General features: G+C 43.8%; 4 protein-coding genes across 5 annotated transcripts in view; 1 reads left to right on the forward strand and 3 right to left on the reverse strand.

Annotated features, from left to right (window-relative positions):
• LONRF3 (LON peptidase N-terminal domain and ring finger 3) overlaps positions 1 to 5,797 on the reverse strand; it is a 21,612-nt gene extending 15,815 nt beyond the window's left edge. For both annotated transcript variants that reach the window (XM_054996817.1, XM_054996816.1), the window contains exons 1-3: positions 5,205 to 5,797; positions 2,538 to 2,656; positions 1,456 to 1,578 (exon numbers count right to left, since the gene is read on the reverse strand). In XM_054996817.1, the coding sequence (XP_054852792.1) occupies positions 1,456 to 1,578; positions 2,538 to 2,656; positions 5,205 to 5,793 (831 nt within the window). In that variant the 5' untranslated portion in view covers positions 5,794 to 5,797. The remainder of the gene's footprint in view (positions 1 to 1,455; positions 1,579 to 2,537; positions 2,657 to 5,204) is intronic.
• Positions 5,798 to 13,520: 7,723 nt separating this feature from the next.
• COMMD5 (COMM domain containing 5) lies at positions 13,521 to 39,332 on the reverse strand. The gene is made up of 7 exons (XM_054996515.1): positions 39,103 to 39,332; positions 37,063 to 37,223; positions 34,305 to 34,333; positions 27,274 to 27,324; positions 19,871 to 19,966; positions 17,700 to 17,775; positions 13,521 to 13,840 (listed from the first exon to the last, which is right to left on the reverse strand). Exons 1-7 carry the CDS (start codon positions 39,272 to 39,274, stop codon positions 13,739 to 13,741), a joined length of 687 nt encoding a protein of 228 aa, XP_054852490.1. The 5' UTR covers positions 39,275 to 39,332; the 3' UTR covers positions 13,521 to 13,738.
• A 1,322-nt stretch (positions 39,333 to 40,654) lies between these two features.
• Positions 40,655 to 50,304, forward strand: FAM199X (family with sequence similarity 199, X-linked). The gene is made up of 6 exons (XM_054997116.1): positions 40,655 to 41,005; positions 43,216 to 43,435; positions 44,033 to 44,182; positions 44,469 to 44,630; positions 45,260 to 45,520; positions 46,928 to 50,304. Exons 1-6 carry the CDS (start codon positions 40,815 to 40,817, stop codon positions 47,096 to 47,098), a joined length of 1,155 nt encoding a protein of 384 aa, XP_054853091.1. The 5' UTR covers positions 40,655 to 40,814; the 3' UTR covers positions 47,099 to 50,304.
• A 26,223-nt stretch (positions 50,305 to 76,527) lies between these two features.
• On the reverse strand, positions 76,528 to 85,476 carry ESX1 (ESX homeobox 1). Its single transcript, XM_054995822.1, has 5 exons — positions 85,377 to 85,476; positions 84,469 to 84,745; positions 82,913 to 82,958; positions 80,813 to 81,099; positions 76,528 to 76,804 (listed from the first exon to the last, which is right to left on the reverse strand). Exons 1-5 carry the CDS (start codon positions 85,474 to 85,476, stop codon positions 76,582 to 76,584), a joined length of 933 nt encoding a protein of 310 aa, XP_054851797.1. The 3' UTR covers positions 76,528 to 76,581.
• Between the last annotated feature and the right edge of the window lie 58,703 nt (positions 85,477 to 144,179).

A 144,179-nucleotide genomic window follows, 5' to 3' on the forward strand; every position in this document is an offset into this window, starting at 1 on the left:
CCCAGGGTCAGGGGCAGAGAAAGAAAGGTCTTCTCCAGCATCTGCTAACAAGAGATTCTATAACTGGAGACAGTGACATGGAACCAGGGACCTTCTATATGCAAGCCATATATTATTCCAATGAACCATTACTTCTCTCTGAACCCTAGGCCGACCTCTATTTAGCAGTCTCCCAAACAGGTGCCTAATGCCCACCCCCCACCCACCCCCGGCTTCTTTAACATGCTCTTCATGTGGGATCCATCTGTAGGATTCAAGCCTTCTAGGTCAACTGCAATTTGTGCTAAGCACTGGGGCATGATGAACTCATCTTTATGTTTACATTTCGAATGCTTCATTAAAGCAGAGGCTCCATCACCAGTGCACAAATGTCCCTGGCGAGAATCAATCGAGTTCATTGTATTTTACATGAAAGTTCTGTAGCCCAGATGCTGACATGCTAATTCTGCTAACAAGAAGCCTACTTTTATCATTCATGGTTGGCAACAAATAACCTCCTCTAAACAATGCACTGTTACATAAGACTGCAGAAACAATTCATATGCAGTTTCTTGCCCGGGAACACCAAAAGCACTAATACGCCAACACAACATGATGGCACAAGGCTACAGGTGACAGCAGGGTGGGGCGGGAGGAATACAGAACATGCCAGCAAATGAGAAAGGCATATATGCTTTTATCCTTTGTGTTATCAGGAACAACCCCTACCCAGCCAAACCTTATGAAACCAGACACAGAACTGCTGTAAGGGTTGGTAGAAGGAAGGTGGGAAAGGCATGTTGGTGATGTCACAAGCACTAGCCAACAGGCATCTCCTACATCCAGTTTTCCCTGATATACTCTGAATCATACCAAAAACTTGCTGAACCAGTTTCTCAAAGTTCAGTTCAGTATAGAAAAAAGCATGTGTGTTTGTATTTATTTTAAGGGCAGTGATTATATCAACTTGTGTCTACTGCTAAAAACCCATTTTAATATGGTTGCGATAAGAAAGTTGGGACTATAAGCGTTGGCTAGAACCTGTGCCAAGATATGCCTCTAATCCAATCCCTAGAGCAGCTTTAAAAAATGTTTTCTTAAAAAGATAAACAAAGCTAAAATATAAAATGGGAAAAAATATACACATAACCTGTGAAAACACAAAAGGTAAGAAGCAGGGCATGGAGGCAAGACTGATGGCTGAACCCTCGGATACACGAGTCTGGCATGCAAACTAGGAAGTTAAGAAGCAGCCAACCTCACATCATGGCCCCCCCCCCCCATTATTGCCTCTTTTTAAATGTTATATCCATTTTTCCTAAAAAACAGGATAGTGGCTGCCATACAAAAGTGATATAAGTGATATTGCCACATTGGTCACTCAGCTGTATGACTTGGGAACTCCAGAGCAATGGCGTCTAGACAGGTGATGCTCCATTCAGAGACTAGCCACAGATAGACAGACAGAGAACTCACCCGCTGAGCCTCCAATCTGGCCGTTCTGTTCCCTACATCCACAGCAAGGCAAAACAAGAATTCGTGTAAAGCTTCTTCAGTCTTCCCAAGGTTAGCAAGAGCTTGCCCCTTCCGTAAATGACCCTGCAAGATGAAAGAAAGAGCAACTGGCTTTATTGTCTGTGAATTCCATCCAAATCTCAGCCATCCTGGGCTGAAGGGGAACATTGTACTGCTGTGTTGACGTGGTGCAGCAAGCAGCACTTTCAAATTGGACCATAACAGACCTGGGTCCGAACTTACACTCAGCTGGCTCTCCGTGGGTAGTTCTGGGTAAATAACAGCCTCTCCACCGTAGCCTACCTCATAGGGCAGTTATGAGCACAAAGTATATTAAGAGCAGCACTACACCTTTCTAATACCATTCAAGTCAATGGACTTAGAAAGAAGAGTGTATCTCTGCTTATGACGGCACCATTAAATTACAGAATTTTCCCTCCTTATAAAGATGGAGAAGGAACAATTCTTTTATAGACACAAACACAGTCATGCATACCCAGAAATAAAAACTAATTCAACTGAGCCGAGAGACCGTGATTATGAGTCATTGGAAACTGGGCTAAATACCATCATACTTCCAGCAGGACGCTTTCAGTAAGATTGCCACCTTGGTTTTATTTGTTTTGGAAAGGTGGATGCGTTATATAAACTATTCACTGAAGAGTATTATAGATATGACTTTAAAAGCCAAATTGCATTTGAAGCAGTTGGGATCTCTTCGCCCCACAAAACTCACATGGAGTTTTCAGAGAGCTCCAGGTTGGAATCCCCAACTCTGCCATGGAAGCTAGCTGGGTGACCTTGGGCAAATCCCACACACTCAGCGTCACCTTCCCCACAGGGCTGTTGTGAGAATAAAAGGAGGAGAGCAGAACTGTGTAAGTTGCTTCAGCTCTCCACTGGGGAGAAAGACTGGAATGCAAAGGCTCGGTCCAGAAGAACAGACGGCAGTAGCAGTAAACAATGAAATACACTTGGCAAACTGTATATGATCAGAGCAGCTCTTGTTTCTGCTTAATCCCAACCACCTCCCCGGAACTCACCTTCAACCAGTATGGCTGGAGTCTGCAGGCCATTTCTGCATCATGCAAGGCTTCTTCGCAACATTTCAAAGTAGAATTAATCTGGGACCGGTTGCTATATAACAAATGATCATTGGGGGCTGTAAGTAATGGAAACAGTGACTCAGTACAACTATTAATTAAAACTATTGATGTCTGCTCATATCCTTCAGAATCACCTCCTTACTTAAATGTCTTGAGAACATCCATTATTTAAGTTTAAAATTAGCTACTGCACTCTCTCTGGGGAGTTGCCACTGAGAGCGCCATCACATTAGTCTTACACAAGCACTTCCAAGTGTTGCATAAAACGCAAAGAGCAGCAAATCACAGAAAGAGCTGCCAGATCACAAGAGCATCGTGTTCCTGGAAACTGGTGGAAAATATTCAAGGTTTTCATAACTGCATGGTGTGTGGGGGGGGGGGGATACATAGTCGAGGCTGATAGTTAAACCAGGAACTCCTGGTTTACAGACACACACAGCCACTTTTCAAAAAAAGTTTCATAAATAAGCATCATATGATATGAATCCTTCACATACCCATTTTCTTATAACCAGTTCAAAAGCATAATATTCAAAGGGTTAATGAAACAAATCACTTTCTTCTATACACATTTGAACCATCCAATTCTACCCTGGGTGATCACAAATCTGGAGTAAACTAAGACCTTATTATAAAACTGCTTTTTGTTTCGCAAACATTTAAAAATAGAAGACTGCAGCAATAATTAGTAACTAACAACACGTTACAACTCAGAATTCAGGCAATCTGTTTCTACATTGCTAATGATTATCCCGTACAGCATTATGAAATTAAACAGTGAGCTTTTATAAAGTTTTATGCTACTGTACTGCCCCTGTCTGGTGAATGGCACCAGTATCTTGGTGCTTACTATTACAAGAAGAAAAATGCAAGGACTTCAGGGGAAAGAACATTTCACAGCTTCTGACAAGAGAGCAGTAATGTGGAACTATTAGTTAATCAGATCAGGTTAAAGGTATTTCCCCCAGGTCTCTACATTCATCTTATATGCTGTATGTATGTTGTTTTAAGTTACAGGATTTTCCCTTCTTCTTGAAGAGGGGAAGAAGCACTCTTTGCAAGCAAAATTCACCTTGAGAAATAAAAAAAAACTCTAAATCCCATTAAGTCAGAGACTGGCAGTGAATCACTGTCAGTAGGGTGAAATAAGATCAAGCCTCCAGTAGGATACTTTCAGAAACACGACCCGTTTCTCTGTCACTTCCCTCGTTACACAACCATGGGGGGGGGGGAGCAGGGATCTGAGTCCAAGCTATCACGCTTATGCAACAATACTGTTCTGCTGACCTACTTTCACTTTGGACCAAACAAACAGATTTTTGTGAAAGTCCAAGAGAAAGGGCATGGTGTTTCATAGGTGGGGGAGAAGGATGGTATCTGAAAAATCAAGCCACTTCACTGGTTCGTTTCCCCTGCTGATTTACTTTATCCTGCTAATAAACAAAAGGCAGGTGTGGGTCCAGCTGAACATACACTGGCTGGCTATCAACCTGAGCTTGCTGGGAACTAACAAAATGAACCTGCGGGAGGAAATCCATCAGGTCCATCCATCTGATCAGCACCCCAGCAACACAAATATGTTATTCTGCCTTGGCACGTCTGTTCTGCTTTCTACTAACCATAGAAACAGCCAGCCCATATAGACAACTAATTTCCCCAAGTTAATACAGACCAGCAGGTACTTCTTGAAAAGCCAAGGAGTGAGGAAAGCCTCTTTTCCTAGCTTTTTATTATTTAGGATATTATATGCCACCTGTCCAGAGTCCTGCTCAAGGCAGCTTACAAGTAAAAGCGACACAATACAATCATAAACCTTCATTATAAAAACAAAACAAGCCATTTCAACAGCGTGAAGGAAGGCTTTACCCCATTTCAGTTGCAAAGATGCAGTAAAATTACTGTCTCTATAGGCTATCCTCCGCCCTCAAGTAGACTATACAGGACTCCTCTGCACTTGCAACATATTATGCAGGAATCTTGTGGCTCCTTAAAGACTAACACATTTTTATTTTAGCATGAACCACCTTCCTGGTCTAGAATCCACAAAACAAGGAGCCACAAGACCCCTGGCTGTTTGTGATACAACTTTTAATTCAGCTGGCCCTCTGGAGAGTCCCACCCCCCCCCCCTTTTAAAAAAAGAAAAGCAGGTAAAGTCTCATCTGCCAAGGTTCTGCCTCTCGAAACAGAAGCAAGGTTATCTCTGCGTGGCTTGGGCAAGTCTAAAAAGTTTTTAAAGAACAAGTTCTGCAGGACAGGCTTTGACACCTGCCGCCTTCTACATAGGAGCACAGATCAAACGGCACAGAGATAATTTCAGGTGGGCAGCCGCGCTGGTCTGTAGCAGAAGGGAAGGACTGGAGTCCAGTTGCCCCTTAGAAACTCTAGTTGGTCTCTAAGGTGCGGCTGGACGCGAACCTTGCTCATCACAGGGATCAGCTTGACAAAGAAGAACACCAATTCTTCACCTCCCAGCTCCGAGTCAGGGAACGAGAGAAGTACGCCCTGCACGTGTGAACCCGCCGAACAGAAAAATCCCCGCAGCGGCGGCGAGGCGCCGAGCCATCATTCAGGGCTGCCCCGCATCAGTTCGCGCTCGAGTTACCTAAGCAGACCGCTTCGTTGTACTTCTGAAGGGCCGCCTGCAGCTTGCGCTCCTTGTACAAGCGGTTCCCTTCGTGGCGGAGCTGCGACGCCTTCACCTGGCGAGGGAACCATTTGGCCAGCAAGTTGCTCAGGACGACGTTGACCCGCAGCCGGCGCGCCCCGCTCTCGCCCGCCGGGCAGAAGCCGCACGCCGCCGCCTTCTCGCGGTCCCGCTCCAGGCAGCGCTTGCAAAAGGTGTGGCCGCAGAGCAGCGAGACGGGCTCGCAGAGGAAGCCCTGGCACTTGCGGCACCCCAAGCCCTCCCACTCCCGCTCCCACTCGCGGCCAGAGGTCGGCGGCCGGGCGCGGCCTTCGCTGCCGCGCACGCTCCGCGCCAGACAGGTCACCAGCTCGCCCAGCTGCTCGGCCCGCAGCTGCGTGTGGCGGGAGGCCAGCTGGTAGAGCCGCAGCGCCTCGGGCAGCCGCCCGCCCTGGGCCAGCGCGTCGGCCCGCTGGAGCAGCCCCTGCCACTCGGGCGGACGCATCCCCAAGCTCTGCGCCTCGGCGGCGCGGCGCGGCTCCTCTGCCTCCTGGCGCGGCGAGCTCATGGCTCTAGCGGGCGGGGGCGCGGCTGAGGCTGCCGGGCCAGCTTGGCCTGGCCGGCCGCGTCTCGCTCTCGGCCACGCCTTCGCTGCCGCGCCGCGCCCGCCGCTCCATCCCGCCGGCTCTGGGTGGCCAAAGCACCTCATCGAGCTACCTTCGCGCGGCAAAGAGTTATATAAAGGCGGCCCATGTGATCCCCCCCGCCGCGGCCGCTCATTGGGCAGCGCCCGGCTGGCTGGTTACAAAACCCTGCGAGTTTTGTAACGGGCGCCTGCAAGTTCGGACCGGGGGGGGGGGGGGGCGCGGCGCTACCCCAGGCAGTCCTCGCGCTCGGGTCGCGCGGGGTGGGGGGAGAGGGGGCGGCTAGTTTCTTGCTTCGTGCTCTGTCTTCTCAGGGACGGGGAGGGCGAGTTGGCGGCGCTGCTCTCGCTCCCCCCGCGCCTTGCCGTGCTGCCATTGGGGTGGGCGAGGGCTGCGGAGGGGCGGCCAATTGCTCGCCTTAGACGCGGAAAGCAGCCGCAGAGTTCAACTGGCCCGGGTTGACCCCTCTGTGCACCCGTCCCGACCTCTTCCTACTGCGGGTGTCAAGATCATTGCAATATTATAGCTATTTTGTTTCCAGATTTGGAACAATGGAACCCCCAGGGTGGAATCGGGAGATGGGGTTTTTCCTGCCATCGCAGATGCTAATTTTCTGCACTTTGCACCCCTACTCTGTCCAGCTGGTTATATCATGTATTATACCTAACTTCCTGACACTCTAATTCGCAATACTCCTCCCATCCCCTGCTTGGATTATCAAGACTCCCACTCCTGATATATCTGACCAAGAGTTTTGATTCTCCAAAGCTCGTACCCGGGAAATCTCGTTGTTTTGTAAGGTACTACTGGATTCCAACCTTGCACTTCCATTCCATTGCAAATCTCTCCTCGCCTCGGGAATTTCTGCCTCTGGGCTCGGGCGCCCAGCGCCAGGGTTGGAGGGCCAGTTGTGCTAGATCCCTCCATGACATTCACGAACGCTTGAGCCCGTTTTATAAACTGATACTTTACAATACCCCAGTAGCTCCGCGGATGGCAGCGTAGCTTATTTGCACAGCCCGCCTTTCCTCTGGCACGACTGCATCCCAGATTCTGTTTCTTGGTCACGCTGGAGGCGTGACTGCGTGTCTGGGCGAGCCGGCAGGGAATCTCGGGGGGGCGGGGCGGGGCTGGTTTGTCTTCCATCTGTTTATGCTTGGCAGACGGGGGCGTTGCAAAGACAGAGCGGTTGTTGTTTTGTAAGCCGCTTTTGGAACGGCTTCGGTGAAAAACGAGTTATAAATCTCCCGAATAAGCAGGCGTTGTTGGCAAAGGGGAGGAGACAAGGGTGGTTTGGAAAGGTCTCGAGGTGAAACGCACGAAGGTTTTGTGACTCTGAGGTTGCCGATGCTGGATGAAGCGTCAACTAGAGGAGCTGAAAGTGAAGCATGGTTGTTACGGAGCAACCGATCCGGTGTAGCTGCTTCTGAACAGAACAAAAAGGGGCAGGTGGGAGGTTAAGCATAAAGGAAGGCAGATGCTCTGGGTTACCTGGAAGGAATGAAGTGACTGGCAGCGACTAATGACTGTTCGCCTTGATGGCTCTTTCTAGATCAGGCGGACAGGGATGGAGCTGTCCACCATACAGGCAGAAATTCAATAAGCAGCTATCATATTCCGCAGTGGTCCTCGAACTCTCATCAGTTTCTGTGTGTGATCGCTGGTTGCATAAACTGCAGGGAATGCCTGTAAGGAAAGAGCAACTGACCCCCTAACCCTCAAGACTGCAGGTCTGGATGCCTTTTCTAGTTTACTTGCTAGCAAGCCCTCAATAGCTGTACCTTGTTACTGAAGGCCCAATAAGGACCCATTAGATCAGGGGTAGCCCAAATGAGTTGCCTACAGATCCAGAGCTGGGAAATTTCAGCTTGATTTGAGATTGGAAACTTGATCCTGCCCGCGTCGATTTGTTACTCTAAATTACTTGATTCATAGAAATAAAAAATGGGGAATAAATGAATATTGAGATTGCTTCACATTCTGCATTCCTATTTAGTTAGTTAATTTCATTAGTTGGCTCATTTCTAGTTCGCCTTTTGACCAACATGCCCCACAAAGTAGTTTACAATGCAATAAAATAAATCACAAGTTATAAACATAGATAAAAAAATTATAACAGTAACATTTATGAGAAAAGGGAACTGATGTCAGTAAAGCCACCGTTAAAAAAAAAGCTGTAGCACCACCAATCATTCTAACTCAAAGAAAATCCTCCAGAAAAAAGGTCTTCAAACCAGATTGGAAGATGTTCAGAGGGGTCACTTTCACCTCCTGAGGGAGGGAGTTCCACAAATGAACATGAGGAATGGCAGCTGCAGAGGGCCTCCTCTGGGTTCCAACTGGCTTGAAGGCCCATTGAAGCTGGCATGGAGTCTTGGACTGACTAATACGGATGGAGGAAGATACTCGGGGACCAAGTCACTGAGGATTTAAAGGGCAAAATCAGCACTTTGTATGGAGCCCAGAAACCAATGGGAAGCCAGGGCAGATGGCAAAAAACTGCTAAATAAGGTCTCCCCACTGCATCCAGCCAAATGGACACTGGAGATTTTGAACCAACTACAGTTTTTTTAACTTTCTCCAACCTTTAATATTTTAAAACTCCTGTTGAGTGTTGTTAGCCCCACTGAGCTTAAAATTTTGGTTGGCTCATTCCCCCAAATACTTCAGATGTAGTATTTCCAAAAAATCTAAATACAGTGGTCAGGCTGACCAGAGTGAAACAACATATTTATTGTGTGGTCAACAAACTTTAAAACAGAACATAGCAATTACTGAAATTTGATTAACAGAGTTACTGTTTCAGTAATGTGTACATTCTCTCCAGTCAGAAAGATAACAAGCTGTTCTGAACAGCCAAAAAGAGAATTACACCCTGTCTAGCTCCCTTATAATAACTGCAAGACAGCACTATATGAGGTACAATCTCTACCACCCCTGCACCCATCAATAGTTTAAATGAATGTGCTTATATCAATCCTCAAGAATTGCTGATGACAAAACATTACAACATGCTACAGTAAATGTTCAAGTTGGGTTAGCCTTGTTAGTCTGCCTGTAGCAGTAGAAAAGAGCAAGAGTCCAGTAGCACTTATAAGACTAACAAAATTTGGGGTAAGATATGAGCTTTCATGAGCCACAGATCCCTTCTTCAGATACAGCTAGAATGTGTTACATTCTGGCTTGCTCTTTTCTACTGCTACAGTAAAAGCTGCCCTATAGTTGGGTATTTGGTGCTGATGAGGGCGGTTGACTGACCTATCAGATAGATCTGAAGAAGGGAGTTCTGATTCTCAAAAGCTTACGCTCTGAAAATCTTGTTGGTCTCTAAAGTGCCACTGGATTCAAATCCTGCTATAGTTATAACCGGTAATTGTTATTATATGGCAAGATTTGATGTGTTGTATAATGCTTCTCTGTAAATCTAGCATCTTGCTCAAGGACTGCTGAAGGACATCAATACCTTTTAGAAAAAAGAGAGTCCTACAGCCAAAGAACTGGCAGGTTGCTTCAGATCAATATGTGAAATTCAGCACCCACACCCTTCTGTTTCTTGGCCCTTTATGCTATTCTGCATTTTTCTTTTAGCCTCGGTAGTCCCTACCCTTGAGCATCTCAGTTTCCTGGGACCACTTCTGAGTCCTTATCCTTCCCCTTTAACCTCCCCAACCTTAATTTTGGACATATGAGGTTTTAGTCCCAGACAAACTGGCAACTTTCATTCCCCTCCCACCCCAGCAGCTGTTTCAGAAACATTCTGATTGCTTTGTCATCCAAGAGTTAGAATATTTATTAACATTCCATGCCATAATACCAGCTCTACTAAGTGGTGTCAAAGGCTTTACCATCACACTTGCCTTATACTATAGATAACTGCCCAATGCGTTTATATGGTATGCGTGTATACACAACTTGCATCAGAATTGGCCTATTTCTTTGAATGTAGGGTTATAGTTCAGTGAATCATCATGACTCAAACAGGTGGGAGAGGCACTTTTCAGAAACTAAGGTTTAGCTTTCAAAACAAACTGCAGAAATGTGTCACTGTTGGAGGTGCATCTCCATTCATGGATCAAAGACCTGATTGCCTCTCACGGTGGGAAACACCATTATGGTAGAGGAATATTGAACTTAGCAACAGGTGTCCTTGGATTGGAAGGAGCTGCTGGGAGGAAGAGGGTTTATTTTAACAGAGATGAAAAAGGGCCAGATATTCCCAGCTGGTAAATCCAGTTCTTATCATTGTGTGTGTTTGGGGGGGGGGCGGACAAACTACTTCACACATAATTATAAATAAACTTATAAACATCCAAGATTCATTGTAGTTCAGAAAGCTACTAGGACCAAGGAAATCCCCAGCAGTTACGGCAGGCTGAAGCTAAAAGCAAAGTAAAATAGTTGTGGTTACCTGTTAGAGACTGTGTGGTGAAGTAGGTAGAGTGTAGGACTAGGATCTGAGTGAGAGACACCTGTTCAAATCCCCACTTTGTCATGGAAGCTCACTGGGTGCCCACAGTGTCTCAGCCTTACCTAACTTACAGGGTTGTTGTGAGGGGAAAATAGAGAAGAGGATGACATAAGCCACTTCGGGTTCCCAGTGGGGAGAGAAGTGGGGTATAAATGAAACTAATACATAGATAGCAAGAGTGAGACCTTTTGCAGTGCTCCAAGATGCTCTTGGTCAGGGCTCAATTTGCTTGCTTTCATCTCCCAGAGAAATTTTGCTCTGCAGGAACTTCCTGCAGAGAAATTTTGCTCTGCATTTGCATGCAGTGCACCTGTTTTCTGTTTGTGGCGGTTGCACTGAACCACTAGTGGCTCCGCTGTTCCTGTTTTTGCAGACAGGGTTAGAGGGACTGTGCAGGCAGTATAGATGTTTTGTATGCAGATAGTCCCCACTTCAGTCTGAGAGGATCTCAGGGAGTAGGTGCTGGGAAATCCCACGTGCTGCCCTTCGCAAGCAACTGCCAGCCCTCAGAGACAAGGCCAATGGTTTGCACCAGGCCTTTTTGGAATTTTGAGGTCAGATAATGGTTGCCACAACCAAGTAGCTGCCAAGGGATAGAGGCAATCACAAAATGGCTGCCATGAGTCTTAATTACAAAACATTGGGAGATTCCACAAAATGTGAGGAGGCATCATCCTATTATAAGGGCACCTCTTTCCAAAAGGGTGTTTGCTGGAGACCCAAAGGTGATGCCTCCTGGGCTCTCCTGGAGCATGCCTTGCTCCACAGATGTGGAGGGAAGCCATAATTTCCTCTGTACTTTGAGGAAGAAGTGAGTATGGAAAGCGCATCAGTGGGTGTCATGGTTCCTTAGGCACATGTTGGGGATCACTGGTCAGTGCTCATTTTACTTTGTTTATACCCAGCCTTTCTCCCCAATGGGGAACCTAAACAGCTTTCATAATTCTCCTCTCCTCCATTTTTTCCTCACAAAAAACCCTGTGAGGTGGGTTAGGCTGAGAGTTTGTGACTGGCCCAAAGTCACCCAGTGACCTTCCAGGGCAGATCAGGGAATCAAACCTGGGCTGTCCAGATCCTAGTCAGTCACTCTAGCCACTATATCACACTGGCTTCCCATGAAAGTCAGTCAGTCCTCTCATTTTCTAACTATAGTTCTACCCATCTTCTCCTAATCCCCCCAAAACTGACAGGAGGGGTCTTGTCACTCTGTGGTAGGGGTGTCACAGACAGTCTCTAGCTGGTGCCTATGATGACTTTACCACCACACAGAAGCATATTCATAATGAAAACATTAGCGGAGTGAATCATGGCTACCAACAGTGCAGAGATACCATCAGAAAGGAAATATCCCTCAGAAACTATTTTTGCTGGCAGCAGACACAGGAAGGAGCCCTGAGAGACAGCTGCGGCACATCTTTGATGGTGGGCTCGGCTGCATTTCACACACACCGCTGTGCTTTGTTATACAAGTTCTGGGTGGCTCTCAATAGATGCTCAAGATCTTGAAAATGGATATTTTCATGCCACTGTCTCATTAACAGAAAATAGCTACGCGTGACTGCAGATATGAAACAGAGGTAATTAAATACATTTACAGGGTGAGTTATTTTATGGCCAGATATGCTGGAAAGGAGGGAATGGAGAGGGCTTTCAAACCCAATGCAGGAGGGGAAGCAAGACATTAGTAAACATTTCATTAACAACACAGGGCTATATTCAGGTCATGGCTTTAAGGGGATGGTGGCATACATCTATCTCAAACTGGTTGATAGTTTTAACCTGTTCCTCAGGACCAATGAAATTCTTGGTTGGTAGGAGGGGAGAAGACAGAAGCTGTGCAAATCTTCTTTTGGCATGGTTAGTGAGGCAATGGTGGGAGAGCAATGGCAACACACCCGACTGGGGAGGAGCACAGCCTGGTGGTGTTGCCACTGAAGGCAGAATGGCTGGGAGCAGTCTGGCCATCTTTCTCACTAAGCTTCCCTGTGAGAGCCCTTATAGACCAGCCATATTTCTTCTGCTGCTTTTTGGAAATATCTGCCCCTATTGCGCATGCGCAGAGAGCATGAATGCCATGCTTCCTGCCTCAACTTGCACACACGGTAAGAGAAGCAGCCAGATGGTGAGGGAAGGTCCCTCAGTGGTAGAGCAAATTCCTCCTTGGCTCTGAGCCTTACTATGGTTTGGTTTGTGTTTCCTGGCTCTGGGGCACTTGGTCTGTTGCCCCCAGCCCTGGCCTTGACGCCTATGAGATCTGGCTCCTCCCTTTCCTATCACTTGAGTTCTTGTCATGCGCTTGTAACTCAGCGGCTCTCATGTTGCTACCTGAGGGCTAAGGTTTGAGCAACTGGAAAGGTAGTATACGAGTATCCTGAAGGAAGGCAGGAAGGCAGGTGGTCAAAGACCACTGCTTTACAGAAAGGATTTCAATTGAAGAATCCATCCTTTGTTCAAATATTTTATGTACTCTTTCTGTTTAAACTACAAGTATGAGAGAGCCACTGTGATACAGCGATTAGAGTGTTTGACTAAGGGCCAAGCTACACATGACGAAAGACACTTGCCTGGCAAGTGGATTGAGTGGAGGGCAAGTGAACAGGGAGAAATACACTTGCCATTCAAGTGTCATTTGTCACTTGTAGCTTGGCCCTAAGATGTAGGAAAACCAGCTCTAAGTTCCCGTTCTGCCATGGGAGCCTGCTGGCCTCAGTCCAGCTCCTCCTCCTCCTGTCACATGATTCTGATGTCATATTTGCGCAGCTCAGTGGATCCTGTTTCTCAAAAGGCTGAAAACCATTGATCTTGAGAGACTGAGGAAGTGCAGCCCCAGTGGAAACATCTTCACATCTCCTTCAACACTGGGTTCTCTCTACATGTCATTCCTTGCAGCATGAAAAACCTCCCCATGTGAAAACCGCACACCAGCAGATTTTATATGGATCAAACTGAATTCCATTCTTCCTAATTTGTGCTGTTTCTCTCCCCCGCCACTTCCTTTGGAAGGCTGCAAACCACTTCTCCCCATCTCTTCTTATGCTGGATGTTGACAGAGCAAATCATTTGCAAACTCTCCAAAATAATTAGGGAGATGAATCATAGATCATTTGGAAAAGGCTTCTTTGCATCTATAGGGAGGGTTATTTTTAAAACCATTTTGATGAATCATACAAAAGTGCTCATCAGCAGGGATAAGGCCATTTTCATTTATATGTAGAATTAGAAGAAAAATAACAAAGAAAACAATCCCAACAGCAGCTTTCAATACACAAAATGAAAAATATTTACAGCAGGTACCAGACAGGTTGTATTACAATACACATAATTACAAAACAAGATGCCCTGATTTTATGCTTTTTTGTGGCTCTCTTGGCCTCTTCAAGTACTGCTAAATGACCAGAAATTCAGTCTTGAATCTTCAGAACATTTCTTTTCTCCAGATCATTCATTTCCTTCAGGATCAAGGCAACATTGTATCTTAGTTCTTGAAACTTTGCAATGGGTACCTAGAATAAAACAAAAATTAAATTGTGATTGGACAAGGTGTACGTGCAAGCTAACCACAAGTAATAGCTTCCTGCAATTCCTTCTCTACCGTTGAAACTTCCTACTTGACAAAAAAAAAAGGGTTTATATAGAATTTCCTAACCACAAGGGCAGTGGTACACCAGAACGTATTGCTTGCAGAACATGAAAAAAAATGATAGGATTTTGCATAGGATGGAGAACTGAAAAGAGAACTTTTTCTCCCTCTCCCATAATACTAAAACACATGGGCACTCAGTGAAGTGCTGGGGGCGGCTTTATGTATTGGGGTTTTATTGGCTGGCTTTTGATGGTTAACTTTAATGATTTTGCAGTGCAATATTATAAAGAGTTACTCCAATCTAAGCCCACTTAAATCAATGGGCTTAGACTGGAGTAACTCTTTACAGGATTGCACTGTTAGTTTTTTTTGATACTTGTATTCTTGTTTTGTGAGCTGCCTCAAACAGAACTCTAGATGCAGAGGAGTTAGCCGTGTTAGTCTGTAGTAGCAAAATCAAAAAGAGTCCAGTAGCACCTTTAGGACTAACCAACTTTATTGTAGCATAAGCTTTCGAGAATCACAGTTCTCTTTGTCAGATGCATGGAGGGAAAGAAGAAACTGGTCAGATATATAGGTGGAGAGGGGAGGGAGGAGTAGATGCAAACAGTAGCTTCTGATATGGAGATCAGTTTGCTTCTGTTAAGGAAGTCAGTGAAATCTGATAATGAGATAACCATTCATAGTCTCTATTCAATCCCAGCCTGACTGAATCAAATTTACGTATGAATTCCAATTCAGCACTCTGAAGAGGTGGAATAAATGTTTTACACAGATGATGTTGGCCTCCTTGTACTGCTCATATGCCCTTCTGTGGGCATCTAGTTGGCCGCAGTGTGACACAGGGTGAAGGACTAGGAGCGGATCAGCACAGTTGCTCTTGTGACTTATGAGGTGGCTGGAATTGTCAGAACCAGAAACCAGAATTCACTCCAGCCTTATTCCAACATGTGATCTCTGAATCACATTTTCTCATTCTGCCAAGAACTTGTGGCACCCTCCCCCCTCACAAAAATCCTATGAGGTCAGTCAGACCTGGAGACAATAGCCAAGGCTGCCCAGTGAGCTTCAAGGATGAATAAAGATTTGAACCCAGGCCTCTTTAACTGCTACACCACCACTGGCTTTCCTCTGTGTAGGGTCTAAACATGCTCCAAAAAATAAAAGGTCCCATGTTCAATCCTTGGCATCTCCAGTTAAAAGATTACAAAGATGCAGAAAGAGGGCCTTTCCTCATACTTGATGGGATCCTGAAAAGCTGCCATTAGTCAGACAGTACTGAGTTAGAGGGAACAAAGGTCTGACTCTGTACAAGCAATAATAAATTCAGGTGACATATCTCCAGAGAAGCCAGGTAATTAATACTTTTACCTTTCTTCTATAGCACTCAAGGTGCCATATTCCTTTCATCCAGACAAAGATGGAACCCAGTCTTGCTTAGCTTTAGCAAGATGATTGTTATTGAGTGCCTTCAGACTATGTTCTGGGATCATTTAGCTAATCATGTTTTGTATATAAAGCTACAAAACACATCAGCCCACAGAAATGCTTAGTAGTCACCTCTGACTATGTGACACAGAGATAAGCCTCACTCACCATAGGCGAGTGACTAATTACACGCCTGCTACTAACAATGGTTTTAGGGATATCAAATATATTTCACCCATTAAACACAGCCAAATGACTGCTTATCTTTAGACTGTTTGGCTGGATTTTCTTTCAAGAGCAAATAGTGTCAGAAATGACCATCTGGCAGGTAATTTGTTGTCCTATTTATCATCATGACAATGCAATCATTTACAGTAATACAGCAATTATACAATAAAGCAACCTGGATGCATAACTCTGAAAAAAAATGTAAAGCTACAGACTGAAAACTGTTGAAAGTTCCACTCTTCCTAGTATTGTTCTTCCAGACAGCCAAGGCCAAATAAAGCTACATGATCCCAGCCACTTAACACATGAGCCTTATAAAATGTGATCTCTGAGAATCAATTTCTCTTTCAGCCTGCCTGCCAAGTCAATGGTTGTTTACCTCCCTGTATCAAATCCCTTCCTTAGATTCATGAACAGGATTAGAGCTAAGCTGCAGAAATGGCTACTGATCTCTACTGTAAAGTAACAATCTGCCTCCCTTACAGTACACTTGACATTTACCATTATTTCGGGGCACAGGTCCTATAAGCAAAAAGTGGTTCCACGAGATTTCTAAACAATGAAAAATAGGCAACGCACATCTTGCTATTTGGAGGACTGCTGCCCATCTGCAATACTGCATCATCTTGGCCATTCTATTTTAAATGAAAGCAGAATGACCCTGCTACCACCCAGTTTCATACTCATAACTACTAAGTTAGCTCAAATATACTGATTGCCCTTGGGCACTCTCAAAATGGGTGGGCGCCGCTGCTGGTTTTATGGCTGGCCCACATTTGAGTGTTTGAGCAGACATGCACGTCCCTGGGGATGCTTCTTAAGTGGTCTCCACAACTGCAGCAGCTCCAAAATGACTACAGAAGCACGAGCATCAGTAACACAGTGCTGTTTTTCTATGTCAGGCATCAGCATAGGAAAGGCATCTTATTTAGCACCACAGAAGTGTATCATGAGCTCAAAGGTCATAAATAATCTACATGTTTACGCTGTCAGTTTACATAAAACCTGCTTGACTAGGGCAGATGTCAGGCCAGGTTGCATAAACAGGAATCTTGCTCTGAATGTAACTTTTGGGAAGCATGCTTTTATAAAGCAACTCTTGGCATGTTCACTGGAAAGTTCCTTCCTACTTACTGACAAGTATCTCAGCTATTCAAGGAAATGCTGAAAGCTCAAAACAAGCCATCCAGGCCTGAACATTTCCGACTTGTTCCCAGTACGTCCTTATGCATCCTTCTGTAGCTAAAGTGCAGGGGAGAATTTGCTTTCTTGCTTTTATTAAAGGGCTGCACCATCCCTTTAAACAAACAAACAAACAAACAAACAAACAAAAAACCCTGGCAAAGCTGCAAATGGAAAGATGTAACTTTAGCTACACACAGCAACAGGAATTTTTAGAAATAACAGTAACGCTTAGTATCAGTATAGTGTTTTCAGTATTTGGCGAGCTTCACTTAAATTACTGCAATAATCGTTACAACAATCCTGCAAGGCAGGCCAGTGTTATTATTCCTATATTGCAGATAGGAAACTGAGGCTGAGAGAAGCTTTGTTGAAGGCTATCTAGCCAGTTAGGGGCTAAGATGAGATTTGTACTAGCAACCTCCTGAATCACCACTCTTTTCAGTTTATGTCACACCACTCCTCTTAAGAACATTTCATAAGCAGGGGGCCAATACATGTCTGCTATCTGATAACTGCGGCATCAAGTGATGATTTGCTTGTGCCAAATGGGTCCATGCAGACCAACATCAGCAACATGACTCTTGTATCACTTTACCCACAACACTATTCCATGGAGTCAGTTCACACACATGCACAAATGCCAGTCAAAGGTACAGTAGATTGCTGAGGCTGGGGAGAAACTGAAGCCTGCAAAATCTGGGTCTAAAGCATTAGGGAAAAAAAATAAGGCTATTAATCTGAAGAGATGTGCAACCAGGGCTTTGACACAAATGGCTCACATTTGAGTGAAATCCTGAAAACGGTTGTTTAGGCAAAGAAATGAATGCAGAGTAACCTACTGAAAAGAAATAATTCCTGAAGGCTGCAATGCAGTTGGTAGTCAGGATCCCTACAAAGAATCTCTGCCCTTGCATTCATTTAAAAGAATAAGAACTCACTTCAAAACGATGTGCTGTCCCATCTGAAAGCTTCATCTGCATTAAAATGGATGGCTGCAAAGCACGAGCCAAGGAGCTGAAAAGATTTACAGTCCCACTGTTAGAGCTGAACACACCAGGATCTCAATGAAGAAACAGGCGCTTAACTCCTCCTGCAGATCGAACGGAAGTCCCCCCACCCCATATGTTCAAGAGGATGCCTTTGCACTTTGGGCTTGGCCGGAAATTGGAGCTAACTGGCTGTTAAAGGCTGAATGGCTCAGAGCAAGGCCACCTGCTTTCTCTCCTTAAACCCATTTAGGACACTGATGGAACCAGTGTGGCATAGTGGATAGTGTGTCAGACTAGGATTGAGGAGACCCAGGTCTGCCATGGAAGCTCACCTGGTGACCTCGGGCCAATCACATTCTTTCAGCCTAACCTACCTCACAGGGCTGTTCTGAGGATAAAACAGAGGAGAGGAGAATTATGTAAACAGCCTTGGATCTCCACTGGGGAGAAAGGCAGGGTATAAATGAAGTGAGTAAATGAATAAATACAGGGCCATAATGGCTGTCTCACCACTCCCTTCTCCTTTATAGCCACAGAATGAAGAGAGATCCAACAGGCAAGATACAACATAAATCCATCCTATTACATAAACCATCCTAAAACACCATATTTGGATGACCAACCCTTCCTCCCTATCTTATGCAATGCTGCTTCCACTGCTGTTCTTTTCTTGCTTCTTTTCTGTAAATGTTCCAAGTATCCACATTTCTTGCTAGGGCAGAACGGTGCATCGGAAGACAGCCATCCACCTCTCTGCAAAGACCTATTGCCCTCTTAGCTGAGCAAAAAGCTCATCTAACCGCCAGCATTATTTTATTTCTGCAGCTCTCCAGCCAGTGACCAGTGGAGTGGGGAATGAATCACTGTGGGCGCAGATTCCTTCTGCCAAACGTAGGCCAGAAACTGGCTGACAGGAAGCTGGAGACTAAACTCTAAGGAGAGCGGCTGCCAGATGGTAAACAGGAAGTCCCAGAGGGACGCTTGTGGGGAATGGAAAACGGGAGAGGAGAGGATCCAAAAATGGAGCCCGGGCCATCACAAGGGTTTGTTTGTGCCTCCCAAAGCAACTGGGGTGAAGAATATTTAGCTGTTGCTTTTTCCGTCTCCCTCAAGCACAGGATATTTTTTGGACAGTGAACCAAGTTATCAGTGCTGACTCCAGCAAAACAGGACCAGCTTGTTTCCTTCACAGTTCTGGTGGGAAGGCACTGTTAAGTGGGGTCAGGCCAACAGGTCTGGCTATTCCGACCAACCTGTTATCGATAGATCAGCTCCCAAAGCTACTGACCGGCAAACAACCAGCAGGTGAATAAAGAAAGACAAGCAGTTGGAGGATGGAAACTGGGGTCAGGTCTCAGTCAATCAATGAAACCAAAGCCTGTGGGTGGGGGATGAAGCCAGATGTCTCAAAGTAGCACAAGCCATGCAAAGGTCTCCTGCTCCTTCGGTGGACTCTGCCCTTCCTCCCTCACTGCCCCTAGATGCCCGGAACTGTCTCCTCAAACACCTGCCCGATGCCGCCTCTCTTGCTTCCTTCAAAATCCACCCATTCTGTGCCCCTACTGGCACAATCTCTTAGTCCATCTCCCTCACCCAAATGAAGTCTCCGTTTGAATCAGTGAAATGGCCAGCCGTCTTCGTCTATTTATCCCTGGATCCATCTCCCCCTCCACTGCTCTCCCCTCTTTGACATATTTTAGACTGGTTTCATCTGCAGCACTCGCTTATTTGGCCTTGCCCTCTTCCAGTCAGACTCAGCCGCGGGCAAGTAATTCTCCTGCATCTCCTTGCTGGGTATGAATGGATCATTCAACCTCTCCCAATTACTTGCTCTCAGAGGAGGCTGCCCACGCAGCTGTATTTTTCTTATTAGGAGGGATGGGCTCCTCCGAGGATGGGTAATTTTTAATGTGATTTGGAAGCCTGGAAAATGTCAACTTAACTTTCACAGCAGGATCTGATTGGGCTTTTATTTCCTGCTCCCAGTTTATCATACAGTGTTGTACACAAAATCACCTCCTGTTTAACAAAATCACAATGCAAAAAGAAGAGGCAACCCCAGATGACTTAATTCTGAAGCACCCTTTTCATGAACATCTATGGACATCTTATTCCTTTACCTGGTAGAAATGGCCACATCCACTCTCCACTTGAAATCTTCGATTCTAGGCAGTTTGTTGGCTTGACTCTGAAGTGTGGCTTCAAGAACGGGTCGCCTGAAAGTGAAAACAAAACATGAGAAGTAGCACAAAAATATAATGCAAGGATCTAAGCCAAGACCCAGTGGCAATGAAGCAGAGAGGCTGGTTTACATGAGTCATCAAAAAGGAAGGTGTTGCTAAGAGAATGAGTTGTAGTCTGGAAGATATCTGGTTCAAAGTGCCATGTACTCTCTAGGGATTTACCTTGTCATCTATAACATGGGGGATGGTAATTCTGGCCTACATTGCAGGGTTGTAAAGACTGACAATGCATGTAGAATGTGCTGACATTCTGAAGCACTCTCTTGCACTTCTGGGTCTTATCCTCTGAAACTGGCTCTATTCATGTGCTGCTACTGTGCTCGCACATTTTCTAATATTAGTTTTTGTGCTCTTATCATTCCTGCTACATGTTTACTCGTTTACATGCTGGTTTTAGTATTTGATTATACATGATTACACATGAAGCTGCCTTATATTGAATCAGGCCACTGGATTATCAAGATTGTTATTATCTACTCTAACCAGCAGTGACTCTCTGCGGACTCCGGTAGAGGTCTTTCATATCACCTACTTTAGTCCTTTTAACTAGAGATGCCAGGGATTGAACCAGGGACCTTCCACATGCAAAACAGAGGCTCTTCTACTGAGCCACAGCCCGCCTCCTCCAAATTGCTACAGATCTTTATTTGAAAAATTACTTTTTGGTCTCCTTGTCTGAAGCTGTCTGGAGGAAGAGAACTGGGATTTCAAATAAACAAACAGGCAGAATAAAAGTGAAAGTGTTCCTGGCATGCGTCCAGCCACACAGTTCCTCTGACAGAACGATATTTCCATTTGCAGAAAAGAGGGTGGCAATTTCTACCAATTGGCCTCCTCCGCAGACACCTATTTCCCCCTCTAACCTGATCCTGGCTCCTTGGACGAAAATGTCAGAGGCTCAGCGGGCTACAACAGGAAGTGGGAACGTCCTGCTCTATAAAGCCTGTGGATGGTTGGATACATGTCAAGATCTCTTTCGTTCCATAGCCTGTGTTATCTAAAAAACTCTGGGCTGGGAACAGCAACAAAAAGGTGAAAATGTCCCCTTGAAATCACAGCATTGGATCTGTAACGGTTACATAACCATCCTTACCAGTGGGTGGCGTTGTTGCACATCTGAGAGTTTGGGATGGTTATATATCGGTTCTAATTTTTCCCGTTTGCTTGGTATTCTCTCAGTGATCCCCAACGTTTTAACTGTTGTTTTTATATTTTGTATATAGTATAAGCTCTGGTTAGAAATTGTTTTAATGATATATTTGTGTGCTGGTTTAAATTTGATGATTTTAATCTCTGGTTTAATTCATCAGCTACTTCAATGGCCCTACTGAGTCAGAAAATCTCAACAACAACAACAACAGTTGTTGTTGTTCTGTGGGGAGCTGGATGTCTAGCTATTGTAAGGGTTTTAAGATCTGTGCCAGAGACCACTTGGAAACCTTTTTATTAAACGTAGGTTCCTTAAACAAGCGTGTTACAGATCCAACTACTTTTTCTGCTGGCAGAAAAGACACCTTGACCACAAAAAAGGTTACGCTGGAGGATCGCAGAGCGTTCATGGACAAAAGCCTCATGAGGCAGGGAATATAGAAAGGAGCTGGTTTGGTTGAGACTGAGCAAAAAAGGTGACTAAATCCAACCTACATTTTCCAATGATGATTTTCTAGATCAACAAAAGCCACTCCAGATTTTTTAAAAAAGTTTTTTTGTATGCGTCTCTTTGCCAAGAAAAAGGGAGGAAAAAGACAATTATGTCAGAATCACCCCCTAAGTTGTCAACATCCAGTTCATTTCTAAAGAACATCAGCATCACAGTCCCTGGCACACAGCCAAATGTCATCTTGTTACAACAACAGAGAGAACGTTTAAGTTCCTTATGTAACACTTTAGCTTTCTTCTCTGGCTTTTGCGTACTTTAATAAGAGCCTTCTTACATATTCTGCTTTGCTGCAGAAAAGAACTCGTTGCATGCAAGAAAGACATTTACAAGAAAAAGCACGTATTTTTGCACCATTTACAAAGTACGTGCAAGCATACATCAAACGAGGAGTCATTTGCACTCTAGAAGCCCATTCATTGTGTTCTTGTCAAATATACTTAATCCTCTCCAGAGCTGAGCTCCGGGGAAACAGTTCTGCACAACACACCCTCAGCTATGCACAGTACTGATTGGTTGGTGTTTGTAACATCACAAACTCCATTTCCTGGGAATTTTCAATTAATTAAAAATAAGTAAGGCAGTGAAAGATCTGTTTAAACAATCATTTTGCAAATTGAAAACTGTTTGGCAAAGGATGAGTCTAACAGGTGAATTATCCATCCGGCCCATTTTAATCTCACACTTCCACCAAGGAGCTAAGGGATGGTATACATGATTTCCCCCTCCCCCATTTTATCCTCACAACAGTCCTATGAGGTGATTTGGGCTAAGAGAGCATTCCGTGAAGTTCATGGCTGGGTGGGGAGCTGAAGTCCAGTCCTGCCGTCTGCCACTCTAACCTGAAGATCTAGCTTAAACTCTGTCTCTTTTGCTGATTGTTACACACCCCTAGGATGGATCTACAGAATATTTCAAAGATACTTTCGTGAGAGGTGAAGCCACTATAATCTCTTTGTGGCTATGGACAATAATCCCATTATTTGTTTCAAAAGGGCTCTTGCTTGGCCTAGAGCTAGTCAGGGAAGAAACCAGATGCTTTACCCCTGTACAAAAGGATCAGCACGAACACAGGGTGTAGCCAGATTAACCAAAAGATCAAGCTTGCAGTGTGGCTCAGCTGATGTCTTTCTAGCATCCCGAAAGAAGGGAACCTGCATCGCAGAGAACTGAAACTCAGCTGTTAGCTTTGCCCCTTCCCCATATTTAAAGTGGGCAGCCTTTATCCTCTTCAAGCACCATTAGGTATATTTTTTACATTTATTTGCTGCCTTATTAGTAACCCAAAGGAATTTTTTAAAAACTGTTTTAATGCTCCAAAGATTTAGGATGGATGTTGCCCGGTGACATCGCAGGGGGGCAGCCAATCAGCACAAGTGCAGAGGAGGCTGCTGTTTCAAGAGCTCTGGAGTGGAAGAGACACTTTGGACTGAATGCAGTGAAGGTGCTTCTAGACCAAGCCCACAGCTACACACAGATTCTATCTATCTATCTCCCCTGCCCCAACTGTTCTTGTTTGCATGCAGCACTTCTATGCACCTGCAGAGTTCCCTGCCCCTCTCCTCAGTCACCTGTTCTGTGTTAGTCAGACCAGAGTACCACAGGTGTCTATATAATGTGTGTGAAATCCGAGAGAGCATCTCCTAGTTTTATACTAGTTTGTTTAGTTTATTTATGCCCTGTCTCTCTCTCCCAACAGGGAACCAACATTGCTTATATTATTCTCCCCTCCTACATTTTATCCTCACAACAACCCTGTGAAATAACAACAACAACATTCGATTTATATACCGCCCTTCAGGACAATTTAATGCCCACTCAGAGCGGTTTACAAAGTAAGCCATTATTATCCCCATAACAAAACACCCTGTGAGGTGGGTGGGGCTGAGAGAGCTCCAGAGAGCCGTGACTAGCCCAAGGTCACCCAGCTTAGATTAGGCTGAAAGTGGGTGACTGGCCCAAAATCACCCAGCAAACTTCCATGCTTAATATTTTTCAAGTTCTCGTGACTTCACTTCCAAGAAGCTTGTTACAAAGAATCCCGGGATAGCTAGTTTAGGGTGCTGGCTGAGAGCCTTCTGCTAAAGATCTCCATCTCCCCTGACAGCACTACAATTCCCATGGGCTTGGGAGGACCTGCCACAGGGTAGCAATAGTGATCAATCCAGCCTGCATTTCTCTCTGGATGGCAGCATTGAGCAAGAGAAAGGGTAGACTAGGAGCCACAGACTCTGTTTGCTTCCCTGCACTCTGTACATGTCATGGATGTACTCTGGAGAGACCACCAAGGATAACATCTTGCCAAGAACCCCCCAAACACATTAAATTAGCACTGGTTCCCAAAATTGCTTGGAAAGAGGGAACAGCTGTTCAACCAGGATAAACTTATATACAGGGCTTTTTTTCTGGGAAAAGAGGTGGTGGAACTCAGTGGGTTGCCCTCAGAGAAAATGGTCACCTGGCTGGTGGCCCTGCCCCCTGATCTCGAAACAGAGGGGAGTTTAGATTGCCCTCCAGAGGGCACTCTAAACTCCCCTCTGTCTGGAGATCAGGGGGTGGGGCCACCAGCCAGGTGACCATTTTCAAGAGGTTCCGGAACTCCGTTCCACCGTGTTCCAGCAGAAAAAAGGCCCTGCTTATATATAAAGCAGCTCCAGAATAATCTAACTCCTAGTAATACCAAAGAGCATCAGATAATGCCTGGAGTTCCTGGATGTTATCTGGAGCTTGCACATCTCACTGTGATCAGTCAGCAAGTCCCGTGTCAGGGGATGCTTCAAGGAGTAGCCAATTTGAGCTGCTACAGCTTGCAAATGGAATGCAGACAGGCCACACACGATGATGCTAAATGGACTTCTATTAATTCATTTTTTAACTAAGAGGCTTCAGCTTTGTAAGCTGTTTTCTGGTCTGCTCTGAGCCCAAGGACTGTTGTAACCGACATCATATTAGACTGCTCTGCTTGTCTGCTGCAGCTTTTATGGACCTGTTTGTATTGGCTTGACTAATTATTGTTTTTCATTAACTTGTTAGTTTTCTTTTAGTTGTGAGTCGCCTTGAACAGATTCTGGAGCAGCAGCATACACATTTTCTACAGAAAGAATGAATCTTAGGACAGCAGAAACAGGTGAGGGGATTTACTTTTTTTGGACCTGGCCTACTTAAGAGATGCTCTCTACTGTTGTGTTTTATCACACCTTGCAGGGCATACTTGCTTGTAAGCCATCTGCGCATCGAGTCAGGCTCTCCAAGAGTGTGCAGAAAAGTGGTTTCCGTAATTGTCCCTTAAGCTTTGGAATTCTCATTATCTGGAGACTAGACAAAGCTTGAGGCAGCACATCTTCCAGATTTCTTTTAAAAAATTCAACTTGGGTTTTAGTGGCCAGAAATAGGGAAGGGTGATTAGCATGTTACCAACTTCCAAACTCCTGGGATTCTACACAGCCAATTTTATTTAGTAGTGCCAACATGGTTAAGTGGTTCAGCTGCCAATCAGCACTCTACTGGTTTGAATCCCACTACTACCATGAGCTCAGTAGGTGGCCTTGGATAAGCCACTCCTCTCAGCCCCAGTTCCCCAGCTGTATCGTGGGGATAATAATAACACTAACTTGTTCACCGCTCTGGGTGAGGCATTAATCTGTCTAGAAGAGTGGTATATAAGTGCAGTTATTACTATTCTTGTTCTCCTCTCTTCTATTTTATTCAAAGGAAGTGCCAAAGAAAGATTTGTTTAAAAAAGGAATCAAATTCAGATTTCAATTTCTCTTCCAAGGTGTGGCCTATCTTTGACTGTATGACACACCTAAGAGTAGAGAAAATACATTCACCAGCTGTCTTCCTCAGCCTAAGAAGTAGGTCAATTGGTTTGGGTGTAACCTTGGGAAATTACAGGTCTGAGCAGGTCATTAGTCAATCCCTGGATGACGATCAAGGCTATGGCTTCTCCTTATTAGCAACCTGCCTCAAAACGTCATCACACAACCCAGCTTGCGAGAAGCTGACTTAACATTGTGTTAATTTTGAATAAAGGACTTATTCAGCTAGCTCAAGAGGATCCTTCCTTTGTGTAGACAGCTGAACTAGAGGAGAGAAGAAAACATTTTATTGGGTTGTCCTAAGCAGACTTATACTCCCCTAAGCCTACTGATTTCAAAGGACTAAGAGCTAAACTACAAGAGATGAATTACACGAGGACGCTCACGTGAAGGGAGTTGCAATGTTAGCAGGGAAGCTGAGTTTTAAAAGACAGATCGGAAGGCTTTGTCAATTTCCCCTCTCTACAGAGCCCCCAAAGATAGCTCCTCAGAGGGTTTGTTTATGTCCTCTTCCCCTCCTAGAAGGGGAACTGACAGAGCGTTTGGGAGGCAAAAAAGAAATTAACAAACCCTCTGAGGAGCTTTGGCTCTGTAGAGAGGGGAAATTGACAGAGCCTTCTGATCTGTCTTTTAAAACTCAGCTTCCCGGCTAACATTGCGACTCCCTTCATATGAGTGTCCTCGTGTAATTCATTTCTTGTAGTTTAGCTCTTAGAAGACTATAACTTGGCACTGTTAGACCCTGACTCCACCTACCACCTACCTACTGTAGCAGCTGCAATTGGTTGATTGCTGTGGCTTTCTCCAAGATACAAAAAAAAAAAACCCATACTTTCTAGGGTAAGAGCAACAAGACTCCTAGCTTTCCTCCTCCAATTTAAATTCTGTGTGGGTGGGTGGAACCATTTCAAAAAACAACTGTAAGGGAAACGAAAGAAACAAAATTATGTTACCGATGCAGGATTCCTTGTTGAAGAGTTACCATTCCCCAGTCGGGCTAAGGCCTTCATAAACATAACGCAATCCTAAAATAAAGCTCATGTGTCACATGGGATAAAGGACCCAAACACTTTCTCCTGGCTCTACCAAGAGCAAAGGAGAAAATAAGGAGTAAGTTTAGTGCAGCAGCAGAACTGGGAGATGCCGATATTTTCAGGAATATCACCAGGTGACTTTGGGCAAGTCACTCTCGCAAGGCTGTTCTGAGGATAAAAATGGGGAAGGGGACCATGTGAGCCCGCCCCCCCAGCTCCTTGGAGAAAGCAGAAGTTAAAAATAAAAAAACTGCACATAAATCCACATGGATTTATGTGCAGTTAGTCCCTTGGCTTTTCTTTCTGAGAAAACTGATTTAAGTAAAGCGCTCTGCCCACTCTTTGCTGTAACATCTAGGATTACATGAGGGTGGAAGAGTTATGAGGTTGGGATATTTATGCATACACATATGATGCAAGCAAGCGCTGACCTGGATAGCCCAGGTGAGCCTGATTTCATCAGATCTCAGAAGCTAAGCAGGGTCAGCCTTGGTTAGTAATTGGATAGAAGACCTCCAATGAAGTCCAGGGTTGCAGAGGCAGGCAATGGCAAACCCTGTTTGTTAGTCCCTTGCCATGAAAACCCTACCAGGGACCGCCATAAGTCAACTCTGACTTGAAGGCATTCTCCACAAAATCTTTTTCAGTGGGCTGGAATATTTTCCCACTTATCTTCAAGGATGCAGTAAAGCATTACTGGTTTAAATATGGCTCAGAAAATGATAGAACTCTTAAGAAAGAGAATGCAATTGACTAATAAAGTTTACCAACCTATTTCCAAAGGCTACGGTGGCGAAGTCCACAATAAATTCTTCTGGGATCCTTTAACAGAGAAGAGTACAGACTGAGACAGATAGCAAATGCATGCAAACAGAAAATTACTGATTTTTTTAAAAACACAGAATGCAACATACATATGACGTCTTCTACGCACATGGGTAACATTTTGGGGAGCAAACTTGAACTGGCGAATTAAGAAAACAAAATAGCCAGTTCTTTGCCTGAAGGTCTATAGCCCTTGCTCTTTTTGCTGTGTCATTAAATTGCACAATGCTATAATACAAGGCTTTAAAGAGAGGCTTACGGCGCCTCCAATTTCATCCTGAGCTTCTATTCTGAGCCATCCAGTGGAGATTTCAACTAAGTCCATGTAACAAACGTCATGTTTTGCTTGCTAATTAGAACAAGTGATCACACTCAGACAATGCAGACGGATTGCTCTATCGTTACACCACTGACCTTTGAAAAACAAAGCGAGTGTTTTAAAGTGGGACAGCGCCTGCCTTTCTAAACTGCAGATTGTCTTACCACCCAAAAGGGATCAGTGGATAGTCAAGAACATGGGGAAAAGATAGATGTGATCGATGATGCCAGTGTCTAATAAAAGACACACTGTGCAGTCAGTATTAAATCAAATGGCATATTATACAAATGGCTTCCTGTGACCTCATTAGCCAAGTATTGCATGAGGATTATAGCCAAATGGGGCCATAGTTATGTTTGTGTTACAAAAGCCAAGAAGCTGGGGGAAGGGAGAGCGCAGAGACACAGGTGAGGATGCAGGCAACCGCCCATTAACTTTTTGTAGCAGAGTTTTGTCAAGTCTTTCCCATTTTTGCAGACAGTCTGCAGATCCACAGAACATCTATGTATAAGCAAATCACCCAAAAGGTCCAGCAAGGTAATGTCACACTAAACATTAGCAGGCAGCACATGTAGAGTCTCCTCCTTACTATTGGCATCTGTTATGAAGTTGTCTGGTGTCTATTATAAAATCAAAAAGACTGAATGTCCATTGTTGCTACTGCCTCCTCCTTGTCCACACTTTCTATGGCATGTAGGAGTGAAAACACTGTTTAAAACCTATAGCAGCAGCACAGAACATTTATTAGTGACATCGACATCATCATAATCAGGGCTTTTTTTCTGGGAAAAGAGGTAGTGGAACTCAAGACCGCACAATGACGTCACTTTGGGTCAGCTGGAACAAGGGGGTAGTTTTTTACAGTTTAAATTGCCCTCAGTGAAAATGGTCACATGGCCGGTGGCCCCACCCCCTGATCTCCAGACAGAGGCACCAGTGGCGCGGAGGGCAATCTAAACTCCCCTCTGCCTGGAGATCAGGGGGTGGGGTCACCGGCCATGTGATCGTTTTTAAGAGGTGCCAGAACTCTGTTCCACCGCATTCCTGCTGGAAAAAAGCCCTGATCATCATCACCATCGACTTCTCATGTTGATATCTTTTTAAAATTTTTAAAAATAATTTTAATAACATTAACAGCTATCATTGTTGATATCTTTCCATTGACCCCCCCCCCCGCCCTCCCCGAACACTTGTTACTCTGAGCACTTCTGAGTTAAACTGAAGCTCAGGCCAGACAAGAATGAGAGCTGTTGGTGAATGGAGAAGCTGTTCGGGGAGTGCCTGTTATGGAGGGGGCTGTGCTCCCCTTAAAGGAGCAGGTACATAACTTCAGGGTGCCACTGGATCCTGGAGGCTCAGGTTTCCTCCATGGCGCACACAGTGCATTTTATCAGCTAAGGCAGATCACAGTCAAGTAGCATTACTTTTATGCACTCCACGTGGGGCTTCCTTTGAAAATGGTTTGGAAACTTCCACTGGTCCAAAATGTGGCAGCCAGGCTACTGTCAGGGATTAGTTACAGGGATCGTATCACCTTTGCGCGCTGGCCACCCATCTGTTTCCTGGCACAGTTCAAAGTGCTGGTCCTTACTTTGAAGGTCCTAAATGGCTTGGAGCTGGGCTATCTCCAATGCTAGTCAGCTCACCAGTTAAGATCTGCCTCTCAAGCCCTGCTCTATGCGCCTCCACCTTCAGAAATGAAGTAGGCGGCGAGTAGAGACAGGGCCTTTTCTGCGGTCATTAATCATCTCTGGAACGTCCTTCCCCTTGAGGCTCATCTGATGTCTACTTTACTTTCTTTTAGGAGCCATACCATAACACATATTTTTTACCCAGGTAAAAAATTAGGGATTTTACCTTACCAGCCTTTTTCACTGTCTGCTTCTGGCTTGAGGCCAGTTTTATGCTGTTTATGTCTAATAACTTCTTTTTAATGGCTTGTTTATATTGATACATTATTTCAATTGTAAGCCCCCTGAAGCAGGACTCTGACGAGACAGTGCAGAAATATTCTAAATAAACAAACAAGACTTCAGTTATGTGGGCACTGTTAATGTATAGGGTGATTTACAGAGCACAGAAAGAGAAGTCCCCTGATCAAGGAGTTTACAATTTAAAGAGTGAACCTGCCATGTACCAGGAACACCTCCTGTGTTGCTTCTTATGATAAGAATACTCTTATGGAGCATGGAGCATATTATTATGGTGCTGGGAAAGCCACATAAGGATGAATTCAGCTCTTGATGAATGCAGGATACAAGAAGCGGTCTCTTCATGAATCCATCAGAAGCACAGTGGACACAGGATTCGGTTTCGTTTTCTCAGCCATGCCGGACGCTCCTCTCGGCTGGTCCGGGAGGAAACGACCGGGCACCCTGACCGGGCGGCTGATCCGCAAGGATTAGCCCCCAGGACTCCCAGGGAGGGAGCCAGGGTCCGGGACGCGGCGGGAAGAACTCCCCGAAATCAATGCGGGGGGGGGGGAATTGCCCGTTTGTCCCTATGGAGGCCGGCAGATGTGCGCGGCGCCTCGAGTGCCGCCGGGCAACGAGAAACGGCAAGTAAAGGTGGGAGGAAAACTGTGGCAGTTTGAGAACTACTGAAGTATAATAAAATGTAGAGGGGGGTGACTTTACCGGGGGGGGAAGAGATAAATGTGAATTTATAAGCAGTTAGATTAACAGATTGATATATATATAGATATATATTGGTTAATAAATAGAATATTGATAGAAAATAATTAAGGATAAGGATTAAATATACGGATTGAGTAATCAACAATATTTTCTTTCTTTGATAAGATTTGTATAATGCACCAAACTGAATGTATAGACGAGTCAAATTGATTGACTATGTGACGAGAGTTATATAGAATTACCATAAAAAGATAGAATGAGTAATACATAGAGAATAAGTCAAATTGTTTGATTTAAATGTGTAAGATTTTTATGGTTTATGATATATAGGTTTATGATATATAGAAATATTCAAAATTGGAAAATGGGATAAATTGTTTATCCAAGATGGAAACAAAGACTTACAGTTTGGGTATACAATAAGAAAAGTAGTTAAGGATGTACTGCTTAGTATAATGGAGAATATGTATTTGTTTTAGATAGAGAAATTTAATAGAAGTAAGGGAAAAGGGACAAAGGGTTGGAAAACTGTTGGAAGTCAACAAAAGGGGGGGAAAGGGAGGGGGTTAGAAATGAAAAATTTGGGGAAAATTGAATGTAAATGTAAAAATAACGGATTCTAACCCAATAAAAATTTTTTCAAAAAAAAAAGAGAAACGGCAAGTAAAAGAAACAGGCGGAAGCCTGTAAACAAGCGAATCCCTTCTGTTTTACAAGCGTTTGTGAAGGAGAGGTTGATCTGAAGAAGACTCGCTCTTCCCCTTCGTTGAGTTCCAGAATTTTGTTGGCGCCCCCCCCCCCCCAAAATGGCAGCAAAGAAGCAAAGTCCCGCTCTCGGTAAGTCAATCTCGGCTACTTTGAAGGGGGAGTCGCTCGAAGAGTTGGTGCGCAGGGCGGTGGTGGAAGCCATAAAACCCTTTGTTGACAAGCTGAACGAAACTGATCAAAGGGTGGGCTTAATTGAAAGCGAGGTGAAAACCATTAAGGCAGCAGCGGGGGGGGGGGGGCAGAAAAGTCTGCTCTGGAAAGTGCGTCACTTGTGAAGGCTACAAAAAAGGAGCTGAAGTTGGTGGAGAACCAGCTGATCGGGCTACAGGTGGAACGAACGCAGACAATTTTGCGTCTCCAAAACGTGAAAGAGGAGGAAAATGAGGATCTGTGGGATTTGGTCTCGGAACTACTGGCGACACCCGCGAGGACGACTAAAGAAGAGGTTAAAAGCGCCATTTTGGAGGTCCGTCGGGCTTCTTCAAAATATGCAACAAAGCGACAGTTGCCTCGTGAGATCATTATTGACTTTTCATCTAAAAAGATTCGGGACACCATCCTATATAACTCATACAATGCGGATTTGGACTTTATGGGTTTGAAAGTCAAGATTTTGAAAGACGTTCCATTTCTAGTCCGGAAACGGCGTTTTAAATATAAAAAGTTTGCAGCTCTTCTGAGGGACCATGGAATAAAGTACAAATGGTTATTCCCGGAAGGAATATGGTTCAGATATAAAGATCAGGCCTATAAGATATTATCAGAAGATCAACTAAAGGATTTTGAGAATAAAAACCCAGAACTCTGCTGCACCAAGAACGAAGAAAAGGAGGAGCCGGAGGGGGGGGGAGGAGGAGGAGAGCATCGCAACAGCAGTTGCACAGAGAGAATTGCGTCCGGGACCTAGAAGGGGGAGGAAAGTTTAAACAGAATTTGAAATGTTTATTCTCTGTATGATTAACCACTCCATCATTATTCTATGGAGCTATTTTTGTATTATGACAGTATGAAGGGAAACATTGAAGTGTAGTGTTTAGTGTTTGTAGTTCATTCCCCCCCCTTTTCTTTTTCCACCCCCCTTTGTCCCTTCCCTCTCCCCTTTCCTTGTGATAGTCTGGTGTAGTGTTTTGTAGTTATGAAAATAAAAAAAATTTATAAAAAAAAAAAGAAGCACAGTGGACACCACTGTGGCTATAACAACGACAACATTGCTTATATACTGCTCTTCTAGACAGATTAGTGCCTAGAATACTAGATACAAGTTAGTGTTGTTATTATCCCCACAATACAGCTGGGGAGCTGGGGCTGAGAGGAGTGGCTTACCCAAGGCCACCTACTGAGCTCAGGGCAGTAGTGGGATTCCAACCAGTAGAGTGCTGATTCGCAGCCAAACCACTTAACCACTGTGCTACAGCAGCTCTCTTTTTTAATTAACACATATTTTAATTAACACTTATAATTAACACTTGTTAATAATTAACACTTATATTTTACTTTCCAATATTTAAAGTGCATCATGTACATTATCTTGTTGCCGTCCTTACAACAACCTTGTAAGGTAGCTCAGGGTTTAGATTTGTTAGGCAACAGGGAGTTTTCTGGGACAAGCCAAACATATAGAGATAGGCTTCACTTGAACTGAAAGGGAACCAGGCTGCTAGTGCTTAATATTAAAAAGGTGGCAGTCGCTCTTAATCTTGTAACGCTAAACACTTGAATTCATCCTGCTCAAAATTCTTGAAAACTCTACAAATCAATTAAAGCCCTCAATCCACAAGGCTTATCTGAAAACGGAGAGAATATTATAATACAATGGACAACTAAAGAGATATGTAACAATACTAACAACATCATTGTGCTTTAATATGATTGATTTTATTGTTGTATCTGTTATTGTAAAATTGATGAATAAAGTATAAAAAAGAAAAGGCGGCAGAGAAGCTTTTCAATTAAATCTTGGGGAACAGCAGACAGGAGCGATAAGGAGCTTTGGGTTTGGGACAACTCATTCCAAAGAGATGACATGGTAAGCTCTTGGGAAGATATTGGAAGGAGTGGGCTAGAATTTGAGAACGAGAGCAAGGCGAAAAAGGAGGGTCATGTGGGGAAATCTAAGGGTGAAGGAGGCCAGGATCCTTAGAAAGGACAGGTGTGCTGATATTGGAAGCCTCCAAGCCAAGATGGGGAGCAGAGGAGTTCAGTGCTAAATCACAATTTAGATTTAGTTGGTATTTCAGAAACAATGAGGAATGGGCAAAATCAATGAGATACAGTTATCCTTGGTTATAAACTCTACAGAGAGAGCAGGGGGAGGTGTTGCTTTGTGTATCCAAGACAGCATACAGTCAAATAAGCAAGAAAACATTAGGAGAAAACACTTCCCCATGGAATCACTATGGGTGGAGATCCTGGCCCCTATGGGTTACTTAAAAGTGGGGGTGTACTATTGTTTCCCCCCAATCAAAACCAGGAGGCAGATCTCAAGATGTATTTGGCATGAAATATTGTAATACTGGGTGACTTGAACCATGTGTGTATGTTATGCGCCATCAAGTCCTCTCCTATCTATGGCGACCCTATGAATGAAAGACCTCCAGAATGTCCTATCATTAACAGACTTGCTCAGATCCTGCAAACTGGAAGACATGGCTTCTTTTATTGAGTCAAACCATCTCGTTTAAGTCTTCCTCTTTTCCAACTGCCTTCCACTTTTCCTAGCATTATTGACTTTTCCAGAAAATCTTGTCTTCTCAAGATGTGACCAAAGTACAAAAAGCCTTAGTTTTGTCATTTTAGGTTCTAGGGATAATTCAGGCTTGATTTGATCTAGAACCCACTTATTTGTCTTTCTGGCTGTCCATGGGATCCACAAAACTCTCCTCACGTTAACTGGGCAAAATGTGCTCTCAAGTCATGATACAGAAATGAGATTTCCAGACAGAATAAATGTTGGTGCATTGGAACAGCTGGCCGTGGAGGTCTATACCCGATTCCCAGTTGCAGAGAGAGGACTGGAAACACATTCAGGCGTATGCGCCTAGGCCCATTACATACATTCAAATGAACAAGTGCCAGTCAGGGGCAAAGCTCCATTCTCTTTGATTGCCTGCACACGTGAAGTACCGAGTCAGGCCTTGGTCTACCAAGCTCTGTTCCGACAGGCAGTGGCTCTCAACCCCAGGCATTCATCAAAGAGGCATCGTATACACAAATTCAAGGATTTAATGGACTGAAATAATAGCTAAAAGATGTACCTAAGCTCCTTCAGATCTTCTTTAAAAACCTGAAAGCAAAAAAGAGATTGTTCAGCAACTCTGGCAAGATTTAATATATTCTCAGTCTGCCTTCCCACTCAAATGTCCTCAAGGAAGTCTGCAGCAAGTTAAACACACACACACAATGGCCTGGACCCAGATTAATATTTCTGAGGGCAGGACTTCAGCCCATACCGCATGATTTCCCCCCTCCCAAGAAAAGCCCTGCAAAATCAGGATTCTGGGGCCTTTCAAGCTGCTGGAAAGGTGGGGGGTGGGAAATCACTCTCTGCAAAAATTTTCATCTGGATATACCCCCAATCACTTTATAAAATCAATATTGAATAACATAAAGCCATCTAAAAACACTGGGGAATGAACCATCCTAATATCAATCTAATTTTTAAAAACCCTTCCACGAAAGGAAAGGTTTTTTATGGAAGGCATAGAAGGATGAATTAGAGTGTCCTCACCTAACCTTTTGGGAAGCTGAAAACCAGGAGGAGAGAGATTTACAGCAATTGGCTCCGTCTCATATAGTGTGGCTGTAGAAACTGCCTGAACCCCAGGGTACTTTCTATTCATGACATCAGATTTATTTCCAAAGGTACTCATCTGGTAGAGCTTGGACTCATAGGCAGAGTATGGGAAATGCTTTTTGGAGAAGGCGTCTTTCCACTTGCCAGTACTGGACTGATTGTCTCCCTGGTATGGAAAGCAGCAACCCAGCACCTCTAGCCACGGGCACTTCAGAAGAGTTTAATTTGCCTTCCAAACACGTGACCGTCTCTTTCTACAGATGTGCCTTTATGAGGGATACAGTGCAAAAACTCCAAAAAAGCTGTTCTCTTCTAAGTCCATTTAAGTCAATGGGCTTCGAAGGGTGTATGCAACTCTGCTTAGGACTGCACTGTTAATTGGCTGGAGTAATAGATTAATAAACACCTTATGAGTGATCAAATAGGCAACCTTGGTCAATCAGAAAAATGTTTTAAAAATAAAAATGTTACTTACGTAGCTCAAAGTTAAGAAAAATTAAGAATAGTTAATATGGAAATAGATTAATTACAAAACAGAGACCTTAAAAATGTTGAGTATAAAATATGAAATAGATGACTGATCAAAGATTATTGATATGAAATTTTAGGTATAAGTAATTAAGGAGAGGGAGAGGAGAAATATTCCATAAGTTAGCTGTGTTACCACATATTCTATCCTATCCTCTATCAGCTGCACTGGTTACCGGTGGAGTACCGGGTCCGGTTCAAGGTTTTGGTGTTGACCTATAAAGCCCTATGCGGACTGGGCCCAGCATACCTTCGGGACTGCCTCTCCCCATATGTTCCCCGGAGGTCGCTTTGATCAGCCACTAAGCACTTGCTGATGGTTCCTGGCCCCAGGGAGGTCCGCCTGGCCTCTACCAGAGCCAGGGCCTTTTCGGTCCTGGCTCCGACCTGGTGGAACTCTCTGTCTGAGGAAACTAGGGCCCGGCAGGATTTGTTATCTTTCCGCTGAGCCTGCAAGACAGAGATGTTCCACCAGGCATTTGGTGGGGGCTAGGCTGTCCTCTCGCCAGCTGTACCACTGAAGACCTTCCACCACCCATGCAAGAAAATGCTTATTTTAATATTTTATACCCGCCAATTTTAATTGTTTATGATGTAATGTTTTAATGTTTTTATAATGTTTTTATTGTTTTAAACTGTTGTTAAACCGCCCTGAGCCTGTCTGATGGGGAGGGCGGTCTAGAAATGTCATAAAATAAAATAAAAATTCTAAATATTCTTTTCTGTTACAGCTTAAATTTAGTATTCTGTATTTTGTATAAGGTTCCATGCACTTTCTATTGCTATTTGTATTTTTTCTTTTAAATAAAATTCTAAAAATTAAAAAGTTACTAACATTTAATATGAAAAACATATTAAATGTTTTAATATGCTTACTTGGAAAAGGCATTCTCTTTTCACTCTCTCACAGAAAAAAAAACTTCTAAGATTTATTTAGATATTTTTACTTTGTTTTTTTCTCCCCAATGAGAAAGTAGCTTGCAATGGCCTTATCCTCTCCTTCACCTTATCTTCACAACAGCATCCCTGTAAGGTAAGTTAGGCTGAGAGTGTGTGATTGGCCCAAGGTTATCCAGTAAGCTCCCATGGCAGAGTGGGGACTCTGACCTGGGTCTCCTAGATCCTAGTCTGACACTATAACCACCACACTGCACATACACACACCAAAACATGCAAGGTCTTTCCCCCTCCTTCAAAACTTTTGCTTAATTCATGTGTGTGTTGGTGGAGAGTACCCTCAAGTCATAGCGGACTTATGGCCACCCCTGGTGGGGTTTTAAAAGCAAGAGACTAACAGAGGTGGTTTGCTATTGCCTGCCTCTGCAACTCTGGTCTTCACTGGAGGTCTCCCATCCAATGACTAATCAAGGGCAACCCTGCCTAGCTTTTGAGATCTGATGAGACCAGGCTCACCTGGGCTATCCAGGTCAAGGTTAATTCATGCGTAACTTTTAATAAAACCCAGTCTACCAATTCATCAATTAAAACCTAAAGGCCAACTCAACTAAGACTTCTTTAACCAGGGGAGTGCACTAGTTTTAAGGCCTTCATGGGGGAGCTTTGTTGGGCGTTAACCAAATTGCATCACGGCATATCAACAGGTCTCTTTGACAAAGGGGAGCTTCCACCAGTCAGGTGGTTTTAACTCTCAGACCTCACTTCCTAAAGAAGGTGCATGCTCCTCTACTCACATCTTCTTTCAAAGAGGAAGGCGGAAGTCTCAAGGCCCCTCTGAGAAGAGTATACATGCCCGAGATGAGGACGGCCAGCTGCTCGTCTGAGAGACTGCTGCTCTCGGCAATCATCTTCACAGATTCTCTGCAATCTCTTCCTTCTAATGCGTTGACTGTGACTGTTAAAGAAAAAAACAACATGGACAATTCCATAAGTATGCATGTATTTTTTTCCTCACTGGCAATATATTTTTCTTTCACATAAACATTAATGCAATGAATGGAGATTGTGGGAGGGTCATATCTGGTGTGGACTGCATGCCCTGGTTGTGATCCTAAGGATACGATGCTTGTACGCAATGGGGTTTTTCCCATTGCCATTGCCCTCTAGCATATTGTGATATTTAACTGTTCAAACCTGCAAACAGCATCCGTCTCAGTAGGCTTAAACCTTTCCAGGTGTAGGACTCATCTTTGATCCCAGCCTACTGAATGGCACCTGCTTCTTTTACTCTGTACCCTCCCCTTTCCTTTTCTCACTCTCTTCCATACATCCCTCACTTTCTTATCATCTCTTTCCTTGGTTCTGTTCACTTTGCCATCTCTTTTTTCTTCTTATATACATTTCAACAACAACAACATTTGTGTCCTTCAGGTCAACTTAATGCCCACTTAAGAGTGGTTTACAAAGTGTGTTATTATTATCTTCACAACAATCAGCCTATGAGGTAGGTAGGGCTGAGAGAGCTCTGAGAAAGCTGTGACTGACCCAAGGTCACCCAGCTGGCTTCAAGTGGAGGAGTGGGGAATCAAACCTAGCTCTCCAGATTAGAGTCTTGCCGCTCTTAACCACTACACCAAACTGCACCTTCTGCAGAGAAAATCCATTTACTAATAAAGAAGGTGCAATTGCAAGCATACATCAGTCGTTCAATGGTAAAGCCAGATTCCCACCACCATTATGATATAATTCACATACTGTCCAGAAACTCCAATGGAGATGGAGTAACAGAAGGGTTAAATGTCAGGACTCCTGGGCCCTTTCCATCGCTGGACTGAGGGAAAGAAGAGAGATCTACAGCTAAGAGTGCGCCCTCTAGTGACCAAGAGAGCTGGGGAGCAAAGTGCATGATCGCATCTGCCTGCAGAAAGCTGCCCAAATGGACAGTGGACCAAGCCACAGCTGGAAATACAGCAAATCATGAGAGATGCCGAACAAGCGATTCAATGAGCACAAGACTAATGAAGAGTGGGACACAATGGATATTTATAGGTCAGGAAAGCCCCCCCCCCCCGGCTTTCCGCAAACAATGCAAAACTGAATTATTTGGGAGGGCTTCGCTTTCTTAGAGGGCTGTGTCATAAGAAATTGCTCACAGAGATACACTGGAAAGGGACAGGGACTATATAGACTGTGCTATTGGGCGCTGTCTGCTTTGGTAGATAATGCTCCTGTTAGGTAGATTCCACTTGGCTAAAGATGTCATGTTAATTAGTTATGCTTTGTTTTCAGAAAAGGTTCACCTGTGCTTGGTGTTACGTTGTTTTCAAATTTTCTGTTTCCATACCCTACTGTGGATCATACTGTATTTTTTTCAGTGAAATCTCCTAGCTGTGTTGATTGTATTGTAGTCACTTGCAGTGTCTAATCCGCCTTGGATCTCAGTGAGAAAGGCGGACTAGAAATTAATAATAATAAACAAACAATAAAGCAATAAGCCTCTGAATTCCAATGCCAGGAGGCAACTTCAGGCGAAGGCTTTCGTCTCTCTGCACTGGTTGCTGGCCCTCCTGGGCAACTGGCTTGGCCACTGCGCGAAGCTGGCTGGTTTGATCTAGCGAGGGTCTTCTTTTGATTTTACGGGACTCGTAGCAAGCCAAGTCGAGCCTTGCAGGCCCATTCTAGGGAACCGGAAGGGTGGTGAAGGGCCTGTACCGTTCCACGCGACCCTATGCATATTTACGTAGAAGCCCCACTGCAGTCAACAAGTAAGCGCGCAGAGGATCGCACCTATAATGACTATGCTCTGCTAGTCTCTTCTTGACAACAACGTGTACCTTTCAGCAGTTTCCGGAAGGTTTCCTTGCCCAGATCCCGAACGCTCTTGGCCATCGCTTCCACCTCCGGGGGCAGGCGAGCCCCCAGAAAGCTGACTCTGCTCAAGCTGCTCTCTCCGACGAGCCCAGCGTGCGGGTAGGGAGGGGACACGGCCTTGCCTGCAGCAGCCATGGCTCGCACTAGGCGAGAGCGAACCCCCAGCCCAGCAGCCCAGCCCAGCCGAGCGCAAGGCCACGTGACACCCCATTCCCAGGGAACGTTCCATTGCCCCCTCGCGCCCCCTAGTGCCCAAAAAAGCACAAGGGTAAGCGAGAGCGCCCCGTTTTTGCCGTGGAAGAAGGGGAGGCTGAGGACATGGTACGAAGAAAACAGGTATAGAGATTCCCCCCAGTTCCTTTCTCATAACATTCGAATCCAGGGTTGCGTCGCTCGGTGAAATTGCCGGGCAGCAGGTCGAGAACAAACCCTGACCCTGATGAGGCCGATCTCGTCAGGTCTCAGAAGCTGAGCAGGGTCGGCCTTGGTTAGTAATTGGATGGGAGACCTCCAACGAAGACCAGGGTTGGCAAACAACCTCTGTTAGTCTCTTGCCACGAAAACCCCAGCAGGGGTCACCATAAGTCAGCTATGACTTGATGGCATTCTCCACCACCACCGATTCAGTACAAACAAAAGAAAAGATTGTTCAGCACATCATATGGACTTCGCTGCCAGAGGATGGGATGGGCACTGGTTGAGATAGCTTTAAAGGCGGGTTAGATGAAACCACCGAGGAAAGGTCTATTAATGGCTAGTGGCCATGATGAATAAATTTCCATGCTCTGAGGAAGTCTCTCTTGTTGCCATGTGCCTTGCACAAAAAGCTAGTGCACAGATGTATGTGTGAACCAGCTCTTTTTAGTATATCTGTTTATTGGAAGAGCAGGATTTGAGTCCTGTGGCACCTTAGAGACCAACAAGTTTTTCAAGGTATGAGCTTTCCAAGGTACCTGAAGAAGGGAGCCTCGACTCTCAAAAGCTGAAAATCTTGTAGGTCTCTTAAGGTGCCACTGGACTCAAATCCTGCTGTTCTAGCAGACCAGCACTGCTACCTATCTAAAGCTGTCCATTGAAACAGAATCTGATACTGGTATGAATGAAACTCTTCCTCAGTTCTACGTGGGACTAACATATGTTCTATGGGTGTACCTATGAATTAAACTGTGAAGCTGGGACTGCAAAGACTCCAACTATAGAAAGACCCCCCCCCCCACACACACACACATCTGATTTCTTTGCTAATATAGCAAGCTCCGTGTCCAGTAGCACGTTAAAGACTAGTTAGATTTCCAAGGCATGAACTTTTGACAGTCAAAGCTCCCTTCGTCAGATACCAGGAGTGGAAAAAAGGAGTCCAATATTCTAGCCAAGGCTGCGGCCTTTTGATGCCGGCACTGCAGGCGGCGCAGTTGCGTAGCAAAGGGAGGCGAGAGCGCCTCTCTTGTTCTACACCTTCCTCGTCAGCGGAGAGACCGGAAGCGATACCTTCAGTTCCGGTTGCCGTGGAGGGGAACCCCGGCGGCCGCTTTCTGTAGAGGTTTTTTTTTTTAAACCGGCGAGGCAGAGGCGGGTGCTCCTTCCTGTCCCATGGCGGGCGGTTAAGGGCGTCCTTCCCCACGTGCTCGCGCTTCAGGGCGGCGCAGGCCTCAGCCGCCCCTTCCTTGCTCCCGCCATGGCGGACGAGCTGCACGAGAAGTTCCTGACCCCCGACGAGCCCGGCGCCCTCCTCTCGCCGCCGCCCCGCGCTCCGGGCAGCCTCAGCTTGGGCGACGAAGGCCCCGCCTGTCTGGACGTCAGCGACTTTGGGTGCCACCTCTCCTCCTGCCACCGCACCGACCCGCTGCGCCGCCTCCACGCCCACAGGTGAGCGGTGGGGGGCTCGCCCGTGCGAGGGGCTGGGCGGGTGGAGCGGTTGGAGTTCGGCCGCGGGGCCCCGGGCTCAGACCCCAGCTTGGTCTGAAGCTCACCGGGTGGGTGACCTTGGCCCAGGCCTTCAGCCTGCTCTGCCTCAAGGGTCGTCGTGAGGCTAAGGCGTGGGAAGAGTGAACTCGTGGCCCTTCTCATATGATTGCATCTGTAGCTGCAGTTTCTGCTGGTTTTTTCCCTCCTGCACGTCTTGTCCATTTTAGAAGTGTGTTTGTCTTTTATATTCTGCCTTTTTCACTGAGACTCAAGGCGGATAACAAACACAGAGTCTGTGTACACAAGACATCTTACGTGAGTAGGAGCAGGTGAAAGAAATTACACTTGTTCTCCCATTGTGGATACACAAGCACTGCTAGGGAGACAGAGAACCCTTGAATATAAGACCACACAGAAAGTGAGTCACTTGCGCATCTCATGTAAGATGTGTGGAGAGACTCACAGTCAATTTCAAGGGCATTTCAATAAACGCTGTAATTGGGCCTATAAATGCAAATTGGCAAAGCTTTAAAACTAGTAAAGTCTAATAAGCAGGGTTGAAGAAATGCTGAAACAGAGCATTAGCAATTTTAATACTGACATATTAAACAACATAGAACTACCCAGTAGCAGGGCCGGATCGAGGGGGGGGGGTAGTCTGCCCCCGGCGCCACCAGGGAGGGGGCGCCAGGAGCAGCTGCCAGAGGGCACAGGCAGCAGCGCGGGCAGCCTCACAGCCCCCCGCGCTGCCTTTCGTCTGCCCCGCAGGACAGGGGGCGGCTGGCTTGCCGCGCACCCCCTGTCCTTCAGGGCAGGGGGTGCGCGGCAAGCTGGCCGCCCCCTGTCCTGCGGGGCAGGCGAAAGCAGCGCGGGGGGCCACACTGCCTTTTGCCTGCCCTGCAGGGCAGGGGGTGCCTGGCAAGCCGGCCGCCACCTGTCCTGCGGGGCAGGCGAAAGCAGCGCGGGGGGGCTGTGAGGCCACCCGCACCATTCGCCTGTGGGGAGACAAATGGCGCGGGCGGCTTCCCAGCCCTGCACGCTGCCTCCGTTCCACCCTGCGTGATGATGTCACCGAAGTGACGTCATCATGCAGCGCGGGGAGCGCGCGCGGGAGAGGTGGCCGGCTGAGGGTTGCCCCGGGCGCGGGCAACCCTAGATCCAGCGCTGCCCAGTAGGATCATGTTAAAGCAACAGATAATAAGTACATAGTAGTAAAGTTTGTAGTCCTTAGCTCTTTACTGATGCATCTCTTTGAGACCACTGCCTTACAGTTCACATAACACAGTTCACGCAGCTTTTTATGGTAGGGTGACATCTAGCCTTGGCCAGTGTTTCCAGGCATATGTATGAGCCACAGTTTTTTCCCCTGAAAATACTTGATGTTATGGTTTTGATGCTTCTTTTTTATATCAGATGTTTATTTGCATTTATTTATTTAAAACTTTATACGCCACCTTTCTACCATGCAAGAACTCAAGCCACCTTTCTCAGATGACTTACAATAGAAATAAAATAATAATCATAAAATGGGTAAACATTTTAAGAGTTTACTATCTATCTTTGGCTGTGATTTTTTTACTGCTTTGAACATTTTAAAGGACAAATGTGGCAAGAAAGCCTTGCTTTTTCAATAACAGGATATTGAAATATTGTTTATTATAAGCCTTAAATTTTCTGAAATGGAAACATATATTATTTAATTCAGTTAGTGTAGTTAGTATAGTTTGGTGCATTGTGGTATAGTAATGAAATTGTGGTATAGTAATGAAATGGTGTGTTTCATGGTGTTCCTTTTTAATGCCATTATGGCTAACACGATATGCAGCATTGAATTCTACAACTTAACTATGGATTGTGTTAAGTATAATCTTTTGTGTGTTCTTGAATCTCTTGAAGTAATGAGCAGGCCCCATCACACCCCAAAATTGCTCTTTTGCTAACCTATCACTGTTGCATATTTCGAATAACTTATGTAAGCTCAGTCCTGGTACACAACATGCTTAATGCATATAGGGAGCCTTTCTGCGCAGTGATTGTGAGCAGGTCTCTGTTAATTGGTGTATACCCCTATTGTTTGCATGAATCACCTCTTAAATGCAAATAACCTGGCTTAGGTCTTCAAAGCTTTCAAAGAACTGAAGTTAAAGCATGACCATTGCTCTATTTTCCAGGTGGAACTTGACTTCTTGTGGAACGAGTGTCGCCAGCTCAGAGTGCAGTGAGGAACTGTTTTCTTCTGTGTCTGTTGGTGACCAGGATGACTGTTACTCTCTGTTGGATGATCAGGAGTTGACATCATTTGATTTGTTCCCTGAGGGTAGCGTCTGCAGTGATGTCTCTTCTTCTATTAGCACGTATTGGGATTGGTCGGACAGTGAATTTGAATGGCAGGTAAGAAATACTTCTGTTGTTCATGGACTAAGGGGAACTACTGGGCTTCCTGCATTACTATTCTGTAAAGGAGTTATTGTGCCTGGCATCTCCACTGAATAGGGTGTTGGGTGCAGGAAAAGGACTTTTGTCTCAAACCCTTTGGGAGCTGCTGCCAGAGTATGTTTGTGTCAGTCATTCTCTCTCATCCCAACCTACTTCACTGGTTTGTAAGAATAAGACAGAATAGGAGAGCACCGTGTATGGTCACCCTGTGTTCCTTGGAGAAAAGGAAGAATAAAAATATGAGCAAGAGACTAGATGAACTGATAAGACAGTTTCATGTATTCGTGCATCTTTCTAGAGAATAGATTGTGGTTGCATGCAGGAGGTGTCCAGTTGAAGGATCTCAGGTAATGGATGTTAGGAAAGATGGTTGGTAGTCAGAACCAATAGTACTGAGTTGGCTAGACCATTTTTTTTAACCAATAAGGCAGTTTCATATGTTTGTTTCTTGAAAATGTGGTTTTCTATAGTTTGGTATAGTTACTGAAACTTTAGATTGCATTGCTTAAAGTGGAAGGCTTGATCTCATTTTTCTTTGTGTATTTTTGTAAGTTGCCCGGCAGCGACATTGCAAGTGGAAGTGACGTGCTATCTGACATCATACCTAGTATTCCAAGCTCTCCTTGCCTACTTCCAAAAAAGAAAAATAAGCACAGGAATCTTGATGAGCTGCCATGGAGTGCAATGACTAATGATGAACAGGTAAGTTCCTCGGCATTTGGGAGACTTCAGAGAATACCTTTGGGGCACTGTCTGCTTCACAAACATGTTAATTTTTATTGCATACATATTCTGTAATTAGAACTAATAGTTCCTGAATTTTGTGGGAGAAATTAAATTTCTCATTTTGAGTTTTTCTGTTAATTATTTGGACATAGTGAATGCATTCTTTGATAGTTTCTGAATGCAAATCTGTGGACATGCATACTGTGGCTCATTATTGAAAACTAACGTAGTTACTAACTAACTGCTATTCTGTTTTTCATAGGTTGAATATATTGAATATCTGAGTCGTAAAGTCAGCACTGAGATGGGGCTTCGAGAGCAGCTTGATATTATTAAAATTATTGATCCCACTGCTCAGATATCTCCTACAGATAACGAGTTCATTATAGAACTAAATTGCCTCACTGATGAAAAGCTAAAACAGGTATGTTAAAATTGACTGATCTTTTAACCCTAAGTATCTGTCTTCTGGTAGATATAGTGTTGGGAGAAAATGGCCAACAGAGAAGTGATTGGCTTTTCCAAGGTACTTAAGGTGTTGTACTGTATTGGTTTCGGGGTCATGTGTGGCCTGCCCTCCTGCAAACCTGTAAATGTCTGTGCTTAGAAGATTTGGAGGCACTTTGCTTGGGCCAGCTTTTCTGGGCTAAATTGCGCTCTCTGGCCTTGTGGAATTCTGCTTTTGGCAAAGTGATCACATTCAAGTTTGTGTGAATATGGTACAAGGAAAGAGAAACAATCTTTTTCTTTCATTCTGTGGAATGAATATTACTCCGGTCTCTGCATTTGTAATATTTTTACTTTTTCAGAAATAAGTCTTTGAGCTTTTGCATGAGTAAAACCCACAATTTCAGATAACTGGAGAATGGGGGTGCACAAAAAGTGGGGTATAAATATTTTAATAAAGAAATAATCTGTCTTCCAGTCATGCTCTAGCCTCCCTTGTATGCAGTTTGAATTGCAGCTGTTGGTCTCATCAGGTTTTCTATTGCTTTTTAAAAGCCATCTGAATAACAGCAGGTGTCATTTCTATCTTCCTTCCCTTACGTTTAGGTCAGAAACTATATCAAGGAGCATGGCCCTCGGCAGCGGTCTGCAAGAGAGAACTGGAAGCGAAGTGGTTACAGCTGTGGGAGTGCCAGTGGTGTGAGTGGTGCCAGCGCCAGCAGTAGCAGTGCCAGCATGGTCAGCTCAGCAAGCAGCAGTGGTTCCAGCGTTGGCAACTCTGGTTCGAACTCCAGTGCAAACATGAGTCGCGCGCACAGTGATAGTAACTTATCTACAAGTGCTGCAGAGCGAATCCGGGACTCAAAAGTAAAGCTTCTAATTTTGTAGTCTTAAGTGTACAAGACTTTTCCTGCCAAGCAGGATTTTAAGAGCTACCAAAACTACCTTTTTATTCAGTTAAATAGTGACTACACTCTACATGTTGCAAAAACTCAATGACTATGTTTTTTTTTTTTAGGGTCTTTTAAATCTAAGATAACTTAGATTGTGTTGACAGTTTTAGCATAACTTTGTCAGCTTCAGTGGTCTGTCCTGATTCTTCAAAAGAGAAGCCAGTATACTTTTCTCTCTCACACACACCCCACTCAACATAGCTGTTGATGGAGATAAATATGTCTAAAGTATATTTGTAATCCAAGTTTGTTTAGGGAGGTGTCATGTTTGTTTGTGTGGGGCCCTTCCAGGCTCTTCAAATTCTTGCTTATACCAGCTGTACAGAGAGAGAGGGAAACTTTTTTTTTTTTTTTTTTTATTTTAAAAAATTTTTTATTGGGTTAGAACATTTTTATTTTTACATTACAATCAATTTTCCCCTAATTTTTCGTTTCTAACCCCCTCCCTTTCCCCCCCTTTTGTTGACTTCCAACAGCTTTCCCACCCTCTGTCCCTTTTCCCTTACTTCTATTAAATTCCTCTGTCTAAAACAGATATACATTCTCCATTATATTAAGCAGTGCATCATTAACTCCTTTAATTATTATACACCCAAACTATACGTCTTTAAATAAACAATTTATCCCATTTTCCAGTTTTGAATAATTCTATATAAACCTATATATCATAAACCATAAAAATTTCCCACATTTAAATCAAACAATTTGATTTGTTCTCTATATATTACTCATTTCAACTTTTTATGGTAATTCTATATAACTCCTCAGATACTCAATCAATTTAACTCTTCTATACATTCAGTTTGGTGCATATAAATCTTGTCAAAGAAAGAAAATATTGTTAGTTAGTCAATCCTCATGTTTAAACCTTATCATTAATTATTCTCTATCAGTTGACCTATACATATCTATATATATCTCAATCAATTAATCTAACTGCTTATAAATTCACATTTCTCTTCCTCCCCCGGTAAAGTCACCCCTCTCTTTTATACTTTTATTATATTTCAGTAGTTCTCAAACTGCCACAGTTTTCCTCCCACCTCCCATTTCTTCTCCAGGTATTGTTTCAGCTTCTCCCAGTCTGTGTTGAACTGCCCTGAGTCCAGATCTCTCAGTTTTCTTGTCATCTTGTCCATTTCAGCCATATACAGCAATTTGTAGATCCAATCTTCAATAGTTGGTACTTCTTGTAAGAGAGAGAGGGAAACTTGACTACTTGTATTCTTGTTAAAAGTTTACCTGAAAATAAATCCAGAGCTGCATGTTGCAATATTCTTCTGTTCAGAGCTGACTTTGGCTGTTCCTTTTATTTTGGCAGAAACGTTCTAAACAACGCAAGCTGCAACAAAAGGCTTTGCGGAAGAGACAGCTGAAGGAGCAGAGGCAGGCTCGGAAGGAGAGGCTAAGTGGCTTGTTCCTTAATGAAGAGGTGCTTTCTTTAAAAGTGACGGAGGAGGACCATGAAGGAGATGTGGATGTCTTAATGTGACAGGGATGAACTTCTCAGTGTTCTTTCTAAGCCTTAAGCGGATCCTATTGTTTACATACATACACTTCTACCAAAACTATGGTTAGATGCGGGGCTCACTATCTATTGTATGTTGTTCATCCATATATTTTAGAAATACTAATTTTGCAAGTGATAAGAAGTCAAGAAGGTATCTTTAAAAAAGTAGGCTAGCATATTTAACTTTCAAAATGTCTTTCCATGCCATTGAAAAAGGTTAGATTTCCTCCTTAATTCCACTAAAAGTGACAGTGTGTTAGAAGTAATTTTCATCGGCAGCAATCTGGCCTCAACTATTTGATATTGTGTACAAATAACTCCTAGAATTATTTTCCTTGTCTTCCTGCTGCAGTTGTACTAAATCATAATTCTATGGGCAGTCATTTTAGATTTCCCAAAACTGTCATTGTAACTTCATTTAGTTCAGGGCTACCCTCTTTGTGTGGTCAGCCCTGTCAACTAATGCAGCCCAGGTGAGGACTGTTACCAAGTGTCCGGCAAGCCACAATTCATGGATAACAGACTGTTTTCAACTTGATGGCTTGCAAGTTATGCAGGCCTGATTTATGCTTGATTTAAATGGGATCTTGGCTGAAGCAAAAACACTCACACAGCATGTTGTTTAAATTGGGCTGCTACTTGTGCAAAGAAGCTATGTGGTGCGCACAGCTGTTCTGTATGGGTAGCAGCACAGTTTATATGAGATATTGTGGGAGTGCCAGTCCCATATGGGAGTGTTTTTTCCTTGGCCAGTGTAAGGTTTAAACCAAGCCTTATAAAGCGATGGGACAGTCTGATAAAAGGAAATTACGCATGTAGCTTTTACATGTTCTAAATTTGTAGTGTCATGTGCCTTAAAATTAGAGACCTCCTGTTTAAAGTCAGGGATATGGGGAGAAAATTGAAAAGCTGAGATGTTCTGGCAAAGTTCCTTTGGAGTTCACCCCTGGAGAACATCCAACTTTAAGAAGTTAAATATTAGCCACTGTCATTCCGTTAAATTTGAATTTCACAGTGAAAAGTGAGACTTTTATCCTAACGGTGTCTGAATGCTTTTTAGATAAAAACGCACACTTTTCTGCTAAGTTTAATGGCTACATTGATCTAATGTGGTTAATGCTGATTGTTGCATTTCTAGAAATACCATGTGGCAGTACAATGTATAAACCAGTTAAGCAGATTTCTTTGAAAGAATGCTTAAACATTTTCAGTGGAGCTACCTCTACATTGCTTAGCGTCTGTAATGTATGAATCTGTCCTTTAGGTTAGAAGTGTATGGTGCATTGATACACGTTATAAATTCATTAAACACTGGATTTTTATGTTTATCTTTTGGAAAATACTTACCTTTCCTTGTATTTAAAATCAGCGTCCAGTCCTTGTGGTAACTCAAGCTCTGACTGGAGCATGGAGTCTTGTTCCACTCAAACAGACCGATAATCCCCTCCAGTGATAGGAGGTGTTAGGATGGAGCCAAAGACTCTTTTGGATCCAGCCAGTTTGTTTTAAAGTATTTTACTGGTTACTGAGTACTTTGAAGCATGTGTGATGCAACTGTGCTGTTCAGACCAGTGAGCTCTAGATTTGAGAGGGGAGAGACAACTCCATATTACAGTTTAGTTGGTCTCAATACTTCGCACTTGCTCTCTGCGTGCTTCTTCCTAAGTAGCCTTGTCTTTGCTTTGAGCACATTGTTTGTTTTCAAAGCTAGGTTGTCTTTCTGAACCAAACATCCTGATACCTAGTGAACATCTGTTTTGTGCCCAGTTAGTGCTGTCAATTCATAAATTAAACTGCTTTTTGGTTAACAGTTGTCCTAAAGACAGTATATAGGGTTTTAAAAAATTCTATAGTGGATGCTTTTTATGCTTAGTAATACATGTTAGCCAGTAGAGAGGACCTGCTTGGTAGCTGTCCTTTTGTGTCATGTTTACTGTGAGCTCTGTAAAAGCTGCATAAAAATTTAATTTAAACAGTATAAGGAAGCAAACAGTTTGTTTGCATCCTTGGAAATAACTTCTTCAACAAGGCTTAGAAGGAGCACTGAAAACCTTTTTGGAAAAGGCCACTATTCTCTTAAATCTAATTACATAAGAAGAACTGACATTACTTAGTTCACACTTTGCATGTGTGTGTCTGCGTCCAGTTTTTTCTTGAGCTAGAAATCTTTTGAAATTTAAGTGGATAATGTTTTTGTAAAGCAGAATAAAGGCTGCGACGCTCTGGGTTTGTACAGAATGCTTGCTTAAGAAGTTGGTAGTCCCAACATCTGATCTCTTGGTTCACAGTAAATATTTTTATTTTTCTACATGTTGGTCAAAGAAAATATGGAAGGCTTCTCTGGCCAAACACTGCATAAAAAACCTGTATATATTAATTTTAAGCCCTTTAAGGGTGGTGTATAATACTTGTAGAAACTCTTATAGTACATTCGCAAAATTTCATATTAATACTGACATAAATGACTTAATAGTGCTCATATTCTCCCCCACCCCCCGGCCATCCCCAGTTTATTCAGCAATAGATGTAACAGCCTTTCAAGCATTAACATGTTCTGATTTCTTGGTAATCATCCCCAAACTTTCCTGTTACATCTTTTATTGGATCAATGCTTCTGCACTACTTGCACTGCCAGATAACTTTGATTTGGCAAATAAGACAAAATGTATGCAGTAGAGGGCCACTAACATGACTTTAGCCAAGATCAAATCATGTGTTTGTTGCAGTGAAAGAGGAGATTGAAGATATGCCAATGGCTTTTAAATGTTTTATTAATATACATAAGAATTGCTTCATAATAGCCCATACTGGTACCCTGAGTATATATGCTTCATTACCAAAGCAGGAAGGATGTTGTCTAGCTTTGGAGAATATGCTTCAGAGGTCTTAAAATATATTTAAATCCGGACTATTTTTCCAAGCTGTCTGCTAATATCTGTATTATGTGCCGAAATGCACTTGTGAATATATACATATATATATATATACACACACACACACAAACAACTGTTCACTGTACATTCTGTATCTACTTGCTACAGTGTTTATAGAAAATCTTTTTTCTGTTTCTTGGCTGTTGTGAAGGATTTAACAGAGGTATAAAAACACTGGGGACTGTCTTGTTTCCCTTAAGCTCTTAGCTGTATTTTAAAATAGTCTCATGAATATGGTAGTATGGGACAGTATTAAAAAAGACATGCTGATGAAACCAAATGTGTATATTGTCATATTTTGGGAAGGTCCTGCACCTTAGGGATTGGGTCTCAGATTTGAGCCATGAATTCGTAAGAACCCTGCTGATGAGTCCAAAAGTTTATCTGGTGTGGTATGATGTTTTTAACAGTAGCAAGGCTGCCATGGAGACAAGAGCCTTCTCCACAAATGTATTCAGAAAGACACTGTCTTAGGATCTGGAGATTCCATTTAGTCATCATGCTCCATAGGTTTTGCTTGATCTTTCTCCATAAACGTATTTAAGCCTATTTTAAAGTTAGTAGCCAGCAGTGGCAGCATGAGGGTGGATTCTGCAAATTTAACTGTGTGTTAGAAGTCCGCTGATCAGTGTCCCACCAGTCAATTTCAGTAGGTGATTCCAAGTTATGGGAAAGGAAGACAAAAATTTCTATCCATTTTGTCCAGAAAAAGCTTTCTAACAGATTTTTTTTTCTGTGCCTTTTCCAGCTCTGATAGCCTTCTCAAAATGGGGAAGATTAGGATACTACTCAGTACTCCAAATATGGCTGTACAGCACATTTGACTCTAATTAAGAGAGTTCGTGGTAACATAACTGATGCAGATCTCTGAATGTGGCCTTGAGGAACAGTATCCAGTCTGTACTGGGCTAGATGGACCAATAATATTATCTACAGTTATTTTGAATTTGTAACTTTAGTATCCCATGGCTGAGGGATTTTACTAAATCATACAATTTAATGCAATGTACTAACAGCAATGGAATCTAAATACTTGATTTCGCATGACTAATGCTACATGCCCAAAGGTGCTTTGAACTTCAAACGCAAACAGCAGTTCTACTATATACAGGGTAAGTTGCTTCTGAAACCAGAAGGTTCCAGTTCAGTTTGTGATATGGCACAGGAGGATTTGCTTGGTGGAAAAAAGAATTTTAAAACCCAGTAGATACACCTAAAGTAGCTTTTTAGGGCTCTGCCGTTAACCAGATTAGCATTCAAACTGGTATATTGGCATGAATAAACACCCAAAGGTAATGGTCTTTTCTGGCAATCCCAGTTTTTGACTTGTGGATGTGCAAAGATGTAGACCAAATGGTCCCCTGTGTGAGGAATATCTTTAGCACCCTTTCACTTTTTTGGCTTTTGAAAACCTTGGGTGTTGCGGCACATTTCACAACTTTCATGTGCAATATGCATAATGTAACCCTATCATTTAAGATCAATAAGTGTTAATATGGATTTGATACTTAACTAATGATGACTAGTTATTTTTATATGAATGATATCACAGTAGCTCCTACATGCACAGTTTGTTGAATGGGCACTGATGTACATTTTCCTGTGAAAAAAAATAAATTGCGTGTAAGTGCAATGTTGGCTAATGGTCATGTAGGTCAGTGTTGTAACTGAAGATGACCTTCTTGTTCAAACTTTGTGTTTTGGATGTATCACATTTTGTGTGTTTGCATTTTTCTAAGGGCCAGTATGGCTACCTGCTCTCACTCAGAGGGAATTGTCAACTGGAGGAACTGGTGGAAGAGACTGTTTATGGGTTTTCTTTGCAAAGGGTCTATCTAGTAGCACTTTAGAGACCAACTTGATTTCAGATTAACATTTATTTTAGTATAATTTTTTGAGTCACACCCAGCCTTTCTGCTTTGACTCTTCCTCTTTCCATTGAAATTTACCCTTGAATGCCTCATTGTGTGAGTCACACCTGACACCTCATCACAACTTTCCCTTTTAAGATTTCCCAGTATGATTTTCCCTTCACATATCTCAAAAATCCTATTAAGTGCTTGCAGGTTCAATGAGGCTAGGGACTCCTAAATTAATCTCCTGTTTGTTGATTTGGCAGTTGCCACAGTTTACCTTTGCTCTTGCCCTTTTAAGAGGCTTTTGCATTATATTTGGTGCCACAGAGATGTGTTATTAACAGTTTTATAGTTTCGGTTGGAAGCTGCTGATTTATTCCTGTGTTCAGGCACAACTTAATACCATTTCCTCTGAACTCCACCTAACCAAGTCTGCAAGACATTCTCCACAAAAGCTAGAGAAGAGGCCTGAGATCAGGGTCTGAATCATCTCCCACCCCACCATGTCGGGCTTCATGTGGAGTTCTGAGGCACTCGTAGCTTTCCACTAGAGGGAGGCCTTTGGCTGTGCTATGCCTGTTTTGAAAAGTACAGGGGACAAATATTTGCTCTTTAAAAAGCAAGCTATTTGGAAATGATAAATTGTGGTTTTGTAAAATCAGTTATAAACAGACATTTGAAAGTTCAACTATCCTTACTTGTTCATGTATATTTTCAGCCTTGTAAAGGATTTATTTGGGTTCATAGGCTAAGGTAAAATTCACCTCAAGAGGAGGAGATCACATCCTAGAGGACTTATTCTAGCAAGCAAGCGACTAATGTGTTAATATACATTTAGACCATTCACTTGCATGGTAAGAGGAACATCATTTCTAAAGGAGTTAGTAGCATTTTTAGTCGTTATTAACTTGTGTGAACCAGGCCATAGGTTTTGCGCAAGTAAGCGTGAACATATTTCTTTACTGAAGTAAGCTGCTATGGGAGGAGATAGGAAAATCGAGACGAATTTAACAAGTATCCTTTGGACACTATTCCTTACCAGCTTTGGTAGTATGTACTAAAATGAGTCCCAAGAGCCAAATGTAGCTCTTGAAAATAGAAAATGAAATCTTTAAGGTATATTGGAGACGTAGGTGGGATGCTGGAATAATCCGTATGTGAAGTGAATGGCAGGCTAAAGGGTTCTTGGAGATCTTTCACAGAAAGGGAAATAATAGAAGTGGACAGTTGCCAGTAATCGAAGATCAAATCATGCACAGATTTGTCAGTACACAAAAACAATCACACAGGGTGCTCCTTTGTGTATTTATTATTGTGAGACCTTGTCTGCCCCACTTCCTAATAAAGGACTCAAAGCAACCATTGTTTGGGATGCAGAAACTTTATGGACTTAATCTATGTGTCAAATATCAGTATTGTTAAGCTGCCTATTTTCTGCAAATGGGCTTTCTTACACTAGCTTTTTGTTGATCTCTTGCTCTGAATTTTGATGTAGTTTGGCTCTTTCATTATAAATGGTTGCTGACCACTGTGACTGTAGGGCTTTTTAGATGTCATTGGGCCATTCTAGCAGCTAAGATGAGGCGCTCCTCGCGGGAGAGTGTTTGCATTACTGGTAGTGAAGGATGTGCCGTTTCTAATGGCTGAAGCAGGGTAGAATTCCTTTAGCTTAGCATTGTTCCTTCTCATAATTACCTGCTTTAAAAAAAGTAAATAATGCCCCAGGATAAATATTATATTCCATTGTTTGTTTTGGTGGTCCAAGGCCGCCTTCCTAAAGCTTGATGTTAATGTATTAATTGCCCATACAATGTGACCTCTGATAGAGTTAGCACCAGTGTTGTATGAGCTGTGATGCCAGTATTCTGAGCTGAGGCTGCCAAATCATGCTTAAGTGAGTATGTGCTCACCACATTCTTACTTTGCATGGGTGTGCACCAGTTCCCTCCCCTCCAGAATGATGACAATGTTTAATCAAATACAAAATATGCAATTCAGCTTACTAAATGTTCCCAAACCAAATCTGTACTTTTCCTTCCCAAAGATTAGATTTGCAAAATGGTTGCAAGAAATCAGCAATATATTTAGTTCAGCAGCAAGTGCTCATTTTTAATGCCTAAGAATAAATCCATCAACTGACTGATACATCTATTTGCAGACTGATAAAATGGGTAATTTATGGGGCTAAATACCTTGTTGGTGCATGTATTAAAATTCAGGAATATATCTGTCTGCCTGGAAATTATGGTTAATGCAATTCCATATAATGCTTGAATTCATTTATATATTTGCACAACGAGCCTTCAGATAACAAGTGCCAAAATGTGTATAAGGAGGTCATCACTTGAGCTTAATTGCACACAAATTTCCGGCAGACTCTGATGCTGAAGACCAATAACAACAGACTCAGAGCTAGAATAAATGCATTAGCCCATAAATTTAGAGCTTCTACTTGCATGGCAAGGAGAGCATTGTCTCTAAAGGAGCTTAGTAACATTGATTTGTGATTAATCATTTTACTTAATGACTCATCTGTGATCACAGTGCAGTGAAAATGTCATGTTTGCTTAGTGGCATTAAGTCCCATTTGTCTTATGTGCATTCAGAGAATTGCCTTGCCAATGTTGGACTAAATGTGTTTGGCTCCATAGCTGAGAAAAAGAGATGCTTTTGTTGAAGCAGACACAGGACAACAGTTTTCAAACCCAGCTCTTCTGAGTGTGCCCTCCACTTCTCTGACTGTAATAATGCAGTGTGGATGTAATGCTGCTAATATGGAGCGATCTGCAGCCTTGTCACTGTGTTTTCCTTGTTTGCCAAGCCATGGTTTACTGTTACACCTGCTCCAGAGTGAAGAAAAAGAGTGAACCATATTGATGCTTACCAGAGTTTTCATAAACTAGAATTCTAAAATAGGGGTTGAAGCCGTTTCACAAGACATTATTAGTGTTAAGCATGGCTAACGTTGGCTAAGGTAAACCAGGGAAGTGATGGGGAAATTCTTAACTGAAAGGATAGGAAGGAGCTGAACTTTTAACCATGATAAAGGTATCAACATTATTAGGGCTACATTGCGCCAAAGTGGTATGCTTTAAGTTAAGTGATACCAGGATTCAGGAGGACAGCATTCTGCTATCTCTTCTTTACATACTAGAATTTCTCATAAGCCCTATACTGTCCATCCCAAAGCCTTATTAGAGCTTGGTAAAGAACCCAAATGTTGGCTTACAACCTTAGAGCTTGATTTATATTGCATATACTTGATATAAGGTTATTTAATAGGTTAAATTTGAACATTGTTCAGTGTCTTGAGGATGGGAATGATGATGGTGAGGTCTGCAAAACGAGGACTGGTTTGCGTGATTGAGAGAGGGATATGGTGCTGGCAGTCAGTTGCTTTGATATGATGAAATGATCATGTGAAAGAGGCCCAAGCTGTAAGGTGGCCAGGCAGCACATTCCAAAAAATGCTAATAAACAGCCATTTTGATGGACATTGCAAGATGAGATTCAGTCAGATGGTAGAATTCAGACAACCCTCTCATCATGAGACTGTTGAAGAGAAAACTAATCTTACAACTTCAGAAATGGCTGCGAAAATTAGCTGTGATTTGGGACCCGGGTATACATATATGTATAAAGTAACAGGTACAGTGAGTGCTATTTAAACCAAATATCTTCATATAAAATAATTCCAGTCATCATGTTACTTCAGAACAAAGAAAATAACATAGTTGCACCATGTCCTTACCCTTCTCGTTCCAATTTTTAAAAATAACATCTATTTCTATTAATTTATCCATGTGTTATTTTTCCAGTTATATAGGAAGTAGATTCTTTAAAGATATTTAACGTTCAAATCCTATACACTTTTTAAAAACACACTTCTAATCCAGTGCACTGCATGGGTCTGGCATTTTTAAAAATCTTAAAACGTCAATAACTTTATACATGAAAATCTGGAACAATGGTAGATATTTTAGCTGTCTTTTAAAAAATGCAATAACTAGAATAATCTTCCTTACAACAAAAATTAAAGCTTTTTACCAGCAACAAAATTCCAAGTCTCTTCAGTATCATAAAGTGGATGCTGATCCAAGGAATTTTGTACACTGGCCATCTCTTAACAATTCAGACCAATAATGTACGAGTTTACAGTTGCTAAGAGCAACCTATGTAGCGAACATGATTGCAGCAATTTAGAAGACAATGTAGTAATCTAAAATTCTTGAAGTAGTTAAATACTAATGCCTTTTTGTTATAGCATCAACATCCGTTCGGCTTCTAGCCAAGAGGTGAAGGGCAAAGAGACTTACTGTTTTTATTTGCTTTTCTCCTAAATGGAAGGTTTTCAGAAAAATGACAGTCTGCAATTTTAACTTGGTTTATTTAAGTTAGTAAAATCTCTGTAGTAAATACATCCCATCCCCAAATGCACATCTTCAGGGGGTTCACTAAAGATTAAACATCCATTACAGGTCTTCTTCCACCAGAGATCACAAACAACACTTAACAGGGCGGATAGCTCTCTGAAGAGAAAGGAGGCTATGAAAGAGAACTCACAGGGTGGTAGTGATGATAAAATGGGATATCCAGCTGGAAAATCTTGGAAGTAGGACAGGATACCTAGGATAGCTAAAGCAGACTTGGGCCTAATGCTTATTTAACTATATAAATTGTGAAAATGGCCTTTTGAAAGAACTTTCCTGGCATTCCTAGATTAACCCCCGTCTATCATTGTAGGGTTTCTTTGCATTCGTTTTGTATGTATCATCTAAGCTAGGCGGGCCTTGTGTAGCTGCTGCTGAGGGTGGAGGGTTTTTGTTGTTTTTTTAGAGAGGAATCGGGAATTAGATCCATGCTAAAGATACCTTCAAGATGGTGGATACATTGTTTTGGAAATAAAATCCCCTAGCTAGAAGCTTTTTAAATTTAAGTCATACATGTTAATTATGTCTTCTGAAATTCTGGTTTACTGAAGTAAGGGGTGGGCCTGGCCACATGTCTAGCAATGATCAAAGTGCTTTGACCTTCTTTCTTGCTGCTTTTTCTTTATTTTTTTTAAAAATTATTATGCAACATCAAACTACAAAATTGCATGGATTCATCTAGGGTTGCCAGCCTCCAGGTGGTGGCTGGAGAGCTCCCATCTCCAGACAACAGAGACCAGATCCCCTGGAGAAAATGGCTGCTTTGGAGGGTGGAGTGGAGTCTATGGCATTTTACCCTGCTGAGGGCCCTCCTGTACCTAGGGTTGCCAGCCTCCAGGTAGTGGCTGGAGATCTCCCGGAATTACAACTGGTCTCCAGGCCAATTCACCTGGAGAAAATGGCTACTTTGGGGGGTGGACTCTATGGAATTATGCCATGCCAAGGTCTTTTCCTTCCCCAAACCCCACTTTCTCCATGTTTCTCCAGGTTTCACCCCCCAGATCTCCAGGAATTTCCCACCTTGGAGCTGGCAACCTACCTATACCCAATCCCCCCCGCCCCTGTCTCCAGATGCTACACTCCAAATCTCCAGGAATTTCACAACCCGGAGCTGGGAACCCTAGATCTATCTGAGGTAATAGTCCAGATAGGTCAGAGTGAATGATGTTAGGTAAAACTAAAAGGTATGTCTGATGGTCTGGATACAGGCAATACATTTTTCAGGGTGTTAAGACAGTTTGAAAGAAAGATTATAGCTTCTGTGGGGTTATGCTCATTGTACTTTAATCTCTGCAAACTGGTTTGCTGGGTTTTTAATGATTTCGAAAACTTTCCAAATCTGTTTGACCAGATGCGGTAATGGGACCAAAAATGAGTCTACGAGTGATTCCGCACATGTTGGATAATGCACTTCCAATCCTCTTTATAGATCATTTGGAATGGATTTTTTTGTGTGTGGAACAAAAAATCCACCTCAAACGATTGATAAAGTGCATTGAAAGTGCATTATCCAACGTGTGCGGAATCAGCCTATACTATGACAAATGAAGTTCCTCTCAAAGTACTTCAAATTTTCTGTTGTCAGCCATGTTGGTTGATTCTGTGTTGGAGCCAAGATAAAACTGGGTTATCCAAACATATGCATGTTGCCCCATAATATAGTGCTTTATAGCTGTCCATTGCTCTTTTCCTTCTGTGTGGTGGATAAAGGGCAACCCAATCTATCAAATATATTTTCAAGTGAAATGTTTGTCGAGGGATATGTGTGTATTCTCTTCATCTTTTATCTTCTTTACTCAAAGTCTGGAAACAGCCTCCAGTGTGCACGCTTTAAAAGGTGATGGCATTTTTTTCTCTTTCCCTTTATTTTATTCCCTGATTTCAGAAAAGCAAGCAACGAGTTTTGGTCCAGACAGTCCAAGAGTCTTAGATGAAAATGGAAATTAATGAATAACTAAAATGAAGAAGAGTAACTTCACAGCAGAAAACAGCCAAGTAAAAAGTTTACTCCCTACCCCAGCAAGCAGAACCAAAAAAAGAATAGGTATATAAATGTTTGCATGTAAAAAAGGATAAAACATTACAACACATGAACTTGTTTAAAGTAAATAGCCAAAGCCTGACGAATAGCAGAGAGAGAATTCAGGAAATTGAGTGCTGATAACTGCACAACAAAATTGTTGCGACACATATGTAAGTTTTAAAACAAAACTAAAGACAAAATAAGTTTACCCCATATGCGATAAACAGTTCTCTCTCTCCTTTCTTCCACAGTTTTTGTTGCCTTAAGACAGGTTTCTGAAGCATTGTTTTCTAGTTGGTCTTTGCTGTGTGACTGAATTATCTTTCATAGTTTGTATTCCTTCTTGAGTCTCAGTGAGAAAGGTGAGCTATACATGAATTTAATAATAATTTATCTAAAAGCTGAATCTAATAACAAATATTTTTATGCTGAAGAAAATGAAAAGATGCTATCAGAATAATGACAATAATATTATAATATTGTCAATGATCAGTAAAGACTGAATAAATGATACTTGACTTTGCAATGTGTGAATCTGGTTTAGTTATATAATCAACAGCCAGAAGCAAATATCCATAAATTATGTTTGACCATGAGTGATAAATCAGTCCATAACTACAGGTCAAACAACAAGCTTTGTCAATAAATGCATGGTCTACAACTTGTATTTGCTGATAAAGCAGGGGATACTTACAATGGAGAATTGGATGAAGAAGGCTTATAATGTGGCCTTAAGCAGAGTTATATCCTTCAAAGTCCATTGGGTTTAGACAGTGTGTAATATACTGTATAGGGTTGCAACGTTGACTTCTTCTGTGTTTGCCAGTATCCCTTTTTAAAAACTGTTATCCTGAGATCATTTTAGCACTGTGAGAAATTAAACTGTCCTGTGTGTACAGGGCAAAATAGGACTACCAACCTCATGACGGGGCCTGGAGTTCTTTCAGAATTACAATTTTAACTCCAGACTATAAAGGTTAGTTCTTGTGGAGGAGATGACAGCTTTAGAGGGCAGACTGTATATAGTATACCACAAAATCCTACAGTGGCTATTGAGAGGAGATGCTCTAGGACTTGCATTTCAACTATAGGATACTAAGAGAAACGGATTGTCACCTGTAAAGACACTAAATGCCAAAGGCTGGTTGGGAACTGAGAGAAAGATAGGACTGCTGTTAGCTGGCATCTATCTACAGGTCTTCAGATTGGAATTTTCTCCTTAACGCTGAGAAAAACCTGAAAAGGATTTTTGAGAGATTTTTGTTTTAGGTTGAGTTGAACATAACTGAGTAACAGCCAGTTATATAAGCACAAATATTTAGGATCCAAGGGTTCATATGGCATACAGAACACGTGCATATAGAAATCTACAAGTGATGTAAGGTGAGAGGAAAAGGCAAGGGGACGTGATGTGAGGGAGAAAATTTAAAATTTTAATTTTGGTGGAAAGAAGTGATCTCACAGGAAGGAGAGGAATTGGAGGATCTGATCTTTGACCTGGATGTAACATACTTCACATGTCCACCCTCCCCAGGAACTATCTTCAAATATCCAGAAATTTCCCAAGATGGAGTTGGCCAAGGGTACATGTTAAGTATTCTGTCTTGCAGACGCCTGTGTTTTATTGTTATTGTTGCTGGCAATCCTCAGGAGCAAAATAAAGATGGAAATAGGGTTGCCAGCCTCCACATGGTCGCACTCTGCCATCAAAGCTTACTGGATGACTTGGCCTAACCTACCTCATAGGTCTGTTGTGAAGATAAAATAGAGAAGAGAACAATGTAAGGCAATGTGGATCCCTAGTGGGGTATAAGTGAAGTAAATAAATATATTTAGCTACTGCCTTTATTATATTTTTCTGTGTATAATTATTACTGTATATACTTTATTTTTGCTGTAGGATTGATTATCTAATCATGCTTTGGCTCTTGTTTCTTGGATGAACATTTCTTACAGCGGTTTAAAACTGTAGTTAGGTCAAAGACAGAGCTGGTCCAATGATGAAACTGGAACTCTGTGGTAGCATGCCACATAAAAGGTACGTTTTAGAAACTGGCCTTGAATTACAAGTGTTTTATCCACATTAATTCGCTTTGGGCGAACAAAATGGAGCTGAAAGGACTGCAAGATTGTCTGACAAGAGCTGAAAAGCGGCACTTGCTGTAAGTAATTTAAATTGAACTCTTTTACCATTTACGGATTTATTCTGTTTAGAGTCAATACGAAGAGGGGGGAAAACCCCCGACAGATTTAAAACTAATGCCGATTTTTTTGGTTCAGTAACTCCTTATGTCCAACCTCTTCCCTCCCCTTTCTAAATTTTAGTAATTTGTTTTCTGGGGAGAAAATACTTAAGTTCCATCAAATAGATTCTGCTGAAACAATCTCCATCCATTCACTTAAAAACAAAAGCCAGGATCGAAAGAACCACACAACTAGTTCCGCCTGCTGGAATGGGGGGCGGGGGGTGGCCTTATGTCTCCTCAACATCCACACCACATGACAAAATGAAGAGGATGTTCAAAAGTAATTTGGGATATGGTGTGAGGGACTGTGCTTTGCAGAGAAACACAAGTCCAAGATCCCACTGGGTATGTGCGAGCTATTGGGTGTGCCTTGGGTAACTCTTTGGGGCCTTGGAAGTCCTCCTGATCAAAGTAATTTGAGACAAAAGGAGTCTTGAGTTGGTTGGACAAAAATTATATAGTACTTCAGGGGGAAATGACTGCAGATCAGCAGCAGCAAAGGGTAAACTTTGATCTTCTTTTTATGGGAAATAAATAGAAAAGCAGTAGAATGAGGTTGCAAAGTAGGCCGGTTGTGAATTATTACTGTACTCCAGACATAAATTCTGTATTTGGAGTCTGTCCGGATGTTTGATGAGAGAGTGAATTTTGAGAGTGGACGTGGTTGTGTCCTGCTTATTTTTTTAGAAAAATAATTTATTAGAAAATGATAAACAGTATAATATCAAACAGTTCCCTCTTAGTTTGGGTAGAAATGATTTTGTTCAATAAAACAAGGCCTTCGCAGGGAGATGAAAAGAACACAAGCAACAGATGCTTGTTGGCTATGCTCTGAGAACTTTAGCCCCAGGGTTGGGGTCCCAGTGCAGTCCTTAGTAGAGGTGGACACGATCTAAAAAAAAATACCGATCAAGCTGATTGTGGATCAGCGCCGGCGATGATCCCGAATTAACGATCCACGCCGGTCATCTCCCGTTTCCGATCCGTGGATCGTGGAGGCAAAAGTGGAGGGGCGCCCCACTGTTCCCAGCGATACAGGAACGGTGGCTGATGCCAGTGGCATCTGTATTTGTGTTTGGCTGTCTGTGTTTGGCCGTCAGAGCTACCTATCGGGGTTTGCAGGGATGAGATTGGAGTGCCCATGGCTACAGAACACCCCTTTCACCCTCCCTCCCTTGGGTGTCTTCTCCCAGCTGGTGACTGCTTTGCTGCTCTGTGGTTGGAAGGAAGCCCTGCTGATCAAGGCAAGCTGGGCTTCCATTTGGGTTTCCAGGGTGACAGAAGGGGAGGGCAAACACAGCTCAGGCATTCCCCTGGCTCCGTTGCCAGGGGAATAGATTGCTGGCGCCTGAGTGTCTGGCTTCCCGATCCGAGCACGATCGTCCTGATCAAGCCCCGATCCAGCCCCCCTCCCGACTGCTGGATTGTTGGCTATGCCTGAGCATGATCTGCCGGGTCCCGATCACGAGATCACCATTATCGTGGTTTTTTTCCGATCGTAATGCGGATCATGCCCATCTCTAGTCCTTAGTAGCAATTCTAGTGTTCTGCTATGAACTAGTTAGGAGATGACTTTCATGGTGGATGGTAGCTGGCAGTTTAGTACTGGAAATCAGTCTTTTTCTTATCTCTGAAGTATTTGTTTTATTGCACAGTTTCTACCATATTAGTTCTTGTGATTGCTTATAACACAAATAGTTAAGAGTGTATAACAAATATAGCTATTTTTCAAGTCTTGGAAAATATATATACCACCTCTTCAGAGAACCTGCTCAAGATGGCTTACAAAGTAAAACATGGTTAAATCATAAAATGGCATAAAATTGTTAAATCAACAGCCCATTAAAAACTGGAATACATAATATAATAAATAGCCTTCTCTAACCCTACAACAACTTTATCCACAGCATAAATTGTGTCCCAAAAGACCATCAGGTTGCAAGCCAAAACAGACACAATATTGCTCATTGTTATGAGTGAAGAAATTAGGGTAATAAAACCATGTTACATTTTTATCCAGTAAATTTCAGTCCAAATGGGCATTTGCACCCAGACCTTTCCAGGCCTAGTTTGACCACAATGCATTTTCAGGGCATGGGGCAGTAATAATAAACAGTAGAGAAAGATGTTTTGGACTGTAGGTTGAAAATCTAGGAACTTAACAAGCCACATCCGCACCCTGTACACCTAATCAAAAAAGCCTAAACTTACCTGTTAATTGAACAAAATTATTGATTATTTCTTGTCGTTTTAACCCACCCCTCCTCCAAAGAACTCTGAGCTGTATTCATAGGCTCATCCCATTTTCCCCCCTCACAACAATGCAGGGAGGCAAGGCTATGAAAAACTGACTAAAGTCCCTAATGAGCTTGGTAGCCAAGACAGGATCTGAACTTGGGTCTTACCAGTTGGCCACACTACACTGGGTCATGTTACTAACCTAGGGCAAGGGTGTGCCCAAATCATGAGATTTATTTTGAATAAAGAGTTTTCTGCTCCTGTCTTGTTTATATTATTCTTAACACAGTAATTAAGTGAATATTTTCTGAGGGAAAAAATGGCTTCCTCTGAACTTGTTTGCAGACTTCTTTGTGTGGTTCCACGTTGTTATATTGTTATGGCAGATCCCTTCAAGCCTTCCTTCAATGTGTTTAAAGGTGAGAAAAAGCCAGATGACAAGGTCAGCTTAAGCTATTTTTCTGCAATAAGCAACAATTTCAATGCTCCCATTGTTGTACTGGGGGTAATTGTTTCTTCATTATAGTTCTCAATGGCAGCTGTTGTTAAATACAAGTGAATGCAATGAAGAAGCAATGCGCCCCCCTCATGCTCCCCAGGTTCTCCTCATTCCATCAGGGAAGTTGGGCGAGGGTAGGAATTGTATTAATGATGGTGAACTAGTGGCCAGCAAAGAAAGAAGTGTGGCCTCCTTTATTTTTAGCTATGTACATTTTAAGCTTGGTTTACAAATACAAGTGAATGAATGCAGAAGTGCTGAGGTAGTAGGATGGATTCTATCACTTCAGACTAACTATAGGATTCCAATTTTAAATATTCCTTTTGTTTATAAAAGGATCATCAAAGCTGATTCTCTCTCACACCCTGTTGTGCTGGTTTTCTGTTTTTAGGGAGTTTTTACTATAGGGGAGCATTCCAAAATGATCCTGCCATCTGCAGTGGTAAAGGACATTCTACTGATTCAGATCTTTGTCATTTACTTTCCTCCTGTGTGTGTGAAGCAGGATGAATTGCTTTCCTGCAGAGCTCTGCAACCAGCTCAGGTACCATATTTTTTAATTTACAGATCTGGAAACCATCCCTCTCCCTCTCGCATTCTGCCACCTCTTGCAGCTGCTTCTACTGACCGTTGGGTTGAGCCAGCCGTATCCAGGGCTTTTTTTCTGGGAAAAGAGGTGGTGGAACTCAGTGGGTTCCCTTGGAGAAAATGGTCACATGGCTGGTGGCCCCGCCCCCTGATCTCCAGACAGAGGGGAGTTGAGATTGCCCTCCTGCAATCTCAACTCCCCTCTGTCTGGAGATCAGGGGGCGGGGCCACCAGCCCTGTGACCATTTTCAAGAGGTTCCAGAACTCCGTTCCCCCACGTTCCCCCTGAAAAAAAGCCCTGGCCGTATCGTTCCACACATCACTTACTGTCCATGGATTTAGTTCTAGCACAGAAAATAAAACTGATCTTACTGTTTCAAAATTTGGATTCTTTCTTTTAAATTTCCAGCTTCTTTCTTTCTAGAACTGAAACTGGTAATTAACAGTGTAGTCCTAAATCCAATGACTTCAGTGGACTGAGAATGGATAACTTTGTTTAGGACTGCACTGTAACTTTCCAAGAAAGACCTTTTAAACCTTAACAAACCACAAGCAAAATGCATGCATATTAAACTTTCTGTGTATTCAAAATGGGCTCCATGATCTAATATAATGTTCTTTGTACTGTGAACAGCTATGAAAAAAACATCAAAGGTTTGGATAACGGGTCATTGTATATTTTGTAATGCATGCCTATTGAATTTCCATTTTGCGACTCTCTTTAAGAGCAGTATTATCATGCCCCATTTCCTGTCAGATACTTCTATTTGTCCGCTCAACGGGAGGCAGGACACTTTTAGGTCCAAAAGAAATAATCTCTCAGCAAATTACTCCTAACTCCATTACAGCATACTAAATGCTACTCTCCCCCTGTTTGCTGTACCTGAGCAGCTCCAAGATATAACATTGCAATTTATTTATTTGGTTTGTCATCCCTGCCTAGATGGCACCATGGGTCCATTTGAGTCAGGAAGGTGATAAAGTGACAGATACATTAGATCTGCCACCAGAGAGTAAAGTTTACTTTGATTATGTAGTAAGTGTCAAGATGTACAGTAGCCTATGTCAGCTTGATGGATCGCCTAACGTATAATGGCTTGCCTTTTTCATGGTCGATTGGGTGCTAATTTTTGTCTAATAAGGGAGCTATCAGTCGAAAGTGACTTCAAGAGTAGCCTGGGTTCTTTATCCTCCCCAAAGGGAAACCATTCGTGAAATTATTTTAAAATTTGTTTAGATTGCTTGGTGAATCTGTTTTCCCCCTCGTTTAAAGCCTTCTGTTTGTTCAAACCTTTGCTGAAGGCTCAGTATTCTCCAGTGATCTGTGAATCTGTACATACTGTATAAAACCTTTTTCCCTATTAAAAATGCTGTCCTGAAGGATATATTTTGTTTGCTTCTCTGTAAGGCAGTTTGGAGATTGTTTTTTACAATGTCATGTAGCCATACAGGTATCTCCAAAATGGCTTGATGGTAATATTTATAAAAATATTTTTAAAGTATCCTCTCAAAATATATCTGTATTTGAGACTGTAGTCCCACATGACTGTTTTTTTTACCCTGGAGCTACTATCTTTTTAAATGATGGATCCAGACAAAATAGTAGTCAAATAGTTCCATTTCAGGTTTTTTGTGTGTGTTGGCTTTCCCCATGCCTTTTTGCAGGTTGCATTTGTGATGACTTCTCCTTCGTAACATGCTGTTGCATTATCAGCCAATCACATATAGATTGACAAAATGCTTTTGAGGCATTTTCAGGGTTACAGCCCCATTTGAAGCCTCAGTCATTGCTACTGCTTTGTAATGCTTCCGGGTCAGTAATGACTTCCTCGCTTATGGTGCTGCCGCTGGTGACCCTACAGTCCAGAATGGATTTCTTTCCAGAGGGGAACGGGAGGAGATTTTAACTACTCCTTTTCTCTTCCCCTGTTGCAAATACGATTGCTCATTATGATAATAAAAAAATAAAACAATTAATTGTAGAATTACAATAATGAAATTTTTTTAAAAAAATGGCAAGCACATATTGCAGCTCCTCGTCGTCCCTTTAGACCGAGTCTCCTGGTGCCTAATTAATTACTTCCTGTTCACTCTGGTGCCCCAGCATACATGAATGTATTTCTAATCAGTTCCTTTTCCGGGGGAGGGAGGAGAAGAGGGGCAGGAGGAGGATTTAATTACTGCATTTCTCTTAGCTGCAAAGTGTGCTCATTAAAAAAAATCATTGTTGTAATTTCATAATTGTGCAATTATGATAAAAAATGAACAATCACAATTGCTGCAAAGGGGGAAAAAAGGAGTAATTAAGATCCTCCCCCGGAAAAAGGAACTGATTACTTCCTGCTCACAGCAATGGATTCTTAATTAAGCATGGAGCAACAGAAAGAGGTGGGAAGTAAGTTTTTAAAGGGGCAAATATAAGAGAAACAGGACTTTTACTGAACAGCGCTTAAGTAAGCATAATAGTAAGAACTTATCCTAAGGGGTGAATGCTGCCAGATTTTTAACAGGCATATTTTAGCGCTTACATTAAATGTAGCATGAAATCCCTGTTTCAGTTTTGCTTGCAGCTGAATTCAGAAGAAGAATCTTTCAGCAGTGCAAAATGGTAACGGTGTGGAACTATAACCTATGGCTCCATTCAGATGTTGTGAACAAACTGCAGTTTGTGCTGAGAATGAACCAGGAATCCCTAAGGTTCTCCCACTCCCTCCTCCTCTCCTTGCATGCCGAGATGCAGGACTTCCTGCTTTAATACAAACCGTACAGAGTTAACTAACAGTGGCTTGTTTCTTGGCTAGAAACCAAGATTTCAAATGAGGATTAAACTGTAATTTAGATTCCTGGTTTGTAGGCAAGCAGCAAGCTGTAGTTCATTACACTGCCTGAATTTCAGGCATCGCAACATGTTATCTTTAGTTCTAAACCAGAGAGTCTTTGATCTTGAAGTGGCCATGATGGGAGGAGGAAATGCGGAAGGGGCATGTGAGCAAAAGGGTTTTCTGCCGTGTTTGTGTGTGAATCTAAATACAGCTGGTTTAGGCTCAATAATGTAGGGTTGCAGTTTGTCACATGATGATGATGATGATGATTACAATGGTCTAGTGATCTTCAAATCATATAATTCAGCAAAAAAAATCTCTGTCTGCCATGTAACCCATTGTAGGGGATTCCGCAACTGCTTCCATGAACCACATTTTGGTTCACCTTGTTTCCCAAACCGGAGTGCTCTTCTTTGGTACATCCATACATCTTTATCCATCTGTGCACTTTTCTGGTGTTTCTCCTGCTTTGCTGCGATGTTCCACAACTGCTTTGCTACAGTTTTTTTTCTGGAAAATGGAAAGTCAAAACAGGTTTGCATATTGTGTGGACCGGAATGTGGATTTTTGAACTTCCCACCCACCTTGTCTTCATTTTACAACCATCATCCTTTACAGCCCCCTTCTCTGCACCACCCGTGGGCTTTTTGTCTACATCAGTAGTTGCTAAATAATAACGACTATATATTTACATTACAGCAATTTCTAGGGTTTTTCTTAAATCAGGCTGGCGGTGTGGGCAGAAGGGAATGGTGAGGGGGATGACTAAAGAAAGCTCCCCCATGGATGTTAACAGAGAATTATCAACATGTGAATGTTGATCCAGGGTGCGTGCTCAAGCACCAGTGAGCACCTGTTTGGCTTTGCTGTTGTATCACATGAAATTAAGACACATCTAACACTCTCCTGTGGCTTCACATTGCAGGAAAAGATTGGAAGTAGGAATCTTCTTGTACTTACCTTGTCATGGTGTGTGCGCGCGCGCGCGCGCGCGCGCGCATGCGTGCGCTTCTGGGGGATTGTTCCCAGAACACAGTTCAAAAGCCACTGAAATATTCTATCCCAGAGATAAGTTGGCAGATCCTCTGGGCAATTGCCTGTGAGAAGTAGCACCCTGTGGCATCCCATGTGCAAAACCACTCTGACATCTTTCTAACACTTTTACCACTATTTGTCTGCCAAGGTGACTGAGTTTCATACAACTGTTCATCAGAGGAAACAAAGGCAAGGGAGATTTTTGTCTAACCACTTGTTGATGAATTTCTTTGGAGGGAGTTCATACGTTAACATGGAGCCTTGCCTTTGGCAGCAGGTTTCTCTTCCCCGTTCTTCATTTCTTGAAAATAAGGCTAGAATAATTCCGTCCTTTCTTGTCTTCTTCCACAAACATTAATCCTGTGATTTTTGATCAGTACGAAATAAGCCTGCTGATAAGGCACTGTCTGGATCAGCTCCAGTGAAACTAGAAAACTGAAATTATTTTGTTTAATTGTGTGTGAAAGTCAACTTTTGTCAAAAATCTCTTGCTGTGACTGGGTGCTTACAAAATGCAATATATTTCTTTTCTTTAGCAGATCACCTAAATACATTTTACCAGAAACTTTTTCTTTGAACGAGATGAAACTGTAATTCAAGCTGTCTTGCAGTCTTCTGCTTTAGTTCACAATCATCTCAGTGGAGGCTATTCAGTCCAAAGACTGTTAAGTCGTCTCTAACCCTTCCTCCCAAGTCTGTATCAGCTATGTCAGGTATTTTGTCTCCGTTTTCTACAGGCTGTTATTGTTAAGGCAGCTTCTGAAGTATTTCTTTTCCTGGCTTACATTTTTATTTACTTCATTTATACCCCACCTTTTCCCCCTATGGGCAGTCAAAGCAGCTTCCTCTCTTTAATTTTATTCTCACAAAAATCCTTAGAGGTAGGTTAGGCTGAGAATGTGTGGCAGCCACCCCATGAGCTACCATGGCAGAGGGGATTCAAACCTGGGTCTTCCAGAGCCTATTCCGACACTTAAATCACATCCACACAGGCTTATGTTTGGTATATTTTTTTCTAATAGCAAAGTTTTGGTGCTTGGTCCATGTCACTTGACAGGATAATTGTCATTTTGATACCTGTTATGCTGATTTCTTGCTCACTAAAAACACAAGAGGGTCAGTATGGTGCAAAATGCCCCCTCTCCATCCCTGTCTTTTGTGCATCGGAGTATGTGACCTGATGGGTCAAAAAATTCGTATAAAAGGAGATCAAGAGGATGTCAAAGCAGGGTTCACTATTTCATGGATGTCTGTCTTGACTCATTGTTTTAGAACTGATCTAATATTTTTCTCCCATGCTTCTGAAGAGCTCAGGGTGGCATCTGTGGTTCTCCCCCTCTGTTTTGACCTTAACAACAACAACCTGGTCAGGTTGATGAAGCTGAGAGAGTAATTGGCCCAAGGTCACCAAGCAAGTTTAACAACAAAATGGGGTTGGAAGCTGGGTTTCCCCAATCCTAGTCTAACCACTGTGCCACATTGGCTGTCTGACTGCTCTTGCTGGAAACAGATGGCATGGCCCAGCTAAAGTTAAGCACTTTTAAGTCCCATTGATTTTAATGGGGAAGAGACTTAAAGCCCTCTCATTGTCTTTAATGGAATTTAATCCAGTCAAAGTCATGGCACTCCTAGATCCAATTTTGTTGTCAGAAGAATCCTTTCAGGTGTTCTAAGTGTGGAATCAAGGTGGCGAGCTCCACCCCATTGCTTCTGCAGGTTCATTACATATTGCTGACAGGTGCACAAGTGCATGCGTTTGTCATGCTCCCACCATATATCGACACAGAAAAATCAGGTTTCCTGATCGTGTGGAAAAAGCTGTACACATATAGACTTTATGCACATGTTCCAATTAAGTGTGCATCAATTGGGGCAGAGCTTTGTGTAGTGGTTAGAGTAGCAGACTAGGACCTGGGACAACCAGGTTCGAATCCCTGCTCTACCGTGGAAGATCGCCACGTGACCTTAGGCCCGTCACAGCCAATCTGTCTTACTGGGTAGCAGTTATATAAGGATAAAGTGTAGGTGCGATAAGCTGTTTTGGGTCCCCACGAGGGAGAAAAGTGAGAGGTAATTAAAAATAAGCACAATAAATAAACTGTGGTTCTACTTGGTGCCATGGTTCACTGTATGACCTTAGAACAACCAAGTTAGAGCTGTACACAAGGGGTCATTTAAGTGGAAAAGATTTATTATCTAGTCTTTTCACTTCGAAGAAAACCTTAACACATTTTAGACAGAAATATGTCCACGAGAACTTTGGTTACTGGATAGGTAGCAGCTAAACATCTGAGGCCTGTTATGTCTTCTGCACATTTCTGATATAAGGAAGCTACCAACCGCTGCAGAGGGCCATTTTTTGACTATTTCCAGCTGTAAGGTGTTTGAATGCTTTCCCAATGCAAAACAACTTCCTGCATGTAGAAAAACATATTAAGGGAGTACTAGGTTGAGTCCTACTCCATGACAGGTTTGTTTTCTACTATTTGGGAATTGTGTGCATGTGTGGCCTTCAGGCATGAAATTCCATTTTCCCCATTAACAGCCCAAAGTGGTACCTTCCAAGACGAGCATTACCACTCAATTCTGCAATCTGTTGAGGGCTTTGGGTGCTGCCGTTGTATAAGGTACTTGTTGCGACAGGAAATAGTTTTCTTTCTATGTGGTAAATCCTTTTGTTGTGCAACTCTCAGCTGAGGGAAGTGTCCCAAGCCCTTAAAGTCCATCAGAGACTAGCAAATTTCTCTTCTATACCATCAGCCTTTTGAAAGATAGGAGCTTATTCAATTTAATATCCATGTCCTAAGTTTGTGTGTGTTGGGTTTTTTAAAAACCCTAATATTATTAGTTTTATTGTATGATGCTCCAGTTGTCCTTATTTAACAGGACCAGTCCTGATTTTTTGGCCCATTGGTAAACCATTGTCCTAATTTTGACCTCACGGAGAAGGTTGTTTTTCAGGAGTCTGCTCCCTTCCGCAAGTCTCTAAAAAGTTAAATCTCTGAGTGAGTGGTGGTGATAGTGGTGGATGCATCTTTTTGGCTTGTTATGGTGCCATGTAATGCAGCCTGCCATTGCACCACACTGGGGTATTTTGAAGTGTTAGGTAAGACATTATGGAACAATGACATCTTTGTAATACAGCTCTAGCGGAAAGAACAAGTATCTTTCTTTGCTATGGCATTAGTGTGGCGCAGACTAAGATGTAGCAATGATACAGCAGACGGAGAAACTTTATTGGAGGTGTAAGGCTGGTGTGAGAAGGGGAGTGTTATACAAGTGTCCCGATTTTCATCCGTAAAGTATTGCTTTGATATGGAGGCCATTTTCAGGCCTCTAAAAGTCTATTTTGTGTGTGTGTGTGTTTGCATGTGCAAATAAAGGACTTTACTTCGCATTCCAAATCCAGCCTGTGAATCCACCACTTGGCTATCTTTGCACTAGATCACACTGGGCTGCTTAATTAGCTGAAAGAATTGAGAATCTAAAACTTTATTAACTCAGAGCACAGGCAGTTCTTTTTCCACAGATAATGCAATCTGGACGGAGCATTCTGCAAGGTGGTCGCTTTGCATGTAACAGCCGCATGCACTAAAAGGATTGCTCACGCATTCCTGATCAATACAATTACGGCTGCTTTACATGAATTAAGTAATTTGTCTGGTATTACTCTTGGGTGCGCTTGTGTCCATTCAGTGTCCTCCTCCAGTGCTTCGGCCCCTTGGATTGTAAAGGCAGGTGCGTCTCTGCAGCCCACAAAAAACGAGAGAAAGCTCTGGGGAGAACTCTTTTATCTCCATCTGTATCTGAATCTAGGAGTCCCTTTTCCAATTACTGCACTAATTGTTTAAGAGATTGCTAGAATAAAAAAAAAGTTTGAATCACTAATCTGTTTTTTAAAAGGACTTAACGGGCTCAGAATCTGAGCTACATACTTCTTAAATTAATTTTCTTCATGAATACTTCTTTCTCAATACAGATTTGTGAGTCAGAACACCCTACTGTGCCGCTGCTTTTGTCTTTTCTTCAAACACCTGGCTTATTATTCAAACACACACGCACGCACTTCTTCTCCCTCTTCTTTCACCCCCCTTCCCGCAATGCAATCCCTCTTTCCTTACATGTCTTGTTTGCACAATATAACTTTTGGAAATAAAATGGGGCTGAAACGTGGGGGCTCTCCAGACTGAATTTGTAGGAGAACATAAACTTGAAAGTAAGATAAGCAAATACCAGCTCAGTCTCAAGAGTTCTTATGAACGGCAAAGAGCCTCTTGCAAACTTTTAAACTTGATGTGCCGGCTGAGCGGAGTCATCTTTTAAAATAAGAGGTTGCCTATACAGACAGGCTATTCTCTGACTGGCACAGAGTTTCCGACACAGAAAGAGCTTTTCCAGAATCGGCTACCCAGGATCCTTCAGTTGCAGATGTCAGGAGTTGAACCTGGAACTTTCTAAGAACATGAGCTCTGCTTGATCAGACCAGTGGTCTGTCTACTCCTTGCTGCTTTATATACTGGGCAACCAGTTGCCTTGAAGGGCTGACAAACGGAGCATAGAAGCTTTCTAGCACTGGTATTCAGAGATCTCTGGATATTGAGATTCCCTTTAGTCATTGTGGCCAGTAACCATTGATGGACTTATCTTCCATGAATCTGTCCAATCCCCTTTTAGACAAATCAATGCTAGTGGCCGTCTGCTAGTGGTAAATTCCACAATTTAATTAGTTGATAAGTGAAGTACTTCCTTTTGTCCATCTTGGAATTTGTTGCTCATCAGCTTCATTGGATGCCCCTGAGTTCTGGAAAGAGGAAAAAATTTATTCTATCTACTTTCTCCACCCTGTACATGCAAATCGTGTGCTCTTTTGAAGTCTTTATCCAAGGAACATATTTAAATGTGTGCCTTTGTAGAGCAGAACATCTTTTGACATATCAGTTGCAAGAACCAGTTCACTCATACATGGACATCATTTGGTTACTTAATGCATGATGGAGTCCCAGCTGAATGTGCAGATTGACTATATTGACCAATCTTATGTTTGTACTGATATTGCAAAGTATGAACACAGATTGAGCTGTGATGTTTCCTTGACGCATGAAGCTGTCTTATATGGAATGCGACAAAAACAATACTGACCTTAATAGACCACCCGGCTCAATATTGTCTACTCTGGCTGCAGCTCTCCAGGGTCTCAGACATCTTTCACCTATCTGATCCTTTTAACTGAAGATGGTTGGTGGGGATTGAACCTGGGATCTTTTGAATGCCAAGCAGATGCTATACTAATGAGCTGTGGCTCCACTCCTGCCATCAGTGAATACAACCCCTTTGCAGGTTGATTTTTAATGAGACTAATAGCTCAGTCTTATAGGTCAACTTAAGGTTTAGGAGCATAAGCAGAGAGGGGAAAGGGCCCCATTTACACCAATGTTGCAAAGGCCATCTGTACACAACTACTCAGGCCTGACTTTCCTGCATTTAAAGGGTTTACACCTGAGTCCTTTCTAGGTAGTTCAAGCAACACTTTTGCACTGTGCATAGGACTTGGGGTTGAAGCAGTCTCGTGAAAATATTTGAATAAGGATAGTACCTCAAACCCTTTACCCCTTGCTGAAGATGATAGAAGAGGGAAACAGGATTCAAACCAACACTTGTCGTTTCCAAAGGAAGGTTGGACCCTGTTTCTCCTTCTCAGTTCTCCCATCAGTGTGTGTGTGGGGGGGTGGGGGGGGGAAGGCACAGAAATGTCTAGCCAGCATCATGTAGTGGTTAGAGTGTCAGACTAGGGTCTGGGAGACCCAGGATCAAATCCCCATTCTGCCACAAAAGATTTCTGGGTGACCTTGGGCCCGTTACTCACACTTAGCCTAACCTACCTTGCAGGGTGGTTGTTTTGAAGATAAAGGGAGGAAGGGAGAACAGTTTTTGAATCTACTTTGGGATCCCCATTGGGAAGAAAAGCAGTGTATAAATAGCTAAATAAATAGTAGTTACAATTCTGTTGCGTACCACTGGCCATTTTCTGTCTGCATGTGTTCTTAAAATGAAATGAGGACATTCTAATCCTGAAACAAGATTTGCATTTGTGTGCAAGTTATGTTTCCTGGCTTTGCCTTTCAGGAGGACGAGTTCTTAAAGCACTCCATAATTGCTTTTTCAAAGGTATTTTTAACCTCATACTTAGCATAGGTGTAGGATGACTTCACAGGGGTGCTTGGGAGGGTGAAATCATTAACTTTAGACCCTAGTTAGCATCTTTGTGATGGGCTGTGAACCTTCTTGTCATTTGTACTTCTGAATAAAAATGTCCATAACGATACGCCGACCAAATGCTGAAATGAGTACATGTGTGTCAAGTTACAGCCAGTATGCTCAGCCTGTTTCTGAACTGGCTCATGTTGTAGCTGTGTCCAGGAAGGAAGCTTTTTGTGCACAGAGGATCACAAATGCACTGAAAAGTTGCATGAACGGTGGAGAAAATTTCCCAAATAGCCCAGGGAGCAGCTATCAGCAGTACAAGCAGAATAATCCTGCATTGGTAGGGTAGTCCCATCTGTCCCTCGGTACTACCCCCCAATCTCCAAAAATGTCCCAAGCTGGAGCTGGCAACCCCAATGGGAAGCCCTTAAAAGTTATTTCAACAATTGTTACTTTTACTCTGAACTGCCTTGGATAATAATGACAATACATACTCTGTATATCTCATTTTACGGTCTTAGCTATACCCATACTTATCTGCAAACAATTCTAATAAATAAATGGGCCAGGCAAATGTTACACTAACTGTATGGCATCTTTCAAAATCATCCCATATGGCAGTTGTCTTTGTGGGATCAACTGTTAGCACAGATAGCCGCAAACTGTTAAAAGGGAAAGGTATCGAGTACCACTTCATGGGTGCTTTTCTTGTTCTTTTTGGCCTTCACTGCTATAATCCTCTGCCTGTTTGGTGCTGCTATTTTAAGTCACTCGGCAGTGAGTCTTGCCACATGACCTGTGGAAAGTTGGAACTTCTTCAATTAAATGCCTGTTTTTTAAAAAAATGTTCTGGTTTGTTACTGAAAGGAGGAGCCAATCATGCCTCAAAAGGAACAGCATTCCAAACGTTAGATGCCACCACCGAGAAAGCCCTGTCTCTGGTCACCACCTGCCTCATCTTTGCAGGTTGGGGGCACAGAGAGCAGGGCTTGAGCAGAGGGAAGAGGCAGTCTTTCAAATACCCCAGCTCTGAACTGCTCAAGGCATTAAAGGTAAGAACCAGCATGTTGAATTGGACCCCCCAAATGGAAACTTCAGGAAGCTTGTCCAAAGATGGCAAGTGGGTAAAGGGGTAGCTGTTTCAGGTGGGTAGCTGTGTTGATCTGTAGTAGAAGACTAAGATTTTGGTCCAGACCAACTAGATTTTCAGGGTATGAGCTTTTGAAAGTCAAAGTTCCCTTGCAAAGTTTCTTTTTCTGGTTGCTTGACTGGCAATTTGTTTGGCCTAGGCAAGCAACTGTTTATCAGCTTTGATGATCAGCAGGACTCATTAAACTGCCTTCTCACCTGCTCTTTGGGGCATAACTGTGTTGAAAGTGACTTATCTTTTTACTAATGATAATAGTCAGGCCTTGTTACGTTCTCGGATTAAACACAGTATTTACTCATAACTGCAAAATAGAAACTAGTTTGCAAAGCAGTTGATGGCTAAAGCCTTGAGGTTTTTCTACTCCATTAACTCATGAAACATAAAAGCAAACATTTATTTTTGGGTCTGAAATATAATACGTTTTGTACAAAACCGGATCTTCAAGTGAAAACTTTACATTCAAAGTTTATCATACTTCTGTTCCAGACTTCTCTGTCAATTTAGTGAACTATTCCTGTATGATCCATTCCTGACCATCAAACAAACCATTCTGAATTCCTATAATAGTAATACATTTATATAGCAGTTTGAAAACTGAAAGCGCTTCAATTCCTCTCAGGAATATTTGCGATGGAGCTGTTAAGCAGTCTGGGATTATCCTGCTGATGAATACAAGAATCTGCCTTACACTAAATCAGACCATTGGTTCACCAAGTTCACCATTTTCACGATTGCTCAGATTGACCGCAGTTCTCCAGGGCTGAGGTCTTACACATCACCTACTACCTGATCTTTTTACTGAAGAGTGAATCTTGGACTTTCTGCATTCAAAGCCACAGAGCTACAGCCTCACCCCTCCCCAGACGGGGGCAGGATTTGAGGTTAAAAAAGAGCCCCCCCCCACCGATCACCTGTTGAATTGAGAGCAGATGAGAAATATGAACTGGGGACTCTGAGATACAGCTCATAACGTACCCCTAGCCACGTTTACTCTCTGACCAAGATGCTGCCAAGTGACAATAACGATCTAGATGTAATGATGGTCTGATTCAATTTAAGGCAGGTTCATTGAGTTCAATGGGATTTCCTTTCTAGCAAGTGTGCCCTAGTTTCTGTGGTATGGAAGTGTAGTTTCAAGGCTGCTTATAACATTTTCTGAAATTTTCCACAAAAGCCCTCACTGCAAAACACCCCCCCCCCACACACACACTGCTAAAGTATGCTTGCTTATCTGTTTATATATAGTTGTCTTTTTTTACTACGGAATGTTTCACACACAGACACACATATAGATGGAAAGCAGATGAAGTACATCTTGTTTGTACAAAATTTCAGCCCCCCCCCCCCCGGTTATGTCTGACAGTCTGGTTTTCCTTGGGTGGCTGGTTTTTTTGCATCCTCTGCATGATCACAGGTCCCTTCCTGCCTCCCCCAAAGGAAGTGGTTAATGATCTTTGCTAGCACTTGTTAGAGTGGCTACATGGTTTAGTTGAGGGATTTGTGCAGAATGTTCTTTTGCTTTAAGTCTCAGGTCTGCAATACTCGAGGTTTTCCTTTCGGCTGCTATTGGGTCAGCGAAGGCCGTCGCAACGGGGTCTGCTGAGGAGCCAGGAGCTTTCATTAGGACTGAAGCCGTTGTCACAAGAGGGTTTAGAGCACTGAGGAACCTGTATTCACCGCAAGAGAAAAGGAAGGTCAAGATGAATTACTTCGGAGAACAATATTTGCTTCCTTGTGAGACAAAGGAGACAAGAGTTGGGATTTGCTACAACTTTCCTTTTTCAAAGCATTGCTATCATGTCTCTCTAGAGGTAGCTCAAACAGAATTTTAAGAAACCCACTCAAAATTACAACAAATGAACCAAATATTAAGCAGTAATATGATTGCAATTCAGCTTTCTGTGTCCACATTCCTTTATATACATCCTATTCTTGCAGTCCTGACAGTTCTGCAGTACAGACCAATATTATCCCCTTTCTACAATATGAGAAAATACCAGCTTACCTAAGTGAGTTCATGGCAGAGATGAGATTTGAACCAGGAGCCTCTGTGAATCACACTTAATGCTCCCTTTACTATTTTCTCTGGCCAACCACAGCTTGTTGGTCAACAATTTCAGGAAAGACCCTTCCTGCCGAACTTTAAGAGGCCAGGGAGATCATTTAAGGAAAGGCACTCTCTGGGACAGAGAGCACTGGGCTGCTTTGGACTTTTGTTATTCCTATGCAAATCTGCTTTTCGTAAGGTATCTCACTTTGCTAAAATAGTTTTGAACTGTTTCCACTGACGCACGTTAAAAGGCATGTTTAAAATACAGTACCACTATTGATGCTTTACAAAGCAATATAGAAAAAAATCTAAACAAAACACCAAAGACAGGATTCTGCCCTCAGAAGCTTGAAATTTTGAGATCGAGAAAAGAGTGAAATAAGGCTTAAAGTTGTCTCTTTCATTTGGGTCCAGTTTAAAGTGCACTTCTTCCTGTCCTTTCAAGAACAGTCCTTCAGTTTGCTTTAGCAGATCAAACATATATTTGCCTCATATGACCACTATACAATCTACATGTAAACATAGAATGTGCCCATTTTCTTCTGTGCTCAATTCAAAGTGCTGGTAATTGAAAGTGCTAAAATAATTAAATGGCTTGGGCCCAGGATATCAAAAGAACTACCTTCTTCCATACATTCCTACCGATAATCTACTGAGGCCCTGTTCTACCTGCTTCTTCTTTTGGAGGTAAAGCAGACAGTATCTATGAATATACAACCTTTTCAGGTGTGGTATTCCAATGCTGGAATTCCCACCCCGGGATGCTTGCTCGGCTCCAGGTTTGCTATCCTTCCTTGGTTAGGTCAAGACTTATTCTTCCACACTTTTAAATAAGATTTCCCTTTTTCCTTCACTTTCCTCCTCCCCTGAAAGCCCCTTAGGATATTATTTCATTCAGTCACTACTTCTGGTCTTAGTTCTGCTTATTTTACTGAGGCAGATTTGTTATCAAATGGCTGGGATTGTCTTCTTGCTAAGATCTGGTTTTAATATTTTAGCTGTTTAGTTTTATTTAGTCTGCTGTTTTTATGTTTTGGAAATGAAGTTTTAATATTTTTAAGATGTTTGTTAAGTAACTGGGAACCAGATTCTGGCAGGAAATAAACATTTACTGTAAACAGGAAATAAACGTTTACAGTAAACAGAAAAAACCAAATTTCAGCTAAATAAATGGAATATTCAAACAGACCTGTATCCACATGTCCTTGGATCTTGCACTGTTGTTACACTACAGCAATCGTTTTCAACTGGGTTGGCTTGCTCACACAAGAGTAACTGCTGCAGAACAATTATGCAGTATCCTATGATGTGTGGATACAGCACATGATAAACCAAACCATGGTTGGGAACGGGGCTTGCTTTGGATTCTCTAGAGTACTTCTGCTCATCACACACAAGCCATGTCTGCTTCCATCTCCACCCTCCTAAATGCTCCATGCTGGTTCATCACTTCCTCCAAACCAGCCTCACTCAGTGGGTACTTTGCAAGCAGCTTCCATACTGCAACAGCGAGGAGGTGGCATTATTAAGGGAACAAACCTAAGCAGGTCTACTAAGAGGTAAGTCCCATTTTATAGAATATATATAATGGGTCTTACTTCCAAGAAAGTGTTCTTAGGATTGCGGCCTAAGCCAGTTCGGCTGCAGTCCAGACCACTAACATTTTATTTTATTTTAAAATACTAATATGCCTGCATTTCTCCTGAGAAACTTGAAATATAACCTGCCCCTCCCAACACCCCATATTCAGGCACCAATGATACAATTGCTTTATGCCCACAACAAATAAGGTCACCATCAGAAAATGAAAACAGTTTCACTCACCCAAACCACATTTCTGTCTAGCTCCACAAGTACAGCACCAAGAACAGCAGCACAAATGCACACAAGATGCCCCCAGTAACACAATGTCAGCCATATATCAAGCAACATCACAACATACCACGGGACATGACATTAAAATTAGTGCACAATTTCAGACATGTTAAGTGATTTGTTATAGTTTTGAATTGAACACTCCAACATGTTTTGATGAGTAATTATTTACAGTTACAGAAACCATCTGCAGCTACTTTCGGGCTAAATCTTGTTTTATGAAGGAAGGGATCCTCCCTTCATCATGAGTTTATGAAGCCGGTTACATTGGCACGCCTTTTTCTTCCATTGCAAGAGAAGAAGAATAAATGCCCCAGTGACCCAAGGGAAAATGTTACAAGATGGACTGTCCTTGCGTTTATAAGATTTGCCCATTTTACTCTAGATGCACAGTTGCAACGCTTATTCACTGCAATCCTATGCGGAGTGTCTCCAGTCTTAGCCCCTAGAAATCCAAGACTGTAGTAACTGTTCACAAGATTTCCCTGTTCAGTTTCACTAGAAGAGCATGAAGTACACTTTTAACTGTCAATGGTAAAGAGTCCAGTAGCACCTTTGAGATTAACCAACTTATTTATAGCATAAGCTTTAGAGCATTTGTAGCATAAGCTTTCAAGAGCCACAGCTCTTTGTCAGATGCATCTGACGAAGAGAACTGTGGCTCTTGAAAGCTTATGTGACAAATAAGTTGGTTAGTCTCAAAGGTGCTACTGTACTCTACTATTTTGCTACTACAGTCTAACACAGCTAACTCCTCTGGATCTCTAACTCTCAATGGGTCACTGAAATGCTTATCTTTTCCATGCCCCCCAATTTTTCTAATCAACAAACCAGGCACACAGTCCAAAGAAGGACAAAACTAGTTATGTGAACATAAGGCTTTTAGCTGATTTTTACTGTAACAGCAAGTTGCCTGGAAAACTACATTTAAAACCAAGGGGAGTTTCAAAGTAGTTCAAAACAAGGGCTGTGACGTAGTGGAAGAGCCTCTGCTTTGCATGCGGAAAGTCCCAGGCCCAATCTCCAGCATCTCCCATTGAAAGGATCTGGTAGGAGGTAATGTGAAAGATGCTCTGCCTGAGACCTTGGAGAGCTGCTGCCAGTCTGAATGGACAGTACTGACCTTGATGGACCAATGGTCTGATTCTGTATAACGCAGCTTCATGTGTGTTGCAATACAGCACTGGAAGGAGGAATATTCACAGGAGAAAAAAAATACCATGGGGTGACCACGTGCTCTTTAGCTTACAGCTGCAGCTCTATGCATACATACCTGAGGGCAAGCCCACTGAACACACTGAAACTTACTCCTGCGTAGTCAAGCACAGCATTGACCAGCAATTAGTAGTTTAGATTTTTGTGAAGGCAACATAAATTATCTTCCCTTTAATGATAAACAGATGAAATTGGAAGGAGTGTATTTATTTTAAATAAATTTAGATCCCATGCAAAATCTCTGCTGATGGAATGGATTTCTGTTAGCAGGTGAAACTCCTCTGCCTCTGTACCCCAAGTGCTGTTCCTGAGGCTCAGGGGACTTGCAGGAATAGCCTGAAGGGGGAAGCTGGTGAAAAATCACCCCCCGTTCCATCAGCAAAAATTTTCTGCTGGAGCCAACCAATTGATTCTAGACTGTAAATCAATACAAAAAACCAGTTCTAAGCATGGTGCCCATATCCCTATTTGCGTAGAACTGGGCTGATAAACATGTATCATGTCATATAACTCAATATGCAGTCTTTGAATTTACCTTCCAAGCTGAGGACTTAAAACTGGGTTTCGGAAAAGGGATGTCCAGGTGAGGCTGCCAAGGCCGAATGGCGTCATTGTTGTTGGACTGAAAGCAGGTGTCATTGATGGCACAGCCATTGTGGAAATTGGCACTGAACGCCAGGTGGGATCCAGGAGAGGAGTTTGACTTAGCGGAACATCCAAGTACAGACCAAAAGGATGCGTCAAGGAGATTCCAGGCACGCTGCCTAAAATTTCAGTTTTTTCTCGTTTCCTCCACTTCGCCCTTCGGTTTTGAAACCAAACCTTCAGAGGGAAACAAACGTAATGATATGCAACTCCAATTCTCTTCTGAAGTCTACAGAATTGAAGCAGAAAGCTGAAAGTACGTTATTGTTAGCAATTGCAAATACAGCCTTGTGAAATCCGCAAACAAGATACTGTTCTTCTTCTTATGAAAGTTTTATCATGGATTAAATACCACGAATAAAATAATATAAGGTTGACTTCCCACCTGTAGCCCAATTTTATGACATTCCACTAATTAACATTGCATTCATATTATTTTTACTTATTCACTCATCTAAATTTATTTTTCCATTCTGCTTTTCAGTCTGAAAGGCTGTTGCGAGACCACTGATGGAACTCGTTCGTTCCAGTTGTACCCACTAAAAAAAAAGGGTGCCAATCTGGTTTTTCCCGTGTTTGAAAGCTGGTGCCCAAGTAATATAATATACACAGTAGTCTTTGCTGCATTCTTCCCACCCATGATTCCAGCTATGGGTTCTGGCCATCTATTTCTTAGCTGTCCTTATTAGAACTTCTATTTCCTTTTAAATGCAAATGATACTTCAAATGCACAAGCAACAGATTTTCAAATACGACTTTCTGAAACTTCTGCATTTCCATTAGCCTCTGAAATTTTAATAATAACATTCAGCATTTTTATGGGGATTTCCACACTGAAAATACTTCACACACACCTTATTACATTGTGATCTTACAACAGCCTTATAAGCTAGGTCTGTATTATTAACCCCATATTGCAGATGAGTGCAGAGTCTGAGAGAGAGAAACTGCAGCATATGTAAGGTCACCTAGCCAGCTCGTAGCAAACGCGAGATCTGAACTAGGAGTCCTCCAAATCAGTCTTTTCTCTTTGCTACTGACATATACTTCCTCATCATACCTACCAAGTTGACATTCTATCCCTCCTTAATGTTCTGATCAATGCCAAAGTGGAATCTACAGGTTTCAGATTGTTGCTTGACTGCACCTTGTCACAAAATATGCTGTGCCATTTTCCAATAGCAGAAATACAAATGTTTTATGATCCCAACTCCTGACAGCCTTATAACTGCATCCTCTGTCCCTTTCTGGGGTTATGGCATTAAATGTATAGGGATATGCTTGAATGCAGTTTTGGCATTATTTTAGCTCACAAGTAAATAGAGAAATGCACAAAGATCAGTATGGGAACAGTGAGAGAGAAAACAAAATTAAGTGAAATGATTGAATCAGTGCACCGGGTTGCTTCACAGAATGACTTCATTAAAAAAGAGCAGCTTATTTTAAGAAGTTTACAATCTAATGTCTAGACAGTAGAGGAAACAAATAGGACAAATGCATATATTCAGTCTTATGGATTTAGGTGCAGTTTTAATTGGGAAAGGAACATGGGAGGGTTAAGCTAGAAAAGATGGGTTTTAAAGAAGGATTTACAGCAAGGTGGTGGCGGTCCCATATAGCTATTCAGGAAAGGGGGTTCAAGTATAAGTGAAAGTGGGGATAGTCCTTTAAGAGAACGAGACACTTCCTGCCACTGATGGGTGACAGAGTTGGAGAGAGAAGTGTCATAGGTGATGCTATAATGGGAAACAAAAGATCAACAGATTCAAAGGGATGGAAAGTGCTGCTATGGATGAATCTTTGTTGTACTTACTAAAAAGACTTTTACAGCTCCACAATTCCATTTGAAGTATTAGGGGGGGGGAGGATTTATACTGTATTTAGTTTGGGAAGTTTTTGTTTTGTTTTGTTATTTTCTCTAGTTCATTAGTGGACATGGATGTACCTTGAACAGAGTCCCTGTTAAAAGGGTAAAGAAGCCATCACTTACTTGAACTCGGGCTTCTGTGAGGTCTAGCCGCATAGCAAGTTCCTCCCTACAAACAGAAAACCATTTTTGTCATATTGGAAACTGAATCACAATTTTAAAAAGCATCAACTTAAACAGAAGAAATGTACCGGTCACCTGGCTTTAAAAAAAATCAACCTACTACCCTAAACCTTAGGCTGTCTCATGCTGGTATGTTTGTAGTTTGCCGTATTGACAGTGACGCATCAGACCATTTTGCTATGCCTGCAGGTCAGATTTCCACTGCAGTGAACGAGACACTGACGACACTGCTTGGGCCAGCAGTGTAGCAGAAGTCAACAAGCAAGGCTTATTTACTAGCTGAGCCGAAGGCGAATCTGTGTGATGCTTGCTGGGACTTGGCAAGTGTATCATCTCTACCTGTTTTGTTTGCTGGCACATCAACATAAGAAGATGATGCATTTTGGCTGGTCCTTGGGGTAACAAAAAAGGTCATTAGTTGTAGATTTTCTGGGATGTATGGCCGTGGTCTTGGCATTACCTGCTAACATTTTCTCTACACATTGACACTGAGAGATCTCTGTCTTTTGGTGCTACACCTCGGAAGATGCCAGTCACAGCTGCTGGAAAAATGGCAGGAACTACAATGCCAAGACCACGGCCATACAGCCTGTAAAAATCTACAACCACTAATGTTCTCTGGCCGTGAAAGCCTTCGACAATATAAAAAAGGTCATCTGTTTCAGAGTTAGGTGTCCCTCTGGGGGAACTAGAATTCTGGACTTACATCTGTTCTGCAAGGTTATTTCTTAACAAAAGTTGTTTCCACACAGAAGTTTTTCCTCAGTCTTTGCTTCCAAAGTGGAATGCTTAAAAAGACAACATAGCCATATGGTGTCCTCTTCCAATGGTCATCTTTGCAAGTTTTCCTCATCTTCAATACATTCTTTCCCAACCTTGCTTTACTACACTCTCTTTTGAACGAATGCTTTCCAAGAGTGTTATTGCACCAGCTGGAAAGGCGCACATTTTCAAAGTACTGCGCTTATTGGTACCATTTTCAAACCACCAGCTCTTTACAGCACTGACTTTCTGGTAAGCTACTGCAGGATTTGGGGCTTTAAAATAATTGTTATTTATAATAATTGCTGATCTTTTAATCCCCCCAAAAGACATCTCTTAATGGAGAAAATGGTGGTAGCGAGGGGCTAATCGCAGGATAACTGTGACGAAAACCCCTGTGTAGAAGCTGCCTTGCCTGAGAACAAGCTTCTGCAAAGAGGCCAACTTGGGGCATCCTTCCATTGAGGTCACCCCGGGTCACCCAGAAATGGAATTGGCCTTCACTGTGAACTGCCATCCTAATCTCGTGTACTAGGGAGTAAATCCTATTGTTCTTGCCGGGTCTTACTCCTGAGTAAACCTGAATCGCAGTGTTAAGGCGAAACACACTCTTTCATCTGCTGCTTTGGACAAAAGCCGTGGGGCGCGGCCGTCCTCTCCTTCCCCCACCTCCAGCCGCGCAAGCCTCAGCCCAGTCGGAAGCTTGCCAGACGGCGCCCCCCGGCCGCGGCTACCTGGTGAAGACGTCGGGGTAGTGGGACTTGCGGAAGGCGCGCTCCAGCTCCTCCAGCTGCAAGTTGCTGAACGTGGTGCGGTAGCGGCGCTGCTTCCTCTTCAGCTGCCCCGGCCCGGCCGCCTCGACGGCCGCTGCGGTTACTGCTGCGCTCTGCTCTTCCCGGCAGTCGCCGTCGACCCCGCCCGCCGCCGCTTCTTCGCCGGCCGGGCAGCCCGGCTTCTCCTCGGCCAGGAGCCGGCCTTGGGAGGGCTTCGGCGGCTCTGCGGGGTCCAGGCCTGGTGAGGTGCGAAGAAGGGGAGATGGGAGCGAAGGGCGGCGAGCAGATGGCCCGCCCGGCGTCGAGCCTCGAGGCGGGTTCCCAGGGGCTGAAAACGCGCGTCGGAAGCGCGTCCGCAAAAGGGACGCCGATGGCCAGAGCCGATCTCCTTATTTGGTTTCTGCGCCCAGGATCGGGAGGCAAAGCCCTGTGCGGCGAAGCCTCGTTCGGTGCAATGGAACGAAGCCCCGCGGCGCAGCGGCCCCTTCGGGAGACGGGAGGGGGGCGCGTGCGGGAGCGCTGGCAGCCGAGCGCCGTCCAAGGGCGCGACTTCAAAAAGGCGGCGTTGGCGAGGGAGCGGTCGGGCTGGAGATTCAGAGCCTCCCCACCCCCGATCGAGAGGGCTGGCGAACCTGCACCGGGGGGCGGGGGCGGGAAAGCATTCTGGGGTGCAGCCCCCCGCGGTGGGTTTGGGAAACGACTCGGGTGCGGCGCCGCCCTTCTCCGCTTGGTCGGAAACTTCCCTGCGACCCCCCAGTGGCGCTCCGGTCCCCCGACTGGACGAGGTGTTCCCGAGGGGCCGCTCCCCTCTCCCGGGAGACCCCCCCGCCGCTCCCCTGGTGCCCCGGTTCCCTCCCGCCGCAACTCACCGTGGCGGCCCGCGGCGGCGCCCCGGCTGCCCAGGATGCTGTCGATGAAGTAGGACGTGAGCAGGTGCAAAGCGGGGCTGGCGGGGCCGGCGCTCTGCATGGTTGCTGGCCGCCCTTCGCCTGGCGCCGGGTTTTATTGGAGCAGCGCCCCGCATTAGCATTTCGTGGGAGGGCAGCAGTTCCCGGGGTAGGAACTTCTGCGCCGCCGCCATCGGGGGGGAAAGACTGGGAGCCCCATTCCCTGTATAGGAGGACGAGTCCCGCCCCTAGAGCTGGAAGTGCGTGGGTTTGTTGGGTTTTTTTGCAAGGAAGCCGGATTAAATCATTGAAGGGACTGGCAGAGCCACCCTCCCACTGAAGGTACCATCTCTCCCCCCCTCCCCCAGACGCATGGCTTCTTAGCCTGGATGGGGACTAGATTCACACTTCCTGTTGCGGAAACAGCTGTAAAGGAGACCCCCCCCATACACACAACGGGCCAGATGCAGCTATTCCAAATGGTTACTTCACCACTGCTTCCTCTGCTTCCCAGTCCGACTCATCCTCTGTCTTCCCAGAAAGGCAGAAGCCTGTGGGTTCCACGGAATTCCTACATGCCATCTTTGCACAGCCTCCATCTATGAGAGACATAAGACTTTTTAGGCAGGGGCTGACAACACGCGGAGCAAGAGTTCCATGAGCTGGACATGGACTTGTTATTTTAGCCTTAAAAGAAGCTGTGTGGGGAGGGGGAAGGGAGGCTGTATGCATATCAGGGCCTTGGCCCCAAAGAAGATTTTGAGTTCTCCAACAAAGTGTGGGACGGGATGATTCGAACACAGATCTCGAACAAACTCCAGCACTGTGGAATTGCAATTGCACACACTTCCTCCTGTGTTACTCAGGCCTTTCTGTTTCTCTTCCTCTCCCAACATTATGTCTGCGGTTCAAATTTTTCAGCACCCGGAGGCAGGAATCTTTCTCTTCCCCACCCTTGATGTAATTCTGGTATGTACATTGGGTGGGGGTGGGGACAAAGACTCTTGAAGCATCTTAAAGACTAACAGATTTGCTTTTGTCATCCAGAACTCAAAAAATGCCTGGAGCATTACCTTCAATAGGCACAGTGTATATACATGGCTGCAAGCAAATGTGGGGTGTGGGACTGTTTATTACGCAATGAGGTGGGGCTAAGAGAGGTGTGTGACGTGACTGTGTATAGCACAAACATGACTGAGATCCAGCCAGATTAATTCCAATCAGCATAGGTGTGTCGACCGTTCCCAACTGGTAATGAATTGTCAGAGATAAGCAGCGTGCTCTGGGATAATTACTCTCTAGCTAGCCACTCCCAACCTTTGTTGGCTCCAAATCTGAAAGTGTCAAATCAACATTTGCTCCTCGATGTGGCAGTTTCATGCTGGAATCCGTCTTTAGAATTTTTATTTTTGCTACTGCAAAGACTTTCAAGTCTTTGACCGAGAATAAAACTCGTGACGGGCTTTCTCCCCTCAAGCCCTTTGAGGAGAATGGATCATAAGAACATAAGAAGAGCCCTGCTGGATCAGACCCGTGATCCATCTGGTCCAGCATCTTGTCTCACACAGTTGCCAAGTAGTTGCCTGGAGGGCCAAGATGGAGCCCTCCCCTGAGGTTCCCTCTTAGCACTGGTATGCGGAGGTTTTCTGCATCTTGAACGGGAAAGTTTTATTAAGTCACCATGGCTAGTAGCCACTGATGGACATTGAATCTGTCTAGTTCCCTTTTAAAGCCAACTGTACTTATGGCCATCATTGTGTCCTCCGGCAGTGAATTCCACATTTTAATATCTTCTAAGAGGTGCTATAGTTTAGGGATGTACAGCTAAAAATATTTACGTGGGTCACTCAGAAACAACCTTGATTGGAGCTAAACGGGCCATATTGTGAAGGCATGACATCATCAGGCCTTGACCCGTGACATCATCAGAACCTGGCCCATAAATGTTAGGTTTTGGGATACCAGGGATTTGGTAATCCTTAGGTTTCAAGCAAGCTAACAGTGAAATCCTAAACAGAGTTACTCCAGTCTAAGACCATTGATTTCAGTGGGTTTAGATTAGAGTAACTCTGTTTAGGATTTTGCTGTTAGATTACTATCTTATTCTGAAGATAACTGATCTAGTAGCTGCCTTGAGTCTAAGGAGATAAAGCAGGATACAGATATTTTAAGTACATTCAAATAAGTTGAATGGGGATTATTAACATAATAACATTTGATTTATATACCGCCCTTCAGGACAACTTAATGCCCACTTAGAGTGGTTTACAAAGAATGTTATTATTATCCCCATAACAAAACACTCTGTGAGGTGGGTGGGGCTGAGAGAGCTCCTAGAAGCTGTGACTGACCCAAAGTCACCCAGCTGACTTCAAGTGGAGGAGCAGGGAATCAAACCCAGTTCTCCAGATTAGAGTCCTGCACTCTTAACCACTACACCAAACTGGCTTTCTTTCTCTCATAAGTGGACTATTAAAGTCCTGTTCCATTTGCAAGCTTTGAATGTTTTCTTCCACTTGCCTTGGCTTGCCTTTCGGATCAGTGTGGCCTCTGCAGGAGTCCTAGGCCTCTGACCCGTCTTGCCACTGGCCCAGCCGCTATTTGCTTAGCTTCCAAAATATGCTAGCACCGCACACACTCTGAATATTCTCTAGGACAGGGAAATCTGAGTGTTGTCTGAGATAAAGAGGACCTCGATCTTGCTACAGGTGTTTCAGCAATCATCATTAAGCAAGAAGCTGAAACAATAAGGACTAAGCTTTGCCTGTTTGTCCTCGATAGATATGGAAAAGAGGCAAAATTGCTGGCTACTAATAGAGCAGCAACAGGTGTTCTTAATCGCTGCTTCTTTTCAAGCTTCTTTTTACCTTTCCTTTTTCTGTTACACAAATTTTCCATGCATTGGGTGCTTGTAGGAATGACTGGAGTTGGAGCAGTGAGCCCTTCCTTCTATTTGTATATTGTAAAGGAAGCTCTGGTATGAGCTCTATTCTTATCTTGAGTCTTGCAAAGATTGTCATTCACTAGCATTTAAAATCCCATCCTTCCTGTAAAGGTCTCTGGGCAGCATATGGGGTCCTCCTCTCCTCTATTTTATCTGTACAACAACGATCTGTGCCTCTGTGTGGCTGATGGGGCTGACTGAGATTGACTGGCTCAAGGTCACCCAGTAGGGCTGAGTGGGCATTTCAAACAAGATCTCCCCAACCACGCTGACTCTCGATTTCACTGAGGGTTTCATTTGAGATACCGAGCCCATTAACATCAGCTTCCAGATTGTTTCTGAGTTCTGTTCAGAGTGCTGTGTGGAAATTTAATGCGTTAAATCAGTTCTCAAACTTGCAGCAACCCCATTTTGATTTTTAAATGTGCATTCTCTGTTGTGTCCTCCACCTTATGGAATGGCCTGAGAAGGTCAGGAAGGCGTCCCTCCATCTGGCATTCCACACACTGTGTAAAACAGAACTGTTCAGGAGGCTGTTCAAAAAGGGAAAAGAACAGGACTGTGGGCGCACAGTATATGTCATCTGTTGGCTGTATTATTTTGCTCTCACTATATTGTTATCTAGCTGTGTAATTCCACTTTTTGGCACTGTTAACAACATATAATGTCTTATACTTCATTTTCAAATTACTATAATCCTAGTCCTATTACCTTGTTTACCCACACCCACTACACTTTAAAAAGCAGATTAAAGTAAAATGTATTGTGCATTCATGACCTTCAAGGTAAAAAGTTACTTGACCACGCTGATCCATGCTGTGATTACGTTCAGACTGGATTACTATAATGTGGGGCTGCCTTTGAAAATGATTCAGAAACTTCAGTTGTCCAAAATGAGGCAGTGAGGCTACCATCAGGGGAGGGATACAAGGTTCATACGACTTTGATGCTGGAAGATTTGCACTGGTTACCCATCTCTGTTTCTGGACACAGTTCAAAATGCTGTTTTTTTACCTGTAAAGGTTCTGATGGGCTTGGGGCCAGGGTACTTGAAGGACTGCCTCCTTCCATACTGTTTAGTTCACCAGCTAAGATCATTCTCCCCAAACCAGTTCCCTGTGCTCCCACTTTTAGAGATGAGACAGGTGGCAACCAGAACAGGGCTGTTTTGATCATGGCACCTCACCAGTGGAATGCCCTTCCGTTATGGCTTGCTTGGTGCCTCAGAGCTAAGCTACAAGAGATGAGTTACATGAGGAGGAGCATGTGTCACAATGTTAGCCGGGAAGCAGAGTTTTAAAATAGATCAGAAGGCTTTGTCAGTTTCCTCTCTCTACTGAGCCAGGGAGATTTGCTCAGAAGGTTTGTTTCTTTCCTCTTTGCCTCTTAGAAGGGGAGGTGAAACTGACAGAGCCTTTGGGAGGCAGAGGGGAAATTAACAAACCTTCTGAGCTGCTATCTCCCTTCCTTGACCCTGAACATCTCTGACTCTGTTCCCAAAAAAGTGAAAGGATTGTTTTTGCATTATCCAGATGCCTTTCCTGATTAGGGAGAAAGGCGGAGTATAAATGTTGTAGCTGATCTCTGCCTGAAATCCTGGGAAGCCCCTGCCAGTCTGAGTATACATACAGTACTGACCTTGACGATTCAGTGTGAGGCAGGCTCGTGTTCAGGTGCAGACTGTTCTGTTTTACCCAAGTATTGGGTTTTGGTTTTTGTCTCCACCCCTCATGGTGCTGTGGTGATTATTTTGCTATTCTTGCTGCTGTGTTTCTGCTGTTTTATATTAAACATATATATTTAAAACTATTGCAGGCTGTCTTGCGTTTTCCTGTTGGGGCAAAAAGGCGGCATATAATCTTTGAAAGAGCCAATAATAACAAAACTGATATGGATGCAGAACTGGCTCTCTTGAATATCAAGTTGCATTTCCTGAGGAACAGCTGTCAACACCGACATGATCTCTATCCATACTCAACTTGTGTTCCTTCAAAAGAACTTCAGAGGGAGAATCCAGTGTGAAAGAGCTGAATAAGGATTCATCAAGAAGTTTAACACTTATCTTTTCCCCCCTCCCTTGAATAAGGACCTTGGTTTCCTCTCTCAGGATAGGTGCTAATGTCTTAGTATGACAAGGGCTCATTTCAAGGGGGAATGCGCTGGAACACAGTTCCAGCAGTTCCCCAAAGAGGTCACATGACAGGTGGCCCTGCCCACCTGACTCTAGGCCATTTTGGCCCCATTTCAGCTTGGATTGGTGCCGAAATGGCCCAGATCGGGCCTCTGACAGGTGGTGGATCACTCTCCCATTCAGCAGCGGCTTGATCCGGACCATTTTCAGCCCCTTTTTGCCATTTTGGGCCCTGAATGGCCAGGATTGGGTCCAAAACAGCCAGGATAGGTGATGTCAGGGGGTGTGGCATATGCAAATCAGTTATGTTAATGACACTTCCAGTGATGGCAAGGGTGTGGCATATGCTAATGAGTTATGCTAATGGGTTCCTCCAGCTCTTTTTCTACAAAATGACCCCTGAGTATATGACCCACCCTTTACAGATGAGTTCAACTGCACCTTTTATATGACCTTTGGACTACCCTCTTATTGCATCTACTTAACATGTCCTACTTTGCTTTCCTTAATTAGATATTATGTTAATTCTACCCTGCCTGTTAACAATTGAGAGTACATTCTCACCCACTCCAAATGGGTTTTTTTTTTTACACTGGCCTCCCCTTGTAACTTCTTCCCATCTAATAGTGAGCTTTGATTCACAAAAGTTTGTGCTGGAATAATTTTTGTTAATCTTTAAGGTGCTACTGGTCTGTTTAATTTTGCTACAGCGTTCTAAGCGTGTGCAATTTAACCACTGAGATCTTCTCAGGACAAAACTGCAAGGAAAATGAATTCCGTGCTCCCTCTGGTGGGAAATACAGATAGTGTTAATTTAACTCAAATCCATTTTACACAATAATCTGAAAAAACGGAGATGATAGGAGAATTTCTAAAATCAGGGCTCAAACTACATGTGATTCTGGGGATCAATGATAGTGTAACTGAGCTGCAAACGGGAGCTGTGTGGGCTGGTGGGGGACAGGGACCGGAGCCAAGGCATTGGTGAACTTTCCCCTGTGAAATGCCACCCTCCATCATGGCTGCTTTAAGCCATGGGGCGGTGGGGGAAGGACCGGTGCTTGTACCTCTCTTTAAGTGTCCTGTGCAAAGGAGCTGGGCAAGGCTACTTCTGATCTGGGTAATGGTGCAGGAGGGAGAAAGTGTAACCCCTGCCCCCGCCCTAATTACCAGCATTGTGGCTTTGATCCATATTGGGCTGTCCCATGACTGCAGAACAGGTGAAATCTAATTATGGGTCTGTTGAGTCTCGTCTAGTTTGCTCTGTTTTAAGAAGAGGGTTGCTACATTTTCCATCAGCCTCTCTAGGCTCTACACCTGTAGGGCCCAAGCTCCATGTGAAATTATCCAAGTACCATTGTTATTGCACAGAAGAGTTGGGCACTTGGGCTGCAGGGGCAGTTTTAGCCACAGGGCAACATGCACTGGGGAGCCCTGACCACTCAGGCAGCAGCAATTACCTGTAGGGTGATGAAACCCTCTCTGATCTCCCTACAGCTGATTGTGGGCCTTAGCCCTGCAGCTGCCCCACCTGCCTCATGCAGTAATTTTGGGTGTTATCCATGTCTTTTGTGCAGGACGCCAGAGAGGAGCTGTGGCTCAGTGGAAGCCTCTGGGTTGCATGCAGAAGGTCCCAGATTCGCCCCCAGCATCTCCCATTAAAAGGACCAGGTGGTAGGTGATGTGAAAGACCTGAGACCCTGTACAGCCACTGCCAGTCTGAATATTTCATCCATCAACTCACCCACCCACGCACCCACCTGCGCACCCACACACCCATCCCCTCCTTTCCCCCAGTTGAGACTCAAAGCAGCTTACATCATTCTCTATTTTTTTCCTCACAACAACCCTGGGAGGTAGGTTAAGTGGAGAGTATGTGACTGGCCCAAGGTCACCCAGCAAGCTTCCAGGGCAGAGCGGGGAGTCAAACCTGGGTCGCCCAGATCGTAGTCTGTCACTCTGACCACTACTCCATACTAGCTCATACACTAGACAATACTGACCTTGATGGAGCAATGGTCTGATTCAGTATAAGGCAGCTTCTTGTATGTTTGTGTGTGTGTGGCCCCAGAATCACAAAAACTACACTTGATGAGCTGTACAACTCACATTTGCAGTTACTGTACTTCCTTCTGCCTGAGTGTAGTTTTGGGAGTTCTGGCATGAAGGTTTCATGCCATATTCTACAGGAATCAGTTAGTAAAACTTCCATGGCATGGCAATATATGTTGTTGTTCTAACAACAACAACAATTATATATAGTATAACAACTATAGTATATATAGTATAACAACAACTCTCTCTTTAGAGAGAGAGAGAGAGAGAGGTCTCTAATCTGGTGATATTTAAATTGAATATTATTATTATTATTATAGTATATATAGTATAACAACTATACTATATATAGTATAACAACTATATATATATATATAGTTGTTATACTATATATAGTATGTGTGTGTGTGTGTGTGTTTATATATATATATATATATATATATATATATATATATATATATATATATATATATATATATATATATATATATAGTTCTCTGAGCTGTGAACAACACCAGTGTTTTTGTTATATCCACAGTGTTGTTAATACCCCAGCAATACAGCTTGGGATCTGAGGCTGAAGGATTGGCTCCCCAAGGCCACCTGCAGAGCTCATGGCAGTAGTGGGATTTGAACCAGCAGAGTGCTGATTTACAGGCCACCCACTTAACCACTATGCTACAGCAGCTCACACAGTTTCAGTTCCCAGCTCTGCATAAGAGATGTAGTAGAGTGGATCTCAGCATCATTGATTCATGGGAGTGGTAATCCATCATGGTGAGGAATCAGCCCCCAAGCTGGATGATCATTGCATGATTACCTGTGTACTCAAAAGCGTGTCTTTCCCCTTATGAACCTGTCTATTCTTTTAAGATCTGCGTCAGAAGACTTTCTCTGGGTGCTGTCTGGTTTCAGAAGTCAGAGGGGTGGAAACTAGAGACAGGGCCTTTCCAGTGATGGCACTCCATTTTATGAAATATTCTCTGGGGATGGGTTTGCGAAGTGCCTAGGTTGTTTTTATTTTGGCGCAGGCTTATTCTCTTTCAGGATATTCTCTTTTAGGAAGGATGGATGTTTCTGCTGTTCTGTTGGGTTTTAGTTGATCAGCTCAGTTGTTCTTCTTCTTCTTTTATTTGAGTGGGTTTCTATGTATGTTCGTTTTAGCTTGAGTTTATTCTCTGATGTTCTGGGGAGGCTTTTTTAAATAGAAAAGCCGCATATGTTCTTCATACAATGTGTTTATTTTGGTTTAATTTAGAGCATTTTAACCCCACTTCTATTACCAAGTCACAACTTCTTGGTAACCCCAGCAAGGACCTTTCAAGGCAAATGAGAAGCCGAGGTGGATTACCGTTGCCTTTATCTGCAGGGCAATTCCAGTCTTCCCTGGTGGTCTCCCATCCAGGTTTTGACCAGGGCAAACTCTGCTTAGCTTCTCAGACCTGACAAGATCAGGCTATACCATGCTACCTTCCCTTTCCTACAAATGCTCCATAAAATAATTTATGTACCATTCATAATACAAATAAAATATCTTTGCTAAATATAAATACTCTGAAACGCTTCTCCGCCTTGAGAAAGTGTGTGATATCTTTACTTGATGACGTTGCCTCCGGCAAAGCTTTTCTGTGAGCCCCCAAGTGGGTTTGCTGTCTTGTTTGGGAAAAAAATAATAACATGCTCGGTTTGCTCTTGTGTTCTTAGCAGTTTGATGGATCTGGAGGTAAAGCTTTTCACAGCATAGAAATAAATATCACCTGATCAGAGACCTCTGCGAACTACCTTGCTTATGAAAATGCACCAGCATCAGTTAGTTGAAAAGTTGGCAGCCCTTTGGCTGAGGAGCGTAACCACAGTTTGCATTCATCTGTGTGTAGCTGAGTAAGACATAGTGTCGTTTTAGGGAGGGGAATGAATTTTAAGCACAAATGGCTTAGCCCTTTCTTTTCCTTGCAGTGCTCCTTTCCTCCCTGGAATTCATAGTGCAGGTAAACATGCACCTTGAACCCTGTGCAGGGAAACCTGTGTGTGGAGAAATGTTTATGGGAATGAGTTTTGGTTCCACCTGGCCACTTTCTTATCCCACCTCAAAGCTCCTCTTCTTTAAACCTCCCGTTGTCCATGTTCTGTTACCTGTTTGCATGCATTAAGTAGTTAGTCCCTGAGATGGAGGATCTGTTCGCTGACTGGGATGGTGGTAAGCACCAGGGGTGGATTGGACAATGGGGAACGTCCTGGTGGGCCAATGCACTGGGGGCTGCCCCTGCCAGGGCTACTGTAGGCCCAAGCAAGGGGTGGTGTTTGCTCTGTACAAGCCAGGTAGGAGCTGCCACCAGACAGTGGTCTCAGCAGGCCAGGCACAGCCCCTGTGCCATACAGGGCTGGTGTAAGGTGCTATAATGAGGCAGCAGCCTGAGTTCTGCATGGGTTGGGGGCAAGCTGGCAGCCCCAGCCACATGCAGGACAGGCAGGAGCCAGTAGCCCGGGCCCAGAGTCTGGGTCGGGCAGGATCCTTTTCCTGAGCCATTTTTGCCTCTCAGTCTGCTTCTGGTAAGCACAGTCAGGGCAGCCTCTGAAGCTCTCAGAGGTGGGAAGGGTCAAGCTGATCTCCTTTGGTAGCACAGAACCGCAGAAGTCAAAGCTGAGCTTTTTCATACTAAGTTTCTCGATTCCTGATGCATTTGATTGATCTTCATTCATTCATCAGGGGAACTGGGTGGCAGGGCTATAACTCATTGGTGGCACCTGTGGTTGACTTGCAGAATATCCCACGTTCAGTCCTTGACACCTTCAGCAGGAAGGATATGAGGGAGCAGCAAGTGCTGGGGAAGGCGGCTGCCAGTCAGAGGAGACAATTCTGCAGCAGATGGACCAATGACCTGACTTGGAAGAGGGCAGCTTTATAGGTTTTTATATATGTGTGTGTGTGTGTGTGTTCAACTGTTAACTAGCATGTTAGGAGGGCTCCTGCTCTCCTGGCTTTCTGCAAACTGCGCAAAACATAATTATTCAGGAGGGCTTTTAAAAGTAAGTGACGGTGTGTGTGTGGGGGGAGGGGGGAACATCTGACCGGGATAGCTCAGGCAAACCCGGTCTTGTCAGATCTTGGAAGCTAAGCAGGGTCAGCCTTGGTGAGTAATTGGATGGGAGACTATCAAGGAAGGCCAGGGTTGTTATGCTGAGGCAGGCAATGGCAAACCACCTCTGTTAGGCTCTTACCTTAAAAACCCCAGCAGGGATTGCCGTAAGTCAGCTATGACTTAACAGCACTTTCCACCAGCACCAGGAGGGCTGTACTGTAAGGAGATGGTTCAAAAAGATGCATTAGTAAAGAGACAGGGACTGCAGATTATACTATCATATATTGTCTGTTGTTGTAAAGTGAGGTCCTATTGAGTAATGTCTGCCCTGTTTAATATGTCATTGTTTAATTGCCCACATCACAGGGTAATTATTGTGGAGATAATAATAACATACTTTGTAAACCGTTCTGAGTGAGCATTAAGTTGTTCTAAAGGGCTGTATATAAACTTAATGTTGTTGTTAGTAATTCCATATTGTTTCAGCCCCGTTTTGGATTTCCGCTTGTTTGCCAATTTTGCATATGCGATTGTGTTGCTTATTGAATGTCCTGGCTGTTGGTTGCATTGTTTCACACTGTGTAATCTGCCTCAGGGAGAAAGGTGATCTATAAACAACAAATAAATAAATGACTGAATTGTTGGCTGTATGGGATTCTTTGTGCATGGTTAAACCATAGTCTGGGTCTGAAACAAATTATGCTAGTTTGAACATAGCTACTTTGGAATGGTTTATTCCAGGTCCAGGGTTCACTTCTACCTTCTAGAAGCTAGAGTTTGGGGAGCAGCTTCTCTGGAATCAACCTGCAAGGGATTAATGGATGAAGGCTGATGGCAATCTTTGGTCGTTGCCTGCTTTCTTTTTAAAACCCAGTCAATTTTGCATGAATCCCAAAACAACAGGATTGCGATCTTGTAAAAATATCTTTGACGCACCACACACATTGTTACAATCAACTGTAAAATGGTTGGCTTCCCAGAACAGCCTTCCCCAAAGAGAATATTGTAGATCAGAGTTTCCACTGAAAGAATTTTTGATTTGTATGTTAAATTTGCATGTAAACATTGTAAATATCGCCTTGTTAGCAGCAACTTCCTTTGCTCCGATTCCTCGGCTGCCTTGCCAGCCTGTCACTTCATCATGTTGATAGAATTGTTAAATAAGATACAAAGCAATTTAGTCAATGGGCATTCAAAATGCGTTGCATATCCAGGCTTTCTCTCTCTCTCTCTCTTTTTGCAAGAGGCTCGTGTGTCAAATGTCTAAGTGCCACCACATGATTAGCATCTATTATAGTTTGTGTTCCCTCCAACTGTAATCAACTGTCAAGTTAGGCAATTAAAGCCGCTTTGATTTACCCACTGAAACAGGACCCTCCCTCAAAACAATGCACAGAATTAGCCTCATTGACTGACAAATAAGCTTCTGGTCAAAATGGTGTGTGTGTGTGGGGGGGTGTTAGTGGCAGGGCTGGGCGGAAGGATGTTTGGGCAGCCAGTGAGAGGAGAAAAGTGGTCATTCTCTTGATCTCTGCTATCGGGAGAATGGATCAGGAACTCATTGTGTTAGCATTCAGACCCCTCCTGCTGCTGAGGGGCAGTTTATGGATATGAAATAGGGTTGCCAGCTTCCAGGTGGTAGCTGGAGATCTCCTGGAATTGCAGCTGATCTCCAGGCCACAGAAATCAGTTCACCTGGAGAAAAGGGCTGCTTTGGAGGGTGGACTCTATGGAATTATACCTGGCTGAGGTCCTTTCCCTCCCCAAACCCTGGCTTCTTCAGGTTTCACCCCCCTCCCCAAATCTTCAGGAATTTCCCAACTTGGAGCTGGCAACCCTATGAAATTACAACCCCGCCCTTCCTCATATAGCGTATGTGCAAGACACTGCCGGGCCTGAAATAAAACAAAATGAATGCGTACCTGGAAAATATTTTAAAGAAGAATCAGAGTGGCTGGCTGACTGAACAGCCCTGCCTTGCCCCAGAGAGATGCATAATTTAGGACAGCGAGGCTCCCAGGAAACTCCTGACTAATCTCATCAATGCCCTGCCTCACCGTACCTGACCCACTTACATTGATTAAGCACCACCTAACGCTATTCAGCAAACCTGGTAGCTTTTCCCATCTGGTACTCAAAGGGTCATCGAGCACCTTTTACACCTATAGTTCACCTCAGGAAGACCAATTGAACCTCTTCCAGTCCCACTGTCCACCTCCAGAGAAACCCATTAAGTTATTGTTTTGGGGGCAAAGACATCAGCTTGCTCCAGGGAGCATTTTGCCCTATATCTGGACTCCCTACTCCCTAGCCACCTATGTATGTGTGTGTTCTGGATCTGTTCACACCCCTCCAAATCTGTTTGGGCCTCTTCTTCATAAAATGCTAGTCGTTTTGCTGCTGCCTTCTGCAGAATTCGATCACCCTCCGCAAAACTGTGTTCTCCCCCTTTCGTCCTTTGTCTGTGTGCTGTGTGTGATTTCCTGTATGTTTGCTTTTTTATTTCTCTTTTAATTAAAAAAAAACCCTTTCCAGTTGAACATCTGCCTGGCTTATTTCAAGAGTTCTCTAAGGGAAGAATCTCTGTGAACATAGGTGGAGAATCCCAGTTACTCTCTTTTGCTTCGTCTCCTTTAAGCTAATTCCCCCAGCTAATTAGGAGACTGCCTGTTTGGGTAACAGTTGTTAGTGAAAGTGCCTGTGCTGCTGTAGCATAGGGGGTGTTTTTTGGTCATGGTGGGGTAGTTGCCACCTGCCTTGACTTTAACCCATAGTAGATTCTTACTTATTGGAATGTTTTAGCTCTAGCTGCTGAGCACCACTCTCCTACATATTTAATTCAGTTTGAAACCAGTCTAACTTCTCTGACTTCAAAAGACAGGTAGAAGAACCGCCTCTTCCTATACCATCCAGACCACCCCTGAAGATCCTCTTCTTAAACTTGTTTTCTGTGCCCCTGCCTGCAGAAGTGATTGGCAACTAGAAACGGTGTGGTTTTACATTATGTGGCCTGTTTTTATACTGCTGTCTTAGAATTTAATTGTACTTATGAGCTGTCATGAGGTGTTTTTGGAGAGGTGCCATATAACTTTTCTTCAAACAAATAAATAAAGCCTGTAGATGTTGGATTTAGGGACATTCTGCGTTGCTAAATAATATATGTGCACCTCCTCTTCCTGAGCTTCCAAGCTGATACTGGTGTAGAGCCTGTGGAAAGAGAATAGACACTGTGGCAAACTTTCAACTGGGGGACAATCCCCCAAATATCCATTTCCCTTAGGAATGGCGTAGTGGAATATGGCTGCTAGAAGGAGCCATCGGTGCCTCTCTGACACCAGCTGCCTTTATTTCAGTCTTCTCTCTCCTCTCAGACTTATTTGCAGGCTTGCTGAGTAACTTGCCTTGCAGTAAAGAAAAGGGCAAAAGCCATCATGCTTAATGACCTAGAAGCAGAGGGCCAAGAATGAATACATCCAGGTCATTGCAACAGTCTGTGTAGGAACCCTGCAAACGTTCACAATATTTTGCTAATGTAATTCTCATTGGGGAGTGAAACAGTATTGCAATCTAAGTTTGTCTCTTACACTCAGGCAACGGCTGCAGCAATTTGTAAGTGTATGAAGGCTTTGCTTTATTCCTCTGAAAAAGCTGCTGTTCTCAATGCGGCAGAATGTCATTTAATGGCTGGTAGGCACTATAAATCGTTAACCACGGCTGCCTCCAGGGCATGTCTACCAATTTGTCAGGCCGTAGCAGCAGTTATGTTGCTTTGAATGGAAATAAGTGGAAAGATGTTCAATCTCAAATAATGCCTGTGTGGCTTTGAATGAATGAATGAATGGGGCATGTGTGTATCTGCGTTGTTTCCTTCTTAAAATAGTTGGTACCTACATGGAAGAAAATTATTTTATATTATTTTGTGAAATTAAAAAAACTGCTAAATTTATATGTGACTGCTGGCTTAAGGGACAGGTCAGAATACTGTGAGATTTAAGGTTCTGCTTTCGTGCTTTTAAGAGCAGCCAGACATCAGCCCTTTTTGTACTTATGATTTAAACTGCTATTTAAGAGCATTTGCCGTGATTGCAATGGCTTTGGCATGGCACCCCCATGTTCTACACTGTCTAAGGCAGTTTCAGTTTGGCATCTTGTTTTTTTTAGTTTAGATGGGCTTTGAAGCCTTGGTACAGTTTTGGGCTTTCGGAACTTTGCAATTCACGCCATAATTTTTTTAAAAAAACGTTGAGCAGGTGTAGTAATGTTGCAATGTTGGGACGCATTCCCCCCCCCCCTGGTATTTGCTGATTAGGCTGTCCCATGCCCACTGGAGAGACAATTGGTGGTGGAGTTCTGGGGGAAAACATACTTTTCATGCTTGTTCCACTCTCATTTTTTTAAAAAGCCAGGCCAGGAAAGGGTTAAAATGCTGCTGCTTCATCCCCTCCCACTTTGTTTTGCAAAAGGTGCTCAGGTTTTTTTTGGCATTAGCAGAAGACACCAGGAGGGAGGGATAAGCAGCCATTTAACCCTTTCCTGGCTTTTAAAGCCAGTAGGGAATAAGCAGCAATGTTAGGAATTGTTCCTGGCTTTAAAAAAAAGTAAGAGAATGCCTACATACTCAGGAGGAAGGATGCCAACAGAGAAGCAGCCTTATGACCCTTACCTCTCTTGACTGATAAAAATGGCAGAAAAGGAATTCAGAGAGCTGAGGAGGGTAGGAGTGGTTAATTCTGCACAGACCAATCAGCTCCCAGGGAAAAAGTGGGGGGGGAGAAGAGAAGCAGAAGGAGAGTATAAAGTTAGCACTGACATTAATCGGCCCAGATGCAACTCGGCAGCAGCTTCAAAATAAAACTGCAGTGTATCAGCAGGGTGAAAAATTGGGGATACCGTGGACAAACATTGGTACTGCGTCCCATGACAACCTGGCAAGTGTGAAACTCCTGCGAACATGGAAAGTCGAACAGATACTGAAACACTTTGAAGTCTCAGCGTGAAAAGGACCATCAAGTGGGAGAAGCTTGGAGAGTGCTACGTGCCTGCCTCCTGGGGAATTCCTGCCTCTGCCCACCCATCGCTGGTGATCAAGGGGAGGAGGCAGGCTGCCCACCATCATCAGATGGGGAAATGGTCATGCGTGACCAATGATGTCACTTCTTTAAGAATTGGCCCCAAACATGATGAAAATGCTATGACGGTTGTCCTGGAAAATGCTATGATTGCCACACCCAAAATGACATAATTGGCGGGAGTGTACACATGAGGAAGACAATAGGGTGTCAGTACCCCGCCCCACTCTCCTGCGGGCTGCCAGAGGTGACCTGGCCACTCTGTCTTCATGGTATGGAAATGCATTTATGCAGAGAAATGCTTCACCAGCTAAATTTCACTGTGCTAAAGGCATGAGAGGTGCAAAGCCTGAAAAGGCAAAGATGATTTATAAAATTGTGCATGGGGAAGAAAAAAGTGGATAAAGGGAGCTTTCCCCACCTTTCCCAGTAATAATTGAACTTGTGGGCACCCAATGAAGTTGTTGGGAAATAGGTTTAGGACAAACAAAAGGAAATACATCTTTCCCTAATGAATAATTAAATTAGGGGATTCACTGCCAGGGGACATAGCAATAACCAAAGCATAGATAGGTGGCTTTAAAGGTGGGGGTTAGAGAGATTTGTGAAGGAGAAGTCCATCAGAGGCTACTAGCTATGGAGCTCGAGGAGCCTCCATCTACAGAGGTAGCAAAGCTCTGAATACCAATGCTGAGAAGTAACACTGGGAGAAAACCTCTGCCTCTGCGCCTGGTTTGTTTGGCCCTCCAGGAAAACTGCTTGGCTGCTGTGTGAAGCAGGATGCTGGACTTGATGGACCTCCGGTCTGATTCAACAGAGCTTTTCTTATGTTCTTCTGCAAAAGCACTTTCAGATGCACTTTCTAAACTTTTAACATGGATTAGTTTTCTCTTGTTAGGGTTAGCCAAGGCTCTTGGAGACCTAGGGTTCCCATTCTCCCACCTGGGGTGGGGGATCCCACCCTTTCCCACCTGCACCCACTTATTTGGCCGGTGGGGGTGCACTCCCTGGGGTGCCCCCTCCCCAGGTGGTGCACTCCCATGCCACGAGAGTGGGCCATGGCAGCAATGGGAGTGGGCCATGGTGGTGGCAAGAGCAGGCCACTCTTGTTGCTGCCATGGCCAGCTCTCACCGCCGCCACCGCGGCCCCTTTGCTCCAAATGAGGGAGGACCACAGCAGGGTCGGTGAGAGCAGGCCACGGCCACAGGTAGAGCAGCCCAGCTGGCAAAGACAAGGGCCCCCTTTGACCCAGGGGTGCCCTTTGACCCCTGCGTGATGACATCACTCCTGGAAGTGACATCATTACGCAAGCACGGAGCACACACGTGCACAGTGCGCGCACGAAGAAGGAAGCCGGGGTATGGGCCGGCTCCCAATCCCCCGCAGGGAGAGTCCAGGGACCTGGGTATCTCCCGTGGAGGGACTCCAGGTCCCTGGCAACCCTATGGTGACCCATTCCTAGGGTGCTTCTGTAGAGAATGCTTGCTCCATGTACTCCCCCAATCCAAGTGGTTTTTGTTTTGTTATCCAGACAACATCACTGTGCTTCTGCCTACCTCGGTTTCCCCAGACTTGTCTGTGGGGTCACACCTGGTTTTCCAAAAGCAGGTGACTGGAGGCGGCAGCCCCCCATCACACTTACTTTCTCCAGAAAAGTGTCAGGCAGGGGACGGCCTCACCTAGGCACCACAGAGGCAGGCAGCTCAACCAAGGGCTGTGGGGAAAGGAGAAAGGACAACACCATGCCAGAAGGGCCCCAGCGGCAGTCTTAGAGCCTTGTAGGCTCTGCTTATGATTTGGGAGAGAGGCAGGGCTCAGGCAATAGGCTGCAGCTGAGACCAGGCCAGAGGCGTAGGCCAGCAGCACCTAGGGCTTCTTGGGGCCTGAGCAGGCAGGCACAGCATCCTCTTAAAATCTGTAAGGAGGGTGGGGCCAGAGAAGGGAAGGCCCAACTAGGGAGGCCATTGGCCCAGATTTCCTTTGCTCACCTTGGACCCACCTCTGAAGAGAGGGTGTTGGGGCAGTCCAAGGTCATCCCACCCCAGACAGTCCTTTATTAGGCCAGCCTAGGGAAGGGTAGCAATAAAGGGCCAGAGTGCTCTTAAGATGGCTGCCTGGCTGGCTACAGAATCCTCCTCCTCTTTGTATTCCGAAGTTTGGCTGGGGCTGGGAAAAAGGGATGTTGGAGGGTGCTACAATCCCAGACTCCACCCTTGCCTGGGAAGAGTCTGACAGCAGGTTTGGGGGAAGTGTGAAGGTGTGGATTTCTGCACTTATCCCTCCACACACCCTGTGCCATTTCTTTTCTGCCACCCTCCTACCCCCTATCAAGGTTTTAAAAAAGATTGATAGTAGCTATATCACTGTAGTGCCACACTATAGCAATACTCTACTACTAATAATAAGCAAATAATTTGCACCAAAATGAAATGGGGATTTGTCCCTGTGTGTAAGTAATCCTAGATTTAGACGTACAGAAAGTATTAACCACAGTGAGATCTCAGGGTATGGTAAGAGGGCATGTGATATAGCAACCCCACTGGAGCTGAGCACTGCTACATGTGATCAGTGCCTGGGATGTGACGTGGGTGGGTGGGAAACGGGGACTCAGGAAAACCTACGTAAACTATGTGATTTTATTTTATTTACTTCATCTATACTCTACTTTCTCCCTAAAGGTGACCCAACATGACTTAAGACATTCTATCTGTGTTTTATCCTCACAACAGCCCTGTGTGTTAGAGTGGACTAGGAGAGTGTGAGTGATCCAAGCTCACCTGTTGAGCTTCCATTGCAGGGCTGGCATTCAAATGTGGGTCTCCCAGATCCTAATGTGATATCTAACCACTATACCACACTGGCCTTTAGAAGTCCTTAAGTTCTGTGATGGATGAAAAGTGGGATATAAATGTGCTAACTACAAGCGAAGCTACAAGTGACTCCTGACACAGGTTGGACACTTGTCAGCTTCCCTCAAGTTCTGATGGGAAATGTAGGCGTCCTGGTCTTGCAGCTTGCCTCGCCATTTAATTGAAGTTTACAGAGCAGCAGTCTGTGGGAGGGAGAATATGCGGTCGGGAGGGGAGTGCAGGCATCGGGCTCTTGCCGGGCAACCCCTTCCCCTCCGCTGGGTGTGTGGGGGGTGGTTCTGTAAATTTCAATTAAATGGAGAGCCAAGCTGTAAGACTAGGACACCTACATTTCCCATCAAAACTTGAGGGAAGCTGACAAGTGTCCAACCTGTGTCAGGAGTCACTTGTAGCTTGGCTCTACATTTAAAAAAGAAACCATTGGAACCTTCATAGACAGTGTCCCTGCCAGGAATTTCTTTCCTTTTATGGCATACACATCCCCCCCCTTTACACATACAGTTACAGGCAGAACAACAATGAGGCTGTTATAAACAGGAAATTTGGGGCACATCTCTATTTCTGCTTTATGTATTTATTTAATGTGTTTCTATGCCATTTCTCCAAGGAACCTACAGGGCTTCTCTTTTTAGATGTGTTGGTTGTACACCATAGGATACATCTGTCCATATGTTTCTGAAATGTTACACAGAGTAGTTATCAAACTCTTGACAGCTTTTGTAAAATGGAAAACTGCAGCCTCTGAAAGGTATTTTTAACAGAGGAGTGGGTGGGAGGGGGTGTGATTAACCCTTTCCCTACCAGCTGTTTTTCTACTGATTATTGCTCCTGAACTTCCTCCTCCACTGGATTCTGCATAAATCCCATGAAAATTAGTAGGAGCATGGTTACAATAGAGGAATGGCTGGAGAAGATGATGGAGTGTGCCAAGATGGCCAAACTTACATCTTTGATCAGGGAGAAATCACTGGATAAGTATATTGTTACCTGGAAGGCCCTTATAGACTGTTTGTGGGAAACAGAGAGAAATGAACTGATTGTTTGTGCTTTTGAAGATAAGGAAGTAGAGAAAAATGTATTAGAAGAAAGGAGATGTAGCCGTTTAGGGTTAATTTGGAGTTAATTTGATTGTAAGGTTAAATTTAGAGTTAGGGTATAATATGTAATACTTACATATCTTTTCACAGAGAAAATTGGTACTTATTCCTAATTTCTTTTATTCTTTCTTTTTGCTTTTCTTGTTCTTTTTTCCCTTTTTTTCCTTTCAGCTATGTGTTTCTCTCTTCGTTTTCTTTTTACAAATTGGATTAAAAAATTTTCAATAAAAAAAGAAATTAGTAAGAGCATGGCTGAGCTCTTTTGTATGTCTCTTGTTCATTCCAAGGAAGTATGTCGTTAATCAACGAGAGGCTGAAGTTGGTTCTTGGTTCCCAGTTCCTTATTTGCACTACCTAGTTAGTTATTCATGAACCCAACTCCCCTCCGCATTTCTGCATGTGCGTTTGCCCTGGACGCACTCATCTTTGGAGCAGTTAGCAAAAGTACTGAATTGTGGACCAGGGAAGAGCAGTTGCTCCATTTGCAGGGCAGAGTCCCCTGAACATGGGCTTGACATGTGGTGGTGCATTGCTTGTTTTGTGGTGCAGAGCTTTTAAAGTATCAAGATTCGTGGCTGGATTTGCAAATCAACTAGGAAGTGCAAATAAGGAACTAGGAACTGACTTCAGCCTCGTCCATCAAATGGATTTTGCCTCCTGTTAATTAATCCATTAAAAATACGTATATGCTTGTCTTTCTCTTGAGCAACTCAGGATGGAAGGCAGGTAACAGTGACATGAAATGTAATAAAACTGTACAATCACAGAGATAAAAACAAACATTAAAACAAATCAGTATAAAATACAATAAAACTAGTTCACCAGATCTTAAAACACCTTATGCCAAACTAGCAAGATACTCCCTCTTTGCCCCCAAAGCTCTCTAGAAGCCTTGCTGAAAAGCTGGGATGGTAGAATTCCCCTGACCTCTTTTGGGAGACTATTCCACAAGTATGGGTCAACAGCTGAAAAAGCCCAAAACTGGGCAGTGCAAAATGTGTAGAAGTGGATGAGGTTGGCCATTTGGAGTTTATGTCTCAGGTGCCAAAATATCACACTGGGCCTGGTTGAGTCACTGAGGCTGGAGATGCGACAGTAATCTGCGGAGAGCTGAATGTGGCACGAGAGAGCTGTTGTCCCTGGTGTGTGCCCTTTCAAATTGTTCCTATTGCCCCTGCACCTGAGGAGGAACATGGGACACTTGACTTGGATTTAACAAGGCTGCAACATAGCCCAAACAAACTTCTGTGGGAACAAGAGGCTAAAGGCTGCCTCATTTACGCTGTTGGAACAAACTGTCATAAATGAGTTGGAATGCAGCTACCTGGCCAATGGGACCCAAAAGCCAGTATTCCACATTGTGGTTCCTGTTGACACACCACTAAGCCCAGTGAAAGGTGGGACTGGTGAGGTGCACCTCCCAGACAGTGGCACTCCAGTAGCTTCCTTGTGGAGGATGCTACTGAGCAAACCCTTCATCCCCCTTGTTCTTACAAATATGCCTTTAGGGAGCTCTTTTAGGTGGTATGAGAGACCTCCTTGTGTCCTTAGCAATTATTTCCATTCACACATTTCCCCCTGTCTCTTTTCTGGCACTTCAAAATTATGTTTGGACTCAATACAGTAGTGGAATAAAAGAATGAGATGTGGTTGCCAATGGCTCTGCCTGATATTATTTTCCATAAATAACATGCTAAAATCAACCAAAAACAGTAAACCAAGATGTACCATTCAGCTTTTCTTAAAATGTCTTCTCTGTCCCCTGCCTCTAGATGAGAGGATGGTAGACTCTGGGGCATCTGTGTTCCTCTGGACCATGGTAAAGACCAGGGCTTTTTTTCAGCTGGAACGTGGTGGAATGGAGCTCCGGCAGCTCTTGAAAATGGTCACATGGCCAGTGGCCCCACCTCCTGATCTCCAGACAGAGGGGAGTTTAGATCGCCCTCTGTGCCATGCCACGGAGGACAATCTAAACACCCCTCTGTCTGGAGATCAGGGGGCGGGGCCACTGGCCATATGACCATTTTCGCCGAGGGCAATTTAAACTTAAAAAAACTGCCCCCTTCTTCCAGCTGACCCAAAGTGACATCATTCCACCACCTCTTTTCACAGAAAAAAAGCCCTGGTAAAGACTGTTTGCCAAGCATCTGGGAAAGAAAAGAGCATGTATACAATGAAGAATGGATACCCGACAGAGAAAACCGAGCACATAAAGAAGAGTAAGAAGGGGCCCTTTGGAAAGCTAGGCTTTGGAACCCCATGTAAGTGGTTAGAAAACTGAGCTATTCAGCTTGTGGAGAGTTGTGAAACGCACAGCCATTCTGAAGGGAGAATTTAATAACTTCCATACAAAGAGAAACTGTGGAAGGGATATTGTCAGACTGAATAAGCATATTCTTGATTAATAGGGTCATTTGCAGGGCTGGCAGAGAATCAAGGGAGTAATAAATCAAAGACAATATTTTTTAACAGCTCTCTGCAATTTGAAGCCTTAATTGTATAACTCTCTTGTCAAAGCTAATCTGGGACTCTTTTTCGCCCCTTAACCAATGTGACACTCGACAAAACCTTGAGTGGGTGACATTAAATGTACAAAAACATCCACAGTGGCCAGAAGTGTGTGCATGAGACAGCACTTCACAAACTTCTGGGTTGGATCCAGACTAAATTTTCTGTTAACAGAAGTCGCTTACCTCAGTGGAACAGAACTTTCCATCTCCCCCTCTCCCACTGCAACCTACCGATCTCCCCAAAATGCTGCACCTGGGGAACAGGGGACCCCAGAGAATTACATGAGAGCAAATTAGGGGAATGCAACAGAAAGAGGGAATTGGTAGAAATGATACCTTCCATTCTGTTAGGGGAAAACTTTCTGGGCTGATCTTTTGGTTGTTATCCATGCTTTCCCCCTCAAAATGAGAAGCATGTTTTGAAATTAAACCTTTTGGGGAATGTGCTACTAAGAATCAGCCACACTTCTACATGAGCTTTACATTAGGAGCAACTGAGTTTCAGCTAGTGTGGGTACACAGAAAAGCTCTCACAGAGGCAGAAGGGAAGGAGGTGAGGCCCAAGCATACAGTAAATCTTGGGGACAGTTGCTGAACAGGCTCCTCTATGTGTAAGGATACTTGCACGCCCCAAACCCTTTACTAATTAATGTATTTCCCATGGCATACTTTCAGTTTTCTCGCAGCATGTTTCAGCATATAATCTGGTGCATGGCAAGGTCTGGATGCTGGGATAAGGCCATGATTCATTTTCCTCCTTGAAGCCTCTAGCCCCTGATGCAAGATAGAGAGAAGGGGTTACTAAGAAAAATTATCTCTGCACATGCTCAGAGTCAGTCTTTTTCTAAAATAATGGTAGTGTAACACATCGGATTATTTATTTATTTAGGACATTTCTACATTGCCTCTTCAGAATCTTGCTCAAGGTGATTTACAACTAAAACAATACAATAACATAAACAGTAATTAAAAACAAGCCATTGGATATAAACAGCATAAAACAGAAGCAGACTGTTAAAATCTGGTAAGATAAGACCCCTAATTCAAAGCCTGGGTAAAAATATATGTTTTGGCCTGAGACCTTAAAGACAGTAAACTATGCACTAGGGGGATCTCAAGAGCTTAAGCTAATTATTTCAAGTGTAAACCTAAGAAAGATTGGATTATAGATAATCCAATGGAATGGAGATGGTCAAAGCTTGGTGTTTCTCAGGATGAATATTGGGAACGGAAGGAAAGGAGTTATTATCATTTACTGCTATTAACAGTTACCCTGGGCAGAACATGCAGTTGCCCTAGTTTTCACACATAAGGAGGTATCACACCCCTGGGCTCCCTAACCATGGGGAGAAGACAGGATGAGGGACAACCAGTACTAGCTTCTTAAGAAGCAACGACCTCCTCTGGAGTAAAAGTCTCCTGGGGAGAAAGTTCCTAATCAGGAATAAGCAGGGCTTTTTTTCTGGGAAAAGAGGTGGTGGAACTCAATGGGTTGCCCTCAGAGAAAATGGTCACATGGCTTGTGGCCTCGCCCCCTGATCTCCAGACAGAGGGGAGTTTAGATTGCCCTCCGCGCTGCTCAGCGGCATGGAGATCAATCTAAACTTCCCTCTGTCTGGAGATCAGGGGGCGGGGCCACCAGCCACGTGACCATTTTCAAGAGGTTCCGGAACTCCGTTCCCCCACGTTGCCCCTGAAAAAAAAACCCTGGGAATAAGCATGGGGTGGCGGGAAGTGGAAGTGGCCAGGGCACAGGGATAAGAGGTCCCATCTGAAAAAGGTGAGGGAGGAAGTGGCTGGCTGACAGCCTAATGGGAAGCTGAGCAATCGAGCAGCTAGGCTCGGGGTCTTTAAAGTCTGGAGAGAACTACACCTCCTGGGAACAGGATGGTAGCATTTCTAGTTAAGAGGGCAGCCAGTAATACCTTCCCCTAGCCCTGGGCAGTTTAGCAAACTCAAGGCTCAACTCAACAGGAAGGGTGTGGCAGCCAGGGAAGAACCCAAAAGGATCCAAGGAAGGACTTATGCATAGGAAGCAGATCTGGAGCTTGGGTGGAGGCTGTGACTTGGGAACTGACTGTCCTAAGCTGTCCTAAGCTGTAAAAGGAAGACATCTGCATGTTTTGGTGTTGGCTAGTCCTTGGCAATGCTGGTTGCCAATGGGATATCCTAGTAGGGGGAGGCCCCCGGGGTACAACAGGAGGCCTAACTGTTTGTTCCTCCTTGCCCAATCATGATGGTGTCTTGAAAAATTGGTTCTCCATACACAAATCCTCACACATTAGGCTCAGAGTGAATCATTCAGTAAAATCAAGGTCATCCAGTGAGTTTTATTGCTGAGTGGAGAATTAAACCAGGGTCTCCTCAATGCTAATCCAACACTCTACTGGTTCTCCTCTTTCCTTGGCACATCTGGGTGTATGAGAAAAATGGTCCTCTGTAGGATATAGATCCGAATCTTAATGGTGCGCCCATTATTTAAATGCTGACATCAAGCACCGCTCTCCTGTTGTGCCTCTAAACTGAAACAAGTGCACAGAACAGCCCTGTCAACTTTGAGGAATGGTGCCGCGCTTTGTCCACAAGATGTCACTGGCTTTCTGTATTTGTTTTGTGGATCTGCATGAGAGAGCGCTAATATTTAAGGACTGATTTGCTACAGAATTGCACACTTCCAGATCTTTTCCCTGTTGGTTTGAAGCCAGTTTTATGTGATGTAAATTTACAGAAGACAAATCTGCACCGAGGGGAAAGATCAGCGTAATACGCCGAGGGAATCTGATGGTTGGCCGAACACAAGGCTCAAAACAGAAAAGGGAAAGGAGCACCTTGCAAACATTTCATCCCATGGGAAAATGCGTTCTTTTTGGGAAGATATTTTAAAGCCCTGTTTGCAAATGGGTGCCAGACTTGGTTGTATGGAAGTGTTGAAGAGGACGGAACGTAATGGAGCCAGTGTTCCTTTGCTCAGTTTTAGTTACAACACAATATGAATGCAGTACATGTTTAGGTGGCTAGCCAAATGTGGATCTCATTCAAAGCAATGCAGAGGACATAGATGATATCCACATCTGGAAGCCTCTCCAAATGCAGATGTTATCCCTCCACCCTGGATGGATATTGAGTTTCATATGCATCTCAATACATGTTCTGGCTTGGAAATGGCCCCTGAAAATCTGTGCCTGGAGGGTCTTATGTCAGTGGAACAGAATTTCCCTGCCTCTTCCCTTCCTGATGCATTCCACTGATCTCCCAGAAATTCTGCTTCTGGGGGAGAGGGAATCTTCAGGAATGGTATGAGGGGTAACTTGAGTGTTGCAGCAGGAAATTGGCAGAAATTATGCCTCCCCTTCCATTAGACAATAATGTAGTCGAACCCATAATCTCATATTACAAAGTAACAGTGCAATGAGTGCTAAGCAGAATCGCACACTGCGCTTATGAATCATCATCCTGTTGCTCTTGGGCAAAACTAAAAGTGATTAAAACAATAACAAGATCTGCAATACTACATTTTGGTCTTCTGCTAGCTGAAAAGAAAGTTAAATCAGCCGCTGAATTGGTGAACTGTCTGTCTAGCTTTGGAAACTCCATTGTGCTGATCTTGAATTAACTTTGCTTAAAGAATCTCTTATCCGATTTTAGAGTGCCTGCTGTGCTGTTTTTTCTGTCACCTGGGATTTGGTTTCTCCGGTCCAAGAAGCTATATTAGGCAAACATTTTGCTGCTTTGGGGAGACATTTCTTCCAGGGCCATCAACTCTGCCTTCATTCTGCTGGCTTCAGACAGGCAGCACTGTGCTGTATACAAGGTCCTTTGGGAATCCACTCCAATGACAAATACATCTTACTGAACATGGAAAATGCTAATAAACCCTTAGCTAACACATACAACGTTTGGTCTGCTCAGTGATGAACAGGAGCTACTGTGCCCCAAATGTAGCAGGTTAGAATTCCTGCAACTCTGTACCCCACTTCCATATTTTGTTTTTATTTTGCTTCATTGATGCCCTGCCTTTTTCCCCAATGGAGACCCAAAGGAGCTTACATCATTCTCCTCCATTTTATCTTCACAACAGCCCTGTGAGGCAGGTTAGACTGAAAGTGTGTGACTGGCCTAAGGTCACCCAGTGAGCTTCCAGTGTGGAATGGGGATTCAAACTTGGGCCTCTCAGATCCTAGTCTGAAACTCTAAACAGCAGCAGGAGGCTGCTGTTGAATTATGCAAGTCACTTGGTTGCAAGTGGTCCGGTAGTTGCTGCCTGGGATGACCCTAATGAGTCCTTCCTCAAAGTCCGTCACTCTAGCCACTGCACCACTTTGACTGTTTTACACGTCAGTTCCATTTGCTGGAGGCATGCCACTAGCTCCTGCAGCAAACACGGAAAGCAACAGAGGTGTGTCCTCAAACACTTACTCAGATGTCTTGGGAAACCTACAGGTTGCCTTTTGGTCAAAAGGAATTTGGGTGGAGTAAAAATGCAATGAATAAATAAGGGATTTGCAACTGATTACCATTTCATTCAGTATGTGTCCTTAAGCCCAGGTTTTCAACCAAGCATACACTTGATGGATCTGTGGCTCTCTGTGTACTTACCTGATACCTGAGTTTCCAAGCTCATGTTTATCTCATGAGTTATGCTTTCAAGTGTAGACCAGGAGTCTTTCTACACAAGACCTCTTACATGGGGATGTTCAAGCGTAGGGAGATGCAATATTAGCCAGGAAGCATAGTTTTAAAAGTCAGAGCTGGCAGAGATTGCTTTTCAGAGGGTTTGTCAATTTCATCTTTGCCTTCCTGAAAGGGAAGTGAAATTGACAGAGCCTTCAGGGAGGAAACAGTGAGGGGAGAATTCACACTTCATTACTGTACTTCTTCCTCTCTCCATCCAACTGCTGAGCTATTTGCTATTAGAAGGGTGGGTGTGCTGGGGGAATGAAGATGAGCTGGCTCCAGATGTTGCCTCCTTCCTTTGTAAGGAACCTTTCAGGACTATTGCATTGTTCATGTATGGAATGCTTCCCATAGTTCCCATACATGCATTATCTAGCCTGCTCTGTAGCTGTAGCAACGCTTTCCTGGATGCAGGTTCCATTGAATAGATCTGAGTAGGCTTTTAAGTAGAGCTATTTAGGGCCAAATTACACAATGCTTTTATGGTGAGTTAGAACGTGACTCACTTTCCCTGCAGCTGCACAACACTTGCGGGGAATGTCACTTAAAAAAATGGTGGAAGCCCTGTTTGGCCTGGAATTGCTCCTGTCTTCCCCCCACTATTTCCCCTAGCACATGGAGGGCGGGGCAGGATCCCCTCTTCCCTCCATGCTGCAGTTATGAGCTAAATTGGGCTCCTGATGATTTTTAAAATTATATTCCCCACAGCTGCTGTGTGGCTGCAGGGAAAGCAGCTTGTCAAAAGCGACTTGCCAAAGAACTATCATGTTGTTTGGTCTGGTGCTTTCCAAACTGTGTTCTGGGGAACCCCAGTGTTCTTTTGAATGTTATTAATGAGAAGATCAGTAATCGCAGACATGTTTTCTTAGAAAATAGTCACCTCCCTGGTCCTTTCTCTGCACTATGGAACAGCAAGAAAGTGGGTTAGTGTCCCCCATGACAGGAGGACAACTTGAGACCCAATAGTTTGGGACATCCAAAGATGGATACTGGACAGGCTGCCTCAAAGGCTCAGGTTTTAGGGAAGACAGCAAATTTATTATCTTTCTAGCACCGTAGGGTGCCTCTGGGAGTTTTTGCCCTCTGGCACCACAATATGTGACCAGAGCTCAACAGGGTATATATAATCCTGCAACATGTCCCAGAATCCTTGGCAGTGGCCTGGGCTCCATGGTAGATGTGGAAGACTTCCTTAGCTGCTGAGTCAATACAGGGATTTCCTGAAGCTTTCCATACCGGAAATTACAGTGTTGGTCCAAATGCTTCTCCTGTGAGTGCACCTTAACAACAACAACAACAACAACAACAACATTTGATTTATATACTACCCTTCAGGATGACTTAACACCCACTCAGAGCGGTTTACAAAATATGTTATTATTATCCCCACAACAACAAACACCCTGTGAGGTGGGTGGGGCTGAGAGAGCTCCTAGAAGCTGTGACTGACCCAAGGTCACCCAGCTGGCTTCAAGTGGAGGAGTGGGGAATCAAACCTGGCTGTCCAGATTAGATATTATTTGGCCCTGACTTTGTGTGAGCTTTGCTGAGGTAAGGATCAGATAAAATAAATCTAATTAAGCATCTGGTTTCCAGTAGGGACCAGCTAAATATCTCTGGAAGCCCACAAGCAAGGAGTAAAGGTAGTTGCCACCTTTGCCGTTTGCCCTCAGTATTCATAGATACTTCCAGGCCTTTGGACCTGGAAGTTGTATTTACCACTGTTGATAGCCACTGATAGTCATTAATAGACCCATTTCTCTAATCCCCCTTTTGGCAGCAAATCTCATAAATCAGTGGTTGTCAAACTGTGGGCTTCATCGTGAACCCTGAATTCCTGAGCTGGAATAGAGGCTCTGAGCCCCTTCCTGCCAGGAGTGTGAAAAGAAGGGGAAAAAACAAAGCTGCTAAATTCCATCCTCCTCCATTCCCTCTGCCCAGCATCCCCATCCATCCCCCAAAGCTCAGCTTGCTCGCAGCAGGCCTCCGTGTCTTACTGCTGGCAGCCTACGGAGCTACAGCAGGAGGTCCCCAAAAGTCATTTTGAGTCCCAGTTCAAAAAGTTTGGGAACCACTGCCATAATTTCATGATACATGATGTGAAGAAACTTAATTATTTTGAGTCTGGTCTGGCAAAAAGGCATGCTAAAAATGTTTTAAATAAATACAACTGATCTAAATATGGAATTTATGTTGGTGCAAACTGGGGGGCAGGTTGTAGAGTAAACATCAGTATAATCCATGTTTTCATGGATGTTCTTCTAGCAAGGAAGCACACAGAGCTGGCAAAATCATGCAAGGAAAGCTTTCTTGGGAACGAAAAAAGGCATGCCATGACAGAAAGCAGGGGAAGGAATGAGAAAGGATCACCAAGAGGAGACGCCGGCTGCAGACAAACTGGAAGAGAAAGGCTAAAAAAAAGCACATAACATATAAGTCAAGATGTTCAGACAAATAATAATAAAAAATTCAGGTCCCGAAGACGCAGGAGGCACAGCAGGAAAAGCAAGCTGCGAGGCTCGGCAAAATACTGCAGCCAAGCTAATTTATCGGCATCGCAAAATGACATTTTCTAAAACAAGCTAAATGAATTACTCGCCTTGACGCTCCCAAAGGGAGAAAAGGGAAACTGACAGAAAATGACATATCGCAGCCTTCCCAGCATGCTACGAATGAGCAACTCTGACAGAGATGCAGGATGCAGGCCCTTCCAAAGCCGCGTCATGTGACCAGTCCAAATGGCATTCAGGGAGGCATCAGGGACAGAAATTTTGTGGGAGACTCCAAGGCAGTCAGGAGCTTCTGCGCCAGTTTTGGAAGGCTTGGACAGGGGGCCAACGAAGGGCCAAGCAACCTTGGTCATGTTTAGAGAAAAACTGGTGGCATTTGGGCAGACAAGAGTGACAATGAGCCTTTTTTTAATTAAAAAAGAAAACAAGTTGTCCAGGCATTCATTGGAAATGCCAGTTGGGTGTAGTGGTTAAGAGCACAGGACTCTAATCTGGAGAACCAGATTTGATTCCCCGCTCCCCCTCTTGAAGCCAGCTGGGTGACCTTGGGTCAGTCACAGCTTCTAGGAGCTCTCTCAACCCCACCCACTTCACAGGGTGATTGTTGGGAGGATAATGATAACACACTTTGTCAACTGCTCTGAGTGAGCATTAAGTTGTCCTGAAGGGCAGTATATAAGTCGAATGTTATTATTATTATTATAAATTCAGTGATTAGAACTTCTGATGTGCTCTAAAACGCCACATGGGAATTGTGTGTTCCTAAGGCTGAGGGAAGGCTAACTATTCCTCTAACTGTATTGTTCATTCAACTGAAAATAGACCTCCTCCCCAGAAAAAGACCCATATTGTGCCATGGAACAGCTAGGAGGTAGTTAATTGAGGCAAGATACAGGAGAAAGGTAAGAGTTAAACTTCCTTTCCTTAGTGTCAAGCTATATCACACACCCCTCCCAACACACTCAGAGCTGCTTTTCAGGCCAAGAACACATCGGGAGATCCAGTCACAGAACATCAACATTCTGTGTAGTTTTGCCCATTGGAACCATGCAAATAATATTGCTTTTTATGTTGTTTGATCAAAATTTTCAACTCATACCTTTGCATGTTTATTCTGCAGTAGTATTAAGCTGTTTCTATGGAGATTACTTCCCAGTACATGCTCCAAGGATTGCAGCCTGCATTTGATAAGCCTCATGCCACAAGTTCAGGTAGTGGGTGGGAGGGGCTGTGGCTCAGTGGAAGAGCATCTGAGGCTCCAGGTTCAATCCCTGACCTCTCCAGTTAAAAGGACCAGGCAGTGGGTGATGTGAAAGACCTCTGCCTCAGACTCTGGAGACTGACTGTCAGTCTGAGAGACAATACCAGCCTTGATGGACAGATGGTCTTTTAAAAGTATAAGGCAGCTTCATGTATTTATGTGTTCAAGTGTACTGTCTTGGCTTGGGCCCAAAGGAGGTGGCATTAGGAAGCTTGATTGTTCTGAGGGAAATGTCTGAGGAGGAGTCTGGTGATAGTGAAGTGATGATGTTAAAAAGGGATTAGAAAACTCTGTGGGAAATAGATCTACTGTATTAACTGGAAAGGAAGGTGACCCTGAATGTAAGATCCCGCCCCCTGTGATAAATAGAATTTCCATGACCAAAGGCAGTATATCTCTGAATATCAAATGCTGGGGGAAAACAATGAATGAGCAGAGTTACCTTCCACAGATTTGTTTAATTCCTTTTTAGCACCACCACCACCACCACCACCATCATCATCATCACACTTTGGGGCTGTGAATTCCCTACATCTGTGGGTCTCGAACTGTGGATCTCAAAGGTGAGCTGATACCTCAGAGGGTCTCGAAGGAGAATCCAGAGCTTGACGAGGCTTCTTTGCTTTGCCCTTAAAATAACAAAATGTGTTCTTGTTCTAGAGAAATTAACTCAGCTACATCTGAGCCAAGAGACAACAGGTGGGTGGGACAGACATGGCAAACAAAATCAAAGAACGAGACAGTGTGGGGCCATTTGATGCACCACCTGCCTAGTCGCATGTCAAAACACACACACACACACACACACACACACACACACACACACACACACACACACACACACACACACACACACACACACACACACACACACACACACATCCTCCGGAAGATGAGATGAAGGCTTTGAAACATTATGAGCAGCTCACCGAGTGATAATTGAAAGCAGCCTCCCCCGAATAGCGTGGTGGAAGAAAATCTGTCTTAAGTGATTTTTGAAAGGGTCCCTGTAGGCTCTGTGTTTTGATGGACACTAGCTTGTAGTTATTTGAAATGTGGGCTCTCTTGCATTGTAGCCAAAAGAGATGAATGGTATGAATCTTGGTGTGTTTTTGGAATACTCTTCTTTGGCTTTTTCATAGTACTGGCATTTCATTAAGTATGGACTCGTGAGCCTTCCTTTTTTGGCCTGTAGTTGCTTAAAGGGGATGCAGTCTGTCCGTCTGTTACAAAGTCACCTGTGAGGGTCTAGTTGTCTTTTTAATCTGATCTCATTGTTCTATGCACAGAGAATTACATTGTACATATGAAGTCTGAAAGATTCCTGTCAGCAATTCTAGGTCAGGCTGTATCAGAGTGCTGGTCAGACTTCGCTCACTTGGCAACAATGTCCCAACTTGAGGGAACTCTCCACCACCACCCCAAGACCAACATTTTACTTTTCCCTCACATGAAGACAGAAAATTCAGAAGCTAGTTCCCTGGCACTGGCACCATAGGCCAGCCATTCTCCTATGCGTCACTTGTGTGAACATTTAGGGTGGATTGTTACCAGAGCTTTTTTTCTGGGAAAAGAGGTGGTGGAACTCAGTGGGTTGCCCTTGGAGAAAATGGTCACATGGCTGGTGGCCCCGCCCCCTGATCTCCAGACAGAGGGGAGTTTAGATTGCCCTCTGCGCCTGTGGCGTGGAGGGCAATCTAAACTCCCCACTGTCTGGAGATCAGGGGGCGGGGCCACCAGCCACGTGACCATTTTCAAGAGGTTCTGGAACTCTGTTCCACTGCGTTCCAGCTGAAAAAAAGCCCTGATTGTTACCCAGAAGACGGAACACTACGTTAGATGCACTCTTGTATCACAAACCCTTTCAGATGTTCCAGTGGGGCCTACCATCTGTGTGTATCAGCAGCAAGTGTTACCTGCAGCCCTCCCAGTATGCACAGTTACCAGGCTGTGTGAACTGATACAACATACATATTTACCATGCCATGAATACAAACTGTGAAAAATCCAGCAGTCCGTTTGCACATACCAAAGCTATATGTGCATGGTAAAATCCATGTTGCCCATATTCACGCAACATGGTTGACTGTGGACACCAGGAGGTTCTACACGTGGTCAGTACGCTCCTTGTATGTGCGACTGTAATGTCGGAAAAGGAATACAATTTCACCTTTCAGCTTACCATTCAGAGGTGGAAGCAGTGCAACTTCCCTATATGGATATGAGGACATCTCATACATCTCCTTAGAGGCAAAATGTGCAGCTTCTCCCTTCGTACGCTACATGAGCAGTGTAGGTTCAGCATGTGTGCTTGCTTTGCCCATTTTAGCATAACGTCTGAAGACACCTTCATGGTGGGTATTCAGAACTATTATTCTTTATAAATATTAGGGTAGGCAACATGTGGATGGGCTGCTATTGTATATGGAGAAACCAGGGTTGATCCAGCATCCAAATTGTCATTTGGAGCAACAAACTGACAAAGGCAGCATGTGGAAGGAGGTAACAGGTGTCACTTACGCCTGTCACCTCCCAGACTGGTTTCAAGCCAGGTTGCAACTTTCCTCTGCATTCTGTCCTGAAGTAACATGGTCATCTGCACATGCTTTTTCATCCAACTTGTGCTGCTGTTGCCTGGCTCCAACAGGCTGCAGAGCACTGGAACTGGTGGGTGGTGGCATACGAGGAGGTATACTCTCCACTTATGCAGCTTCCACCGCCACTGGCTTGAAAGTGGGCTGCAGATGCATCCTGTTGGGGCTAGACAGCACTGATGGTAAGAGGAGGTGTTTCTACTCCTTTGCAGTGCCCCTGCTGCTTGGAGTGGAGAAATGCATTGAGTTGTTAGAGGGAGAAATATTTATAACACTAGATCTTGTGTGATAAATTACCATAGAGTTGGATCCAAACTGTAGGATTGGATCTACAAATGTCCTGCCCTTCGAAGGAATCTTTTGCTCACAAAAGGACTTATTTTAGGTATGCAAGACTTCTTCCATGAGTGGGATGTAACCCTTGAAACCCGTTCACAACATCTGATTGCATATGAAGGACTGTGAAGGTTATTGCTGACATAAGTAATTGCATCTTCCTTCTTTCCCTGTGTTACAATATCCATGGGTTCTACAATATCCATGCATCTGCAGCCCACTTTCAAGCCAGTGGTGGTGGAAGCGTCATAAGTTACAATGTGACACATTCATGACAGCAGAAGCTTTGGTGCAACAAAGTGAGCTTACTTTGTCCTATACATAGACATCTTGTGCATCTCAGTGTGGAAGAAACCCATTAAGTTCTGAAAGAAACTACATGAGATACTCGGGCATGTGTTGGGTCCTGCAAGGTTCCCTGGGTAGAAATGGGTACGAACAGAAAAAAAACCCCAACCCTGATGTTCGTTGTTAGTTGCCATCCATGAATAGGGACTCACAAACAACCATGGACATGGCCCTGTTCACAAACATTTTTGTGGTTGGTTGTTCATGGGGGGCCAGCAGGCTCTCCTCCAGCGATCATCCAAGTCAAGATCCCAACTGCACCACTCCCAGAAACCCAACCTGAGCAGGCACCAGGAAAGGTACCAATAATAAATAATAGCTTTGCCCCAGAGCCTGGCAGCAGCCCTGGAACTTGAAGGGGTAGATCCCTACTGCACCACTCCCAAAAACCTTACCTGAGCAGGCAGCAGGAAAGGTACCAATAATAAATAATAGCTTGGCCCAGAGCCTGGCAGCAGCCCTGGAACCTGAAGGGGTAGATCCATATCCCATCACAAACAAAGAAAATTCAAGCTCCAATGCACTTTATCAAAATGCCAACAGCAACTGTCTCTCTCCCTCTCCATTGTCTGCAAAGTCAGAGCTGAGAGCCCCCTTCACCCCTGCTCTTTGCTCCCTTGTAACAAATCTGGAGCTCCACACTTGAAAGGAAGACCTGCCTATCAAGCTTGACGAACAGCAAGACGAACAGCAACGACTGAGGCTTGCAATGACTACCTGTTCGTTTAGAATGGGGCCTCACAAACAGCTTGTTTACGAACAGCAGATTGGTCTGTTTGTGGCTTTTTTTTGTTCGTACTGCTGTTCGTGCCCATCTCTATCCCTGGGTAGTGCAGTCTTACAAAGAATAGCTACTTGATGCAATTCTCCACTGGGGGAAGAGCAATTATTTATTTTATTTTATTTATTTCAAATTTCTATTCTGCCCTCCCCGCGAGCGGCCTCAGGGCAGATAACATATTAAAATACAAAGTAAAATGGGAGGGAGTTTCTCTCTGTCTCTTGCAAAAAGCCTTGATTCGGGTTTTCCTCCAGGAGCTCAGGGACAGGGGTGGGGGTGGGAGGGGACATAACAGGAGGCAGAAAATCCAGGGCAGCTTTTTACAAGAGAGAAAGAGAATCTGCAGTGTGATTCTCCACTAAGGAGTCTCCACCAAGGAGTTGGGTGGGAGTCTCTGTCTCCCTCTCTCGCATTGAGCAGCTGTTCTTTGTAAGACTACACTACCCAGGGAATCTTGCGTGACTCGACACTTGAAGTGTCGGGTGTCTTGTGTAGTTTGGCTCTTCATCTTTGGACATTTTTCAGTAGTGTACATTTAGCATATTCACAAGTACATTATTTTGGCTGTCTCTCTGGAATTTTTATCATGCAATGTGGCACAGGCTAGTCTACTAGAAATGATATAGTGGTCACTGTTGTTCTGACAGTGGACACCGAACCAGTTCAGACCATATCTTTAAGCAGTGGTACTCAGTCTGCAGCTTCCATAGAGCTGCATTCACAATTGCCATCGGCCAGAAGAGCCACATTTATGTCCATTCCTGGAATGTAGCATGCACCTCAAGGAAGTTTGCAGCTTACCTGTTCCTCTGGCAGCAGCTGTTTCAAGCTGGAAACTACCTGCCAAGCATCAGGCACAGGCCCTGCCCACTTTACTGAAACGTAGAAGCAGGTGCCATATTGGGGAATAGTGCTCAGAAGAACCACAGGTGGCATGTCAAAGATTCTGTCCTGAGCCACTGAGTGAGTATCACTGCTTTAAAATAACAGCAGTAGTAATACTGTGACCTTATACTGAGTGAACTACAAATGAGCTTCAGGAATGTTCTTGCTGCTAAAAGCAAGAGCATTCGTTATTAAGTAACATTTTGGCTTGCCTGTATAATTGGATTTCCATAATTTTCCTTTTTTAATGTAGACTTCAAAAAGTGCACTGTTTAGCTAACATATCACATTTGCCTGGATGGTTCTTGGCCTGAAGGCAGAGCAAATAAGCTTGTGGTGGTGATTTGGAAATGAGCAGAATGTAATAAAGACATTGGGTGTAATAAGGAACCTCCTCTTGTTGTTTAAGTAGCAGAGAAAGATGAGTTGCTAGGAGAGTTCATATGTGCAGTGGGGCATGGATTCCCCCTAGGGTTGCCAGACTGGGGGTTTGCCAGGTCCCTGGCAGGAGATTGGGAGCCTGGCACTCACCTTGCCATTTGGGGATTTCTTTTTCACGCACGTGCTCCTGGCTTGCACGATGACATCACTTCTGGACGTGACATCATCGTGTGGGGTCAAAGCCTGGCTGGGAGCGCTCCTGCACTCACCAAGGGCTGGATCGGGCCCTGTGGGGCATGATTCTCCCCCAGACAGGCCCACTGTGGGTGCAGGAGCATGCATTGTGGTTCGGGGGGGCATGTGGTGCAGTTTGGGGGGATATGTGCTGCCACTCAGGGCTGTGCCCCGGGGGAGTGTGCACCCCCTGCCAGCCAAGTAAGTGGGCACGGGGGGCAGAAGGGTGGGAGCAGGGGATCCCCTGCCCCCGGTGGGGGAATAGTAACCCTAATTCCCCCACAGCCTGTTTTGCAGGGCTGGATGTACTTCCTGCCTGCTGGATCATGCTAAGCTTTTATTGCACAACCTGTGCAGTGAACAACTGAACTTTTGCTGGGGGTGGGGAGCAGTAGCAGGAGGCCTTGGGTCTTCTTGTTGGCCACTGAAAGAAGATGCTAATCTAGATGGACCATTGGTCTGATTCAACAGGACTCTTCTTACGTTCTTTTGTTCCAGTCTGAATGGCTTGGGCTTGCTTGCTTTGCTCCTCTGGGATTATGAGTTCATATCCCATAGTTCTCAGGGCCAGTGGAGAGGTCCTTAGAAAAAGACATTATGGCAGGCTAGGAATGTGATTCTTACACTATGTGCAAAAAATCTTATGTTCAGATCCCATAAAAGTGGGCAAATGCAAAATAGTTCAGAAAGGCAGAGCGAGAGAGCGTGTATGCTTTGTGTGCACAAGATCCCCAGGGATGCCCTGGGATCTCTGGTTAAAGGAGGCCTTGGAGAGCCAATGCTAGAATATATAATACTCAGCTAGACTCAGGGGCTTGACCAAGTGTTTGGCAGCTTCCTATTTTTGCATATGACTATCGCAAACTGAAGTGGCCACATTGCAAAGCGTTTGTGGTGGCTGCAGTCCACAGGCTAGAAAGAGCAATGTTGGTATGGAACTGTGCCATGTAATTTCTGATTTTTTTAAGGGACCATTTCTTGCATATGTATTGTAGCATTTAAAATTGCAATGGACACACAAGAACTTCATGAGCAGATGATGCTTTAAGAATTATGAGTGTTGGATGAGGAACAGCAGGAATGGAGAAGTTGCTCTGCCATTTGCCTCAAGTTGGTAAGACATAATTGCCAATTGCTTATTGGCCACACTGCTCTTGATAACAGGGCGAGTCAGTGTTGTGAAGGGGTAGATTGCAGCTGATTAGCATGGTAGGTCTTATGGGACAAGTGGTGTCTTATGCTTGGTTTTTAAAAATGGATTCCTTTTATTTTGCTGATCAAGAATGGGGGGGGGGGAGTAGGGGCTCAGGATTGTTTCCTGTTACTGGAACTGCCTTTTATTTGGATGGGGAATTAGCTTAGCAGTCCAGAACTAAATTTAGCCCGGATCTAGCCAGCTATACCAAAGTCCTTTCTTCAGAAACTCACGTGATAAAGATGCAGACTACAATTATTAAATCAATAAAGTGTATTTTCTAATAGTGTGGTGTATGCCTGAACTTACACACACATACAAGATTACATACAAGAGCTAAGAAATACAGAGTAGGAAAATTAGAGACGGATGCATGAGCAGGAACCCCACGATGACAAGGGCATACTTACAATCCTGAGGCAGGTCAGAGATATAGCAGCGATGTGGCCCAGTGCCAGCACCAGAACCATGGAGAGACAGCAAGGGGGCTGGGACAGGAATGGCGCGCGCCCTATGGTTTGAGGGGCTAGCTTATATACTTTCAAAGCACCCGGGGGCTGGCGCCCCGTTCAGTGGTTCTCATGACTTAAATCAAAGGATTTGGGGCTATCGGAATAGCCTTGATTGGACACTGTTTGAAGTCTGATTGATATCATGACACCTTTTGGGAGAGGGGACGGGGGAAGGAAGGGGATCCGGGCAGTTTGCACGTTAATAGCGCTCATCAGGGTGCCATCAAGTCCGGAGTGCAGAGGTTGCTTTGATGTGTGCTTGTTGATTTCTCTGGCTGACCGGTGCTCAATCTCCATTCTGGATAGGTGTCAAGATATGCAGAGGAGAGCGGAGTTCTCTCTCTGTGTACGTGGTCAGCTCGCTTCTTCGAAATGGCTTCCCAAAGCAGGCAGTTCTTCTAGGTCTCCTGGCTGTCTGGAGACATGGCTGCCGGCTGGGCATGGCAAGGGCTTATTAGCAGGCTGCCCGGTAGCAAGGGCAAGCTTGGCAACCAGCCTGTGGAAGGCTCCAGGCGGGGACTGGCCAGGGAATGCCTAGTCAGGCTCGCTGAAGATCTTCCCTGGCTGGCACCTGACTGCTAGCAGCGTGGCTGGGGCCCAGGGTGAGGCAAGCTCTCATGGCAGGCGAGGAAGCAGCATTTAAGACACAGTCTGTGGTTGGTAGCAGGGTAGAACCACAAGGGAAAGTCCAAATATAAGCTTGAACAGGGCTGTGCCACACAAGGGTCCTGAAAGCAATTGCCCAGGAAACTGACACAGTCTGTTGCAGCATCAGATATGAAACTGACACGTGTATTAGAGGCACACCTGCAAGTCAATCTTTTAGTGTAGAACTCAGACACAGTTCGTGGCTGGCCTCAGGGAAGGAGGGCGGCTGCTCGGTAACATTCCTACCCCAAGCTCCATCCTCCCATGCTGCCCCATAAAATGCAAGGTGAACTGCAGCCAGCATGGTGTAGTGGTTAAAGGATCCCAGAGACCCAGGTTCGAATCCCCACTCTGCCATAGAAGCTTGCTAGGGGACCCTGGGCCAGTCACACACACTCAGCATAACCTACCCCACATGATTGTTGTTGTGTGGTTAAAATGGAGGAGGGGATAATGATATTGTAAGCTGCTTTTTGTCTCCATTGGGGAATAAAGTGGGGCATAAATATCTAAATAAATAAAAATAAAGGGCCATCTTGGACCCAAGCTGAGTTTCAGAGGTACGGGGGTATGTGGGGTATCTCCTGCACCTCTGAAAATGCCCACCTTGTATCTGGTGGGATGGTTCTAGAAGAGGTGCCCCCCATGCCAGCACCTCTGCCATCTGCTTCACATTGAAGATGACTGGAAAAGCAGCTGCCCTGCACCTGGTAGGATGACTGAGGCATGACTGCAGGGACACACACAATCCAGCCCCCCCCATTTGACATCCTAAGCAGCTGCTTGAGGCTCTGCACTGATATGAACTCAGAATATTCACAATCAACACACCTTCTTAAAGTAGCAATAGGTAGCAAAAATTCATGCTGGGCTTTAATGTCATCTTCTGGTTAGTTTCTTCTTGTCTTGGACCTGGAGAGTTGCAACTGATTTACATTTACATGGTCCTCACTCCCTGCACCATCTCCCCTCCTCCCTTCCTATATATCTCTTGCCAGTTTCTTCATACCCTCCATGCATCTGATGAAGAAGCTGTGGTTCTTGAAAGCTTGTGCTACAATAAAGTTGGTTGGTCTTAAAGGTGCTACTGGATTCTTTACTATTTTGTCTTGGACTGTTATCAAATGTATACTGTAGTTGCACATGGGATCACTAGCCACGTGTTGGGGTGGGCACTGAAAATCAAAAGGCACAGAGTTTTATGAGAGATCTAGCCCATGATCTGGCCAAGGTGTTTTGGTGAAGGGGGTTGTCAGGGGCAGTCATAGCCATGGGACATCTGGGGCAGCTGCCTCAGGCCCTGCACTGGGGGAGGGTGCACACTGGAATCTTTGTAGTCTGGAGATCAGATGCAATTCCAGAACTCCAGGCTTCACCAGGAGGATGGTTACCCTGGTGAGAGGCCCCCACCACCCTAAAACTGATTGCTCTCCCCTCTGCACTTTCTGAGAGTTTCTGCAGCCACATCCTCAAGTTTTGCCCAGGGCCCAAAAATCACTAAGAATGCCCCTGGAGATTGTTTTTCATTAAAGTTGGGTTTAAAGGATATGAAGCCACTAAAAGATGCATTTCATCTGAGTTTAATTTTTCCTAACAGTTTAAGTTAGTCTTGCCTAAATCCTCTTGGAAGTATGGAGGTATATGAGTTGCCACTAAATTTGTTCCACTGAGAGTCTCTACACAATATTTTTAACGTGTTCTTCACATGTGCACATCAAGTACCAATCCATATGCAAAAGAACCTCCTCAGGATACAGTGAAGCCTCCCGCCATTAGCATTCCACACCCTGGGAAACTCTTACAGGATGACTCAGCTCAACCCCACCCCTCCTGAGTAGATACAAATGACCTACATCTTCTCCACACTGTGACACTGAGAGATCTCTGTCTTTTGGTGCTACACCTCTGAAGATGCCAGCCACAGCTGCTGGCGAAACGTCAGGAACTACAATGCCAAGACCACGGCAATACAGCCCGGAAAACCCACAACAACCATCATCTTGTGTAGTTTGGCTCTCAGTGCCTTAATACACATTATTGATGGATTCTTTCATTTTGTGATCTTAGCTCCCATCCCGCCCTCTTCTCTTTTTTGAGCTATAATATCCTGGGACTTCCTGGATATTAAAAGTAACCTTTCCTTTACCCTGGCTGAACTAACTTCTATTAATTGAAGTTGTTTTTTGTTTCAGTGGAGTACAGCTTACTGCAACTGGGCATTTTGTAAATGAGGAGCTTGGGAATGCAATGAAATGCTATCTATCCTTGGGGAGAAATTAATATTTTTAAATGATTTCTCTTGCATATGCAAACATTTTTATGTGTGCTTCTAAATGCAGGCGTTTTCTCTGCTGATTGCTCATTCCGGAATTCCATTGACTTCTTTGCATTAATGAGCATGTTCCTAGTTTTGCAGAGAGGTGTGCTCAATAGCTATTTTCCTTCCCTGTTCGATGCTTATAAGCTATGAATGGATATGGGCCGAATGATTGGAAATACCCCAACCTATGGCCAGACTTCCTAATAATATCCTATCAATCATTACTAAACAAATGCCAATGAGACGGCCGGCCACCCTAATGAGCAGGTGACGTCTTCCAGTTCTCTATTACCTGGGTTATGTGCAATGCAGTCATTTGGTGAGCAATTTCAGTCAGAGAGAAGCATTTTAGGGCAGACATAAAGGATGGGAAAATGGAGGCAGAGGCTGTGGAGGCATGGTACGATTAAGCAGAATGTGATTGCACAAGTCATTAATTCTGTGTTACTTTATATAAAAAAGTGTCGAGAACCAAATTAATTAATATACAGAAAGTGAATGTTTTAAATTATTTTTGCAGGGGGAAACGGGAGTGTTGCTTCAAAGTTCAGCTAGAGCATCTGTTAGCCAATTGTTCAAAATGTGGCAGAGTTCATTTTATTTTAAAAAGTGAAAATTAAGGTTCAAACATTGGATGGTTCTTTTCAGGCCAAACGGAAAAGAAATAACAGACTGCTGTTTGTTATCACTTGTAATTTTAATTTCAAACTTCTTGTCCAGTGTGTCAGTGGGGAAACAAGACTCACAGACTCCCATTTCTGCCCACATGGGAGTGAGAGAGCTCAACAGCAATCAAGAGTTTCCTGCCCAGTGCTGCTTCTCTCTCTTTACTCCTGCAGTTATTCTGTGGCATTGTCACCACCAGCAAGTGCCTTAGTATTAGGAGGACACACTCTTCCTGGGAACTAGCATTCAGGAACCCTCTCCGGGTTTGATGCGTAAGGAACAGCTCAGCTTTTTGCATGATTATTGAGGGGGGCGTCACTCCTACTTGCACACACTAAGGGTGCTCTCTACATGAGACCTCTTACATGAGGATGCTCAAGTGAAAAGAGACAGAATGTTATCTGGGAAGCATAATTTTAAAAGACAAGATGGAGCCAAAGACTCTGTCAGTTTCACCTCTCTAGAGCCAGCAGGGCTTGCTCCTCAGAGGGTTTGTTTATTTTATCTTCACCTCTCCCAAGGGGAGGTGAAATTGACAGAGCCTTCCAGGAGGTGAAGATGCAATAAACAAACTCTGTGAAGAGCAATCTCTGCTGGCTCTAGAAAGGTAACACTTTTTAAACTATGCTTCCCAGCTAACATTGCGTCTCCCTTCACTTGAGCATCCTTGTGTAAGAGGTCTCGTGTAGGGAGATTCTGAGGATCAATTGCTGCCTCCTCCCCTTTCCACTCTTGCTATGTGTGACAGAACAGGATTTAACATGGATCATGGAAATCAGACTATCCACATTCAAAATGATAAGAAGTTTAAGAAGAAAAATAAAACCACACACATCATAAACAAACACAACTGACTGAGCAAGGGCAAAAGAAGAAGGCAGTGAAACTGCAGTCTATATCCTGTTATGTACCCTAAATGATGGAAAATTAAGACAGGCTATTGATTCTTGGAGTTACAAGCATTTAGAAACCATCTGTTACTTTACCCAGGGTTTGAATCTAGGAGCCTCATCCTCCAGTTTAGGATTTTTATCTGCTCCCCATCTGCTCCCCTCCTGCTGTCTTTCCTTCTCTTCCTGCTTGCAGGAAGGGCTTTTTTTTTGTCCTCCTGCAGTTTTTGCAGCCAAGGTGGGACCTGGCTCTTGTTCTTCTCCTGGCTAGGACTATTTGCATTTATATGGCACTGAATGCTTAGGGGGTGGGATGAGGCTTACCTCCTCCTCTTTGCCAGCCAGCCAGTCAGCCAAAGATGCTTTCTAACTGCTGAGCCCCTTCAGAGTAGAGACCCAGTTAAAACAAACTTTGATACACATGCAAATTCTGGGGCATAAGGCATTCCACCACAGCACCCATAAGGATCCACAGTCATTCCTGGAAGAAGATTGTTCAGCCTCTTAAGCCCTGAGTGGTAAACCTGCCCTTGCTTTCAGAACTCTCCTCTATCTGAAGCAGCTTCTCATCAGCAACAATGAGCTACCAGATAGAGATGGGGACCCTGAAATTAAGCCCTGCAACAAACTCTGATGTCTATCCTATGCCCATATTGAGTGAGACAATGTTTTGTTTAGATATTTATACCCTGCTTTTCTTCGCAGTCAGGAACCAGAGCAATCTATAGCATCATTTGTCACTTTATTCTTACAATAATCTTGTATTTCTGTCCTCATAAGGGCCACCAAGGTGGCTAACTTTAATACACAATGAAACCACATCTTAAAAACCATTATAGACCAACCAAAACTCATCATTAAAACAAAACCGGAGCTAAAATATAAAAACAACAATTAATATACTGGCAGGAAGGACTGATCACTGAAGGAATGCCAAATGAAACAAAAACGACTTCACCTACTGGCAGAAGATGGCAACAGAAAAGGATAGGTTAGGCTGGGTGGCCCAAGGTCACCCAGCAAGCTTGTATGGCAGAGTGAGAATTCATTACTATGGCCAACACCATCAGCAATAATAACAGGAGCCATTCATCTGTGTATCTTCAAACATAATATATGCTGTCTACCAGCTACATTTTTCTTAACCATTTGCACAGAGGCCAGTCTTTAGACAAGACTAGAAAGGGGCACAATGTATTTAAAAAATGCTAGCACTCAGAAACCCCTAGGGGGCATTTCTATCTTCAAAAGACTTTTCTTAAGTTGCCATACTTCAACACCCCCCCCCAAAGGTGGGGGGGAAATCCACTGTGAATTATCTGAACCAATATAAGCAAAATTCAGGCTGTGTAACTTGGTCTGAACAAATCCTGGACATGGCTAGCTTACTATAGAGTTTTAGACCAGACAGTGTGATGCAGCGGCTAGAATGATGGACTAGGATCTGGTTGGTCCAGGTTTGATTTCCTGCTCTGCCATGAAAGCTTGCTTTGAGCCAGTCAGACACTCTTTAACTAATCTATCTCACAGGGTTATTAAGAAGTTTTAAGCCACTTTGGATCCCCAGTGGGGAGAAAAGTGGGGTATAAATGCAGTAAAATAATTAAAAACAACATAGGCACAACTTTCCAAGAAGATCCTGTTGTTCTTGCATTGTAAGCAGTGGATGGAACTTGCAGAACACAAGAGCAGCTGGGAATATGTAAGACTCCTGTGGGACTCCGTTTTGAATAAGCATTTCATTGCCATTAGTGTCTTTCACTGTTTCCTAAGGACTCTGGAGGAGCAAGCAGGAAATGCAGGATGGATTAGAAAATACCATACCCAAAGCCCTGCTGTATAATTATCCGAAGAAATACTTGCAGCAGAAGCTCTTGATTTTAATGTAAAGATTTTTTTTAAGTTAAAAAGAAAACAGCATGGCATTAACACCTGGGTCTCATTAATATGCATGCCAACCTGTTTCCAAGATAAAGGAATTCAAGTAACCCTGAAAGCCATCACACAGAGACACATGCTAACCAATTCACACTGAGATTTTAATTTAACTTTAGACTATAATTTGAAGTCTTTAAATTGAGCATTCCCTCCCTGTCCCCCCCCCCAACAAACCCATGAGCATTCATTTTGACTCATTTTGTCTAGGACTTTGTAAACAGTGCTTATACAACCCATGAAAAGCCAGCCATCTTTTACCACCTGACTTATTTAGAAAGGTGTAACACACCACCACAAGCAGCAAAAGTCACACTTCTGTGCCTTGGAGAAAGTGTCAGGGTTTCCATGAGATGATGTGCGTGCACAGGCAAAGAAGCAGGGCTGTCCCCTATGAACACACACACTGACCCAGTTTGTCCACTGGCTCTTTTATTAAACCAAATTTGTAATCTCCTCAGGTCATGGACCTACTCTGGAAAGTGCGATATAATAAAGCTATGAAATTTGGAGTGAAAGTCTCAGTTAGAACTGTGTTGAATATTCAGAATTTCAGGGGGTTCTGCATTAAATGAAGGGGTTTTTTTGGTGGAGTAGAAAGTTTTCTTGAAAAAAGAAAAGGGGTGTATAAAATCTTAACCCTCCCTGTGAAGGCTGTCCACCTGTTTTAAATGTGTATGGATTTTTATTGTATTTTAATATGTTGTTTTTATTGTATTTTGTATTTTAATATGTTGCTATCCGCCCTGAGCCTGCTCACAGGGAGGGCGGAATAGAAATTTGAAATAAATAAAATAAAACAATTCCCTTCCTATTTCAGTTTGATCTCATTTCCTTGGCTGCTGCTTATGTTTTATTTTATTTTTCAGTTGTGGGCAACCTTGAGTAGGACTAAGAGGAAGCATACAAATTTCCTAAATAAATACATAATTATGGCATAAACTTTTATGGGTAGCAGTCCACTTCTTTAGGTATGGTCACCATAAATAGGTAGACATTTTTGTTTGTTTATTTACATTATTTACTTCAGCGTCCTACTTGTGCAATTCTTATGACACACAATCTTCTCCTAAGACTCCCTCAAGTTTTATGTGAAAGCAGGGAATCAGTGTGCCTAAACAGTGTGTTTTTGCAACCCAACTGGGACGTACTTTGTCTCTTGATGGCAGCTGTGTGCAGGAACTAGGTTGCTCTGATCAATCTGAGGGCATTTTAAAATTTTTGATATTCATTGTTGCTTGATTTAAACGGAAAGGTCACAGACCTCATGGGAACGTTCACTTCTCCATCCACGAGAATCTGCAGAAACCTCCCCCCTCTTACCTTGCCTCTTCCCCTCTTTCCATTTTTACCTTTTAAACAGTAACTTGAGATTGTGTAACAGCTAACAGGAAGGATATTGGGGTCTGCAACATGGTGACCCAGGTTATCAAAATATTCTAGTTGATTCAAAATGGAATTCCAAGTCTTGACTTTAGGAAGTAGTTTTGGTAAACTGCCTGAAACTGGTTATTGAACTGTTGGGACTAGAGATGGGCATGAACCGAAATACGAACCAAAAATCGTCACGAACCAGGCCGGTTTATGGTTCACGAACCAGCGGTTCTTCATAGCCCATTTCTGATGAACCGCCACAAACTTTAGGCTGGTTCGTTTGGTTTGTTTTTTGGTTCATCACTGCAGACAGCCTGGCACCGATCAATCAGTTTTCGAGGCAACAGAGGATGAACTTCCTGCAGATCTTCCGCTGACCTGGAAGTGGCCTTCTGCTGGCCTGGAGTGATGTTTTGCTGACCTGGATGTGCTGTTTTCACGAACCAAATGAACTGGTTCATGAACCAGGGCAGGTTCGTGAAAGTTCATGGTTCGTGAAATGCGATGAACCACAAACTGTATGGTTGGTTTTTCCCCCGGTTCATGCCCATCTCTAGTTGGGACGCTTTAGCCAAAAAGAAGAAAGAAGAATATGCAATACTGGCCTTTTTGAGTGGCCAAAAGCGTGAAACAGCTGGATTGGCTAGGATTGGTATAAATATTAGAAACTTGGCCTTTGGCACCTTGCCTTCTGAACTGTACAGTACTAATTGCACCTCAGGTTGCTTCTTTCAGCTTCTCTTCATTCTCTAAATTCAGACATGGCCACCTTTGCTGAGTCCTGACTATGTGAGAGGAGCAACAACACAAAATCCATATGGAAACGGGTACCTCTTCTCTGAGTAATTTTGTCAATTTTCTTTTTCTTTGTTTAATGGTTAGATATCTAGGGATGGTTAGATATCTAGGGATAAATGCTGAATTAACCACAGTTAATATGGAACATGAAGAGTTTCCTAGGCTGTTGGATTTAAACAAAACAATGAGTTAGGCTGACAGATTTTACATAAGAGGTGAAGGTTAGGAGAAGCCCCTTTCTGTGCAAATTCTTCATTTTTCCTCTCTGGGGTCACCCACTGTCTTTTGCCCAAAGCACCCTGAGGGAAACACATGGCCATTGGCAAAAAAATAAACTAGATTCCCCCCACTCCAAAGACTGTTTTTCACAAAATGTTTCTTTTTCCTCCCCCCAGAAAAAATTTCTTAGTCTGCAGATTTTAAGGATGAACAAACAAGCCAAATGTCGTGTTAGTTCCTCCTTTTTGAGGTCCCTGTGCGAGTTGCACAGGAGGGTGAGGCAGCTGAGATAACTGTCTATCAGTCTTAAATGACTGCCAGAAATGAATGCTCACATAATTTGCCTGTGGGTGAGTTAAACACGTCCATGTGTTACCCTTCATTCTGCTAGGGAGGCTTTGTGTCATTTGCTTAATGGTGGGACTTATCTGAGTGAGGGAAGACAGCATTTTAAGAGCAGTTAGTGGGTTCTTCACCTGTGATAGAGACCTGCCGTAATAACTTCCCTTACACGCTTATGTACTGATGATCCAGCTTGGCTTAAGTGTTGAACTAGATTAGATCCAAAGCCAAAGCTCTATATATGTCACCCTGAATTCTTTGGAGGAATGATGGGATTAAAATGTACTACATAAACAAATAGAATAATGACGAGCTGAGTTTTGGTTCAGCTGACAGTCTTGATCCTTTACTGATGCTACATGCAGATGAGCAGTTCAGCTTTTCCTGTTAAAGGCAGCATCTGAACATCGATCTCTGCATATATCCATCCATCTTTCTTTTTAACCCACTTGTGAACATCTTACAAACTGATGCAAAATTGTTCCAGGTTGGTGGTGATATTAGTAGGTGAAGTTTCAGGCATTAGCCAATCAGTGCTGTTCACAGCTCGCTTTCCTCAATTCAGATTGAAACAAAAACTGTGGAGTGGTGTTTTTTTTCAAAAGTCACTCTAAGAAAGAAAAATATACATTGTGATTGAACATGACTAAGGAGTAGAGGTGGGCATGGTCTGCAAAACAGACCTAAATTTAACATGGTCCAGCCCGGTTTGTGGTTCAGGAACACGTGGTTCATGGGACTCACGTTTTTCATGAACTTTGGTCCATTCGGGCTGGTCTGTTGGTCTGTGGTCCATGAGTTCAGACATCCTGGCGCTTATCTAGCAATTCCCTAGGCAATGGAATGGACATTCGCAGACCTTCTGCAGCTCTTGGAACACATCAATCCTAGCCCTCAAAACTTTGATAGGCAGCTCTGGCTGCCAACCAGAGAGCTCCCATTCTTGTCTATATGAGCAAGGAGCAAGAATTAATTCCCTAGGCAACAGAGGGGAGGGACATTCTGCAGCCCTGGGAACACACCAATCCTAGCCCTTAAAAATCTGATAGGCAGCTCTGGCTGCCAACCAGAGAGCTCCCATTCTTCTCTATGTGAGCAAGGAGCAAGAATTAGTTCGATGGTTGTTGTGGGTTTTCCGGGCTGTATTGCTGTGGTCTTGGCATTGTAGTTCCTGACGTTTCGTCAGCAGCTGTGGCTGGCATCTTCAGAGGTGTAGCACCAAAAGACAGAGATCTCTCAGTGTCACAGTGTGGAAAAGATGTAGGTCATTTGTATCTACTCAGGAGGGGTGGGGTTGAGCTGAGTCATCCTGTAAGAGTTTCCCTGGGTGTGGAATGCTAATGGCGGGAGGCTTCACTGTATCCTGAGGAGGTTCTTTTGCATATGGATTGGTACTTGATGTGCTAATCTTCTCTGCAGGGCTATTGTCGGGGATAGAATGTTTTGTTAGCCTGGTGTTTTTCAGAACTGGAAACCATGCTCTGTTCATTCTTAAGGTTTCTTCTTTCCTGTTGAAGTTTTCCTTATGCTTGTGAATTTCAATGGCTTCCCTGTGCAGTCTGACAAAGTAGTTGGAAGTGTTGTCCAGTATTTTGGTGTCCTGGAATAAGATACTGTGCCCTGTTTGCGTTAGGCTATGTTCAGCCACTGCTGATTTTTCAGGTTGTCCAAGTCTGCAGTGTCTTTCATGTTCTTTTATTCTTGTCTGGATGCTACGCTTTGTGGTCCCGATGTAAACTTGTCCACAGCTGCAGGGTATACGGTATACTCCTGCAGAGGTGAGGGGGTCTCTACTGTCTTTTGCTGATTGTAGCATCTGTTGTATTTTTCGGGTGGGTCTGAACACTGCTTGAAGGTTATGCTTTTTCATAAGCTTTCCCATCTGATCAGTAATTCCTTTGATATATGGCAAAAACACTTTTCCTGTAGGAGACTGTTTTTCCTTGGTTGTTTGATTCATCCTGGGTTTGATTGCTCTTCGGATTTCATTTCTGGAGTAGCCATTTGCCTGAAGTGCGTGGTTTAGATGATTAATTTCCTCATTGAGAAAGTGCGGCTCACATATCCGTCTTGCACGATCCACTAATGTTTTCATTATGCCTCTTTTTCCGTCGGGGGTGGTGATTGGAGTTTTTGTGTAAGTACTGATCAGTGTGAGTTGGTTTCCTGTAGACCTTGTGACCTAACTGAAAGTTTGCTTTGCGGATGACCAAGGTATCCAGGAATGGGAGTTTTCCCTCGATTTCTTTCTCCATTGTGAATTGTATGTTCAGGTGGATGTTGTTGAGATGATTCAAAAACCCCATCAGTTCTTCCTCCCCATGGCTCCAAATGATAAATGTATCATCCACAAACCGGAACCATACACTAGGTTTGTGGGGTGCTGATTCTAGAGCTGTTTTTTCAAAATGTTCCATGTAGAAGTTTGCTATAACTGGGCTGAGTGGGCTCCCCATGGCCACCCCATCCATCTGTTCATAGAATTCGTTGTCCCATTGGAAGTAACTGGTTGTCAGACAATGGTGGAATAAGGCTGTTACATCCTCTGGGAAAATCTGATTAATAAGTGCAATAGTGTCTTTTACTGGAACCTTGGTAAACAGGGATACAACATCAAAACTGACAAGTATGTCTTGTGGATTGAGTTTCAGAGAACTGATTTTGTTGATGAAATCTGCTGAATCTTTGATGTAAGACGAGGTTTTCCCGATGTGGTCCTGCAGGAGATCTGCCAGATGTCTAGCTAATTCATATGTCGGTGAACCAATGGCACTCACAATGGGTCGGAGTGGGACTGAATCCTTATGTATTTTGGGGAGTCCATATAGTCTAGGTGGCTGTGCTTCAGTCTTGCATAGTTTTCTGTGCGTGTCGGGATGTAGTGAGGAATTTTTGATCAGCGCATTTGTTAGCCTGGTGATTTTGCAAGTGGGATCTCGTTTTAGTTTTTTGTAGGTGGAGGGGTCCAGGAGTTCCTTAATCTTCTTTTTGTATTCCTCTGTTTTCATGATCCCCGACAATAGCCCTGCAGAGAAGATTAGCACATCAAGTACCAATCCATATGTAAAAGAACCTCCTCAGGATACAGTGAAGCCTCCCGCCATTAGCATTCCACACCCGGGGAAACTCTTACAGGATGACTCAGCTCAACCCCACCCCTCCTGAGTAGATACAAATGACCTACATCTTTTCCACACTGTGACACTGAGAGATCTCTGTCTTTTGGTGCTACACCTCTGAAGATGCCAGCCACAGCTGCTGGCGAAACGTCAGGAACTACAATGCCAAGACCACGGCAATACAGCCCGGAAAACCCACAACAACCATCGTTCTCCAGCCGTGAAAGCCTTCGACAATACAAGAATTAGTTCCCTAGGCAATGGAGGCATCCCTGGGAACACACCAATCATAGCCCTTAAAAACTTGATAGGCAGCTCTGGCTGCCAACCAGAAAGCTGTCATTCTTCTCTATGCAAACAAGGAGCAAGAATTAATTCCCTAGTCAATGGCTGGGAAAGTGTCTGTGTGGTGAGTGAGGGGGCTCTTCTCCCACCCTTTTCTGTTTGATTTTGCTTCATTGCAAGTTTTTGGTGCTGCAAGCCAATGCAAGTCAATTGGCATTTGCGACTCCTAGTATCTACTGGAAGTTTCCTGGGGGGTGGCTGCTTTGGGGGTCTGTAACTCGGACCTCCGAAATGCAATCTTGGCCAAACTTGGAGGGTGGCTGGAGGGGAGCCTGCTGAAGCCTCACTGTGAGTTTGGCAACTCGGAGTGTGAAGGGGGCAGTCCTAGGGCCTGCAGAAGTGATGGACAATGGACTGATGAACTGGTCCATGAATGGGGCGGATCCGTGAAAAGTTTGTGGTCCGTGATCTGTGAAATGTGATGGACCACGGGCCAATGGTCTGTGGGGGTTTTCTGGTCTGTGCTCACCTCTTCTAGGGAGTATAATAATAAATGTGGGCCCTTCAGTGGCCTTTGCCAGTTAAAGATTTTTTAATAGTAGCAGCAGTCACGGAAATGAAGAGCTCGTTTTCTTGGCTAAATTTTTACTATTTTGCATTATTAGTTCTGCCTTTGTTACTGCTTGGCATAAAGCATTGAAGTCCCACCTCTGAAATCTAGAACTGTTATTGAACCACCCCAGCATCTTCTGAACTTTGCCAGGCATTGCCAACATGCTTCCAAACATATCTTTATATCTTTGCTACCAATAAGGGATAGAAACTTGGCATTTGTTTGAAAACAAACACTGAGATTCTCAAAAAGCCAAATGTGTCCAGTAGCACATTTTGTGCTTTTTAAAATCTCTTGTGCAGAATTGTGGCATACAGTCTGCCCTGCACATTGAAATGATCTTGCAAAACTGGTGAAAAAGAACAGAACTTACCTCTGCCGTAAATGGATTGTTGCATTATCTATTTCTAAAGGCTGTTCTGCAAAGAACATTGCTCTGTGGGCTATACAGCAAGGGAGTAAGCAGATGGAACAGCCACACGGTAGTGAGGAAACTGTAGAAGTGTAAAGAGGAACTTTTTAAAAACATCAAGAAGTGTCAATTGCAAGCAAAGTCTTCAGGGTAGTGTCCCTATGAGGGGAAAGGTCAGGTGAAATCAGAGGTTGAACATTTCTGACATAATAATATAGATAACTCTGAGGTAAAATCAGTACATGCACAGACTTTAGTTCTTATGTTTCAGACTAATGAGACAGTAAAGAGTCCAGTAGCATCTGAGGAAGAGAACTGTGATTCTCGTAAACTTATACTACAGTAAAGTTGGTTAGTCTTAAAGGTGCTACTGGACTCTTTACTATGTTGCTACTACAGATTAACACGGTTAACTCCTCTGGATCTGAGACTAATGAGAGTTTCTTTAAAAAAAATTATTTAGAAAAAGAAATAAAAATAACAGTTGAAAGTGCATAGAACCTTATACAAAGAACGTTAGGTTACATCAAAAATAATATATATGGTATATAGTAGTAGATTTGAGCTACATGAAAGACTAATGAGAATTTCTTAAGCTTCACAGTTACTTAAATAAGTTGGGAGGTTTTTGTTCTAGTCTTTCCCCAATCTCTCTCATACACTTTCTTCGAGTATTCTCTTACTCTTTTGGTTTTAAGAAGGCTGGTATCCTCTTTCCAGTACCCGAACCCCTTCTCATGAAACACCAATACTTGTCTTGAATTTTTAACTGACTCTTAAGGTCTCCAAAGGTACTTTCTAACCACACCAGACCAGGGATCCCTTCACTTTTCAGAGCTAACTCCCTGTTTGACTGGGTAGTGATATTCTCCTCTTGCTAGAAGTTCTTCTTTGGGCCAAATGAGAGTCTTCACCGACATCCCAAACTTCCTTGCCAACTTTACCCCAGTTCTGCTGTCTGTGTTAAACTGTTCTCGGCCAGAACTGACTCTCCTAACTGTCAGGACTCGACTCCTCTCAGCTAGGGCTGAAATGAGACCTCTCTCTTCCCAGCATCCAGTTTAGAAGTCTTTCTCTGTTCAGCTCATGCTACCCAGTAGCCTGTCACTCAAAGCTCTCTGTTTCTATGAAAAATTCATCCTTGACAGTCCTTCAGCTGTTTGCATAGTACTTCTAAGCTTTTAAAAAGTGTAGTCCGTCACAGCCTCCTCCTCAATTTCTGTTAGTGGACAAGCGAGACAATGAAGTGAGCTCAAACCTAGGCAGATCAATTATTTTTTTTTCCAATTTACAGTTTTATTTATATTTTAAACTTTTTTTATAATACAAATATTCCAATGCTGAATTCTAACCTTTAACGTTAGCCAATAAGGTAGACAGATTAGCATAAAATTAGCATATGATTGCAGTGAAATAACATATACATTCAACAGATAGTATTTTCTAATATCAATATAATAAAAGGTAAGAGGTGTCTCCTATCGAATCATAGAATCACAGAGTTGGTAGGGACCGCCATAATAAAATAATCCCATATGCGGGTCAATTAATCAAAAGTTCTGCAACTAAGTAATATTTTAAAATAATCTGTTACAAAGTAAGAGTTGTGTGCACACATGGAAAAATGGGCAATTGCTAAAGTTGCAGAAGTCACAGAGTTCTTAAGAAGTTTTTGATATTTTTAGATTGCACCAGAATTTTATTTGATTTATGACTATTGGGTTTTCTTTGGTCATTGACATCAAAGAGAAAAAAAATCCCCATTCCATCGTTCTTATGCAAGTCAACATGGTATAGCTGTAATATTCCTGTTGCTCAATAGTTATTTTCATGTTACATAATCATAAGGGCTATATACAAGAATGGGACTGAAATTATAATATATATGGGAGTTTATTTAATTTAATTATATTATTTATAGTCTGCAAAGTTATATTGGTCTAGATTGTCAGAAGACAAAAAAGGAGGTATACATCCCCTTGGCTTGGTATATTTTAGCATCTCCTCTCTTGCTTGGCTTATTATCGGCCATCCAAAGTCACATATAGCGATGTAGAAGTTTTGCTAAAGAAAGCATTGAGATTGAAAGGGAGCACCCAAAGGATCGATACCATATCCAGAGAGAGGAAAATTGAAAATGATCACTAGTCACAAATGCCATCCTGGAAACCTATGAAGAATTCGAGAGGAATCAATTTTGTGTGTGGTCCATTTGTTCAAAAAACAATCAGAGTGCCTTTTGTTGAAATGGAGATGATTTATCTCGTTAGAGATGGCCACTATTTTTTAAAGATGGTGGTAAAATCCCAAGATTAGAAAAGTAAATCCCTGAGGCTAATTTTTTTCCTTAGCACCTCAATTATGAACTTTAAAAATAAAAAAGATTCCTCCCCAAACAGTTTCGTGTTCTAAAATTGTATGGGTTCTATATACCCAGCTCTGCAGCTGTCACAGTCGTCAGCCAGAAGAGATGGAGTAAAGGATGCAGTGGAACAGTGCTGGTCCCAGAGGTGGTTAAATGCACCTGGGAGTATCTGGTAGAATGGCGTACTGGAGCAGCTAGAGGTTGATTGCAAACTGAAGTCCAAGGTTGTTAGTCCAGCTTAAAGAAGTCAGAAGAAAGATGCAGAAAGCAGGCTGGTGGGCTAGGCATGTAGAGAAAAAGATGTAAGTTTGACTGAATCTCCTGAGACAAAGGAGGCTAGAAAGAGTCATTTAACACCGGTCAAATTAAGCGCCTGCATGAATAACTGTAGTTAGTACTTTAACGCGATTTTTGAAACAAGGTATGTGGGGAGAGAATGATTCACACACACAAGCGCTCCAACAAGCTGAGTTTATGCACATTTTTCCTTAACTATAGTCACAGATGAGGTATGAATGCAGCCATAGTTTCCCACTCTAATTGTTTTCATCTGAGGTCCAATTGAAATGTGACGCCAGAGGACAAGAAGCCTTTTCTTGTGTCACGTACCCATGCTGAATGTCTTGTCTCTCTCAACTGGTCTCTCAACCACTGTGCGTGGAATGAGAACATGCTAGAGGTAGCCTGGGCTTAGGTTGGCGTTACACATGTAGCATCGTTGCACACATGGTGACCTTGAGATACTAGCTGTACCGCACAGGTAAGTTCTTCTTCCCCATTAATATAATGTTTAAATCAAGTCTTCCAGATACAGAATCCAAGTTGAAAGTTCTACTGACTCTTTTTTATTATAACCTGAGAAATACTAATCCTCTGGTTCTTGAGGAAGTGACTGAGACGAGATTGGCAAGTGTTTGTATGCTTGGGCTGTGGAATAATGAATAATGCTTTAAAAAAAATCTGTTGGCTGAATTAAAATGCAGCTCTCTTGACCTCATCCTGAGAAGAAAGCTTGGCAATGATGATTTAATGACATGCTCACATATTTTCAGCTGCCCCTTTTCTTTCATAGAGATCAAAGTCCATCTAATGACAGCTGTAATGAGATTCACGCTGAGATGAAGATGTAGATTTTTAAAGCAAAGAAGGCAATGTGTTTTCTGCTGCAAAAGGAGGGCCAGTGGGGAAGTTTTCCAACACATCTCAAGGGTCCCTTTCCACTGAAATAGTCTGCTTGAGACACCTGATAAGAATCAGGTGAGTCATTCTCTGTTTTGAACCATTCAACTCTCTCTCTTTTGTTTGTTGGAGAGGAAATGGAATAATGAATGGCAATTGTTAATGCAGATCTCACACATGGTGGAGGTGTGTGTGTGTGTGGGGGGGAGGTTTTCAAGCTCCCATCTGTTCCTTAAGATATTCTTAGTAAACACTTAGGGCCTAGCACAGAGGAAAATATTCAGTGTAATCGTTTGGTGGCATTTCTGTAAATGGACTTTCAGCAGCCCCTGTTCTTCTTTGTAATGTGTCTTCATTACCTGGCAAATAGGAGCCGCTGCATTCAATTCTCTGGGGCTCCTAAAAAGAGGGCTGTAGATGGGGTGTCCCCCTTTAGGTGGGGGTTCACAGGTTAGAATACTCTCTCAGGCCCATTCAGCAAGACAAGCTTCTCAAGTCCATTCAGCAGAGACAAACTGGCTCAAAACATCAGCCATTTATTTGCAAGGAGGCAACTCCACCAACCAATAACTTCAGCTAAGATACAAAACTGGAAACTGAAACAAGGGCCAAATCCACACGCACTCACCATCCGCTTATCTTGCGCAGTCATGGCAGTTGGGTTCATTGGGCTACCGTGCTGTGCATCATCACATTCACCCTCCCAGTGTGTCTTCGTGGTGCAATCAGTTTTCCACACGCCACTGAATAAAGTGTTATAGTGGGTGGTTCCCTTCTCTGTCGTCAGTGTTGACGGCACACGTCACTTCCCTTTTTTAAAAAAAGAAGTTAATTTTGCGCTATACCGATATTCCGACTTTTAAGAAATGGCAAGGTCCCCTCCCCCTCAACTTTGATTGGCCCATTTTTTGCTCGTCACAGACCACTTTCTAACAATTGGCTGGTTGTTATGGTGGGCAAATTTGAAAATAATTTGTCACATTAAAACATTCTCTGGAAACCATGTTGCTCACAAAGTAGGTTTTCTGGTATACTGACCTTTCTTTGTTGTGCAAATGTGCTATGAAAGCCCATTTTTTTAAAAAAAGGGCTGGGTAAAAACAGATTTCCACCATTATCACATGGTATGGAAAGGAGGCGCAATTGTGGCGCAGTGATGGCGGGGAACACGCGGAATGGGAAAGCGTGTGAATATCTGCTTGAACAACGCTGCGGTTGCGAAAAAGGCACGGAAACAAAAAGGAAGTGTGGATTCAGCCAAGAGCTCCACCCAATAGGGCCAGACTAAATCACACAGATATTAGAGGAGGAGCAGACTGTTCCATACATATATACATACAATAAATATACCACAGAAGAATCCCAGATGGACTGGGAGAAAGCTATTAAAAACCTACAGACCCCCAGTCCTGGCCTAGTGTTAATCACCAGCACCCTTCACCTCCCAGGCCAGTAAGGAATCCTACTCACTTTTGTCCTAGAAAGTAGTAGTATAAGAGTGTTGGACTAGGACTGGGCAGACGGGTTCGGATCCTTGCTCAGCCATGAAGCTTACCTTTGGCAGTCACTCCCTTTCTCATGGGGTGCTGTGAGGATGAAATGAATTGGGGGAGGGAGAACTGCATATGTTGCCCTGAGTTATTTGGAAGAAAGGTGGGATAAAAATGTGTAGACAGACAGTCCCTTGCATACTGTTTATTTACCCTTAGCTCAGAGCCAAGCTACAAGTGTCTCCTTACACAGGTTGGACTCTTGTCAGCTTACCTCAAGTTTTGATGGGAAATGTAGGCATCTTGGTTTTACAGCTTGGCTCTCCATTACAGCTGCAAGACCAGGATGCCTACATTTCCCATCAAAACTTGAGGGAAGCTGACAAGTGTCCAACCTGTGTAAGGCGTCACGTGTAGCTTGACTCTCAGCCTCCACTGACATTGTGCCACGGTAATTTAGATGCTTTTCTCTGCATGGCTTGGAAAGGGCCCTCCTGTTTCAGGCTGCTGATCAGATGCTCAGAGACAAGGCATGTCTGCTCCGCTTGGAGGTATTTTATGCATGTGTGGCAGCAGAAATGGGAAAACTATCTCCCTTGCAGTGTTTTTGCACGGGGAAAAAAGCTTGGGAGAAAGGCAGGAGCTCTCCCTCTCCCCAGCAGCAGATTTCCAAGCCCATTTGGGCTCTGCTTTTCAAATAGAAGCGATTCCTCAACGCTGCTGTGGGACTGTGGAGCATGAATGGTCTCTGTGGTGAACTTGTGAAAGAAGTAACATTTAGAGTGACTCTACAACGGAATCCCCAACATGGTGCCCATGGGCTCAATTGTGCCCACTCATACCCTTTCTGGTGCCCACCGAGTGTTTTAGAAAATGAGTGGGGCAACATGGGGCTTTTGCAAAGTATGGATTTCGATTGGCTGGTGAAGTACTGATTGACTATGCAGATTTTTACAAAATGTGCTTTGGCAGAAACTGTTTCCACTGCACAAAAATCTCCACTATGTGACTGAAATTAAGCTGTAGCAGCCATTTTGTGGCTGGCCCCATCTCCTGCAGCAGCCATTTTGTGGCAGCTATTTTGTTGCTGTGCCCACCACACTGTGTCAAAATTCCAAATGTGCTCACAGGCTCAAAACGTTTGGTGACCTCTGCACTACAGAGGTGATAAAATGTCTCTGCTAGGCCAGTAATTATTGCAACTTGCAGAAAACTACTTGGGGTGGTGGTGGAGGGTATGGATAATGAGAGAGACAAACATAGGGAGAATTAGAAGGGGGTGGAGGCGAATTTAAGACACACCAGATTGGTTGATGGCCCATGTTAGCCTCAACCTCATTGCAGCCATATAGAGAGCTTTCTTTAAAAAAAAAAGGTAGCAAAGACCTGGAAAACCAGTCCCTCCTGTTTGCTTAGTGGCCTCTGAACCTCTGGTAGTGCTGGCAGACCTGCACTGGAATAAAAACCAAATGTATTGGCTGAATGTATGATTTATCCAGCTTCCAGGGCTCTCAATAGCGGATGGGTGTCCCCCCTAATCCCTCTCTCTCTGTGGCCCTGACCACAGCTAGCTCACTGAAACTGGATGTAGAGAGAGTCATTGTGGTGTACGGGTTGCAGTGCTGGAATAGGCTACGGGCACCCCAGTTTGTATCTTCACTCTGTTGTGGAAGCTCATTGGGTGACCTTGGGCCAGTCACACACACTAAGCCTAGGGTTGCCAGGCCCCCTCAACCTCCCGGCGGGGGATAGGGGCCTGGCACTTACCTTGGGGGAGAGGGGGGTGCATGTGCGCAAATTGCATGCGTGCTCGCCCCCACAAGTGTGATGATGTCACTTCGGGAGTGATCTCATCGCATGCCTCCTGGGACTGCACCCAGGCTCCGCAGGGGCTCAAAACGGGCCCGATCTGCACCAAAATGGGCCTATTTTGGTGCGGATCTGGCCCATTTTGAAGTGCTGTGGAGCACAGGAGTGTTCCTGTGCTCTGCAGCACGTCAAAACGGGTCCAATCTGTGCCAAAACGGGCCTGTTTTGCCACAGATTGGGCCCATATTGAGGCGCTGCGGAGTGCAGGAGCCCTCCTGTGCTCTGCAGAGCCTCAAAACAGGCTTGATCTGCACCGAAATGAGCCCATTTTGAGGTGCTGTGGTCTGCAGGAGCGCTCCCGCACTTGCAGCGGTCCCAATCCGGGCCAACGGGCCCAATCCTGGTGGCTGCTGCACACGAGAGCGCACAGTGCCGTGGGGGAGCGTGCAGGGAAGGTGCGCACCCCCCCACTGGTTAGGTAAGTGGGGGCAGGGTGTGGGGAGCTGGGAGCGGGGGTGGGGGATCCCCCGCCCCCGCCGGGGATCTGGCATCCCTAACTAAGCCTAACCTACCTTACAGGGTCGTTGTGAGGATAAAACAGCAGAAGAGAACAATGAAAACTGCTTTGAGTCCTCATTGGGAACAAAGGTAGTGTATAAATTAAGTAAGTAAATACAAACCGTTGAACAAAAAGGAAATGTTCAATATTGATTCAGTAGCAATCTGCCTCCCTGAAGACAACAAATGGGCATTAAAAGAACTGTGCTCCATTAAAAGAACTGTGCTCCATATAGATTTTTGTCAAGTGAGTATGAGATGCCTCCAGCAGCCTTGGGGTTGGGTGGGAAATTAG

The sequence above is a fragment of the Eublepharis macularius genome, chromosome 13, assembly GCF_028583425.1.
Source record: "Eublepharis macularius isolate TG4126 chromosome 13, MPM_Emac_v1.0, whole genome shotgun sequence".
In the NCBI taxonomy this organism is placed as follows: domain Eukaryota; kingdom Metazoa; phylum Chordata; class Lepidosauria; order Squamata; family Eublepharidae; genus Eublepharis; species Eublepharis macularius.

Coding starts and splice junctions, on each gene's coding strand:
- COMMD5 (XM_054996515.1), bottom strand. CDS start 39,274: ATGGCTGCTGCAGGCAAGGCCGTGTCCCCTCCCTACCCGCACGCTGGG. Junction 37,224..39,102: donor CTTCCGGAAACTGCTGAAAG/GTACACGTTGTT, acceptor TTTCTTTAACAG/TCACAGTCAACGCATTAGAA. Junction 27,325..34,304: donor GAAGATCTGAAGGAGCTTAG/GTACATCTTTTA, acceptor TCTCTGTTAAAG/GATCCCAGAAGAATTTATTG.
- FAM199X (XM_054997116.1), top strand. CDS start 40,815: ATGGCGGACGAGCTGCACGAGAAGTTCCTGACCCCCGACGAGCCCGGC. Junction 44,631..45,259: donor CTGATGAAAAGCTAAAACAG/GTATGTTAAAAT, acceptor CCTTACGTTTAG/GTCAGAAACTATATCAAGGA. Junction 45,521..46,927: donor AGCGAATCCGGGACTCAAAA/GTAAAGCTTCTA, acceptor TTATTTTGGCAG/AAACGTTCTAAACAACGCAA.
- ESX1 (XM_054995822.1), bottom strand. CDS start 85,476: ATGCAGAGCGCCGGCCCCGCCAGCCCCGCTTTGCACCTGCTCACGTCC. Junction 84,746..85,376: donor CGCCGCCGCGGGCCGCCACG/GTGAGTTGCGGC, acceptor GCACCTCACCAG/GCCTGGACCCCGCAGAGCCG. Junction 81,100..82,912: donor TCACAGAAGCCCGAGTTCAA/GTAAGTGATGGC, acceptor TTCCCTCTGAAG/GTTTGGTTTCAAAACCGAAG.